This window comes from Megascapheus bottae, unplaced genomic scaffold (assembly GCF_031878675.1).
Source record: "Megascapheus bottae isolate mThoBot1 unplaced genomic scaffold, mThoBot2.hap1 HAP1_SCAFFOLD_91, whole genome shotgun sequence".
NCBI classification, from domain to species: Eukaryota; Metazoa; Chordata; class Mammalia; order Rodentia; family Geomyidae; genus Megascapheus; species Megascapheus bottae.
Window position 1 is genome coordinate 2,752 of NW_028327688.1, and position 144,179 is coordinate 146,930.

General features: G+C 42.5%; 3 protein-coding genes, 1 long non-coding RNA gene and 3 pseudogenes across 4 annotated transcripts; 5 read left to right on the forward strand and 2 right to left on the reverse strand.

Annotated features, from left to right (window-relative positions):
• Positions 1-2,491, reverse strand: part of LOC150039492 (deubiquitinase DESI2-like) — a 3,732-nt pseudogene extending 1,241 nt beyond the window's left edge.
• A 12,333-nt stretch (positions 2,492-14,824) lies between these two features.
• Positions 14,825-15,284, forward strand: LOC150039493 (calcium/calmodulin-dependent protein kinase II inhibitor 1 pseudogene; annotated as a pseudogene).
• Positions 15,285-44,724: 29,440 nt separating this feature from the next.
• On the forward strand, positions 44,725-48,975 carry LOC150039494 (ral guanine nucleotide dissociation stimulator-like). Its single transcript, XM_090327776.1, has 3 exons — positions 44,725-45,026; positions 46,040-46,154; positions 48,134-48,975. The coding sequence occupies exons 1-3, from the start codon at positions 44,877-44,879 to the stop codon at positions 48,292-48,294; spliced, it is 426 nt and encodes a 141-aa protein (XP_090183902.1). The 5' UTR covers positions 44,725-44,876; the 3' UTR covers positions 48,295-48,975.
• Positions 48,976-65,597: 16,622 nt separating this feature from the next.
• On the reverse strand, positions 65,598-66,279 carry LOC150039495 (deubiquitinase DESI2 pseudogene; annotated as a pseudogene).
• Positions 66,280-66,471: 192 nt separating this feature from the next.
• Positions 66,472-87,296, forward strand: LOC150039496 (uncharacterized). Its single transcript, XM_090327778.1, has 6 exons — positions 66,472-66,802; positions 80,152-80,375; positions 84,761-84,930; positions 85,421-85,516; positions 86,264-86,457; positions 87,106-87,296. Exons 1-6 carry the CDS (start codon positions 66,472-66,474, stop codon positions 87,294-87,296), a joined length of 1,206 nt encoding a protein of 401 aa, XP_090183904.1.
• Positions 87,297-91,118: 3,822 nt separating this feature from the next.
• Positions 91,119-95,673, forward strand: LOC150039497 (ral guanine nucleotide dissociation stimulator-like). Its single transcript, XM_090327775.1, has 4 exons — positions 91,119-91,367; positions 91,472-91,702; positions 92,715-92,829; positions 94,837-95,673. Exons 1-4 carry the CDS (start codon positions 91,218-91,220, stop codon positions 94,995-94,997), a joined length of 657 nt encoding a protein of 218 aa, XP_090183901.1. The 5' UTR covers positions 91,119-91,217; the 3' UTR covers positions 94,998-95,673.
• Positions 95,674-129,368: 33,695 nt separating this feature from the next.
• Positions 129,369-133,423, forward strand: LOC150039498 (uncharacterized). Its single transcript, XR_016534346.1, has 3 exons — positions 129,369-129,423; positions 129,973-130,058; positions 133,240-133,423. It is a non-coding gene; the product is annotated as an uncharacterized LOC150039498 (long non-coding RNA).
• The last annotated feature ends 10,756 nt before the right edge of the window (positions 133,424-144,179 follow it).

The following is a 144,179-nucleotide window of genomic DNA, read 5'->3' on the forward strand; positions in this document are numbered from 1 at the left end:
TGTACACAGTAAACAACTTCCTGCTAGAGCCAGACTCCATCTACAAGCTGAACTAAGTCAATATTTCACTGAAGTCATATGTTCCTCCATCGCTATCACATCTCTTAAAACAAGTGCTCTGCCTGCAACAGAACTGACATTGATCTGTCAAGGCTTTCCTTGCTGGATACAGATATAAAACAGTCAGAAAGCGTAAAGTAGCTGCATTTTCCTCAGGCATATGCTTAGAACCCAAGGTTTATTTTCCCTATCAACAGGTTGTGCTTAAGTTGATAAAAATCAGCTTATGGGAAAGTTAAAACTGTGGTTAACTAAAAGTTATTATGTTCGCATAGAGAGCAAATAATACAATCCAAACGTTTAAATAAATGAAAAAAGTCAAAACCAAGAACATAAGCATATATAATGCTGAAGTCACTGCCTGCATCATTTTTCTTCTTTCCAATATTTTATGTAGGACAGTCATTCAGTGAATATTCATTCATCGAACAAGACATGAAATGACTTGGCTATTATACACAAAGGACTCACTGGAAGCAGACATAAACAGTTGCTTCCTTGCTAAGCAGGCCTTTTCTGTGGTAACAACTTCAATCTCAAAAGAGTATGTTAGGTTAAGAGACATACATTTGAGGGAATAGAAAAAGATGAATTTAAAGACATATAAATATGATTTTTTCCAATAAGGAGTCGGTAAGAATAAGCTTCCTATTACAAGGGGAGATTACCCCATCACTAACAATCCTGACATTTTTTTCTGGTATTGAACCTAAAAAGTATGAAATACCAAGGAGTATGAAATACCTTTCTGGTGTGTTTCATTAGCTATGATTTTGAGGATTAGTATAAAAAGTAGTCTGAAGAGTTAAAAGCAGTTGATGTCAATTCACACTGCTGCACAGAAGGCTACTATTTAGTCTATTCCTACCCCATCAAGGAAATCTTTTGTGGAGAAGAAATTATTAGCTATTAAAAATGGAGTCCCTTTCCTAACACATGTGCAAAAACACTCGTCAGTTACAAGAATGTCTTCAATGGAAATCATCTGAATTTTTGAATCAAAGGCATCCAAGCTAGGCAGGTAGACAGGAGAATATCGCTCAGCCTAGGTGGACGGATATTTGGAATGAAAGCCACTGCCCCACGGGCACCTGGGAAATGGGCTCCTCGGAAAAGGAAGGGTGTGAGGAGGTCCTGGCTGGGCTCCTGCAAGCTCGGGGCCCACCATGTGCTCCTATGTATCAAGCCAGTCTGGTTCTCTGCATCGGATTGCCCAGTTTTGAAGATGAATATTTTCTTCTTTTACAGTGGCAGAAGTCCATGCAAGATCTGTAAACAGCGATACAAAATACTGTAAACATAACTTAACAGAGCTTGTATAAAACAGAAGTAAATCCAAATTTACAAGTGGGTAAAAAACCAGAGGGTATCTTGCTTCATAGAAAGTTCTCCCTCCTGCGCCAAGGGATAGATAGATAGATATAGTGTGTGTGTGTGTGTGTGTGTGTGTGTGTGTGTGCATGTGTGTATATGTATATATGTGTGTGTATGTGTGTGTATATCTATATATATCCTTTTTTTAAGATTACAAATATAATCCTGAGCTGAAAAACGGGGATTGGGGGAGAGCCATCTTTGCATACAAAGTACCCAAAGGATGCTTACTCTGTTTTCTTTTCTCTAATGATGTTCAACTGCCGGAGACAGTTCCAAAGGTGACTTTGGGAGACACTTATAGCTTAGTGTGGCACCCAGATCTGGCGCCTGCGGCAGCATTTACCATCATGGCAGATGCAGCAGCATCCTCCCCTTCTTCCAGCTCTTCTTGGAGCTCTTGGCTGACACTGGACTGCAGGGCTGCAGGAGTGAGCCACTCCTTTGGGAGGCAACTCTGGAGAAAGGGTATACAGGAACTGAAGTAGGCAAGTCGATTGATCCATCCAGGAATCTCTTTCCCACAAAGAATCTCTGATAAAGCTGAAGAAAAATGATTGCAGTTTTTATGCCTTCAATGACAGGCATTGCCTTTATATCCTTTTCCCAGTTCTTCTACCATGTTTTCTATATCATCTTCTAGGAAATCAATGCTCCCTAAAACAACAGTTAAATTTAAATGTTTCTCCTAGTTCAGGAGCATTTCCTGGGGAAATTTCAAATATTGCATAAAAAGAGTAAGGACGGCCACCATGAGCAGATTCTCTGCCATACACTTCAAGTCCTGAATGGAACACTCCAGTCCAATAGATGTGGTGCATTCGTGCATCCAGTACACGTCCTACACGTGGAGCACCGCTAACTGGTCGACCCGCTGTCTCTCCTCCTGCAGCTTCTGGTCCGCAGGGCGGGGCCACTTCCACTGGCAGTTGTCTCCTGGGCCTGAGGTGGGAACTAACCATCCAGCCCAACCCCCAGCGGCCGAGGCGGGGCCTGGGGAAGCTGGGCCGCTCTGGGGCCGCCAATGGGAGTCTGTGGAAGGCCAGGGTTGGACCATGGGCTGCCAGCTCCAGCTCAGGCGCCTCCCCTTGGCCAAAGACAAGTGGGGAAAGGCGGAGCCTGAGCGAGGGCGGGCGCCGGGCTGGCCCCGCCTTGCAGCCAAGACTCAGCCTGCCGGTGCTCAGGTTCTGGGATGCCTCACCTTGGGACCTAAAACTCCAAATGCACTTTTTTAAAAAGACGGCTTCTTGGCTGAGGGCTCGTGTGAATGCCTGAACTGTAAGGTGCCCAAATCGCTTGCAGGATGGCTTTCTGCACAATCTGTTTGCTGGCACTCTGCAGCTTCGCCCCTTCAGGCTCATTTCCAGGATTCTCACCTAGACAAAGGTATGAAAGGTAGGGGAGGAGAAAAAAAAACATAAGTTATGAACTATGACCGGGAGGGGTAAGGGTCAAGGGTGGAAAGAAGAATTGAGACTGTGTACACACACACACACACACACACACGCAAAAACACACTGGAATTTTATATATCCTTCAGAAAGAATAGAATTGCATCATTTGCAAAGAAATGGAACGACCTGGAAAAGAAAATCATTTTAAGTGAAGTAAGCCAAGCTCAGAAAGAGAAAACATTGCACATGTGGAAACTAGAATTAATTTAGATATAGCAAATTAGTAATCACAACTCCTTAAAGATAATAAAAATGAAGTTTTAAAAAGAATTGAGATCATTAGAAGGTATTAGAATAACATAATTAACAGTAAATGGCCCTCTATAGCACCTCTGCACCTTCCTCTTCTTCTCCAACAAAATCTCCATTCCATTTGACCCTTAATGTGATCCAGTTCATATTCTCACTATCCCAGAATCCTCAGCTGTCAGCGGAGGTCCCCAGACAGTACTAACCATCAAAGTCCGCTGGGGAAGCCTTTAGGATGGGGACAAACTTGTGCAATATGGCCATTTTCACCTTCCCATTCTTCCTGCCTGCGTGGGATGCAGACTTGTGGAACGTGTGGCTGGGTATTCAGCTACCTGATAGGTAGCATGGAGATGAATGTCTGGGGGGGGGGAAGAAAGCGCCCAGTTTCAAAAGCATCAGTGAACATCTCCCTCAGCCCTGCACCATGAATGTGAACAAAAGAAAACCCTTTTTGTTTAATCCACCTTTGGTCTGAGGTTATGTTATCTGTAGCCAAAAATATGCCTAACATATATAGTAATCTCCCGGGGCTAGAGAAAAATAATCACTGAGTCCTTATCAAGCCCGATTCTCCTCCCACAGCGTCATCACAAGGACTGAAGATGTTCATTCAAAGCCATCCACTGCTGTTGAGAACGCACAGAAAGCTCCACATGGTAAGCAGGTTAGGCCCATGGTCCCTTTGCTCTCTGGAATAATTGTTCAACTCTGCTAGCCTGGAGTTAGCTGGAGATGACATGTATAAAGAGTGCTTATGGCTTTGCTCCAATAACAATGTATTTGCAATAATAATAATAAAACAAGGTTGTGGGTAGATTTGGTCTATAGGCCATTGTTTTTCACTGTTGACCTAGATAGGAGTTTTCTAACTAGAAGTGCACTCAACAATTCTTTCTTTCCTTAGTTAAAAACAATTCTTACTTTTATCTGGGTCACAGTATAACTAGATATAGCTAAACTCTGATCAATGAAGTGGGAATATTTAGTGACAAATTCTGGAAAACGATCTAAGAGAGAACAGGCAGGATAGATAAGACCTTTGCCATCTTCCTATCTGGCTGCCTGTAACTCTGATCTGATGGTCGTGATGACGAGGGTTATCACCAATAGGAACGGTAATTAAGAACCCAAAGGGAGGCCATCCCTCTCGTGACCCTTTCATTTCCTGCAATATGCTCCTCATCTACCCTGAGACAAGCTGGCCAAAAGATATCCCAACTGGAGCCAAAAGGATGTAAAAAAAAGAAAGGGAAACCAAGCAATTTCCTTCCAAGGACTTGTCGCAGAGGTTGTGAACATTTGATCACATTCTGTTGGAGGAAACGTCCCACATACATAGAGAAAAGCCAGAAGTGGTGCTGTGGCTCAAGTGGTAGAGCTTTGACTTTGAGAAAGACCAAGGAAAGTGCTCATGCCCTTAGCTGAACCCCAGGACTGGCAAAAAAAAATCCTGTCTTCTGTCTTTATTACTCTCTTTCACCTACATGTCAATGACATCTTAGTAGTGGATATGAGATAAGCGGTGGCAAGCATCCAGGAACTGGGAAAAATAAATAAAGACAGGAGAAAAGCCACTTCGAGCATTTAATAGACAATACAAAGTAAGGCAGGTACCAGTGGCTCACACCTGTAATCCTAGCTAATCAGGAAGCTGTGATGTGAGGACTGCAGTTCGAAGCCAGCCAAGGGTAAGGAAAGCCTCTGAGACTCATTTCCATAACTGCTGCCCCCAACACCATTTTTTCCATTCTAGAAGAAGAATCAGAGTTCAAGGAACCCACTGAAAGAAAGCCTCGCCAAGTGATTGCAGGTTGCAGAGGCATGGACCAATAAAAGAAATGCAAGAGAGATAAGTAACAGTTAGACATGAATGATGGCGCAATGCAGGCAGGAAGTGTGCCATGGTACCCCAAAGCTTTCAGAGAGAAAACTGTTGTCTGCAATTTCCTTCCAGCCAAAGTAGCCCAGCAGTTTTGTCATGAGATGGATTTTTTAGCCCTCCACCCACCTAAGGATGGTTAATTGGCAAGCTTCATTCCAGCTTAATGGTTAGTCAAGCAATAATTCCTATAACAACAGATTTAATTAACACCATTTAAGCCAGTAAACCAGGCCCAAAAGGTCAAATGCCATTCCCAAAACCTCCCTCATCTTGGAACAGTGGCTCTGCCCACTGTGCTGGGCCTGCAGATGGACTTAAGCCACTTACAGGTGAGTAAAAGTTGTATTGGGGTAAAAATAACCATCATTCACACCCTGAAATGGCTTGCTTTCAATCTCCTGAAAGTGTATTTCTTTCCTGGTGAACGTTCACTGCGTACTTTCCATCCTGCCTGAATTCTTTAGCCAGATACAAGGAACGAGGTTGATTAATCCGATGGTTTTTCCAGTGATAATGGAAGCAGGAAGACCATGGTAGAGTGTGACAGAGAGGGAGGTCAAACTAAGGGGAAAGACCCTGGCATGTGTAAGAGCCAGGCCCTGCCAGGATGTGAAGCGTCCTGAATGGTGAGTGCCCTTTGGAGAGGACTGGAAAAAGGCCAGTGCAGGTGCCTCAGATCCTAAGGAGCCTGGAGGCATGGGAGTATTCTGAGATTAAAGCAGCCAGATGTTGTGAGATTAAAGCTGTGGCAAAGCACAGCTGGAAAGCTCTGGGGACAGCCCCACCATCCCAGCAGGCTTCCAAAGACTAATGGGGCTTGGAAAAGCCAAGTGGGGAAGAAGGAATTTGCTTTCCTGCTTAAGGTAATTCAGACTGGTATGCTAACAAAGTCATTGAAAGTTTGTTTGGGTTTTGGCTTCTTTTTCTTCCCCTCCACCACCCCTCCAAGCACAGTATTAGTAAGAGGAATGAATTCAGGGCTTTGAGACTGCTAGACTTGCTAAGCTGGCTCTTTACCACTTGAGCTACAAGTCCCAGCCCTGGTTTCCTTTGTTGGTTTATGTTTGTTGTGCCAATACTAAGGCTTGAACTCAGGGCCTCACTCAAGTTCTCAATTGGCTTTTTGTCCTCAGGCTAAAGCTCTACTACTTGATTCATACCTCTGTTTCCAATATTTGGTTGGTTAACGGGTGATAAGAGTCTCAGAGAATTTTCTGTCTGTGCAGGTTTTGGACCGTAATCCTCAGACCTGTCTCCTGAGTAGCTAAGATTACAACCCTGACTCAACAGTGCCTGGCCAGCCCTGTTTTCCACTGGTTATCATGGAAATTGAATCTAATGGAGTTTTGTTGTTGTTTGGGTTATCCCTGACCTGTTGTGCTTTGGATATCTGTCTCCTGAGTAGCTTAGACATGCTTGAGGTTCTGGCACCAAGCTAGAAGGATAAATTTGACCTTACAGAACTACTAAAATCTAGTTTATGTAATATTCACGGGATGCAGCGCTTTAGTAATCCCATACAGAACAATGCCATTAAAGAAAAGACAAAATTAATCTAGGAATCAAACTTCAGTGTTTATGCCAAGAAAAATAGGGGTAATTTTGAAAATGAATACGAAAAGCCTAGCTTAGAAGCTACTGATAGCAGTGGTCACGCTTTTGTAATTCAAGTGTTGATATTCACACAGATCAAACATTGACCAATACAATACATAAAGAATTCAACAGCTACATGGACAACTCATTCATGTAAAATATGACACTGTCATAAAGGGAGGGAGTTTCAGACCAATGGAACTGAGCCATATAGAACTTTGCATAAATCATTGATAGGCTTTAAATCTATATTGGAGAAAAGGATTGTATAACATTGGCATTACTCCTGATGAAACATAACGCGACTGGCACACGACATTGTGCCTGGGCCCAGGACCACAGTGCACATATGACACAACAGGGCAAATAAGCTACACTCTGTAGTCTCTGGAGACATGGGTGCCAGTGTGAGGTGTGTCACAGTGTACCCCTCTGTAGGGGATGTTGGTTGTGGGGGAGACTGGGCCTGTGTAGGGACAGAGGGTTCATGGGAAGTATCTGTCATTTTCTTTCAATTTCACTGTGAACTTAAAACTACTCCAAAGTATTAAATTCTGAGCTGGGCACCAATGGCTCCTGCCTCTCATCCTAAACTACTCAGGAGCCTGAGATCTGAGGATTCAAGGTCAAAGACAGCCCACACAGAAAAGTCCGTAAAACTCTTATCTCCTGTTAACCAGCAAAAACCCAGAAGTGAAGCTGTGGCTCAAGTGGTAGCAGGCCAACCTGTGGGACCAAGTGAGTGGCCCTGGCTGGGACAGGCAGGTAGGAGGAGGCTGGGGAGCCTTGCATTGGGTGGGTGAGGTGCGCCACCTACTGGAGGGTAATAGAATAATGTACTATGGAACCAGCGCTGGAGAAATAAAACCTTTATGCATCTCAACTCATCTGTATCATTATTGTGCTCGCTACACAGCCGTAAGCAAAAATGCTAATGGACATGCCAAGGCCCTGAGATCAAGCTCCACTACCAGCATACACATGCACACACACACACACCCCCACACACACATACACACACACACAGTGAGATACCCCTCTGTACATCACCTTAATAATAACAATAAAAAAACTTATGAAACCCAAATGAAAGCTCTAGCCCTGACTTTAAGTCCGAGTACCGGAATGAAGTAATAAGGTAATCAAGCTCTTTGAATAAACTCAAACCATCTTTGTGGCCTGACAGTAGGCCCAAACTTCTTAAGCAACACAAAAAAAAACCAAAAGAAACAATCATTAAAAAAAGAAGGAATGGGGGTGGGTGGAGTGAAATGGGGACCAAGACATGAGAAATGGTATCCATGTTTGTGAAGTAATGCACCTTCTATCTGGTGAATATAATGTAACTCTTTTATTAATTGCAATAAATATATGAAAAAAGAAAGAAAATGAAATATTTGACAAATGGGAGCTAAGTACATTAGGCCAGGGAAACAACACACACACACACACACAAAGAGAGAGAGAGAGAGAGAGAGAGAGAGAGAGAGAGAGAGAGAGAGAGAGAGAGAGAGAGAGAGAGAGAGAGAGAGAGAGGAGAGAGAGAGAGAGACATAGAAAAGGTTTTTCCCTATAGGAGGCAGGGCAGGGGACATGTTTGGGAAATTGACATCTTGGAAATATTCAAGGATTTCACTTCCTGAGCACTTGGAAATTCAGCCGCAGAATTTAGCCAAAACTTGAGGTTTTTGTTTTTTTCCTTTGGAGTCAGGTTGACACTGAGGAAATCCAGGGTCTCCCAAGAATCAATAGTTACTTGCAGTCAGTGGCAGCTCCAGAATCTCCTGCTTGGGGAAGGCTGGGACGAGGAATCCAAGGGCAAAACACCCCGACTCTGTCCCCACGTGGGCCGTGCTTTTCATGGTCCCCACAAGTGAGGAGGAAGAGAATCATTGTTAATAGGGTGAGTGATTTTACTCCCATCACACTACTACCCTCACTAAAACAGACTACACAGTTCCAAACAATCACCATTACTCTGTTAAAAATCGAATTCCCAGATGTGGCAAGCCATCAGGAAATACAGTTCTAGAATTTACCTACATCAGATCTCCTAAATCATTCTTGGTTCCTGAGTAAGGATGTCAGGAGGCGACCCCGAGGAAGGTTATACAGTCCAGTGAAATGTTTCCCTTCTCCTTGAACAGGCTTGACTCCTTTATCATGTCAAAATATTTCACATATCTCTCCTGACAAAAAGAGGCAAAGAGCTCAATAATGCTCTTAGATGAATTTGAATAATATTAACCATCACTTCCACATGCATTTGAAAAAATGTAGGATTTGTTTGAGATTGCATTCCAACCTCATAAGACTGATGGGAGGGATTGGAGGTATGGCTCAACTGGTAGAACACCAACCCTAAGTGGAAAAACTCAAGTGAAAACATGCATCCCTGTGTTCAAGGCCCAATAGTGACACATTAAAAAATAGGTTTGTGCTACAAATGTGGTATCTCTTTTTTCAAAATGGTAACTACATGGCCCCAGGGCTTTCTTGCTGTCCTGGCATTAGCTACAACAATAAACTGCAGACAGATGTGGTGAGCTAATTTTCTAATAATCTATTTTCAGATTCTTAATGGAAGCCAGGCCAGGGCATATTGGAGGACAGCTCTGCACCAGCTGGTCTCCAGTTCTGACTGCTCCCAAATCCCATGAAATTGTCCTTAAATGTCCAACTGCGCAGGTTTGTCCGGAGTTTCTACCATCACAAATAATGTGATGACTGAGAAGTCTTCCTTTGTAAGTCTCACTTAGCATTTTACCATCTGAAGGGATGAAAAGATAGTCTTGAATCCAGGAGTCTGAGTTTCAGTAATTTCTCAAAACCATCCTGATGCCTCTTGCTAGCTGGAGGGAATTCTCAACCCTGTGCTGAAAAGCCTACAGGTGAGAGGCCATTGATTGAACTGAAGTAGTCCAGGACAACAATTGTCATGAAAACACACTCAAGGACTCCACAACCCTGCACACACAGTTTAGAACACATCCAGTCCTGCCAACTTCACAGGCTCTTTAGCCGTCCTTCCGTGGGGGAGAAAAGCTCCTAAAGCCAGTGACTTTGAAATCCCCCTTTCTGGATCTTTCTGCCTTCATTTGAATAAGCTTCTGCTTCCTCATAGTCAAATTTCGTATTACAAGTGAAAAATTTGATTCATCATGAAGGAAAGAAATGAATACTCAAGTTATCACTATCATATCTACAAATGGAACCAAAAAATACATAGAAATGCTATCCTAAGTATACGTTTCCTTTAGGCAAAATTTTAGCATACATGGCATTTCTTCTATTGTCCCCCCCACCCCCCGTCAGAATCTTGGCTTTTTTTTTTACTGTGTTGGGGTTAATTAGAAAAACAGAACAGGTGGCTGAAAACAGAAGAGGAAATGAAGAAAAGAAATCAGATGTTTTATATCTCCCCCACCCCGCACACTCCACACACACAGTGATTATTTCAGAAGGAAAATGAAGCTGAAGGAAAATAAACTCAGTCTCTAGGAGTGTGTACTAGGCCATGTGCTAAGAGGCTCATGTTTCACCCCGTGTCTTTGGGTGTGTAGCCTGACAAACCTGGGAACTCCCAAGTTAAATGCAGTGGACTTTTTGGTCTGAGAATCTAATATAGAAGGAGGAAGGAAGGAAGCGGGACCATGAGCTAGAACCAGGAAAGTAGAGAAGCAGCATCCATGAAGATGCCAATGAACTTTGGGGTGTTGGTGGCTCACACCCGTAATCCTAGCTACTCAGGAGGCTGAGATCTGAGGATTGTGGTTTAAAGCCAGCCCAGGCTCTAAAGTCCGTGAGACTCTCATCTTCAATCAACCACCAGAAGTGGCACTGTGACTCAAGGAGTAGAGTGATAGGCTTGAGCTGAAAAGCTTAGGGACAGTGCCCAGGCCCCAGAGTTCAAGCCCCATGACTGACCAAAAAAGAAAAAAAAAGATTCCAATGAGCTACCCCAAAATAAAATTAAATTGCAATGAGAGGTCTCACCTTCAAAATTATTAGAACCATACTAAGAAATACATGCAGGCAGTTGGGAGGTTTTTTTCTACCTGGAGCAGAGTAAGCACCTGTCTCAGCACATGTAGTGCTCTAGAAAGCATCTGCTTAACAAAATAAGAAATTCAGTCAGTTATTTTACACAGCCTGGAAATAACATTATCCAGCTCTTGACTGGACTTTGGAGGAAAGTTGGCCTACCAACTTATTTTCAAAAGAGGATGCCATGAACTTTTGTTGACCTGTCATTGACCAATTTAGATAGACAAACCATGGTATTGATTGACATTCATCCCAACATGCAACTCAGCACAGCGGTTTACTCTAAAGTTATTGTATATGTTGAGGTAGGCTAAAAGTAAATCCAGTAATACACAATGAAATATGAAATTACCAGACTGCCATTGCATAAAACTTTGAGCACAAGGGAATGAAGTTGAAAAGTATTCCAAGAAACTGAACCACTCTGACAAGTCTATTGTCTCATATGAGAGGGAAAAAATTTGTCTTGCTAGAGAATTATCTTCCCCCATGATCTAAAGTTTTTCTCTTTTAATATGTACCTTGATGAGAGGGGGGTGGGAAACAGGGACAAAAACATAAGAAGGAGTGAGAAGAAATGTACCCACTACCTGACAAATGTAACTGTAACCCCTCTATACATTACCCCAACAATAAAATTTTTTAAAAATGTACCTGGATGATTAAAAATTAGATGCCCATTCTCAAATTAAGAAAATAAGGATAAAAGAATATGAAAAAAAAAGTTACTAGGAAGGGGCCGGAGTTTGGCCTAGTGGTAAAGTGCTTGCCTAGCATGCAGGAAGACACAGGTTCAATTCCTTGCTACCACATACATAGAATAAAGCCAGAAGTGGTGCTGAGGCTCAAGTGGCTCTAGCCTTGAGAAAGTCCAAGGACAGTGCTTAGACCCAGAGCACTGGCCAAAAAAAAAACAAAAATAAAAAAGTTACTAGGAAGCAACTCGGAGTGTCACAGTGGACACACTAATCAGATCAGGGTGATAGGAAGAAGGGTAAAAGAAAGCATCCCCAATAAACTTAAAGCCAGACTCTGCAGTTCAAGTGTAACTGAAAAAGGAGCCAGACTTCTTAGAGAAACAAAAACCCCAGTAGAACCTGTTAACCAGTGAATATTGTTTACTTACAAGACAGATCACAGGCAAAAACCCAACAAGAATCTCACAAAACACTGGACCAGAGCACTCCTCTCTTAACCACAATGACCCAACTTTTGTTGCCCTGGCTACAGAACTTGCTGATATCTTCTCTTGGGAAGAAACTATCAAAATCAGGGATCCAGAGCTAAGAATCATGAATCTGACTCTCCTAGTGTAAGAATTGTAGGCGGCGGTTCCTTCTTTCTCTCTGCCTTTGCCCTGCAATACTGAACCTGCTACTGCTGAGGAAAGACTTCACAGAGTTACTGGAGCATTTACCCAGCATCCACCGCAGGCCAGACTGCATGTGAGGCCTGCCCCAGCCACAAGTTGTGGTCATGAAGATGCTGCTGGAAAGTACAGGATGCTTTTGTTTTATTATTATTATTATTATTATTATTATTATTATTATTATTATAATAATCATCATCATCATCATCATCATCATTATCTTTAAGTAGTTGTACAAAGTAGTTGTCATTGAACAAAAACATTTATGAAAACACTATATCTGAAAAAATGTCACCCCTGGATAAAATCAAGCCAGTGATTCCAAAGTCACAAAGCTCAAGGCTGATTTTTTTGTGTGTTTACTCAGTCAACAAACTGTCAAATCTGGACTGAGGAATTGCTCATCAATAATTCATTTTTGTAGAAGGTTGAAGTCATTATTTTCAAAATTATGAGTCTTATCTGTGGTTTTCATCAACAACTTCCACAGATCTCAAGCCAGGAAATTAAATATCATTTCCTGGGTTGTCCTCTTTAATTGTAGTTCACAGAAAATATAAGACACATTTGGGTTTTGGTTTTAAATGGAAATGGAACTCTACTAACTACAGTAATCTGTGGATCAACAGAAGTCAATCAAATGGGAACTATTCAGATTCTACTTTGATGTAAAGCTAAAGGCATTGATGCCAGAAATACCTCCTATTAGAAATTCCCCTATATGAAGTGTTTCTCCTCTACATATGATCTGAATTATTATTATTATTACTCTTTTGCCAGTCCTGGGACTTGAACTCAGGGGAGCCTGGATGCTATCCCTGAGCTTTAGGCACAAGGTTGGCATTCTATTATTCGAGCCATTTCCAGCTTTTTTGTTGGTTAGAGATAATAGTGTTATGGACTTTCATTCCCAGGCTGGATTTCAATGGTTATTCTCTGATCTCAGCCTTATGAGTAGCCAGGATGACAGGCATGAGCCACTGGCACCCAACTTGAATTTTTTCTTTGTTAAAAATATGTATATGGGGCAGGGAGTTTGGCCTAGTGGTTAAAGTGCTTGCCTAGCATGCATGAAGACCCGGGTTCGATTCCTTGGTACCACATACATACAAAAAAGCCAGAAATGGTGCTGAGGCTCAAGTGGTAGAGCTCTAGCCTTGAGAAAGTCCAAGGACAGTGCTCAGGACCTGAGCTTAAGCCCAGGACTGGCAAAAAAATAAAAAAATAAAAATATGTATATGTATATATGCATATATGCATATATGTGTGTGTGTATATATATATATATGTATATATATTGCAGCTGGGAGTTTGACCTGGTGGTAGAGTGCTTGCCTAGCATGCACAAAGACCAATGTTTGATTCCTCAGTACCACATACATAGAAAAAAGCCAGAAGTGGTGCTATGGTTCAAGTGGTAGAGCATTATCCTTGAGAAAACCCAAGGACAGTGCTCAGGCCCTGAGTTCAAGGCCCAGAACTGGCAAAAATACATTACAACTATGTTGAAAGCAAAATATACAACTTATGGATGGGAATGGGAAGGAAAAACTGTAAGAGACAGGGTGACTCTGCCCAGGAAGAAATGTACTCCTTACCTGGCTTATATAGCTGTATATCACCTTTACAATAACAATTTACTTTTTAACAAAGGTAAATATACCTTTACTTAAAAGGTATATTTTATTTAAAAGGTCACCTTCTTGGTTGATCTGACTATTCAACTGGAGATGAGAGGCAAGTATTTGAACAGCTTTTAAGAAGCATGAAAATTAGTAAACACACTTTCAAATCTCTTGAAGCATAACCAGGTAAATCAATGCAGAACATCTGCAAAGGATACAAAAATGCTGGCAGAATTGTGATCAATATGCCTATTCAGAAGGCTAGGCAATATGACTCAATATCTTTTGGATCCATCTGGTGGTACACTTACATGAATCACATAATGTACCGGGCAGTTTATTTTCAAAATCTGTTGGTACAATTATGCCTTTTTAGAAAGTAGAGGGGGGAGGGTCAGTTCTAACCAGCTGATGAACAGAAAAAGACAATTTCATCTGGGCACTGGTGTCTCAAGCCTAATCTAGCTATCCAGGAGGCTGAGATCTGAGTATCACCATTCAAAGCTAGCCTGGACAAGAAAGCCCTTGAGTCTCTTATCTCCAATTAACCACCAAAAATTCAGAAATAGAGCTGTGGCTCAAGTGGGAGAGGGCTAGCTTTGAGCAAAAAGCTTAGGGATAGCTCCAAGATCCTAAATTTAAACCACACACACACACACACACACACACACACACACACACACACACACACACACGACAATTACACATTTGAATCCATATACACACATGTATTGTATACATAGTGAGTAGATAATAGGTAGATATTGCAACTCTACTTTAAACATATTCTCTAACCATGTAAGAAAATCTAGGGCAACATGAAGGAAAATATGGTTTTTGAAAAAACTCACCTCTGAGTCCTCCTGCACCCAAGGCAGGACCCAGCGGCCCGCCCGCCCCTCCTCGGGGTGCGCCCATCACCCCCCACCCCCACCCCCGGCTCGCGGGGAAGCCCGCCTCCCCTGCAGCTCTTGGCCCAGCCAGCGCTAGCAGCTTGCCCCTGCTCTAGCTGTGCCCCCAGGCCTCTCGCTGGCATCCCAGGCACCGCAGCCCGCGCCCAGACCGTCCCCAGCCGGCAGCCCCAGCCCCAGCGCAGCTGACCCTGTCCGCTGCGGACGGGGACGCGGGGGGAGGAGGTGCCGCTGCCGAGCCCCTGGACAAGACCATGTCGGAGGTGCTGCCTTATGGCGAGGAGAAGCTGAGCCCCTATGGTGATGGTGGGGACTTGGGCCACATCTTCTCGTGCCGCCTGCAGGACACCAACAATTTCTTCAGCACCGGGCAGAACAAGCAGCCGCCCAAACTGGGCCAGATCGGCCAGAGCAAGCAGGTTGTTATTGAAGATGATAGGACTGATGACCTGCTGAAAAATATGACCCACAAGGCACCTCCTGGAGTCTAACTCCTCCAGAAACATTGGGTTAAGGGAGAGAATTAACAGCGGCAGGCAATAATGGTTATTGAGAGAAAGAAAAAAAAAGGAATGAAAAGGAGAAAGCACTTTGAAATGTATTATTAGCTTGGTTCCCACCATGAAATCAACAACCTGTATCTCCTGGCAGGCTGGGAGACAGATGAGGCAGGAGGAGGAGGAGGAGGAGGAGGAGGAAGAGGAAGAGGAGAAGCTTCTAGACTCCTCTGCAAAAATTTAAAAAATAAAAAAAATAAAAAATTTTAAAAGTCACTGTATACACACATAAAGAAAATTTAAAAAGTCTCAGTTGCAGCTACTTGTCAAAATTGATACCTATTTCTTTTTTATATATGGTGAATATTGCTCAACTCTAGATCTGGATTTTTGAACTACTCTCTGAAGTCGCAACACCAGGTCTGGAGGTGTTTGCATTTCTTCGCTGATTTGGCTCTTCCTAATGTTTACATTATTTAATCTTGCAAAAATGATTCTGTGCAAACGGATGTGAAATGCCATCCAGTTTTATTTTAATTTTTGTATGTTATCCTTGGATGTACAAAAAAAATTGGAAAATGAAAAAAAATAAAAAAATAAACTCACCTCTAATGTAAAATGTAAACATAGATGATTATATAAAAACATGTTATCCCAAAGTTTTATCAAAGCAAGATGATAAAGGAGGAAAAGTGTACTTCTTCATGCCACTACTTATTTATAAAGACCACACAATTGAACAAAGTAGAGAAATGTTTCATTTTTGAAATTTCAGTTATAGTTATCACAATTTAAAGTCAAATTCAGATTGTACACATCAATTCTTTATCTCAAGAGCAAAATTTTTCATTCAATGAGAAAAAAAAGTATAAATATACCTATCATCTCTAGGAAAAGCAAGTACAAAATGTGTCACTTAAAGTCTACTTCATTATCTTTAAACTAATTTGATTTCCTTTTTTTTGTAGGGCTAAGAAGAACAAGGTGAAGCCTATAATCAGAATAAGCGAGAACTCCGAGTCTCTTTTAGAAATACAAATAGTATCTGTCAGTGCCCTCCCAGCCACCCAGGGGTATCCCTCGATGCTCCCAAGAAACCCGACGGTGGAAGGGGAAGAGCACAGGACATTTTTAACCACAACACTTGCAAACCTTCAAGCCCCCTGCCTTCCAAATCATAGAGAGTGCATGCATCTATGTCATTCTCAATACTCAGGGCAGCCCTTTTACATCACCCACCTATCACCTAAAGATAAGTTATATAGAATGCATTCCCAATAATGAGGAGTTAGGAAATCATTCCTTCACCGGTCTGTATGAAATTGGTATTACTCATCATCATTCAATTATAACTAAAGATAACAAAAAACTCATAAGTAACATCCTCTGTGATTTGTATTAATTTCCAACTTTCTAGCCCACTGATTGAACATGTTTCAATTCACCACTTCATTTCCTGCTGTGTGCACCTGGTGTGGTGTCTCACTTATGCTCATGCCAATCTAACACAAAGCCAAATAAACAGGTTATAGACCATGACCACTAACCAAGGCAATATGAATCAGCACAAGGATTCATTAAAAGAAATATGAACCCAGGAAAACATACATCTAGAAGTTTTTAATTTTTTTGTAGGTCTTAGGACTTGAACTTGAGGCCTGGGCACTGTTCCTGAGCTCTTTTGCTCAAGTCTACTACATGGAGCCCCAGTGCCACTTCTGGATTTCTGGAAGTTCATTGGAAATAAGAGTCTGACAGACTTTTCTGCCTGGGCTGACTTTGAACTGCAATCCTCAGATCTCAACCACCTGAGAAGCTAGGATTCCCAGGCTACCAGTACCCCACTTCTGGAATGTCTTAACATGTGTGTTCCAATTACAAGGACAAGATGTCATCCAGGACTTTAATTGCTAGCTTAACTGGTCTGTGCATACACAATGGTCCATCAGCTACTGGCTCTATTCCATGCTCACTGGGGCATGGCGCTATCTGGCAGGTGTCTGTCAAAGCTCCAATAAAGAAACACTACAGGCATCACAGACTCACAGACATCACTTCCTTATCTCTTTTCCGTGATTTCTATATGAAGGCAAACCCCTAAAATTCAGTTTTCAAATAGAGCACAGATAAGGTTTTCGAGTTCTGTGTCAACTTTCATACTTTAGCCTAAAACCAGGCGCATTACCTACAGGTCTCTATGGCTTAATTAGAAGCCATCATAGATAAGCTAAGGTTGTCTACAAACTAGTGTCCTGGAAGAAAAGTGAAATTATGGAATAGCAAACACAGGTGCTCGTTTCAACGTAGATGCTGCTAGCCCATTATGCTAGCCCATTATAGGAAGCAAAGCCATTCCTGGGATCATTCTTTGCATTGCATTTCGAATGGCCTGTGTCCATTGATCCTGGTGGAAAGCAGCTTCTCGGGCAATGCAACCACAGGAAGGTAAGCATAAACACCTGTATTTGCCTTCCCCCACTTATCTAATAAATGAGTTTCACCATTCATATCACCCACAGGTTCAAGTATCCTTTACTAAAACTGAAAATCCCCTTAAAATTCAGTGCTCACAAATGTGCCATGTGATTGTGGTAAGACACTATTATTTTCATGATTTATCAACTATTTTGTTGGCTTTTCTTTTTCACTTTCAGTGTTTAGTGGGTTAATTCTAGCTAAGAATTTCGTGGAGTTTTCTTCCCAAGCTTGTTTGAAGTGGTCATCTTCACACCCCAGCTTCTAGAGTTGTGGGGATTATAGGCAGAAGCCATGGTCCCTGACTGAGATTCAGGTCAGATAGGAATGTATTTTGTTTCTGATTTGAAAGAGCAAAACTATTGGTATTTCTGCTTTCTTGAAGTAATAGTTTTGACTCTTCACACACCACTTGCCAACTTTGTTTCCTCACATTTATCTCTCAGAGGTACACAGAGCACAAGTGTGTGCCCTTCCTTCTGTCCTCCACATCAGACGCACAGAAACTTCATCCAGTGTCATGTCACAGAGCAATCTATCACTTTTCACTGCAAAAGTAGAAAAGATCTGAGGATCAAGTTTCTAAGCCAGCCCAGTTAAGAAAGTCCCTGAGACTCTTATCTTCAATTAACCACCAAAAAAAGTCAGAAGTGACACTGTGGCTAAGTAGTAGAGCACTAGCCTAGAGCAAAAAAGCTTAGGGAGCTGGGGTGGTGGCTCACGCCTATAATCCTAACTACTCAGGAGGTTGAGATGTAAGGATCATGGTTCAAAGCCAGTCCAGGCACTAAAAAGTCTGTGAGACACTTATCTCCGATTAACCACCAGAAAACCAGAAGTGGCACTGTGGCTCAAGGAGTAAGGTGGTAGCCTTGAGCTGAAGAGCTCAGGGGCATCGCCCAAGGCCAGAGTTCAAGCCCCATAACCAACAACAACAAAAAAGCTCAGGGACAATGCCCAAACCCTCAAGCCAGCCACAGTTTTGGCACATGAACACACACACACACAAACAATTTTAAAACCACTTGTCAAGAAAAACATGCAAAATAATAATTACTAATAAAAATACATTTCAGACAGGAGAGTGCACTCAACCTAGAGAAAAAAAGTCAGACTCAGATTTAGTCCTTTGGTTCTTACTTCACTGTGGTTCAAAATGGGTAACTGATTAAAACTGTGTCTGTAGTGATCGACAGAGCATGATTTAAGGTGGGAACACTGAATCACAGTAAACATCTCAAGTCACTCCGTGCCTGAGTTCATGGAAACATGTAGACATCTGCTGCCCTCCACCTCAGCCCAGCCTGTGACCATGTTTCCACAACTGAAGTTGTGTGTTCTGTGATGTTTTACACAACCTGTAATATGTCCCATGTGGTTGGCGTTAGTGACCAGGATCAGCCCTTGCCTAGGCTACCACACATACATGCAGTAATGATTCAAGAATAATCCCTTTTCTCCTCATGTTAACAAGCAGCTGGGTGCTGGTGGCTCACCTGCAAGATCTTAGCTACTCAGGACGCTGTGACATCAGGGTGATGATTTAAAGCCAGCCCACATCAGAAAGTCTATGAGACTTTTATCTCCAATTCACAAGACTGAATGTCTGTGTATCATCTTCAGAATGAGAAGTGTGCAGCCTCCTCTAATGCACTGACAGCACAAGATCGGTGCAAGGAGAATGTAGTAAGTTGGGCAAGAGAGTGGCTTGAGTGGGATAAAGCATGGCTCCACTCTGTGCCTTAGGCCAAAGGAATGGCTGAACCTAATGTTCACAAGGAGTAACCCCAAACCCTCTTTCCTGTCAGATGCCCTTGGGGGCAACACCAGGTTTTCTCAACAAACAACTTGAGATGGACTGGAAGAAATATACAGAAATATTGGTGTTTAAGTTTTGAGATGTGTGTGGGCCTGGCACTTAATTCCTCTTTCCATAAAATAAAGGATACTCTCTCATTTCTCAACTATACTATTTTAGGTAATATTGATTCGTTGTGATACAGAGGAAATTCTCTGGTATTCACAGCATTACATTTGATCACAACTATATTGCACATTTCCCCCAGAGGATGGGTCTTCAGACAGGGACTTTCACTGTCTTGGCTCAAAGTCATGATCATGGGAGAAGTGGTGAGAAGACATGAATGTTTTCTAATGTCTCGTGAATTGTGTCTTCCATGATTTTGCCATCCCAAATGCTTCTCTTTAGAAAAAAAGCAAACTTCTTATATCACCCCACAGGAAGAGCAGTGTCCAAATAGGAAGAAGGAAGCAAAAGTCAGCCAGAATTCAGCATGTGTGCTTTTGAATTGATTCACATAGGTTGCAAGTGACATTCCTGTCATATAGATCAGAATGAGCAGGAAGAGAAACTTCAACCACAAACTGGACAAAAATTCAGTTGACAAAGGGAAAATCTGTGAATTCATCTCTGTCCACAAGATACACTCTATGCCAAAGAGTTGGTGTGTGTGGCAAATTTTTCTCTCTGTTGTCTTTGAGAATGAACCCACATGCACAGACACACAAACAGAAACCCTGATATGAAAGCAGGCACTGATATCCAGTGAGGACATAAAATTGTCCAATGTCATCAGAGAAGAATTGATTTTCCTTTGGTTTTGGAAGTGGATGATGGATGAACTAAAAAGTCTATTGTCCACATTAGTTGGAAGTATCATTAGTTCAAGCTTTTTAGTAACAGCTGAAAAATCTTGAACTAGAGAGCAAGGTATGAGATGAGGGTAGCAAAGAAAGGTATCTTCTAGAGATGAGACATGGAAAAAGGGAGCAGTTTTGGTTTTCTTTCTTGTCTTTTTCTTTTTTGTTGGTCTTTTGGCTTGAATTCTGGACCTGGGTGCTGTCCCTGAGCTCTTCAGCTCAAGGTTACTACCTTATCACTGGGCCTGGGCAATGTCTCTGAGCTCTTCAGCTCAAGACTACTGCCCTGTCACTGAGCCACAGCCCCACTGCCCATTTTTTTTTCTAGTGATTAAGTGGAGATAAGAGTCTCATGGTATTTAGTGCCTGGGCTAGCTTTGATCCAAGATTCTCATATCTTAGCCTCCTGACTATCTGGGATTTTAGGCGTGAGCCAGTCTGTCCCACTAGTCCAGAAGATGTAAGCAGCTTTGGTTGTAAAGTCATGCAATAATGAACACTGCAGTTAAGTAAACTCTAGTCATTGTTGTAGATACTTACCAATAGTTTCTTAATTTCATCCCCCACCATCCTCTCCAAATGGGTACAAGAGTAGAATTTCTTTTTGCTCTGAAAGAGAAATGTAAATAAAATAAACACACACTTGAAGAAAGTGAAACTGTCCTTAGAAATTTTGTTTCAAGGAAGTATTCATCTCTTAAAGAAAAATAAATACACGTGGGAAATGAGCACAATGTCTTAGATGTAGGAGGTCAACATGTTTCTGAGCTTTACATCCTATTCAACCATGGACATAGTTATCAAGGGTGTGGTTTCAGTTAATGTTCCACACATCCACGTGCAAAGTGGAGGTTCGGGGCCCGTCCTGGTGCCACAAAGAGGTCATGGGACTGTTCAGAGGGGAAACCCAGTGGGAGGAGGTTAGGAGACTAGGTCGGCGGAGGAGGATGGAGAGGACAGGCAGGAGGGTTGGGGAGGACGGGACAGGGCTCACCTCCTCTCCAGTCTAGTACACATCCTAGCAGAGGAGGACCCGCGTGGACGGCTCCAGAGGGAGGAAGGGGAGTCCAGGGCGGTGAGGACCCACGCTGTCAGCCATTGAGACACTGGACCTGCGGAGTCGTTATTTCTGGGTCCTCAGCGGAAGGGGCGGGGAGATCCGGGAGGAGCAGAGTGGACTTCTGGGGTGGGCCCTCCAGGGTCCAGGCCAATCAATTCTCTATCTAAGGACGGGGATTCCCTTCCCCCTGCAGAACAATGTCCAAAAGTTGGTCATCTACCGGTGTACAAGGTCTCTGAGCAGTGGAGGAAGAATGAGGCCCCTCTGGGTTCTTCTCTGTGTCCATTCAGCTTCCTGTGGACTCAGACTTTTCCATGACAGCTAATACTCAAAGGACCTTCCAGAGCTGAGGGTGGCTCAGGAAACAAGGCCCAACTGACCCTGGGGTAGAAGTCCCACAACAATGAGGCCCTGCAAGCCTTTCTTCCATAGGCCTGGGTTCCTCTCAGCTACTTGCTGTAGTGCTGGAATGCTGCCAATGAACAACAATGACCACATGCCTCTTGTGTGTGCACTGGTGCTCTGTGCATCAGGGCTGGTTCTGTGTCCTGCTCCCTCCTTTAGCTCTCTCTTAGGCTCCTTGTCTCCCTATACTTAAGTCTCTATTTCCATAAAAACTTCTTGGCCTACCCTCAACCTATGCACTCATCCATTGAACCCTTATCCTTCTGGGCTAAGAAAGGGTATCCATGTTTGTGAAGTTATGTACCTTCTATCTGGTGAATATAATGTAACCCTCTATTAATCACAATAAAAAATAAAAGAAAATGTACCAAGACATGTGAAAGGGTATCAATGTATGTGATTTAATGCACCTTCTACCTGGCAAATATCATGTAACCCTCTTACTAATTACAATAAAAAATTAAAAAAGTGAAAAAATAAAAAAAGGATAATTCCGAAACCAAAAAAAATAAAACAAAAAAATTAAAAAATAGCCTGTATCTGTAGATTAAGTCCATTTGGTTCACAGTGCCATTCAATTCTGATGTTTCTTGGTTCATGTTTTGAGGCCAGGAGTGGTCTGGGTATCGTGCCTGTTGGAGACTGATGCATCACCACACCCAACTAGGTTGGACTCAGTCTGCACTAGCAAATGGAGTTCTGTTTGCTTCATTAGTTTAGATGCACCAACATGAGAGCTACATGTGTGAAAATTGTTAACACTTCTTAAGAGATCATTTTCTTTATTAATCTGAAATGATGTTCCCATGTTTCTTTCAGTTTGTCTCTTGTAATTTTCATATTCCTTGTTGTGTATGTTCAGTGCTTGAAATATAGAGTATCTAGTCTTTCTTTTTTCTAATCTTGTCTGATTGGTATCCTGAAGGTCTCCTGTATGGATCTCAATGGAAAACTCACTTCACCTGGAGAGTCATATACCTGTCCCAAAATGATTGAGACCACCCACTGAAAAGGAAAACGGTTTATATTGCCTTATGGTTCAGGTCAATGTATTTGTTGGCTATATTGCTTTGTGCACATTACATCAAGATAGCACCATGTAGTTGAAGAGGAGGCCTATGGTATATTGTATGTACTTTACTTGTTTAATTGAAATAGAGAAGGAATGGGGAAACACAGATGATTGAGTAGGGGTTGCGGGAAGAAAAATGAGAAAACAACATAGGAAGAGGAATCAGTGTTCGAGAAGTTATGTACCCAATGTGTGATGAACGTAACTGCAATCCCCCAACCATCTCCCAGACAATAGAATACAATTAAAAGGGGAGGCCTAAGTACCTCACAGGGTCTGGAAGAGATACGGAGAGAGAGAGAGAAACAGAGACAGAGAGAGACAGACAAAGAGACAGAGAGAGAGGCGTAGAGAGAGAGACATATAGAGAGAGACAGAGAGAGAGACAGAGAGAGAGGCAGAGAGAGAGGCAGAGAGAGAGAGACAGAGACAGAGATGGAGAGACAGAGAAAGAAGGAAACAGAGACACAAGACCCCCTCATCCCAATATCCCATTTAAGGGCACACTCACAGTGACCTAATTTCTTCCCTCTCTCCTCAATTACCCCAGTACTGAGGACCAGTTGAAGAACATAGACCTGAGTTCAAACATACAAGAAAGCGTTGGAAAAACTTAATGCCATGTGTTGATGGGCCATCATGGACGTATAAAGGAAAAGTATTCCAGACCTGACTCAGGCTCACGACAAGCAGCAGAGAGGGGAATCCTAGGGAGTGGAATGGCATCATCACTGCTTGTATTTTCCTCGGCAGGCCACGCGAAGGTCTATGACATAGAGTCCGGGAAAGGACCTTCAGATATTGGCCTGTCAGGAGGTCACGACAACAACAGTGGGTCCAGCAGTTGAAAGGAAAAGGAGATGGGATACACAACAGTGAAAATTCATTATAGAAACCAGGCGCCAATGAGGAACCACTGTACTAATAGCTTCTCAGGGGCTGAGATGTGGAGACTGAGGTTCCAAGCCATTTCCAGAAGAAAAGTTCCTAACACTCAAAGGTCAAAAGTAGAAGCGTGGCTGAAGTGATAGAGTACCAGCCTGGAGCCAAGAAGCTCAAGGACACTGCCCAAAACCAGAATGTAAGCCTCACAACTGGCACCAGGAAAGAACACAAACATTAACCATTTATATCTGTCTTCCAAGCTCCATTGGAGGCATAAATAGGAGCACCCCAGTCCAGAGGTCAGTGTGGATGAGGGGACATGAAGGGACAGGTGTCAAGGAATATCATAGGGCCTACAAATGACATCACCTTTCCAAGCTGAAATACAGTGTCCCCTAACCCACTGCTGAAAGCCACACACTTGGACGAAATCAAATTTTCCTAACTCCATCAGACAGACATGCTTCAGCCAGGCCTCAATGCTCAGGGCCCTGTGAGGATGGGATTGTGGCTGTAGACTGAGAGACTCTGTGTCAGTGGTCAGAACATATTGGGCTGAGCCTCAGTGCTTTTCTGTTTGCAACTCAGGACATGGTGGAGTTTAGCCCTGACGCCTGTCCACTGGGCATCCCATAGAATCTTTATGGTTCCTCAAATTTCCATTGCCCTGTTCTATCTCTTTGAAGTCACCAGCTTAGGACATCGGAAATTGTGGTTAAAGGGATACAGGACTGGGCACCAGGAGGCACAGAGACCATCTGTATCTCCTGTAAGGTGGTGTGGCTGCTGCACCCAGGTCTACCTGGGGAGAGTAGTATTGAACAGTGGCTGAAACACTGAATGGATGAGGTCATGCTCGGGACTAGCAAGTGGTGAGAAAAGGGGTCATCTGGGGAGGGTGTGTCAGAAGGAAGGGCTCAACTGAAGGAACCTCCACAGATGACCTCACTTCCTTCACAGTGGAACTTGGAACCTTGGTATCCCGGCACCCACAGTCAACACAAGCCCCAACTGCTCACTTGTGTGGATAGCAGACGTTCAGGAGATGTTTGCCCAATTTTTATCAAATGGGAGACGCTCAGGTCCCATAGAAGAGCACAGAGGGTGCTTGGCCCACGTGTGTCCAAACAAGGCCAGGCCTGCCCGTGGACACTTCTGGAGATGTTGTTACTGGACCCAACAGGTGACATGGGAAGATTCAGGGCAGTGAGAGTCTGGGTAGCTGAACATATGGAAATTTCCTGGTCATTAACGGCTCTCCTCTCCGTGTATGTGTGTGTGTGTGTGTGTGTGTGTGTGTGTGTGTGTACTTGTGTGTATGTGTGGTTAATAATTTTTTAAGTAATTCACCTGACCCTATGTTTGCCTATTCCATGTGCCTTTTTTTTAGCATAGAGCTATTAAGTATGCTTTGTCAATAGTCATGTGCATGCATACTAAATGAATGACAAACAAAAATCAGAGATGTGTACTCATATTCGTTGACTCTCTGGCTAATCCACACTCGTGTAAACATGTGATGACACACTACTCAGGAGGAAGCATAAGGAGTATGCTTGGTCTCAAAAGGGAAGGCCAGGTGAAAGTCATCCTAAGGGAACACAAACATTGCCAGGGGTAAGGTCTTAGGGCTAGAGTCCCCTCAGCTTTCCTGTCTCAGGTTAGTACTATACAGCATGAGACACACGTTCCTATGGCACTTGGTGGATACTTGGACATGTAACTCTCACAGAATTTCCACCTCAGGCTGCCTTTGAATCTCCTTGACATCTCAGACTCCATAGTAGCTAGAGTGCAGGCATAAGCCACTGTCACTGAGCCTGTTTCTTTCTTTTTTTTTAAATTAATTTATTTATTATACATTCATTCATTTACTTACTTATCCTGACACCCAAAGTACGTATTTTTATATTTTTATTGTAATTAATAAAACGGTTACAAGATATTTGCCAGATAGAAGGTGCATTAATTTACATACATTGATGCCCTTTCACATGTCTAGGTACCCACTACCCTCCTCCCTGCCCCGTCTTGGTTTTCTCCCTTTCTCTATCAAATTTCAAATAACCAAATACAAATAAATTCAATATGTCAGAAAACAAAGTGAGATACTGTAACAATATGAGATGCCCAAGGGACAGCAAAGGAGATGAGAGACAACATAGTACATTAAGGACAACAATCATTCATTATATGAGCCTCTTTCTTTCATCTTAGAAAAGGAATGAATCAAAGCAGGGCAGGACAGATGACTTTTGGATTGTTTGCTTGCTTGTTTTTGTTATGCATTGAACCCGAGACCTTATTCTTAAGATAGACAACCCCACGAGCCTGTAAACCTTAATCACTGTTCCTTTTTCAATAACTGGACTCCTCATTAGTACATTGTTGAGTATGGAGGATACTCAATGGGATAGGGCTACCTTGCTCCAATCCTCCTTATGAATGGTGGTCATCCCATAGATATGAGGTACAAGAGACCCGAGGTCACCCACCCACACAGGACTGCAGCCTCTCAGAAAATGTCACTGGAATTGCAGAGAATATACACTGGACTTACAACACATGGTATTCCATTTAAATGCACAGGGCGGGGAATGTGGCCTAGGGGTAGAATGCTTGCCAGGCATGCACAAATCCCTAGGTTCAACTCCACAGTACAACAGAAACAGGAAAACCTGCAAAGAGGTGCTGAGAAACAAGAGGAAGAGCCTTGGCCAGAATATATAGGAAACACTAAACCCCAAAAAACTACTCCAGAAAAGCAGGCAGTGACCCTATGGCTCAAACGCTAGAGCTCTAGCCATAGGAAAAAATAAAGTTTAAGGACAGCTCCCAAGCATGTATTTAAAGATATCCAGACTGGTAAAAGAAAAGAAAAATTATATTTGGCAATTCAGTCTAGGCTTCTGACACTTACATATATCCATAGAAGAGAGAGATGCACAAATATATAAGTATATATAAGTGTGTGTGTGTGTGTGTGTGTGAGTGTGTGTGTGCTCAAGAAACTCAAGGGTATGCTGTAACATAGTGGAGATAGAAAGCAGCTGCTCTATGTAGTCGAGAGTTCCAGCATCACTAGATCTAATGTTCTCCTCAGTGTGTAGGCCCTTCCACTGTAAAAGAAGCTTCATTCTTGGACAGATGTTCCATGTCTGATGATGTCCTGTAATGCTGACTTCTATGCAGTCCAATAATTGCTAGAAAAGTGATTTCACTGCAGAAAATGGACAAACATATTTCTGAATTCAAATAATGCCAATGGGGCTAATAGGCCTCAAAGGAGTATGTCACCAGATGACCATGAAACTCACATTCAAGAAGCTGCACACAGAATATTCTCCAACAATGATCTACTGCCAGGATACACAAATAGCCTAAAAGAATACCAAACATGCACATCATTCCTCATATCTGGCTGAATGTGGGGTTTGTATGAGGTTACACCATAAAATAGACTTCTGACTCAAACCAGTGGAAAGAGACAATGAAGGACACTGTATATTAATGAAGGGAATGATCTAAGGGGAAAACACCCAAGAAGAGGTAAATAAACATTGGTGCACAAACCAATGAATCAACTATGTACACTTTTTTTATTTTTATTTTTTTGCCAGTCCTGGGCTTGAGCTCAGGGCCTGAGCAATGTCCTAGGACTTCCTCAAGGCTGGAGTTCTGCCACTTGAGCCTCAGCACCACTTCTGGCTTTTTTTTCTATGTATGTGGTACCGAGTAATCGAACCCGGGTCCTCCTGCATGCTAGGCAAGTACTCAACCACTAGGCCAAACTCCTGGCCCATCAACTATATACACTTTAATACAGTGTCTTAAGGGTAACCAAAGATGATGGCTCCATTCAACAATAGATGTTAACAATCTACTCTCAGCAAAGTAAAGGATAACCCAACTAAATCATCTGTGAAGACCACGCTGAAACATATGACAAAACTATTACCCAATATACTTATCAGTTTGCCATATATATATAAATACATAGCTATATACTGATGTATACATGGGTTAAACAATAGGTATATATACGTACTCAGAAACATATCTCTATGAACGACACTGTATAGAAAAACATATTTTTCTTGTGGGGTTTTGCTGATTCTGTTTTCTTATTTCTTTCTGTACATTTGTTTTCGTGTGTATCTTGGGTAGGAACATAGAACTCAGGACAAAAGTGTGAAAATGTCCATCAGTGATGTTCAATAGACATTGTATTGAAAGACATCTACACAAGTCACATGTAGAAACAGAAGCAAGAAACTGATAGTTTGCGGAAGGATTGACACTGGACGAAAGGAAAAGAACTCAACACATGTCCTATGTAACTGTAACCATTCTACACATCTGTGAAAATAATGTAACTTCTTTACATAGTGATAAAAAATACAGTGAGAGCCTGGTTGGTGCTGGTGGGAGGCTGAGATCAGAGGATCACGGTGCCTGTGCAGAAAAGTCCCCATGAAATGTTCCTGCCACTTAGCCACTGAAAACTCCACAAGTAGCCATGGGGCTTGAAGCTGTAGCACTCTAGCTTTGAGCAAAAAGAGCTCTAGAACAAGGTCCAGGTCCTGAGTACAAATTCCTAAAGACAGGAAGGGGAAGGTTGGAGACCTTGACAATACCCAGGTGCTCATGGGATCCAAGCTATGTGACCACAGCTGGGAGAGCCTGCGGGCTGCTTGGGATCCTCTGCAAGCTGGCCGCCTGCAGGAAGGAGGGGCCCAGTCCTCCACCTCACTCCTGAGGGCAGATGTCCATTCAGTCGCTCAGGCCCCTGCCAAACTCTCTAGGAATAAGTGGGAGAATGTGGGGGGAGCGATGAAGGCACCAGGAAGACAGCAGAAGCACACGTGTGACCAGGAGCAGGTTAGAAAAGAGGTCCCTGTGGCTGGAGAGACATGACAGAACACACTTCCCACACCAGGAAATGGCCACACAGGTCCATACTGAAATACAGTCTTCCCCAAACCCACTGCTGACTGCCACAAAATGAGGAAGTCACACTTCCCTTGTGCCCACACTCACGCATGCTCTACCCAGGTGTCAGTCCTCCGGTCCCAGTAAGGAAGGGGTTGTGCCCTGTGTAGACAACAACTGTGTATCAGGGACAGAGCACCTTGGCCTGAGCCTCAGTGATTTTCTACTTGCAGCATGGCAACTGGTGAGACTTGACCCTGAAGCCTGACCACCGGGGAGTCCATAGCATCTCTCAGGAATCTTCATCTTAAGGTTTCCCTTTCATGTCTTAGAAGACAAGTGAAGAGCAGAGTGGGACTTGAGAGAAAAGGGGTTTAAGTTTGGGTCCCATGAGGCTGAGAACCCAATTGTTTCTCCTCCAGGGTGGTGTCAACTCCACTCAGGTCTACCCCAGGACCATAGAATTGAGGTGCTGGGGTAACACTGGACAGCTGTATCCTGCTCAGAGCCAGCACATGGATAGAGAAGGGGACCTTTGGAGAGAGAGTGCCAGAAGTAAGGGGTCAATTGAAGGGACCTCCACAGATGACCTCACTGCCTTCACAATGGAACTTAGGACCTTGGTATCCTGGCACCCACAGTCAAAACAAGCCCCACACAACTCACTTGTGTGGCTAGCAGATAATCAGGAGATGTTTACCCATTTTTCCTCAAATGGGAGAGGCTCAGGCCTCATGCAAGAGAGGGAGGTAGGCAGACAGACAGACAGACAGACAGACACAGAGACAGAGAGAGGCAAACAGACGGACAGAAAGAAAGACATGGAGACAGAAGGACTGACAGAGAGTGACAAAAGCGTAAGACAGAGAGACTGAGAGAGACAGGGAGAGAGATACAGAGATAGAGACAGCAAGACATACATAGAATAGGAACTTATTTTAATGTAATTCCCTGGACTGTATGTCAGAGTCCCCTTTGGTTCCCTAGTTTCAGCTTAAACTATTCCCCTGGTCCCACTCCAGGATGAAGCTCCAAGCCAGGACGAGGGCTGCAGGGCAGGCACCCTGGAGCAGCTGGTGGAACACTTGGGGCCTGCCCAGTTCACCGGGGAACACTTCTTCATCCCCACCTTCCTCTCCACTTACCGAAAATTCACCAGCTCCGAACAGGTCCTGGACTTGCTGTTCCAAACGTGAGTACCAACTGCAAGGGCAGTGGACTCTTTTTCTCCACGGGACCCTGGGAATGACCTGGACAACTCTCAGGGCTACTCTGATCCTGTGGAGTGGGGGTGGGCAGAGAAGCATCTTAGGTTATGCCAGAGCCATGGGAAATGCCTTGTGTGCTCCCTAGTAGTGTAGGCTCAGACCGGTGACCTTCTTCCTCAGGACACAGCTTTCTTCCTCCAAGCTCTGAGCCCTCAGACAAAGCAGACTTTCCCTGTTTGGAGAATGGTTCCTCAACTACATATAGACAGAGCAGGGATAGCTGAAGGCAGAGTGAGAGACCCTCGGCTCACAGGATTCTCAAGGGAGAAAAGGCTTGTCCCTATCCTTTGCACATAGGTTGAAGCCCCTACGGGTCTGGACATGTTTGTAGGGAGAAAGCAAAAATAAGCAACACTGTTGCAACCCGGATAAAACAAAGGAAGAGACAGCCAGTAACTGTCCAATTCCTCCACAGATTCAGTAGAGGTGAGGCCTTCAAGGACTCCTCTACACAGGATGAAATCCTGCCTTTCTCCAGCCAGGATGGCATGCCACAGGACAAACTCAGAAAGTGAGTGGACTTTGGTCACAAATGAGGGCATCTGTGTGCACAGTGGAGCCAGGTTTGAGTGTAGCGTGGTGGGCAAGCTCAGGATCCCAGAGATCTTGACGTTCTCACCACAGGGTTGAAGTGTGGCATATGTATGCAGGAGGAGGCTGACCCATGACCGGGAGTGCTGTTGGGATCACTAGTGGAGCCTTCAACTCAGAGCTGAGCCCTGTGCCAACCCATCCTCTCCACAGCCCCTGATGCCCAGCCTTGCCTGTCCTCACCATGGCCTCACAAACAGGATTAGAGCATTGATGTCATGTTTTAGGACTTCTACTGACCCTAGGAAGGCTGGCAGAGTAGAAGGCCTGGCTGGGTCACCAAGAGAACAGTGAGGTGGGGAGATAGCCCACGTGTGGCTCTTGGAACGGAGGCAGCAGAGTCACCAGTGGATGTGAACCAGCAGCCAGTTCATGCCAGGCATACAACAGACCCCATGTGTTAGACTCCCGATTCAGCGGGATGTCTTCCAGACGGAGCCCCCTTCCCAAGGAACAGCGAGACCACACAGTCGGATGCAATCAGCAAGAGGTTTATTCAGGAACACGGGTACCCGGGGGCAACAAGGTCTCCTAGGAGACTTGCGCGCCTAGGCTGGGGAGAGGGGGATATTTATGGGTGGCTGAAGCAGGTTACAGAAGCAGAAGCATAGTTACAGGGTAATGATTGATTATGATCACATTAGGTAAGACTCAGCTAGGGGCTCAGCTAGGGGTTTATTGTATTTTCCACTTGGTTAAACAGGCAGTTGACTGCATGTCTTGTTTCTGGCCATATTTTATTGTTTTTATTCCTGGAATTTCCCTCTCTTATTCAGGTTCATAAGGTATACAGTTTCACTGACTCGAACCAACTCAAACTGCACATCCTGTTGGCTGTTCTTCAGCCCATTGTATAAACTGCAGCTACTTGCACTATTCTAAAGGCCATTCTTTTAAGACTTTGGATTATGTTTGTGTTGTGAAAGTACTTTCGAGTGGTTGCTATTGGTTACTATTACATTATGGGGAGATTTCATATTTCTCAACATTATGGGGAAATTTCATATTTCTCATCCCCCATTTTCTTATAGCTCAAATGAAATCTTTCATTTAATGAGTGTGGTCTCTCTTTCTTTAAGTTGCTGATATTGTTGAGTGAGCACTAAGGCTTGTACTACAGTTAATCGATCTTTTACAAATTGGACTAGTCTATTTAGAATACAGGGACCCAAGGTAAGAATTAGAATGAGTATAATGAGTGGTCCTGCTATAGTGGATAACAGAGTTGCAAACCAGGGGGATTGATTAAACCAGTTTTCAAACCATCCTTGCTGAGAGCGGAATTCTTTCTCTCTTTCTGTCAGCCGCTCCCTAAGTTTGCTCATAGTTTCTCGGACAATTCCTGTCTGGTCTGCGTAAAAACAGCATTCCTCTTTCAAAGCAGCACACAAATCACCATCCTTTAAGAAAAGCTATCTTTAAAGGATTTGGAGTGCGTTGCAGTAGCCATATTGTCCAGGTTTAATTTCTGTAAAGTCAATTTCCCAATGAACACCTGGGAGGTGTCCTCTCACTCTGGTTCCAAGTCCAATTTTAGTCTGTCCTGCATTCACCCTAGCACTCTATGAGAGTCTTCATTTTAAAAGTCCACTTTTTGGGTCAAACTGTTTTTCCATCAAAAGTCCATTGTCCTTGTTTGGAGTCATAGGCCGCCCCCATTTTCTTATGACACTCAATATCCTCTGGAGTGTATGGGAGTGGGGGAAGACTACGGTGAGGCTTCTCTATTATTGGGAGGGCCGGCACTCTTGGTGTTCTCTGAAGTGCAGCTTCCCGAGCCGCTCGGTCTGCCAGACAATTGCCTCGTGCTTCCATTGACTCCCCTTTTTTGGTGTCCCAGGCAATGTATAATGCTCAGTCCTTTTGGTAAAAATATTGCAGCCAACAGGGCTACAATTTCTGCCTTATTTTTAATGTCTTCCCTCTGAGGTCAATAGGCCTCTTCTTTTATAAATTTCTCCATGTATGTGAGCAGTAGCAAAGGCATATCAGGCATATCGACTATCAGTGTAGACATTAAGTCTCTTACCTTCTGCCATTTGGAGGGCCTTGGTTAGGGCAATAAGTTCCGCTTTCTGGGCCGATGTTCCAGGGGGCAGCCCTCCAGCCCAAATTACCTCAGTCTCAGTGGTAACAGCTGCCCCTGCCTTCCGCTCTCCATTTTCCAGAAGGCTACTGCCATCCGTGAACCAGGTGAGCTCAGCATCCTGAAGGGGGTGGTCTGTCAAATCAGGTCGGGTCCCATCACCAAGAGTTTAGTTCCAGTCCTCTCAGTAAACAATTGTAAGGTGGTGGTTGAATCCGGCAGCACAGCAGCTCCAATGGAATGTCACACCTCCTGCTGGGTCACCTGAAAAATTTCTAAAGAAGCTTAACTTAAGGCCTGACTCTGGTGAATTTGCAGGCTGGCACCCGTTGGTTTTTAAGACAGTATAGGATTGAGAATTCAAAGTAATACCAGGGTGGCAACTTTTAGTAACCAGATTGAACAAGGCTTAGCACTCTCTAGACAGGCACAGAAGATTCGAAACTGTAGCCGATCCCCACAAGTGCAGTCTCCACTCTTGCACATTTGTTACTACTATTTTTTCCATGCCTCTAACTTATGCTGTCTTAATTTTTAAGAAACAACTTTTTGGTCCCTTTATCTAAAGAGGACTGATGGGCGACGATCCATCTTCTATAACTTCTTCAGGCTGACTCAGGGGCGTTGTCTCTATACCTAGCCAGGGACCCTGAAAACTTAGCCTATTTTACCAAGAGGTTGCCAAGATTACATATATTCTACTCCAAATTGGAGGTCATGTAAAGCATTTAACAACTGCACAAACTTTTTCTTTGGCTACAACAGTGTAGCTTACTTAGCGCCCATTTGCAAAGGCATTTTCCTGATTTTCTGGGGAACTTAATCCCTGCACTCTATGCTTCAGTTGCCAGATCTAAACATATAATAGGGACGCAAGCGTCACATCCACCCTGAATTTGTGGCTGGTGTCAAATCAAACTTCACTCAGTTAGGATTTAAAACCATCCTCTATCACAGATGATTGACAAGTTCCTGCCCAGGTATGAAAGGCATGGGCATTAGTAAGGCATGCTTACAAACTATTCTATGACCTCCCGGCTCTGATTAATTTTGAATGGCCAAGCACAAATGACTCTAGGATCTGACACCACCTCTGCCATCCAAGCTGTGGCTTACTGCATCTGGATGCTTCATTGTCCCAGTAGGGTCTCTCCACACAGGAATAAATGTCCCATTGGCATTTCACTTTGTTGGTTGCTGGACTTGAACTCAGGGTCTGGGTGCTGTCTCTCAGCTCTCCAGCTCAAGGCTAACACCCTGCCACTTTTAAGTCCCAAACACAGGGCCTGAGTGCCTCTCCTCAGCTCTGCAGCTCAAGGCTTGCACTCTGCCACTGAGTCCTGGGCCTGGTGCTTGAGTGCTGTCCCCCAGCTTTTCAGCTCAGAGCTAGCACTCTGCCACTTGGAGCTCCAAAGCAACTCTCAATAGCACTCTGACAGATTAGACACCACAGTCTCACAGGGACTTTGCCTTGCCCGGGCTGGCTCAAAACTGCGGCTTTCAGATCAGTGAGTCCTACAAAGGCCACTTTACTCCAATTAGAAGCAACAAGGTGGTCAACTCAGAAAGAGTCTCTAAGCATGACCTTACCTGGAACTTGGTGAGGGCCAAATTTACATCTGAATGAGGATCTGCTGTCCTTCTCCGTGGACCTGCTGCAAATTGCTATAGAGTAACTTGCAAGAATAAGCTGAAATAGCAATTAAGCAACCATTTTGGTAGTCCTAATTTTTCTTGTTTAAACAAACATTTAGGATAATTTCAATTTCAAACTTTGTTCAGAAACCCATTTCTAATGTTCTTTAAAATTTTTACTGATATTTGCTTAAACAATTAACACTTTAGCCTTTATGTGCATTTGAAAAATCTTTAAGGCCCAAGGAACTCCCTTTGTTTCCAGGTTTCAAAACTCCAGCAACAGTTTAAACTCAAATAAGTTTTTCCTCAATGCAAGAACTGTAAACATCATCAGTGCACCAAAAGTCTAAATCTGGACTTAGTTTCCTTCTTTTTCTAGAATACATCCAATTGCAATGCAGTAGCATGAACCCAAATTATACAGAGATAAACTTTTAAATATTTATTCCTTTTAAAATACTAATTATATTACCCAGATTTTACCATCAGATTTTCAGTGTCAGTCTGCAAAGAAAAAGAGCGAAGATGTGGATCTCAGTCCACCTGACCAGGTTAAGTGAACAGCCTTCATTCCAGCTTATTTACCCAAGGCTGCACCTTTGCCAGTTCACCGCTCACCCCCAAAACACAGGACTATCCTAAGTTTTCCCATCCTTTCTCTTAGCATTTGATTACCTAGACAGTTTTGAAAGATAGGTAAAGTCTCTGACATTAATAAATAAATTTACATTTTAATTCCTAATATTTATCTCCAAATTTCAACTTAAGGAAATAGATTCCAAATTCCCTAATACCTCTGGGTTAAACAGGATACAATGTTTACAATGTAAACAGCTCTGTGCATTTCAATATTAAATTATTAATGCAAATTTCATTTAGAAATTACTTTTTCTACTTTAGAAAAATACTTTTTACCAGTTTCTCTTTAAAGCAATGCAATAACCCTTTGAGACATTGTAAAACATTTTAACCTAATAATTTTCTTAAAGTTTTAGACTTAGATTTACCCAATTGTCCTTTTGTTTCAAGTATAAATTTATCCATTGTTTTATACAGCATGCTGACAATTTAATCTTGAACATGTTCACTCACTCATTCACACACACTCATACTCAAAGATCTTAAAGCGTGCAAAATTAATATCGGCCGTTCATTTTCCGGAAGTTTGTGTCAAGAGAGCTTTGCCAATTTTACTCTTGCAGGTGAGAACCAGGTTCAAAACAAAACTTTTTACAAGGCAACTTAGCAGTGATTTATTTTTCTAGGGCTTGTTACAACTGCCCAGAATACACACACAAAGATTGCAAGGATCCATATTTAAGATTGGTACCAATTTTGAAAACAAAACCAGACAATAAAAAAAACACCTCACAAAACAAGACAGAAGCAGAGACCTTTAAGTACTCCAAATTTTGATGGCATACATGGCAGCAGTCACAGACTGTTCCATATTAATAGTCAGTCCCAGTCCTGTCACCATAAACACAACAATTAAACAGACACAAAGGACAACACACTTCGCAGCGTGGCTTCGGTGCAAAACCGAAAGGGGAAGGGCGTTCGAGGGGGAGCTCGGAGTCTCCCCTACCAGACGGACTAGAGAATCCTCAGACCGAGGCGAAGCCTCGAAAACAGACCGGGGCGAAGCCCCGAAACCAGACGGACTAGAGAGTCCTCAGACCGAGGCGAAGCCTTGAAAACAGACCGGGGCGAAGCCCCGAAACCAGACGGACTAGAGAGTCCTCAGACCGAGGCGAAGCCTCGAAAACAGACCGGGGCGAAGCCCCGAAACCAGACGGACTAGAGAGTCCTCAGACCGGGGCGAAGCCCCGAAACCAGATGGGTCAGAAATCTGACCCCAGACACCTTCCGGGACGTCTCCCGGAGGCTGCGGTCGGGAGTACGAGCTCGTCAGCTCCTCCACGGGTCCGCCAGATACAGATTGACACGGCCGAGTCACAGATTCCAGAAATACTCTTAACATAGGACAAGACATACAAAAGACAACATGCCAGAAATACTCTTAACATAAGACAAGACATACAAAGGACAACAGAAATTTGCTGGCCAGCTTACCTCCCGAAGGTGGGTCGGTGGTCCCTGGGTGGGGGTCTCCTATCTCGCTGGGGCCTCCAAATGTTAGACTCCCGATTCAGCGGGATGTCTTCCAGACGGAGCCCCCTTCCCAAGGAACAGCGAGACCACACAGTCGGATGCAATCAGCAAGAGGTTTATTCAGGAACATGGGTACCCGGGGGCAACAAGGTCTCCTAGGAGACTTGCGCGCCTAGGCTGGGGAGAGGGGGATATTTATGGGTGGCTGAAGCAGGTTACAGAAGCAGAAGCATAGTTACAGGGTAATGATTGATTATGATCACATTAGGTAAGACTCAGCTAGGGGCTCAGCTAGGGGTTTATTGTATTTTCCACTTGGTTAAACAGGCAGTTGACTGCATGTCTTGTTTCTGGCCATATTTTATTGTTTTTATTCCTGGAATTTCCCTCTCTTATTCAGGTTCATAAGGTATACAGTTTCACTGACTCGAACCAACTCAAACTGCACATCCTGTTGGCTGTTCTTCAGCCCATTGTATAAACTGCAGCTACTTGCACTATTCTAAAGGCCATTCTTTTAAGACTTTGGATTATGTTTGTGTTGTGAAAGTACTTTCGAGTGGTTGCTATTGGTTACTATTACATTATGGGGAGATTTCATATTTCTCAACATTATGGGGAAATTTCATATTTCTCACATGGAGACTCCATGCAGTGGGGAGGGATTGGAGAGCTGCAAGAGTATGGGGAGCTCCCTGGAGAGGGCAGAGTTGCTCATCCCATGATTGGGTGCTAGCTCCCTGGAATTCCCTTCAATCCCTCCTTGGTTTCTGAGGAGTGTCACTACCTCCACCACCAAAGAAGCTTGGCTTGGGGAGATACTGATGTCCATGTTTCAAATGAGTGCTGAGAGTGTCTGGGGTAGCCGCTGGCCAGGTTTCTGACTCTGCTGCCCACCATCTTCCCCTAGTGCCATCTCTTCTATCCTGGACATGTGGCTGGACGAGTACGGGGAGGACTTCTGCCAGCCTCCACATTTTGCCTGCCTCAAGCAGTTGCTGGCTCACCTGAAGAGGCACATGACTGGATCACACGTGGAGAGCCGTGCACAACTGCTCCTGGCTCAGATGGAGGCCCAAGAGCCCAGCCAGACACAGTCTGATGGTGTGGAAACTGGGTGGGAAGGCAGAAGAAAGAGGCGGGATGAATGTGGGCCATCAGAGGGTGGAGAAGGCTCTAATATAGGCCTTGTGCCAGGAAGAAGAAAGACGCTGGAATACAGAGACTGTGCAGAGAAGTTGAAAATGAGGATGTGTAGAGGGATCCAGGTTGGGAAGTCAAAGGGAAGAGGGTCTTTATTCTCTTTTCAAAGACTCAGGCCAAATCCTCCATGGAGAGGGCCTTGTCTTCTGCTGCAGCTCTAGCATTAGCCCAGTGTTTGTCTAAGTAGAAGAAGAAGGCAGCATTGAGCTCCAAGCTCTGGCGTGCAGCCGAATTGTAGGAACATTACCAGGATTAGACCAAAACCCAAAGTCAGCATTGACTCTACTGTACCACGAGATGGGAGCAACAGCATCAGGTGTGGGTGGCAGCCATGTCTTCCCGGGACTATGAGGCTATGTCACCTGCAGTAGCAGCCTCCTTTGCTCTGCTGACTGGGAGCCAGTTTGAAACTTGGCCTCATGGCAGATTCTCAAGGGAGCCTGGAATCCATATCCTGGGAACCAACAATCTGGCCCCTGGTCCACAGCTTGGGTGGGATCCCTTAATTTATGGAGAATCGAAATAGGACCCGGCATGCTTTCCTCACAGGATCTTCCTGTCCTTCTTCAGAGAGCACAGGGGAGGGACTGAACAAGGAGAAGAATGAGGTCTTAGATTTCCCTCCCCTGTTGGTGGCTGAGCAGCTCACCAGGATGGACTCGGTGAGGCCCTGGGCAGCACAGGGTGGACAGGGCTTCCTTCTCTGCATGGCTGCCTTCTCATCCTTCTCCTTCCTCTAGAGCCCAAGCTTTCATCCAGCCTGAGCTTCACCTTGGCTCACGCTTCCTAGCATCACTCTCTTAAGTGCAGACACTAAAGTGTACATGAGACCTCTGTGTCCCAGGAGCTATGCTTGGAGAGGTGCAGCCAGAATCGCAGCTCCTCCGCATTTGGCAGGGACCACCTGAGCCCAAGCAATTATGAGGATTCTGGTGTGTGTGCCAGAGCCTAGTGCAGAAAACATAAAATGCTACAGAAGCAGCATCCATGGATATGAACGAAAGGACAGGCACGGGATGACTTGGGGAAGGCAGAAATTTAGCCTAGGCCAAGGAGGAAGAATCACATTGCACAGCAGACCCTGAAATGAGGTAGGGACACTCAGGTGCTCTCCAGGGTTGGGAAGTGGCATGACATCCCTACAAACCCTCACCCAAGATCCAAAGACCCCTACATAGCCTGAGTTCTCAGCCCAACTGAGGGACCCAATCTGGGGCTGGGCACAGTGTTGTGTACCAGGCAAGGAGACAATCCTTCCTTTTTTTTGCATTTTTTATTGTAATTAGTAAAAGGGTTACATGATATTTGCCAGATAGAAGGTGCATTAATTCACGTACATTGATACCCTTTCACATGTCTTGGTACCCATTTCCTTCCCCCCCCACCCACCCCCATTTTGGTTTTCCCCCCTTCCCTATCAAATTTCAAATAACCAAATACGAATAAATTCAATATATCAGATAACAAAGTGAGATACTATAACAATATGAGATAACCAAGGGACAGCAAAAGAGGTGAGACATAACATAGTACATTAAGGACAACAATCATTCATTATATGGCTTTTGTTTAAATATCCTGGAGGTCCTTTCAATTAGCTTCATACTATATGGCCTTATGTATCAAGATTTTGCTCTATTGCAGATCTCTGCTAGTAGAGCCCAAGGTTTCTACTGATTATGACAAATGATGGAAACCATTGAGCCTAAGTTCCTTTGAGTCTGGCTTACTTCACTTAATATGATTGTTTCGAAGTCTTTCCATTTCCTAACAAATGGGGCGATGTCATTCTTTCTGACAGCAACATAGAATTCCATTGTGTACAAATACCACAACTTGTTGATCCACTCATCAACTGAGGGACATCTGGGTTGGTTCCATATCTTTGCTATGGTGAATAGTGCTGCAATGATCATTGTTGTGCTAGTGGATTTAGTATGCCCTTGTTTCTGGATGGTTGGGTAAATGCCAACTAGTGGAACTGCTGGGTCATAGGGGAGTTCTATATTTAGCCTTTTGAGCCACTGCCACACTGCTTTCCATACTGGTTGAACGAGTTTGCACTCCCACCAACACTGTAGTAGTGATCCCTCCTGGCCACATCCCCTCCAGCATCTGTTGTTATTCGTTTTCCTGATCCTGGCCATTCTAATTGGAGTGAGGTGGAATCTTAGAGTTGTTTTGATTTGCATTTCTTTTATGACCAGAGATGTTGAGCATTTCTTCATGTGTCTATAGGCCATTTTTGTTTCTTCTTCAGAGAAGACTCTCTTTAAGTCTTTGGCCCATTTTTTAATGGGATGGTTGTTATTTGGAGATTAGTTTTGGAGTGATTCAATTGAATCAATCCTTCCTTTGGCAGGAGCAGTTCCTGAAGGTGGTGCCCCACCATTGCCTACATTCTGCCATTTCCCAGAAGGACAGACACGACATGGAGAACTTGGCCCCCACCATCCGGGCCACCTTCACACAGTTTGTTCTCCTGCGTGCTTACCACCTGCTTAGGGGACCACAGCATGCAGCCCTGCTCCAGGGCACGGGTGCTAGAGCATTGGATCTTGGTGGCCATGGAAAGACACAGCTGCTGCCTAGAGATTCTCCCTTCAGGGTCTTATATTCTGAGGTGTGCCAATGTGCTCAGAGCCCTGTGTGGACTCCAGGCCCTCCTGCCCGGGCCATCTTGTCTGGACTCCCACATACCACACATGCAATGGTGCTCACTCCTTCCTCACACTCAGGACCCAGAGGCAACTGCACCCAGGCCTGGTCAGCCCTCTCTCCCCTCTGAAGCCTTTTAAGCAGCTCCCCAGAATCCTTGTACTGACCCTGGCTTAGCCCAGCCAGCAAGGCATCAGGTGGCAGCAATAGCATGCAAGGCTCATACACCCTTCCCATGCAGGAATGCAGAGTCCTCAGGAACTTCTCCTCCCTCCATGCCATCCTCTCTGCTCTGCACAGCAGCGCCATCCAGCGCCTGAACAGCACATGGCAAGTGGTCTCCAGGTGGGTCCCTCTCTCCACAAAAGCTGTGCACACATAGAGACTAGCCAGCTTCACCACCAGCCCCAGAGCCAAGCCTGTATGACCTGGGCTGCTAGCCAGGAAAACAGGGACAGTGCCTGCATTATGCCTGTTCATGCACCGGCAAATGTTCAGTTCAATGTCTCACGGAAGCTGGACAGAGACCCAGAGGAGCTGTCCAGGGTTTCTGTGGTAATTCTACATTTCTGTCCAATTGAAATCCAAGCACAGTTGTCTAATACAACTGGGCTGGACTGCATTGGCACAGGAAGGAGAAACTGCTTCCAGCTCCTGGGTCCTTGGAGCTTCATGCAATCATTTGAAAACCTCCTGTTCAGGCAACTTGCAGGCCTGGCTCTAAAACAAAACCAAGCCTGTCTCCCTTCTCTCTCACTTTCCCATTTGTCACTTCTCTCTGTCCCTCCTACAGAGATAGCATGCAGATATACCAGAAACTGTCAGAGATCGTTTCTCCTTCATGCTCTTACTTCCGGACCAAAGTGCTACTCTTTCAGGTAGAGAGAAAGGGGTCAGAAAGAACAGGGCTAAGAAGGCAAAAGTGGGATCCAGTTCCAAAAAGAAATGCTTTCCCGTTTTTTTTTTTCTCTCCATTCTGGATCTTGAATTCAAGGCATGGCTGTTGTCCACCGTTTTTACTACTCAGTTATCTTCATTTTCAGTCCCAAGCCCACTCCATGTTTGGAGTTGATTGTAATTCACAGACTCAGTGACTGTGGTTTGAACTGGGATCCCCCGATCTCAGGCTCTTGAGTACCTGGTATGTAAGTCAGCTGCACTGCTCAGGAGTGAGTTGCTCTGCCATGGGATATTTCAGAGCTGTCCTTAGAGCCAAACAGACATAGCACACACTTGGTTTGGATCTTAACATTCAGAGTCAGGATGTCTACCTGAAGGAACTGGGTATCTCTGTTCTCCCTAGAGCAGATGCTGCTCACCGCCATACAAAAACAGAGAAGGACTAGACAGGGGAACTGAAGGTGGCTGGGGGTTTTCTTGACAAGGGAGGCCAGGCACTGCTCACTCAGCCCTGAAATCTCAGCTGGACATGACTATGAGCCCAAACCTTGAGACTCAACCATGATACCCCCCAAGTGAGCTAGTCGCTCAGAGAGAGTCACCCACACAAATCAAGAAAGGAAAAGATGTATCTACCTCTACATTCCAACATACTGAGCTCCTTCACACATGATTCCAGAAGCCTCAGTGGGAAGGGCTACAGATTGCACTCCTCAATGCCTTGACCCGCTTATCCACTAGAGTATATCTGGGGAACTCCCCACCCATTAGCATAGAGAAAGGTTTCTGCCAGGGCACAGACACATAGGGAAGAGCTTTGTGGGAAAGAAGCTTTCTCATGATTCAGAGCCCCTCCCCTAGGTGAGGAAATCCAGGAACTTTTTTTAGGAAGTTAGCTGAAAGACCATAATCCTCTCCCTCCTTGACTATTCTACCCTCAGGCTCATAACAATTATGGGAGCACTCACTGACTGGACCCTGCTCACAGAGTTAGAGTGTCTCTTCTATGATTGCCTACAGTGAAGTGGACAAGCCACCATCCCTTCCTATTCCTCGGTCCCCTCCTGTCCACTAGAAGACTGAGGAATCTGGATGACTGATGAGACAATGAGGAGAAAGAAATTTCCAGGAGTCCAGAGAAGGCATTGGCACAGAGACTCAGGGCAGCACCAACAGTGGGAGAAACCACTGGATCCCATAGCCCCCAGAGGAAAGTTATTTATTTGCAGAGTTTGCAGATGAGGAAGCAGGCAGAGAGAGGCCAGTTCACAGCATAGCATCCCTCAGATCTGCTGAGGCAGAGACTTAACCAGAACAGAGCAGCAGGTGGCACTAGCTTTGGCACCATCCATGCTCATGTCAGGGACAAAGGTTGAGAGGAAACATGTCTCAGGAGTTCTGCTCTCCATTGTGACAGGAGCCTGGTGACTTTTCCCCCAAGGAGAAGAAGGCCAAGAGAGGCCAGAGGCAGGCTGAGGACATGGTGAGTGAATGTGTCCTGAACGCACCAAGAGTGCTTGTAAGAGAAGAGAAGAGAGGTCTGCTTGCACATCTTACCTCTTGTTCCCCTGCCTGAAATAACTCCATAGACATGGGATGTGATTCTCATAATCCCTTGCCCTGAGTGGCTGCCAGAGGCAAAGGAGGAGTAGAAGCCCCAGCATGGCAAAGCCTGTGTGGCAGGTGGCCTTCAGAGGCTCCCTAACTTGGGGAGGTGTCAATGCCACCCTTATACTGTTTATTATCCCAAGTGCAGAGAAGGGGCTCTAACAGATTGGCCAGAAGGTCCTCAGGAGACTCTGATAAGAAAGGCCCTGTGAGGATGGAGGCTGTCTGGGGAAGCCTGCAATGGCCTCCTTGGCCATGGCACATCAACCCATCCAATTCCACAGGTTCACATCAAGGGCACCGTGCTCTACCTGAAAACTTTCCTGGGAGACTCCCGAATGATCGACACGGCCTTTAGGGACTTCCTGGATGTGAGTAGTCTGGGCATCACTGAGCTGATGGGGTTGGGACAGGAAGTCTCGTGCTGTGTGCTGAGTTCTGGCACAGTGAAGAGTTTCTTAAGATATCACTGCATCCATCTAAAGAAGGGACATCCAGAGCTGCTGGGACAGGGAGCTAGGGCACATAGCACAGCTGGGATTCAAGTTCCTCTGGGCACAGTGGTCAGTTGGGATCAGTGGAAAACAAAGGACAGGCCAAGCAAGCACCAGTCAGTCCAGCTCAGCTGAGCCCTCAGTCTCCCCATGTCCTCAGATTTGGACAAGACGATCCCAAAACCTTTTTGGAGATGTGTCCAGGTCCCATCTAGGACTTGGTTCACAGGCACATGTAGATGCCCTCTGTCCCATGGAAGAGGACCAGCTCCTGACAGGGAGGACTGAAGGGAGGAAGGGTGGGGTTCTCCTCACATTGTTCTCTGCCTTCTAGGAGGGAGTATTCCATTTTGAGAAATTGAGAAAGGTGAGTTTCAGGTGCCCTCCTGGCTGGATGGGGACCAGCAGCAGAGTCAGCTTCAGTCACCATGACCGGTAGGGAAATTTGGTTCAGAGTGCAGATCTTTCCCAAAGACAGGGCGGGAATGTGAAGTGGGAGAGGAGAGCTTCCTGTGAATGAGTGTGGACACAGTTATGAGAGCCACAGCACCCTGATGCACTGAGGCTTTCCAGAGCAAAGCCTGGTGAATGGTCTTCCCCTGGGCACCACAGCACAGCCCTCCACTCTCCTCATGCTCTCCCCGGCCAGGAATATGCAATCATGGAGCAACTGAAGCAGCTACAGGCAAGCTGCAGCTATGAACACATCACCCCAGACGAGAAGTTTCTAGGCTGGTTCAGGGGCCTGGAGCGGCTCAGCGAGGAGGCCAGGTGAGCTGGGAGGCACTAGCACAGGGAGAGTGGCCTGTCACTGGGATGTGGTGCCAGCCTGAGTGTCACGTGTCTGGACTTGAGGACTTACACTCCCTAGGGGCAGTGACCAGGTGGGTGGCAGGCTCAGAATTCCAAGCAGACTCTGGGAGGTGCCAAGGTTCAATTTGGTCAGCTTACCTCACACCCCTTGCCTAGCTATGACCTGTCATGTACACTGGAGTCCCCGGGACAGAATGACACTGCAAGCCCTCCGACCAAGAAGTGCTTCAGCAACTGGAAGGCCTGGAAGAAGTAAGGACCTGGCCACTGATGGGCAAGAGCCAGGCAAGATGAGGGGACGGGTGTGGGAGTAAGATAGGCTGAGGGTGAGACATTTCCATTGAGAAGCCAGATGTGGCACTCAGTTTTCTGGGGTGTCTGCGCCTCTGCTTACACTGAGCTCTGGCTCTGTGATTCATCCATCACATAAGGGAATGGGAAAATGTTAACTGACCCAGATCATGGAGTGGGGATTCAGGTCCCCTGTGTTTGAGGTCTAGGGTCTTGTGTGTGTCCTGAGAGAAGTTCCTTCAGTAAGCTGACCCCTCTCTAAAGCCACCAGACCCAGAGTGCTGCAATTAGTACCAGTGGCAGCTCCCAGTTGAAGTTGATGGACAAGGACAAGGGTGGCCCTGAGATTAGCAGCACAAACACCACTACAGTGCAGTCAGACAGCAATGTGCTGTCAGCTCCCTCCTCCAGCTCCTACCCAGAGCTCATCAGGAGCATCTCACAAACATCCTCAGAAGACCCGAAAAAGGTGACTTCCTGTCTTGCCCATAGTCCTGCTTTCCAGTGCCTGAGAGGAAAGCCCTAGACCTGGATGGAAACCTGGACTTCTCCTGATGTTGCTGTCATCCACAGGTCCAGGGATACTCCTCCTGGTCCACTGGGGTGACCAGCTTGGCCTCTGCCAGCCAATCCTCACCCACAGACACCAGCACAATGGACACCAATTCAGCCAACACTCACAACGGCACCTCAGGGCAGAGTAGTGACAGCTCATCTGTGCTTCCCCATCTCAGGCTGGGAGACTCGTGTGTCATCAGGGTGGTGCTGCCTGTGGAAAACAGACATCTATGCAAAAGCATTGAGGTGAGTTGGGCGGCTGCATTTCCTTCTGCTCTTCTGACCTAAAAAAGAGGGAGGGAAAATTATGGCCAATCTCCAGGCAAGAATAGATCCTCAGTCAGGATCAGTGAGGAGTCCCGAGGGGAAGCATGTGGACAAAGATTGGGGAAATCCTAGCCTCTGGAGGGCATAGTTTAGATACTTCACTTTCCCCAGGAAACAACCTAAAGGCTGGTGTTTGATCACAAGATTAGTAGTGAATGAACACGATTGCCAGTTGAGACTGTTTACTGTCTCACAGACAATCCTCGCACATTACTTAGTAGGCTCTTCTGACAATCACATCTGGGTTGGAGGACAGCGAGAGATAGGGATCCTATGTTCTGGGAAGATGAGGAATGTCTAAGGCAGGGTGCTGCAGATGATGGAGCTAAAAGATCTGCTCACAAGTAAACTCCTCACAGGAGACAGAGATGTCTGCTCTTCTAGCTACTCAATCGGGCAGATGACATTCAGAGCCCCTCCTTCCTCATGCTGGGTCTGGTGTCTGCATCTGGTTCAGTTCTCTCACCAACAGGAAGGGGAATGGGTGTCATGAGCAGTCATCTGGGGAGGCAACGACTTCCTCTCTCCTGGATTCTCAGTGTTAGGGGAGTTGATCAAGGCTCCACGTGGTGTTGTTCATCACTGCATCCTCCAACTCACCCCAGACCTGGCTAGGTGCAGGCACTGGGCACTTGGCTGGCTCCTCCCTTGCCTGGGGTTTCTGCAGTTTATTGTGTATTCCACTAAATCTCAGGGGCCCAAAACTGGAAAGCAGATCCAGGAACAGCTGGTAAACTCTACTAAGAATACTAAATAACCAACTTCAATGCATTGACTCCTCTTCAGGAAGGAATGGTTAAAACACATCCATGATACCCCATGGCATTTCTCATGTTTAACACTAAGATGGTTCCACAGAAGCCCTGGATACTGACTTCAGGGAGGGACCCCTGGGACCCATTCCTCAGGGCCTGTTTCCTGATCCAACCCAGGTGACCAACCAGGAGAAGACCCGAGACGTCATCGTGAAAGCTATGAAGAAATTCCAGGTGCGTGGATACAAGCCAGAAGACTTAGAGCTGGTTCAAATCATCACACAGGATCAAAGTGAGTCCTAAACCAATAGCTAGGACAGGCAAATAAGTAGGTGGGCAGGGACCCAGGAGTTTGGACTGGTGGTAGAGAACTCGTCTAGAATGCAAGAACACCAGGGTTCGATTCCTTGGAAATATATGCATAGGCAAAAAAAAAACACGTCAGAAGTGGTGCTGTTAGAACTCTAGCCTTCAGAAAGCCCCAAGGCAGTACTCAGGCCCTGACATCAGAACCCTAGGTCTAGCAAAAAAAAGAAGAATTGTGGCAGCAGAGAGTGTTCTCACCCACCCACCCACCAACCCCTCCATCGGGGTATGCAGCATAAGGGCAGCCTTAGACCCCAGGCCCAAGCCGGCCCTGGTTGCTGCACAGCTATTGCCCTCATGGACATGCTTGTTCTTGCCCTGGCTGAGGAGGAAGTAGCCAGTGCAGAGACCATCCTTGAGGACTGGAGAGAATACAGCTCATAGGACAGAATGGCTGGCTTGCTCACCAGAACAGACTTTGTCATTCTCCAATGTGAACACATGGCTTCAGAAAATACCTGACACTTGAGTGTCACTTGGTTGTAACGTGTTTGCCGAGAGTTCCTGAGACCCTTGCATTGTTCCCACACCATTAAAACTATGCCTCCAAACACCACTTACCCTATATCATGGACTAATGCAAGCCCTGAAAGACCTATTGAGAACTCATGGGCAACTTCCCAATATTCTCTACCTGTGTGTTTTTCTTCCAAATGAGTTAGAAGCCAGGTGCCTAGAACTCAGCCTACAAACCCCGTTCATTAGGAGGCTTAATTGAGGCACTATGTTGGAGGCCAGCCTGGGTTAGAAGTCTGTGATTCTCTTTCTTCCTATCCTATCAACCACAGTAAAAGCAGGAAAAATCATATGGCGCCAGTGGCAAAACACTTATCTTGCACAAACAGGTCAGGGGGAGAACCGAGTCACTGAGTTAGATAAGTGAACCAAAAGTTGACTTACTCATAAAAGATATAAGTTGAAAAGCTAGCCAAAAGTTTAGGTAGATGAGACAGAGACAGAGAGACAGGGATAGGGACAGAGACTGAAGTAGCAAAAGAGACAGGGACAGGCTGAGAATTTGGCTTAGTGGTAGAGTCCTTGCCTAGCATGCACTAAGACCCGGGTTTGATTCCTCAGTATCACATATACATAGAAAAAAGCCAGAAAAGGTGCTGAGGCTCAAGTAATAGAGCTCTAGCCTTGAGAAAGCACAAGGACAGTGGTCAGGCCCTGAGTTCAAGGGCCAGGACCGGCAAGAAAAAAAGAGACAGAGACAGACTCACAGATGGTAAGAGGAGTCAGACTCATGCAAGACTCATGGAACACAAATGGTAATGAGCCACAGTGGTGTTGCTGTCTTGTCTTTGCAATGAGGTGCAGAAGCTGTCCAGTTTTTTGGGGGCTGACCAGCACTGATTACTGATTACAAGTTCCATGCAGGATGTGTTCTGAATTCCTTACTACCTTGTGACCATTCCCACTATGCTGGGAGCATGGGGTTTTCCTCTCACAAAGAGTGCAGGACAGAGGAGCCTGGGGAGAAATTAAAGGCCAAAGGCAGGACTTCAGTCTACTTGGGGCACATGGTCTTAGAGGACCCTGGAACTCACTGCAAGAAGCCTGAGTTAGGCCTTGCTTTTTGTGGTCCTGAGGGTCCATGTTTGTAGGACAATCTTAGGAGAGCTGGTTTGCACATTGCAAAGCCTGTTGTGTCTGTGATGCTGATAAGGCAGCAGTGAGGTCAGAATGGGATTAGCTTGTGCCTCCTTCACCCTGCCCTGGCAGGACCTGAAGTCCAAAGTTGTCCTCTGAGAAAGGAGTTTTCAGCATTCTTTCACATGCAGGAATCAGAGATTGGAGGCATTCGGGGTCCTAACCCAAAATTGATCTCTAAGTGCATGGGAATGGTAGTGGTCTCAGCCCTAGTTTCGACAGCTAAAGAGCTTTGTGTCCCTCTTCCACCAGAGCTGAGGATTCCTGATGATGCCAACGTTTTCTATGCCTTGAAGACTATGGACGTCTACCATGTGGTGCTGCGGAAGTACACCTTCCCCCGGAGGACACCTGCCAAGCAGAGATCCAGCTTCAGCCTCTTCCACAGGAAGAGGAGGGGAAGCAAGGCTTAAGGAGAGCACCACATGCGCAAGTCTCCCTGGGTCCTACTGACCATGATGACTTGAGTGGCCCTGGCCACCCTGCACCTTCTTTTACTCCAGCCCAGGATACCCACACTCCCCCTACAAAACCACCCTGCTGTGCCCAGGCTACTTGCATTAGCCACACTCCCCTCCCCTCCTTGGACTCCCTGAGTGCCTCGGGCACCCTGTGCCATCACAGGACAACTGTACCCACCACACTATCACCTGACATTTTGGACTCTACTACAGGTCACCACCACTTGTGCACTTGGTTCTTTCTCTCCCAAAATCATGGTTCTGTTCTTCAAAGATTCACCAAAGGACAATTCCCCACCCTCAGCCTTTCTAATCAGTGTTAGGCTACACAAAAATCCAAGCCTCTGCCATGAGTCTTGAATGAGACTCACCAAGTGATGGAAACCACACACTGCAGAGCTGTGGTGTTGTGGAAAACGCCTCTGCTAGAACTCATTCTTACATACACATGCAGAGACTCATTGGCCCATAGTTCACATGAAGGTCATGCAAACACCATTTCAAAGGGCAGTACCACAGACATTGGAGACCACTGAAGATTGGAATTTCAGGAAGCATGGGCCCTTGCTCTGTATATGATTTATTTGCAATGAATATTTGTGTACATGCCAGAAAGTAAAATACTAATGGGACTGGAGGGGTTTTTTAGAAAGATAAGTTAGATTTTAATGTTCACATTTAATTAAAGTACTTGTTCTTCTCTGTTCTGGTTCTTGTGCTTTTCTTCTTTTATCTCTATGTTACAGAGACAGTCTTTCATCTGACAGGATGCCTATGACTTTATGTATGAATAGGGAAGGCTGCCACCCTCAGTACTCGAGAGAAGGGAAGGGCCTGCCCCCCAACCCCTCCACTAAGCAAGAGGTCAATTCTGTTTCACTACAGTGGGGGCTGTCGTAACATGGTTCTCAATAAGTGGGACTGGTGTTTGCAGGTGATCTCATAGGTGGTGGAATACACTCTGAAAACGGAATGTCTTTGAAAAGAATATTTGTAAGGCAAAGTAGCAGACTGGGAAGTTGCATGGCCGAGTGTTTACAAGGAAAACAGGCATTATCCTTGAGAGTGTTCTCTTGTCTTTACCTTTCTCTCTCTCAGCATTATCTCTCCATTGTATGGTTTTGTATGGTTTTAATTGGAAGATGATGATGAGAAAAGTTGGTAGACATTAAGAAAGAGTTCACAGAAGGTCAAATAAAGAATGATAAACTATTCAAGGAGCTGTAATCTAATAGCTCCGGGTATCTCTATTACTCTCCAATAATTGCAAGTGACTTTGATCTTCACAAATATTTGTCATTGCAGACCACTTCCTAAAAGAAAACAAAAGTATTCAAGGTTGCCCCCACAGTTGGCATTCTAAAATAGATCAAATGGAAAATTTTATTTCACTTTTATATTTTACCTAAGCTCAGAAATGATCTTTAAGAGTAAGTCACGAGTACCAACTTGTCTGCTTCAGGGAGTCAAAGAATTTCCATTTCTTGGAAGGCTAATCTTTATATTAGCTCCTTCTGCAGAAAGTATTAAAATAGATCAATTTCAAACTGTATCCTCAAGTACAACAGAGTGAAGTCTATGAGATAGAAGGTAATTGAACCAAACACCAATTTAGGAAGGTCTTTCCACAGTAACCTGTGGCCCGCTGATTTCTCTTCTTTGTGCTAATCCTGGGGTTAGAACTCAGGACCTGGGAGATGTCTGTGAGCTTTTTGGCTCAAGGTTACTATTGTCCTTCTTGAGCCATAGATTCACTTCTGGCTATTTTTGCTGGTTAATTGGAAATGAGAGTCTCATGAAGTTTCTTTCCTGGGTAGCTTCAAACTGCTATCCTTCTATCTCAACCTCTCAAGTAATTAGAATTGCCACTGCCCCCAGCCTAGCTGGATGGATTGATTCTGGATGAAGACTGGAGGAAAAATAAATCATGAAAGGATGTGAGGGCAACCTCAGTGTGACCTGTCACTGCCTTGATCACCAGAGTTGATGTGGCACATTTGGCTGGATAGGTATGTTCCCCTTCCCCCTTATCACTCCATGTGCTTCAGGTACATCAGGAAATAAAGTACCTCATGGTAGGTCTGCTAGAGTGTTTCCAAAGACAATTAGAGCACCAGGGCTTCAACTAATCCATGGACTGATCACTTCTTCAATTTTTCACATATGATGGCATTATTGTGAGGCCACAGTATATGTGAGAAGAGCCTTCCTGAGGGAATACGTCACCAGCCATCAATTTCTCCTGAGGCTGAGATCTGAGGATCATGGTTCAAAGCTAACCCACATGAGAAAGTCCACAAGAATCTTATCTCCAATTAACCACCAGAAAACTGGAGATGGAACTGTGTTTCAAAGTGATAGAGCACAAGCCTTGAGCAAAAGAGCTCAGGACAGTGCCCAGACCCTGAGTTCAAGCCCCAAAGAGACCCAAAACACACACACACACACATACACATGCGCGCGCGCATAAATGCACGCACACAGGAAAAGTGGCTTCTAGGGTAGGTTGAGGGAGGCTCTTCCTGTAAGGTAGAGGTCTAAATGTATAGCACATGCAACTGAAGGAGCATGGGCTCTGCCCACAGGAAGGGCTCACTGACCTGTCCTTAATGATTCAAAGCCTCCCTGAATCCCCCCAATCGAATTCCTTGAATACTTGTACCACATTTGGAAGGAACTGGGTGTCCTATAAACTCAGTAACTGTCTTAACTGTGCTCTATTAGTCTGGAAATGTGGGATGAGAAAGACAGATGCAGCACTTCTGTTCTAATCATTAAAGCTACCCAGTGATACTTTGTTCTTCAAAACAGATCTTCCTCTACCAGATCACTGAAGAGTCTTTCCACCTCATTAGATTGCTATCTTTGGTTGAGAAGAAATACTGTGGTGTGTGGATGTAGAAACTGCAGATGGGCTAACCAGGAAGCATGAAGCAGATGGGGCTAATATCCAGCACAGGCTCCTTGTTTTCTACAAGCTGGGTTGTGATGCAATGTGACAGGAACTCAGGCCCAGGTGCTGGTACCCCTAGGTAATAGTGCTGGCATTTCTTGAGGTGGCGGGGGCCGTCTGTCTGTGGATGATTTGGGTGGCATATTTGGACAAGTGGCAAAGTGGGAGCTTGGATGATGAGAAATAGATTGTTATGAAATGAAGGTTTCATTTAGGAACCCAAAATCTTAATTTCTTAAACCTTGAGCTACATACTGTGCTTGAACTGTATGCCTTTTCTGGACGAATTTTACTGAGGCTTGTGGTACAGAAAAGTGAACTCAGTCACATGGCCTACTGTACTAGAAACCTGAAAAACTGCAACTGACTTGAATTCTAACTTTTCTTCTATGTTTTAGAAGACATTTTCATTTTCTTTTCTTTTTTTTTGAGCTTGAACTGAGATCTGAGGATTGCAGTTTGAAGGCAGTCTCAGCAAGCAAGTAAATGAGTTTTTTTTTTAGTTTTTGTGCTAGTTCAGGGGCTTGAACTCATTGCCTACTCTCTGTGTCTGAGCTTCTTTTCATCAAGGCTAACACTCTACCATTTGAACCACAGCATTATTTCTGGCTTCTTTTCAATATTGTATTGGAGAGAAGAGTGGCAGAGACCTTTCTACCCTAACTGGCTTTGAACTATGAACCTCAGCTCTCAGCGTCCTGAGTAGCTAGAATGACAGGCCATGAGCTAGTAGCACCTGGCAGTCCATGAAATGCTTATCTACAATTAAACACCAAAAGCCAGAATTGGAGATATGGCTCAAGGTGTGGCTAGTTTTAAAGCATTAGCCTTGAGAAGAAAATTAAAAGTTGAAGACAGCACCTAGATCTTGAGTTCAAGCCCCAGGACGAAGATACATACACACACACACACACACACACACACACACACACACACACACACATACACACACACACACACACATGCAAATATTGTTTCCTATACATTAAACTTGCAGTTCTTTAGATTCCTATGTTATATGGCCCAGTGGCAGGCTCACTGACTTTTTCTTTTAGTATAACAGCCTCCAGTATCTATTTGATGTTTATATGAAACCAGTGGCTATAAATTAGACAGCTTACAACAATAGAACCAAGATAAAATAACTGCAAGATAATGAAGATATTTATAACAAAATTTAAATACACATCAGACTGCTTAACCAATTTACCATCTATTACTTTGGGGTTTGTTCTGAAAAACACCAGCTCCTGCTCAGTATTTAACTCAGGCAGATGGACTCTGAACAAAGGCTTATCCAATTTCCCTGAAACAGATGCAAATCATCAGTCATATCAGTTTTCCTTGATATAAAATGTGACAAGCTACTGCCTTCATTTCTCTTGTCAGGGGGGGCAGGCCTGGGCACTGTCCTTGGGCTTTCTCAAGGCTAGAGCTCTACCACTTGAGTCACAGCACCACTTCCACCTTCTTTCTATGTATATGGTACTGAGGAATCGAGCCCTGTTCTTCGTGCATGCTTAGGCAAGCACTCTACCACTAGACCAAATGTCTATCCCTGCCTTCAGTTTTATCCATGGAGAAATAGACTCAGATATAAGAACTGGACTAAAAGTAGGTCCTTCCAAGAATCACTAATGGGAAGGAAATGAAGAAAATGAGAGAATGAGAGAGAGAGGAAGAGAGAGAGAGAGAGAGAGAGAGAGAGAGAAAGAGAGAGAGAGACAGAGACAGAGACAGAGACAGACAGAGATAGAAAGACAGAGAGAATTATTCTGGAACATATCTCAGAGTTGATCCATTACAGGAGTAAGGAAGCTGGGATATTTTATGTAATAGCTAATATTCATTATTGTTTCAGGGCTGTCATGGAGCTTTAATGCCTAAGGGACTTCCAGATTGCCCCTTACGTAGGCTGAGCATGCTACTATAGGTAAAAAAAAATGTCCACAGGCAAAGAGTGACAGTAATTTGCAGAAAGAAGCCACCTGTGCATAGGGAAATGACCTGAAGAAGACATGTGGAGGGATGGCAACCGTGTTGGTTCACAAATAACTCAATTAGGGCATTCCTGTAAGAGGGTGAAAGAGCAGTGACTCTCCATGCAAGGGTCATGTGTGGAGTGAGGCACTAGTTACTCAGTTAAGTTAAAATCAGCTGAAGTGAGGCATTATAATGACTGTATTGCTAGCTACCTGGGAGGTGGACTTTGGGAGAATGGTAGCTTGCAGCTATCCTGAGTATGTAGGTTTATGAGACCTCTTCTTTAATACATAGCTTACTATGGAGACTTCTGCCTATCATCTTAGCACACGAGACTAACATGGAGAGGTTCGTGATTCCAGGACACTCTAGGCACATGGTAAGCAGGTTAGGCGAATGGTCTCTTTGCTCTCTGGAATACTTGTTCAACTCTGCTAGCCTGGAGTTAGCTGGAGATCACATGTAAAATGAGTGCTTAAGGCTTTGCTCCAATAACAATGTATTTGCAATAATAATAATAAAACAAGGTTGTGGGTAGATTTGGTCTATAGGCCATTGTTTTTCACTGTTGACCTAGATAGGAGTTTTCTAACTAGAAGTCCCCTCAACACTTCTTTTCCTTAGTTAAAAACAATTCTTACTTTTATCTGGGTCACTGTATAACTAGATACAGCTAAACTCTGATCAATGAAGTGGGAATATTTAGTGACAAATTCTGGAAAAAGATTTAAGAGAGGACAGGCAGGATAGATAAGGCCTTTGCCATCTTCCTATCTGGCTGCCTGTAACTCTGATCTGATGGTCGTGATGACGAGGGTGATCACCAATAGGAACAGTAATTAAGAACCCAAAGGGAGGCCACCCCTCTCGTTGCCCTTTCATTCCCTGCAATATGCTCCTCATCTACCCTGAGACAAGCTGGCCAACAGATATCCCAACTGGAGCTAAAAGGAAGCAAAAAAAACAGAAGAAAGGGAAGGCAAGCAATTTCCTTCCAAGGACTTGTTGCAGAGGTTGTGAACGTTTTGATGACATTCTGTTGGAGGAAACGTAGTCACCTGGTCACATCTAGCTGGGCTGGGAAGCCATATGCCCATCGAGTTCTAAAGCTAGAATGAAAAATTAATGATGCTTTAAAAAAAGAATTAGGGATGTTTAAATTTTATTTCCACACAAGGGACACACACACACACACACACACACACACACACACACACACACATCAAGTCAAACCTGATATGCAATGAAAAAAGCTCTGTTTACTATCATTTTACAACATAGCTGTGCAAACAATTTTGATGATCCATGCTTGCTCCAGGAAAGAGTATCTTAGTCAAAATACATGTGTGTCCATTCTAAAAGGTCCCTGCCCCTGCTATGCAGCTCTTCTGTCATTAGATAGAGAAAAACCGAGTCTATGGATAGTAATAAACTGGATGTTTAGAAATGGAGAAAATAAAAAACCTACTCTTAAGTGTAGCTGTGACCTAATATTTGAGCTCCAACTAATATGAATATAAATTGGTGAAATGTCAAAGGAAATATGAGAACCCTTGGGTGCCTGAAAGTTTGGTTTAAAAGAACCCTATCGTCTGTCTTTATTACTCCCTTTACCAACATATCAATGACACTTTAGTAGAGGATATGGGATAAACAGAGCCAAACATACATGAACTGGGAAAAATAAAGACATGAGAAAATCCACTTAGAGCATTTAATAGACAATACAAAGTAAGGCAGGCACCAGTGGCTCGCACATGTAATCCTTGCTAAGCAGGAAGCTGTGATATGAGGACTGCGCAGTTCGAAGCCAGCCAAGGATAAGGAAAGCCCATGAGACTCAGTTCCATGCTTTCTTCCCCCAACACCATTTTTTCTATTCTCCTGGCATCCCCCTGACTTCCTGAAAATGGCTTACTCTTGTTTGTGCTCATTCATGCCCTGTCTCGTCTTTATAATTTTACTGGCTGCCCTTTCCCCAGAGGGCATCCAGCAACTGGCTGGCCTTTGGCATCTGTTCAGCTGAAATTCAGCTGAGAACTTTCCAGATGCAGCATTACCACTATCCTCTCTAGAAAGCTGTCATTTGGTGCTGGCAACACCTCAGGTCAGCTGTCCCGTGGCCTGCTTCTCAGCCGTTTCACTTTACTGGAGACCCAGAAACAGTAAAATGAAGCCAGGAATCACTTCACCCCTTGCAGGACAGGTATTGGTCACCAGTGGCCTCTGATCAGGATATCAGATGCTCCAAGCATTGAATTGCAAGGACCCAGTGTAGTCTAACCCTTAACGTGAGGGCAGTGAGAGGACACTGTGCTGCAAACCAGCAGAAGGCAGAGCCAGGTGCAGAAATCCCGGGAGCTTCAGTACTTACTTACAGGTACTTATTTACCTTAATGCAATGCAATGAATCATCTAGATGAGGTAGGTGGCCTACTGCTCAGTTGTCCTCTAGCTTCATTAGCCTTTACAACCCCATTCTCCTGTTCCATGAGAGATGACAAATCAATGTTTTTAACTGAAACTCTAAATGTCCAGTATATATAAATACACTGAAGTCAAGAATGTGGTGTAACTAAATTTGTATTTCTGCTGAGAAATGTTATCCACCTTCCTTTACCTCTGATAGCCCTGTTTTCTGGTGACCTCTCAACCTCAAACCAGGGTACAATTCCCTGCAGCCTCGGAAAGCTTCCTGTTCTATAACTCATTCTCACCTGGAGAAGAGGGCTGAGGAGCTCATTTCTAATGTGGTTAATAACAAGTCTTAATCCAGGCGCACTGGTGGCTCATGCCTGGAATTCTACCTCCTCAGGAGTCTGAGATCTGAGAAGCAGGATTCAAAGTCAGTCTGGACAGAAAAGTTCATGAGAATCTTAGCTCCAATTAAAAACCCAGGAGAACCATGACATGAGAAAGGGTATCAATATTTGTGAAGTAATGTACCTTCTATCTGGAGAATATAATGTAACCCTTCTATTAATTACAATAAAAATATTTAAAAAAAAACAGGAGAAGAGGACTGCCTTAGTTGGTAGGACACTAGCCTTTGGGTGAAAAAAAAACTAAGGAAAACTGCTCTGACTCTGAGTAAGCCACAAGATTACCACATACACACACCCCAAAATAGTAATAATTCCTTATATGTCATCATTAAAATGAGGCTTGAACTATCAAAGGGAATTCAAAATGGGCAAGTACAGGAAATTTGAGTCATGTTGGAGTGATATCCTTTTGTTAACATGGCTACCTGTATCAAGTCAGTGGCAGAACATCCAGAATGCCCTTGATATGGTCTGCAGAGGCCAGCAATACTACTGCAGAAGGGTCAACCCTCAACTACATGGAAATCTTTATGAAATGTTTCTAAGAAAAAGGTAAGCTGAATGACAGGGATGTTCTGATGTACCTCTATTTCATGATACTATGTATTGTAGGTCATTAGGGGAAAGTGTTTCCTTCCTTCATTCATTCATTAATTCATAAAGTGTGAGCAAGGAATGACATCATCCCATCTGTAAGGAAATGGAAAGACTTGGAAAAAAATCATATTAAGTGAAGAAACCCAGACCCAAAGAAAAATAAGCTCCATGGTTTCCCTCAGTTGTAGCAATTATATAGGCCAAAGACTTAAAGATAGTCTTCTCTGAAGAAGAAACAAAAATGGCCTAGAGACACAGGAAGAAATGCTCGACATCTCTGATCATAAAAGAAATGCATCAAAATATCAAAATATCTCTAAGATTCCACCTCACTCCAGTTAGAATGGCCAGGATCAAGAAAACTAATAACAACAGATGCTGGATGGGATATGGCCAGGAGGGATCATTACTACACTGTTGAGAGTGGAAAGCAGTATGGCAGTTCCTCAAAAGACTAAACATAGAGCTCCCCTATAACCCAGCAATCCCACTACTTGGCATTTACCCAACCATCCAGAAACAAGGGCATACTAAATCCAATAGCACAAGGATGTTCATTGCAGCAGTATTTACCGTAGCAAAGATATCCCTCAGTTGATGAGTGGCTCAACAAGATGTGGTATTTATACACAATGGAAATCTATGCTGCTGTCAGAAAGAATGACATCACCCCATTTGTAAGGAAATGGAAAGACTTAGAAAAAATCCTATTAAGTGAAGTAAGCCAGACACCATGGAACATAGGCCCAATAGTCTCCCTCATTTGTCATAATCGGTAGAAACCTTGCCCCCTCCTAGCAGAGATTTAAAATACAACAAAATCTAGAGACATTAGGCCAAATCTATATTGGAGAAAACGATTGTATAACACTGGCATTTCTCCTGATGAAACATAACGCGATTGGCACACGACATTGTACCTGGGCCCAGGACCACAGTGCACATATGACACAACAGGGCAAATAAGCCACACTCTGCAGTCTCTGGAGACATGGGTGCCAGTGGGAGGTGTGTGTCACTGATTCTCACAGTGTACCCCTCTGTAGGGGATGTTGGTTGTGGGGGAGACTGGGCCTGTGTAGGGACATAGGAAGTATCTGTCATTTTCTTTTAATTTTACTGTGAACTTAAAACTACTCCAAAGTATTCAATTCTGAGCTGGGCACCAATGGCTCCTGCCTCTCATCCTAAACTACTCAGGAGCCTGAGATCTGAGGATTCAAGGTCAAAGCCAGCCCACGCAGAAAAGTCCATAAAACTTTTATCTCCTGTTAACCAGCAAAAACCAAGAAATGAAGCTGTGGATCAAGTGGTAGCAGGCCAACCTGAGGGACCAAGTGAGTGGCCCTGGCTGGGACAGGCAGGTAGGAGGAGGCTGGGTAGCCTTGCATTGGGTGGGTGAGGTCCGCCGCCTACTGGATGGTAATGGAATAAGGTACTATGGAACTAGCACTGGAGAAATAAACACCTTTATGCATCTCAGCTCATCTGTATCATTACTGTGCTCCCTACACAGCCTTAAGCAAAAATGCTAGTGGACATGCCAAGACCCTGAGTTCAAGCTCCACTACCAGCATACGCATGTACGCACGCATGTGCGCACGCGCACACACACACACACACACACACACACACACACGTGAGATACCCCTCTGTACATGACCTTAATAATAACAATAAAAAAATGTTTAAAAGCCAAATGAAAGCTCTAGCCCTGAGTTTAAGCCCTAGTACCAGAATGAAGTAGTAAGATAATCAAGCTCTTTGAATAAACTCAAACCATCTTTGTGGCCTGACAGTAGGCCCAAACTTCTTAAGCAACAGGAAAGTAACAACCATTAAAAAAAGAAGGAATGGGGGTGGGTGGAGTGAAATGGGGACCAAGACATGAGAAAGGGTATCCATGTTTGTGAAGTAATGCACCTTCTATCTGCTGAATATAATGTAACCCTTCTATTAATTGCAATATAAATATGAAAAAAGAAAGAAAAAAAATGTTTGAGAAATTGGATTATGTTAAAACTAAGTAGATTCGGCCAGGGAAACAACACACACACAGAGATAGTCATAGAAAAGCTTTTTCCGTATAGGAGGCAGGGCAGGGGACATGTTTGGGAAATTGACATCTTGTAAATATTCAAGGATTTCACTTCCTGAGCACTTGGAAATTCAGCCGCAGAATTTAGTCAAAACTGGAGTTTGTTCTTTTTGTTTTTTTCCTTTGCAGTCAGGTTGACACTGAGGAAATCCAGGGTCTCCCAAGAATCACTAGTTACTTGCAGTCAGTGGCAGCTCCTGAATCTTCTGCTTGGGGAAGGCTGGGAAGAGGAATCCAAGGGCAAAACACCCCGACTCTGTCCCCACATGGGCCATGCTTTTCATGGTCCCCACAAATCCATCCTTTTTCCTCTAAAGACCAGGGGAGATGCAAGGAAGGCTAGGTCCTGGTGACCTCTGTGGCAGCCAGTGTCGCGGAGTCCCAAAGTCATCTTGGGAGGGTGAGGAAGGGTGAGGAGCTCTTGAAATGAGCACGGAAAATAAGTGCCACTGAGGCCCAAGCTGAGAGCAGAGACTCCCCCCCCTGTCGCGTCCCCTTCGGCCGATAAGGAAGACGCAACAGCAGCAACTTCTTCTCAAGCAACGTTTATTCAGCAAGCTTACTCTTCTCTCGCCATTCACCTGTGGTTCTCTCTCCGTTCTCCTCCCCTTCCGTTCTCCTCCCCTTCCTCCTCCTTCCGGCCTCGTAAAGCTCTCTTAACCAATCAGATTGACTTCCTTAAACAACTAAGCCAATCACAGTCTGACACGTACACAACATAGGCAGGCTCCAACATGGCGGCAGGCAGACTTCCGATCACGCAGGAAGCATGTGAACATTTTAACAGATCAACAAGCTAAAAGTAACAAAAAAAAGCGGCAGAAGCCGGCGCCATCTTGTAATGGCGAATTGCAACTTACTGGCTTCTTTATTAATTATAGGCACAAGTAAATAGGGAAGGCAAGAGGCCTGCAGAACCTCTCGTCATCCACTATTTAGAGGCATAAGTGATGGGAAGGGCAGGAGGCCTGCAGAACCTCCTGTCATTCCCACCATACCTCTTGTGAAGCAAGGGACCATGCCTGTCTTAGGTTGGGGAGATGCCCCTTGATCCTTACCCGTCATGGACACAAGATACTCGAGCATCGTGGTCTGTCTTAGGTTGGTATCAGGACCAATCTCCTCTCTTACCCGTCTTTGACTACTGGTCCAGCATGCTCAGCCATACCTGGGGGGATTGCTCTGTAGAGAGTGCCAGTAATGCTTGTTTAATTACAAGTTGATCACGCTTCCTTTGTCTGAGTATCTGCCTGCGCAGTACAAACACAAACCAACATAAAATTCCCCAACCCATGCTTACCAGTACAATTAAAGACACACATTCAGCCCATTCCTTAATCCAATTAAAGGAGTTGGAAACCCAATTTACAAAATCTTCCACAGTGGCAACATTCACCCATGTGGTATTAACAATCATAATTTCATAACGTAACTGATTGGTAAGATTTTCAAATTCTAAAGACCAGGGTTCCGTCAACATTTTCCCTAACCTTCTAGACAAATTTGCTGCATAAGAAAGATTATCATAAGTCAAAGAAGTAATACATAATCCACTACCCGTACCCACACAAGCAAGTTGGGCATCTGTTCCTGAAACAAGTCCACTCTCTGATTTAATAACATAAGTCCTCGAGCAAGATGATGGTTGACTTGTAATTGAGTGTCCATTGCTTGAGAAACCGTCTCAGACAGGGTATTGACGGCCATGGCAGTCTGGACTGTAGTAACCAGGGCAGCAGCGCTGGCAGTGGCTGTGGCAATCAGTGACGAAATCAAGACGACCAACGCTGTAACGCCAAGATCACGTCTGGGTCGCTTTAGTTTCACAACTAAGTCCTTGCACTCGGACCGGAACAGGAACAAAGGTAGGCATCCTCATAACTACAGCAGAATCATATTCACTAGCATTCCAACATTGGCTCAAATGGCAATGATTATTGGAACAATTAGAATGCTCATAAAACGAGAAACTATTAAACATGCCCACCTTTTGGGTATGAAAATAGATACAGGGACTACTAAAATTAAGGGTAAAGCATAACGAAAAACTCAAATTCACAGACAAGGTTCCCTATTTCATTATCAAAAGGCACATAAGGTAATTGCCATGAAGAATTAGTAGTAAAAATATATGGAAAGACTTTAGAGGTACTAGTCACGGGCATCGGTAATGGGAAAGTCTTCATCACGGCCTATAGTAGACGAGGCTCCAGCAGCGGGCAAATTAATGCTATCAGCAATATCTTCTTTGCGATACTTTTCTTGCGCCTTTCTCACCAGTCATTCCGGCACCCAAATAGGATCTTGCAAGTTCTGTGGAAACACACAAACTGCTCCTCGTTCCCATGAGAGTACGGGGTCAGGGCCTTGCCATTGGCCTGTTAATATATCTTTCCATTTTACCAATCCTTTATGTTGTCCCATAGTTGGTGTAGTATGCCGCTCAGCAGCAGAATGTCCTTGAATATCCAAATTTAAAAAATTTATAGTAAAAAGCGCTAAAGAAGTTCTTTCTTTTGGTGTCCTTTTATACCCAATTCCCCCTTTTTGTTTCTGTAAATAGATTTTTAAGGTGCAATGAGTGTGTTCTACAATGCCTTGTCTTTGAGGATTATAAGGCAGTCCATGAGAAACCTGTACTCCCATGGTTTGACAAAAGGCATTAAATTATTTGCTAGTATAGGCAGGACCATTATCTGTTTTAATAAGATAAGGCATTCCCCAGGAAGCCCAAGCTTCCAAACAATGAATAATTACATGATGAGTAGTCTCTCCCCCTAAAGGGGTAGCATGAATAATTCCTGAACATGTATCAACTGAAACATGTAAATATTTTAACTTCCCGAATTCTGTAATATGGGTCACATCCATTTGCCAAATTTTTAACGGAAGTAAACCACAAGGATTGACACCTAATGGCACAACTGGAAGATGGGTAACACATTTTGGGCAATTTAATATAATTTGCCTGGCGGCTTGCCGAGACAATTTAAACCGAGATTGCAGGGTGCGGGCATTAACATGAAATTGACTATGAAATTCTTGGGCCTGCACTTCTGGGGTAAATACAGCAAAAGCCATTTGCATACGCGTACACTTATCCACTACATCGTTGCCTAGGCTTAGGGGCCCTGGTAAACCAGAGTGTGCACGTATATGTAATGGAAAAAAAGGGGCTTTGCAAGCACAAATTAATTCCTGCAATTGCATAAACAAACTACATACAGTGCTACTTTTACTTATGGGTCCTGCAGCTTCTAAAAACTGCAAAGCATTAACTACATATGCAGAATCAGAAATAATATTAAAAGAAAAGGAACAATTTTTAAATACAGAAATAACAACCTGCAATTCTATTTGTTGCGCCGACCCAGGCTGAAAATGACATAATACTGGTTCTTGACCCTCAACCAAATAGGCTCCCAACCCATTTTTGGAACCATCAGTAAAGATATTAATTGCTCCAAATATAGGTTGCTTTGCAGTAACTACAGGAAAGACAACCGGATGTTCCTTAAAAAATTGTAAAAGAGGGTTTTTGGGATAATGATTATCAATTTTACCAATAAACATACAATTCAAAATAGCCCACTCATCAATGGTGGCACTTAAAACTTGAACTTGATAGGAAGTATATGGGACTATAAGAAAATTAGGTTGACAGCCAAAGTGCTGTATACTAAATTTGATTCCTAAAATAGACAAATTAGCAACTGCTGTGGGATAATATTCAATGGATTTTGCGGGGGACATTTTTGGATGGATCCACGCTAAGGGTCCATCCTGCCATAACACTCCTGTAGGCTGCTGAAACGAGGCTAAAATAATTAAAGAAATTTCTCGCCCTGGTTCTATTTGTAGAAATGCCAAATTTAATTTTTCTTCTAAAATTTCTAAAACTTTTCTAGCTGCAGGGGTCAATACTCTAGGTGAGTCTAGGGCAGAATTACCTTGTAATAAATCAAATAAGGGCTTTAATTCACTATTACTCATAGGCAAGGAGGTTCGAATCCAATCAATATCTCCCAAAAGTTTCTGAAAATCATTTAAGGTCTTAAGATGGTCTTTTCGCAGTTGCCAATTCAAAGGCCTTATTTTTTGGGATGTTATTTTACTTCCTAAGTATTGCACTACCCTATCCTTCTGTACCTTTTCTGGGGCTATAAATAATCCTCTGGCCTCTAAACAGCTAATTAACAAGGAAAAGGCATTATTCAATATGATTTGATCCCTAGAAGACAATAAGATATCATCCATATAATGCAAACATCGCACCGATGGGAATTCCTCCCGAACAGGAACTAAAGCTGCATGCACATACAACTGACATAAGGTGGGGCTATTAGCCATTCCCTGAGGCAACACAACCCATTCAAAGCGCTCATCCGGACTCTCTTGGTTTATAGAAGGTAGGCTAAAGGCAAATCTACAAGTATCCACACTATTCAAGGGAATGGAAAAAAAACAATCTTTGATATCAATAGCAATTAAAGGCCATTCTCGAGGCAAAGTAGAAAGTAAGGGCAGTCCTCGTTGAACAGGCCCCATGATCTGCATTTGGTTATTAATCGCCCACAGATCATGTAACAATCGCCATTTTCCAGACCTTTTCTTAATAACAAATATTGGAGTATTCCATGGAGACACTGAGGGGCGGACATGTCCTAAGTTCAGCTGTTCACTACTAGGGTTTGGGCTGCATGTAATTTTTCAGAGGGAAGTGGCCACTGAGGAACCCACACAGGGTCCTTGAAAAACTGGGCATTCGAGACAAAGTTTCTTTTTCTACTTGTTTCCACACTTCTGGAGCTCGGGAGCGTCCAACGCAACAGGCAGGGTAGGAGGAGGAGGAAAAGGAGGGGGCGGGGGCAGCGCCTCAAAATGAGGAGCTTCCTGCCCTGTATCAAGGTCCAATTTCTTACGCAACCTTTTCCAGTCTGAGATAGCACTAAGCCGGGATACTGCACCTAATGCAGGCTCTTCCGGGTCAGATGCCTCCTGCATATTTTCAGGTGGCAAGGGGGGATAAATAGAAGGAATCTTTCGATCCTCCCTCGGGCTCTCACTTCTTGACTCTGATCTTTCCTCCTTAAATTCCTCCAATGCTATCTTTCCTTCCACTAGCGCGCCGGAGCAGCGCTCATCAGACAAACAGCTCCTAACGAGTTTCCATAAGGGTTTTACTCCAGGCCTTAGACGTCCTTGATCTGCTACATTGTCTAAATCCTTCCCTAGCTTATCCCATGCAGGCAGGGATAAATCGCCCGACACTGAAAACCAGGGGCCACTCCTTCTAGATTAAGGAGAAAAAGCTTTAAGGTACTTTGTTTCACTTTTAAATCCTTAGCGCGTAACAGCGCATCCAGAGCATTCACGAGCTGAGCTGACTCTGAAGCTCCCATGTTTATTCCACTCAGTAGGTGGAAGGTTCCCCGCTCTCACTTTACCTCCAGTAGAGAGCAAAATTAATTGGTCCCTCTTACCAGGGACTTACCGGTGCACCACCTTAGTTCTGAAGTTGATCCGGAGGGGCCCCGTACGGGCCACCAGTTGTCGCGTCCCCTTCGGCCGGTAAGGAAGATGCAACAGCAGCAACTTCTTCTCAAGCCACGTTTATTCAGCGAGCTTACTCTTCTCTCGCCGTTCACCCGCGGTTCTCTCTCCGTTCTCCTCTCTCTCTCTTCTCCTCCCCTACCATTCTCCTCCTTCCGGCCTCGTAAAGCTCTCTTAACCAATCAGATTAACTTCCTTAAACAACTAAGCCAATCACAGTCTGACACGTACACAACATGGTGGCAGGCAGACTTCCAGTCACGCAGGAAGCACGTGAACATTGTAACAGATCAACAAGCTAAAAGTAACAAACCAAGCAGCGGAAGCCGGCGCCATCTTGTAATGACGAATTGCAACTTACTGGCTACCTACACGGGCCCACCATGTGCTCCTATGTATCAAGCCAGTCTGGTTCTCTGCATTGGATTGCCCAAAATGCTAAAATACAAACATAAAAGACAATTCTTAAGCAGGTGATGGAAACTCTGTGTAGGAACTTTTTGTGTGCCTATTGTTTATGCCACTGCTCTGGCAATTGTCAGGAAGTGTATGAAGATTACCTGCCTCATTTTTTAAAATATATTTTTATTGTAATTAATAAAAGGCTTACATGATATTTGCCAGATAGAAGGTGCATTAATTCACATACATTGATACCCTTTCACATGTCTTGGTACCCATTACACTTCCCCCCATCCCCCATCTTGGTTTTCCCCCCTTCCCTATCAAATTTCAAATAACCAAATACAAATAAATTCAATATATCAGATAACAAAGTGAGATACTGTAACAATATGAGATAACCAAGGGACAGCAGAGGATATGAGAGATAACATAGCACATTAGGGACAACAGTCATTCATTATATTACCTGCCTCATTTTCGAAGATGAATATTTTCTTCTTTTACAGCGGCAGAAGTCCATGCAAGATCTGTAAACAGCGATACAAAATACTGTAAACACAACTTAACAGAGCTTGTATAAAACAGAAGTAAATCCAAATTTACAAGTGGGTAAAAAACCAGAAGGTATCTTACTTCATAGAAAGTTCTCCCTCCTGCGCCAAGGGATAGATATAGTGTGTGTGTGTGTGTGTGTGTGTGTGTGTGTGTGTGTGTGTGTGTGTGTGTGTGTTGTATGTGTGTGTGTATATGTGTATGTGTGTGTGTGTATATCTATATATATCCTTTTTTTTTTAAGATTACAAATATAATCCTGAGCTGAAAAACTGGGATTGTGGGAGAGCCATCTTTGCATACAAAGTACCCAAAGGATGCTTACTCTGTTTTCTTTTCTCTAATGATGTTCAATTGCCGGAGACAGTTCCAAAGGTGACTTTGGGAGACACTTATAGCTTACTGTGGTGCCCGGATCTGGCGCCTGCGGCAGCATTTCCCATCATGGCAGATGCAGCAGCATCCTCCGCTTCTTCCAGCTCATCTTGGAGCTCTTGGCTGACACTGGACTGCAGGGCTGCAGGAGTGAGCCACTCCTTTGGGAGGCAACTCTGGAGAAAGGGTATACAGGAACTGAAGTAGGCAAGTCGATTGATCCATCCAGGAATCTCTTTCCCACAAGGAATCTCTGATAAAGCTGAAGAAAAACGATTGCAGTTTTTATGCCTTCAATGACAGGCATTGCCTTTATATCCTTTTCCCAGTTCTTCTACCACTTTTTCTATATCATCTTCTAGGAAATCAGTGCTCCCTAAAACAACAGTTAAATTTAAATGTTTCTCCTAGTTCAGAAGCATTTCCTGGGGAAACTTCAAATATTCCAGAAAAAGAGTAAGGACGGCCACCATGAGCAGATTCTCTGCCCTACACGTCAAGTCCTGAATGGAACACTCCAGTCCAATAGATGCGGTGCATTCGTTAATCCAGTAGGCGTCCTACACATGGAGCACTGCTAACTGGTGGACCCCCATTCTCCCCGCGGTCTTCTCTCCTCCTGCCGCTCCGGGTCCGAGGGCAGGGCGGCTTCCACCCGGCGGTCATCTCTGGGGCCTGGAGCGGGAACTAAGGGTCCAGCCCGACCTGCCGCCACCTCGCCAGGGCATAGGGAAGCTGGGCCACTCCGGGTCCGCCAATGGGAGCCTGTGGAAGGCCGGGATCGGGCCATGGGCTGCCTGCTCTGGCTCAGGCGCCTCCCCTGGGCCACAGATGCATGGGGAAAGGTGGAGCCTGAGCGAGGGCTGGCGCCGGGCCGGCCCTGCCTCGCAGCCCAGACTCAGCCCACCTGTGCTGGGGTTCTGAACGCCGCACCTCGGGACCTAAAACTCCAAACTCACTTTTTTAAAAACAGGGCTTCTTGGCCGAGGGCTCGTGTGAATGCACTGTACTGTAAGCTGCCCAAAACGCTTGCAGGATGGTTTTCTGCACAATCTGTTTGCTGGCACTCTGCAGCTTCGCCCCTTCAGGCTCATTTCCAGGATTCTCACCTAGACAAAGGTATGAAAGGTAGGGGAGGAGAAAAAAACATAAGTTATGAACTATGACCGGGAGGGGTAAGGGTCAAGGGTGGAAAGAAGAATTGAGACTGTGTATACACACACACACACACACACACACACACTGGAATTTTATATATCCTTCAGAAAGAATGGAATTGCATCATTTGCAAAGAAATGGAACGACCTGGAAAAGAAAATCATCTTCAGCGAAGTAAGCCAAGCCCAGAAAGAGAAAACATTGCACATGTGGAAACTAGAATTAATTTAGATATAGCAAATTAGTCATCACAACTCCTTAAAGATAATAAAAATGAAGTTTTAAAAAGAATTGAGATCATTAGAAGGTATTAGAATAACATAATTAACAGTAAATGGCCCTCTATAGCACCTCTGCACCTTTCTCTTCTTCTCCAACATAATCTCCATTTCATTTGACCCTTAATGTGATCCAGTTTATATTCTCACTATCCCAGAATCCTCAGCTGTCAGCGGAGGTCCCCAGACAGTACTAACCATCAAAGTCCGATGTGGAAGCCTTTAGGATGGGGACAAACTTGTGCAGTATGGCCATTTTCACCTTCCCATTTTTCCTGCCTCCGTGGGATGCAGACTTGTGGAACGTGTGGCTGGGTATTCAGCCACTGATAGGTAGCATGGAGATGAATGTCTGGGGGGTGGGGGAAGAAAGCGCCCAGTTTCAAAAGCATCAGTGAACATCTCCATCAGCCCGTCACCATGAATGTGAACAAAAGAAAACCCTTTTTGTTTAATCCACCTTTGGTCTGAGGTTATGTTATCTGTAGCCAAACATATGCCTAACATATATAGTAATCTCCTGGGCCTGGAGAAAAATAATCACTGAGTCCTTATCAAGCACAATTCTCCTCCCACAGCGTCATCCCAAGGACTGAAGATGTTCATTCAAAGCCATCCACTGCTGTTGAGAATGCACAGAAAGCTCCACATGGTAAGCAGGTTAGGCCCATGGTCCCTTTGCTCTCTGGAATACTTGTTCAACTCTGCTAGCCTGGAGTTAGCTGGAGATGACATGTAAAATGAATGCTTAAGGCTTTGCTGCAAAAACAATGTATTTGCAATAATAATAATAAAACAAGGTTGTGGGTAGATTTGGTCTATAGGCCATTGTTTTTCACTGTTGACCTAGATAGGAGTTTTCTAACTAGAAGTCCACTCAACACTTCTTTCTTTTCCTTAGTTAAAAACAATTCTTACTTTTATCTGGGTCACTGTATAACTAGATACAGCTAAACTCTGATCAATGAAGTGGGAATATTTAGTGACAAATCCTGGGAAAAGATTTAAGAGAGGACAGGCAGGATAGATAAGGCCTTTGCCATCTTCCTATCTGGCTGCCTGTAACTCTGATCTGATGGTCATGATGATGAGGGTGATCACCAATAGGAACAGTAATTAAGAACCCAAAGAGAGGCCACCCCTCTCGTGGCCCTTTCATTCCCTGCAATATGCTCCTCATCTACCCTGAGACAAGCTGGCCAACAGATATCCCAACTGGAGCCAAAAGGATGCAAAAAAGAAAGGGAAGGCAAGCAATTTCCTTCCAAGGACTTGTCGCAGAGGTTGTGAACATTTGATCACATTCTGTTGGAGGAAACGTCCCACATACATAGAGAAAAGCCAGAAGTGGTTCTGTGGCTCAAGTGGTAGAGCTTTGACTTTGAGAAAGACCAAGGAAAGTGCTCATGCTCTTAGCTGAACCCCAGGACTGGCAAAAAAAATCCTATCTTCTGTCTTTATTACTCTCTTTCACCTACATATCAATGACACCTTACTAGTGGATATGAGATAAGCAGTGGCAAGCATCCAGGAACTGGGAAAAATAAATAAAGACAGGAGAAAAGCCACTTAGAGCATTTAATAGACAATACAAACAAAGTAAGGCAGGCACCAGTGGCTCACACCTGTAATCCTAGCTAATCAGGAAGCTTTGATGTGAGGACTGCAGTTCGAAGTTAGCCAAGGGCAAGGAAAGCCTCTGAGACTCATTTCCATACCTGCTGCCCCCAACACCATTTTTTCCATTCTAGAAGAAGAATCAGAGTTCAAGGGACCCACTGAAAGAAAGCCTCGCCAAGTGATTGCAGGTTGCAGAGGCATGGACCAATAAAAGAAATGCAAGAGAGATAAGTAACAGTCAGACATGAATGATGGAGCAATGCAGGCAAGAAGTAGGCGATGGTACCCCAAAGCTTTCAGAGAGAAAACTGTTGTCTGCAATTTCCATCCAGCCAAAGTAGCCCAGCAGTTTTGTCATGAGATGGATTTTTTAGCCCTCCACCCACCTAAGGATGGTTAATTGGCAAGCTTCATTCCAGCTTAATGGTTAGTCAAGCAATAATTCCTATAACAACAGATTTAATTAACACCATTTAAGCCAGTAAACCAAGCCCAAAAGGTCAAATGCAATTCCTAAACCTCCCTCATCTTGGGACAGTGGCTCTGCCCACTGTGCTGGGCCTGCAGATGGACTTAAGCCACTTACAGGTGAGTAAAAGTTATATTGGGGTAAAAATAACCATCATTCACACCCTGAAATGGCTTGCTTTCAATCTCCTGAAAGTATATTTCTTTCCTGGTGAACTTTCACTGCGTAGTTTACATCCTGCCTGAATTCTTTAGCCAGATACAAGGAAAGATGTTGATTAATCTGATGGTTTTTCCAGTGATAATGGAAGCAGGAAGACCATGGCAGACAGGGAGGTCAAACTGAGGGGAAAGACCCTGGCATGTGTAAGAGCCAGGCCCTGCCAGGATGTGAGGCGTCCTGAATGGTGAGTGCCCTTTGGAGAGGACTGGAAAAAGGACAGCGAAGGTGCTTCAGATCCTAAGGGGCCTGGAGGCATGGGAGTATTCTGAGATTAAAACAGCCAGATGTTGTGAGATTAAAGCTGTGGCATGGCACAGCTGGAAAGCTCTGGGGACAGCCCCACCATCCCAGCAGGCTTCCAAAGACTAATGGGGCTTGGAAAAGCCAAGTGGGGAAGGAAAGGAATATGTTTTCCTGCTTAGGGTAATTCAGACTGGTATGCTAACAAAGTCATTGAAAGTTTGTTTGGGTTTTGGCTTCTTTTTCTTCCCCTCCACCACCCCTCCAACCACAGTATTAGTAGGAGGAATGAATTCAGGGCTTTGAGACTGCTAAACTTGCTAAGCTGGCTCTTTACCACTTGAGCTACAAGTCCCAGGCCTGGTTTCCTTTGTTGGTTTATGTTTATTGTGCCAGTACTAAGGCTTGAACTCAGGGCCTCACTCAAGTTCTCAATTGGCTTTTTGTCCTCAGGCTAAAACTCTACTACTTGATTCATACCTCTGTTTCCAATATTTGGTTGGTTAATGGGTGATAAGAGTCTCAGAGAATTTTCTGTCTGTGCAGGTTTTGGACCATAATCCTCAGACCTCAGTCTCCTGAGTAGCTAAGATTACAACCCTGACTCAACAGTGCCTGGCCAGCCCTGTTTTCCACTGGTTATCATGGAAATGGAATCTAGTGGAGGTTTGTTGTTGTTTGGGTTATCCCTGACCTGTTGTGCTTTGGATATCTGTCTCCTGAGTAGCTTAGACACGCTTGAGATTCTGGCACCAAGCTAGAAGGATAAATTTGACCTTACAGAACTACTAAAATCTAGTTTATGTAATATTCACGGGATGCAGCGCTTTAGTAATCCCATACAGAACAATGCCAATAAAGTAAAAGACAAAATTAATCTAGGAATCAAATTTCAGTGTTTATGCCAAGAAACATAGGGGTAATTTTGAAAGTGAATACGAAAAGCCTAGCTTAGTAGCTACTGATACCAGGGGTAACGCTGTTGTAATTCAAGTGTTGATATTCGCCCAGATCAAACATTGACCAATACAATAAAGAATTCAACAGCTATGTGGACAACTCATTCATGTAAAATATGACTCTGTCATAAAGGGAGGGAGTTTCAGACCAATGGAACTGAGCCATATAGAACTTTGCATAAATCATTGATAGGCTTTAAATCTATATTGGAGCAAAGGATTGTATAACATTGGCATTACTCCTGATGAATCATAACACGACTGACACACGACATTGTGCCTGGGCCCAGGACCACAGTGCACATATGACACAACAGGGCAAATAAGCTACACTCTGTAGTCTCTGGAGACATGGGTGCCAGTGGAAGGTGTGTGTCACTGATTCTCACAGTGTACCCCTCTGTAGGGGATGTTGGTTGTGGGGGAGACTGGGCCTGTGTAGGGACAGAGGGTTCATGGGAAGTATCTGTCATTTTCTTTCAATTTCACTGTGAACTTAAAACTACTCCAAAGTATTAAATTCTGAGCTGGGCACCAATGGCTCCTGCCTCTCATCCTAAACTACTCAGGAGCCTGAGATCTGAGGATTCAAGGTCAAGCCAGTCCACGCAGAAAAGTCCGTAAAACTCTTATCTCCTGTTAACCAGCAAAAACCCAGAAGTGAAGCTGTGGCTCAAGTGGTAGCAGGCCAACCTGTGGGACCAAGTGAGTTGTCTTGGCTGGGACAGGCAGGTAGGAGGAGGCTGGGGAGCCTTGCATTGGGTGGGTGAGGTGCGCCACCTACTGGAGGGTAATAGAATAATATACTATGGAACCAGCGCTGGAGAAATAAAACCTTTATGCATCTCAACTCATCTGTATCATTATTGTGTTCGCTACACAGCCCTAAGCAAAAATGCTAATGGACATGCCAAGACCCTGAGATCAAGCTCCACTACCAGCATACGAATGCACACACACCCAACTCTCCCCCCCACACACATACACACACACACACACACACACACACACACACACACACACACAGTGAGATACCCTTCTGTACATCACCTTAATAATAACAATAAAAAAACTTTTGAAAGCCAAATGAAAGCTCTAGCCCTGACTTTAAATCCGAATACAGGAATGAAGTAATAAGGTAACCAAGCTCTTTGAATAAACTCAAACCATCTTTGTGACCTGACAGTAGGCCCAAACTTCTTAAGAAACACAGAAGAAACAACCATTAAAAAAAGAAGGAATGGAGGTGGGTGGAGTGAAATGGGGACCAAGACATGAGAAAGGGTATCAATGTTTGTGAAGAAATGCACCTTCTATCTGGTGAATATAATGTAACTCTTTTATTAATTGCAATAAATATACGAAAAAAGAAAGAAAATGAAATATTTGACAAATTGGATTATGTTAAAGCTAAGTACATTAGGCCAGGGAAACAACACACACACACACACACACACACACAGAGAGAGAGAGAGAGAGAGAGAGAGAGAGAGAGAGAGAGAGAGAGAGAGAGAGAGAGAGAGAGAGAGAGGAGTCATATAAAGGTTTTTCCCTATAGGAGGCAGGGGCAGGGGACATGTTTGGGAAATTTACATCTTGTAAATATTTAAGGATTTCACTTCCTGAGCACTTGGAAATTCAGCCGCAGAATTTAGCCAAAACTGGAGATTTTTGTTTTTGTTTTTTCCTTTGCAGTCAGGTTGACACTGAGGAAATCCAGGGTCTCCCAAGAATCACTAGTTACTTGCAGTCAGTGGCAGCTCCAGAATCTTCTGCTTGGGGAAGGCTGGGAAGAGGAATCCAAGGGCAAAACACCCCGACTCTGTCCCCACGTGGGCCGTGCTTTTCATGGTCCCCACAAATCCATCCTTTTTCCTCTAAAGACCAGGGGAGATGCAAGGAAGCCTACATCCTGGTGATCTCTGTGGGAGCCAGTGTCGCCGAGCCCCAAAGTCACCTTGGGAGGGTGGAGGGAGCCCTGGAAATGAGGGGGCAGGAATTCAGGGCACAGAAAAGAAGTGCCACTGAGGCCCAAGTTGAGAGCAGAGACGCCCTCCCCCCCACCACCAAAGCCCAGGGATGGCCCTGCCTGGCTCCTGAGGATCCCGCGGGCTCTGCTACCCTCCAGTGGTCACCCCTGAGGTTGCCGCGGGCTGGAGGTCCTGCAAAGTTGTTGAGCTGGTGTCCCAGACCTTGGAAGGCAGTGGTTGTGTTTATCAAACACGCAGAGTAACCACCAGCACTCTTGCTAGTGCATTTATACATTCATCGTCCCAGGAGTTCCAGAGCAGCATGAAAATACAGTCCTCTCTCTCCCTCTCTTGGATGAAAATTATTTGACCGCGCTAGGAGATCTTTTTAAATATTTAAAAGAGGATTCCCAGCTGATAAGCCAAATTACCCACGTGCTCCCCCTTCTCACCCAACAGGGGAAGTGAGGAGGAAGAGAATCATTGTTAATAGGGTGAGTGATGTTACTCCCATCATACTACTACCCTCACTAGAACAGACTGCACAGTTCCAAACAATCACCATTGATCTGTTAAAAATCGAATTTCCAGATGTGGCAAGCCATCAGGAAATACAGTTCTAGAATTTAGCTAAATCAGATCTCCTGAATCATTCTTGGTTCCTGAGTAAGGATGTCAGGAGGCTACCCCGAGGAAGGTTATACAGTCCAGTGAAATGTTTCCCTTCTCCTTGAACAGGCTTGACTCCTTTATCATGTCAAAATACTTCACATATCTCTCCTGACAAAAAGAGGCAAAGAGCTCAATAATGCTCTTAGATGAATTTAAATAATATTAACCATCACTTCCACATGCATTTGAAAAAATGTAGGATTTCTTTGAGATTGCATTCCAACCTCATAAGACTGATGGGAGGGATTGGAGTTATGACTCCAGTGGTAGAACACCAACCCTAAGTGGAAAAACTCAAGTGAAAACATGCATCCCTCTGTTCAAGGCCCAATAGTGGCACATTAAAAAAATAGGTTTGTGCTACAAATGTGGTATCTCTTTTTTCTAAATGGTAACTACATGTCCCCAGGGCTTTCTTGCTGTCCTGGCATTAGCTACAACAATAAACAGCAGACAGATGTGGTGAGCTAATTTTCTAATAATCTATTTTCAAATTCTTAATGGGAGCCAGGCCAGGGCATATTGGGGGACAGCTCTGCACCAGCTGGTCTCCAGTTCTGACTGCTCCCAAATCCCATGAAATTGTCCTTAAATGTCCAACTGTGCAGGTTTGTGCCGAGTTTCTACCATCACAAATAATGTGATGACTGAGAAGTCTTCCTTTGTAAGTCTCACTTAGCATTTTACCATCTGAAGGGATGAAAAGATAGTCTTGAATCCAGGAGTCTGAGTTTCAGTAATTTCTCAAAACCATCCTGATGCCTCTTGCTAGCTGGAGGGAATTCTCAACCCTGTGCTGAAAAGCCTACAGGTGAGAGACCATTGATTGAACTGAAGTAGTCCAGGACAACAATTGTCATGAAAACACACTCAAGGACTCCACAACCCTGCACACATTGTTTACAACACATCCAGTCCTGCCAACTTCACAGGCTCTTTAGCCGTCCTTCTGTGGCGGAGAAAACCTCCTAAAGCCAGTGACTTTGACTCTCCCTTTCTGGATCTTTCTGCCTTCATTTGAATAAGCTTTTACTTCCTCATAGTCAAATTGCGTATTACAAGTGAAACATTTGATTCATCATGAAGGAAAGAAATGAATACTCAAGTTATCACTGTTACATCTACAAATGGAACCAAAAAAATACATAGAAACCCTACCGTAAGTATGCGTTTCCTTTAGGCAAAATTTTAGCATACGTGGCATTTCTTCTATTTTACCCTCTCCCCCCACTTTTCTCTCTCTCTCTCAGAATCATAGCTCTTTTTTTTTTACTGTGTTGGGGTTAATTAAAAAACAGAACAGGTGGCTGAAAACAGAAGAGGAAATGAAGAAAAAAAATCAGATGTTTTATATCTCCCCCACCCCACACACTCCACACACACAGTAATTATTTCAGAAGGAAAATGAAGCTGAAGGAAAATAAACTCAGTCTCTAGAAGTGTGTGCTAGGCCATGTGTTAAGAGGCTCATGTTTCACCCCGTGTATTTGCGTGTGTAGGCTGGCAAACCAGGGAACTCCCAAGTTAAATGCAGTGGATTTTTTGGTCTCAGAATCTAATATGGAAGGAGGAAGGAAGGAAGTGGGACTATGAGCTAGAATCAGGAAAGTAGAGAGAAGCAGCATCCATAAAGATGCCAAGGAACTTTGGGGTGTTGGTGGCTCACACCCGTAATCCTAGCTACTCAGAGGCTGAGATCTGAGGATCGTGGTTTAAAGCCAGCCTGGGCACTAAAGCCTGTGAGACTCTCATCTTCAATCAACCACCAGAAGTGGCACTGAGATTCAAGGAGTAGAGTGATAGGCTTGAGCTGAAAAGCTCAGGGACAGTGCCCAGGCGCCAGAGTTCAAGCCCCATGACTGACAAAAAAAAAAAAGATTCTAATGAGCTATCCCAAAATAAAATTGAATTGCAATGAGAGGTCTTACCTTAAAATTTATTAGACTCCTTGACCACTTGTTAAATTTGTCATTTAAACTATGATGTAAAAATCAACATTAATAAATTCTCTAGTAAAAAAAGAAGTTATTAGAACCATACTAAGAAGTGCATGAAGGCAGTGGGGAGGATTTTTTCTACCTGGAGCAGAGTAAGCATACCTGTCTCAGCACATGTAGTGCTCTAGAAAGCATCTGCTTAATGAAATAAGAAATTCACTCAGTCATTTTACACAGCCTGGAAATTACATTAACCAGCTCTTGACTGGACTTTGGAGGAAAGTTGGTCTTTCAACTTATTTTCAAAAGAGGATGCCTGGAACTCTTGTTGACCTCACTGTCATTGACCAATTTCGTTAGACAAACCAATGGCACTACATGGTATTGATTGACATTTATCCCAACATGCAACTCAACACAGGGGTTTACTCTAAAGTTATTGTATATGTTGAGGGAGGTTAAAAGTAAATCCAACAATACACAATGAAATCTAAAATTACCAAGCTGACATTGCATAAAACTTTGAGAAAAAGGGAATGAAGTTGAAAAGTCTTCCAAGAAACTGAACCACACTGACAAGTCAATTGTCTCATATGAGAGGGAAAAAAATTTGCCTTCCTAGAAAATTATCTTCAGCAATGATCTAAAGTTTGTCTTTTAATATGTACCTTGATGAGAGGGGGTGGGAAACAGGGACAAAAACATAAGAAGGACTATCAATGTGTGAGAAGGAACACACCCACTACCTGATGAATGTAACTGTAACCCCTCTATACATTACCCCAACAATAAATTTTTAAAAAATTTTACTATGATTAAAAATTAGATGCTCATTCCCAAATTAAGAAAGTAAACCAGGATAAAAGAATATGCAAAAAAAGTTACTAGGAATGGGCCAGATTGTGGCCTAGTGGTAGAGTGCTTGCCAAGCATGCACGAAGACACAAGTTCCATACCTCACTACCATATGTGCCATGCAATTGTGGTAAGACACTATTATTTTCCCGACTTATCAACTATTTTGTTGATCTTTGTTTCTCACTTTCAGTGTTTAGTGGGTTAATTCTACCTATGAATTTTGTGGAGTTTTTTTCCCAAGCTTGTTTGAAGTGGTCATCTGCACACCCCAGCCTCTTGAGTCGTGGGGATTATAGGCAGAAACCATGGCACCAGACTGAGAATCAGGTCAGATAGCAATGCATTTTATTTTGCTGCCGATTTGAAAGCACAAAAAATACTGGTATTTCTGCTTTCTTGAAGTAATATTTTTTACTATTCAGACACCACTTGCCAACTTTGTTTCCTCACATTTATCTCTAAGAGGTACACAGAGCAAAAGTATGTTTCCTTCCTTCTGTCCTTCTGTCCTCCACATCAGACACACAGAAACTCCATCCAGTGTCATGTTACAGAGCAATCTATCACTGTTCACTGCAAAAGTAGAAAAAGTCTGAGGATCAAGGTTCCAAGCCAGCCCAGTCAAGAAAGTCCCTGAGACTCTTATATTCAATTAACCACCAAAAAAAAGAAGTGACACTGTGGTTAAGTGGTAGAGCACTACCTAGAGCAAAAAAGCCTAGGGAGCTGGGGTGATGGCTCATGTCTGTAATCCTAGCTACTGAGGAGGTTGAGATCTGAGGATCCTGGTTCAAAGCCAATCCAGGCACTAAAAATAGTCCATGAGACACTTATGTCCGATTAACCACCAGAAGTGGCGCTGTGGCTCAAGGAGTAGCGTGATAGCCTTGAGCTGAAGAGCTCAAGGACATCGCCCAGGCCCAGAGTTCAAGCCCCATGTCCAACAACAACAACAACAACAAAAAATCTCAACGACAATGCCCAAGCCCTCAACCCAAGTCACAGTTCTGGCACAGGAACACACACACACACACACACACACACACACACACACACACACACACAATTTTAAAACCACTTGTCAAGAAAAACATGCAAAACAACAATTGCTAATAAAAATCCATTTCAGACAGGAGGGTGCACTCAACCTAGGGAAAAAAAGTCAGACCCAAATTTAGTCCTTTGGTTCTTAGTTCACTGTGGTTCAAAATGTGTAACTGATTAAAACTGTGTCCGTAGTGATTGACAGAGCATGATTTACGGCAGGAACACTGAATCACAGTAAACACCTCAAGTCACTCCGTGCCTGAGTTCATGGAAACACGCAGACATCTGCTTCCCTCCACCTCATCCCAGCCTGTGACCATGTTTCCACAACTGAAGTTGCGTGTTCTGTGATGTTTTACACAACCTGTAATATGTCCCATGTGGTTGGCGTTAGTGACCAGGATCAGCCCTTGCCTAGGCTACCACACATGCATGCAGTAATGATTCGAGAATAATCCCTTTTCTCCTCATGTTAACAAGCAGCTGGGTGCTGGTGGCTCACCTGCAAGATCTTAGCTACTCAGGACGCTGTGATCTGAGGGTCATGATTTAAAGCCAGCCCACGTCAGAAAGTCAGTGAGACTTTTATCTCCAATTCACAAACAGAAAGCCCAAACTGGAGGTATGCCTCAAATGGTAGAATTCCAACTTTGAGGGGGAAAAGGACAGTACCCAGGCCCTGAGTTCACCCCTAGTACCCGCACCAACAACAGAAAAAAGGAAAGTGAAAAAAGGACGAACATATTAAGGACATTATACATGACTGATTACTCATTGGACTGAAATGTTTTCATATATAATGGCTAAAATGGTATAATGCTACTACCAAAACAGATAGGTAAACAGAATAGGTTAAAAACTCAGGTGTTATTTGTAAGGAAATGGAAAGACTTACAAAACAAGTGAAGTAAGCTACACTCAACAGAACATAAGCTCAATGGTTTCCCTCATTTATCATAATCAGTAGAAACCTTGGGCTCTCCTAGCAGAGATTTACAATAGAACAAATCGAGATAAATAAGGCCATAGAGGATGACAATAAATGAAAGAACCTCCATAAGATAAAAACAAAAGCCATATAATGAGTGATTGTTGTCCTTAATGTCCTATGTTATAGCTCATCTCTTTTGCTGTCCCATGGTTATCTCATATTGTTACAGTATTTCACCTTGGTATTTGATATATTGGTTATTTGAAATTGGATAGAGAAGGGGGGAAACAAGATGAGGGTCGGGATAGGGGGAGAGAAATGGGGACCAAGACATGAGAAAGGGAATCAATGTATGTGAAGTAATGTACCTTCTATCTGGTGAATATAATGTAACCCTTCTATTAATTACAATAAAAACATATGGAAAAAAGTCATGTGCTTTTATGGAAGGGAAAGATTAATATTCAAATAAGCAAAGAAAGCTACCAAGGAAATTGCACACAGGTTTAAGTCTCTAACTCTGTGTGGGAGAAAAACAATAAAATGTGTGAAATGCACACACACACACACACACACACACACACACACACTCACACACACACACACCAACCGTGAGGGGAACGAGGCAACAATCAGGAAAGCAACTCCTTTCACAATAGCCTCAAAGAAAATGAAGTACCTAAGAATTAGCTTAACTAAGATTGTAAAGGACCTTTTCGATGAAAAGGTTAAAACCCTGAATAGGAAATTAAAGCAGAACTAAGGAAATGGAAAAACCTCCATGCTCCTGGACTGGAAGAATCAACATCATGAAAATGACAATCTTGCCAAGGACTATCTGCAAATCCAACGCAATACCCATCAATATCCCAATGTCACTCTTTAAAGAAATAGAAGAGGCAATCCAGAATTTCATATGGAATAATAAAAGACCCCGTATAGCAAAAACACTTCTTAGCAGAAAGAACAGCGCAGGAGGAATTTCAATACCAAACTTTAGACTCTATTACACAGCTATAATTATCAAAAGAGCTTGGTACTGGCACAAGAACAGGCCCGAAGAACAATAGAATAGAACTGAGGACCCAGATATTATACCACAGACTTATGGCCACCTAATTTTGACAAGGGAGCCAAAAAATAGAATGGAAGAACTATTTATAATTGTTAACTCCACTTTAAGAACCCAAGCTCCAACCGTCTATATTTTCAGTACGGACTTCACTGAATTTGCCTACTGTATGTAAATGCTTTGTTTATTTTTTAATTTTTGCCCATGTTCCTGTCACACACCTCTTTCTCTCTTTTTCTCCTCTCTCTCTCTCTCTCTCTCTCTCTCTCTCTCTCTCTCTCTCTCTCTCTCTCTCTCTCTCTCTCTCTCTCATCTGAGAGGAATTAAAAGACAAATTCACGAACAGGTGTACAAACCATAATGTAGAAGAACAAACAATATAGAAAAGAAAAGCAACATCTCATATCCAAAGCATAACAACTCAATAATTAAATTCACCTTTCCAAGCTGAAACACAGTGTCCCCTAACCCACTGCTGATAGCCACGCACTTGAAGGAAATCAAACTTTCCTAACTCCATCAAACAGACGTGCTTTTGCCAGGCCTCGAAGCTCAGGGCCCTGTGAGGACGGGCTTGTGATTGTACACTGAGAGACACTTTAGCAGTAGCCAGAACATATTGGGCTGAGCCTCAGAGCTTTCCTGTTTGCAGCTTGGGACATGGTGGAGCTTTAGCCCTGAGGCCTATCTATCCACTGGGCATCTCATAAAATCTTACATGGCTTCTCTCCTAACCATTGCCCTGTTCTATCTCTTACAAGTCACCAGCTTAGTACACTGGAAATTGTGGTTACAGGGAGACAGTACTGGGCACAAGGAGGCACAGAGACCATCTGTATCTCCTCTAAGGTGGTGTGGCTGCTGCAACCAGGTCTAACTGGGGAGAATAGTATTGAACAGTTGCTGGAACAATGAATGGATGAGGTCATGCTCAGGACTAGCAAGTGGTGAGAAAAGGGGTCATCTGGGGAGGGTGTGTCAGAAGGAAGGGCTCAACTGAAGGGACCTCCACAGATGACCTCACTTCCTTCACAGTGGAACTTAGAACCTTGGTATCCCGGCACCCACAGTCAACACAAGCCCCCAACTGCTCACTTGTGTGGCTAGCAGCCGTTCAGGAGATGTTTGCCCGATTTTTCTCAAATGGGAGAGGCTCGGGACTCATGGAAGAGCACAGAGGGTGCCTGGCTCACGTGTGTCCAAACAAGGCCAGGCCTGGCCATGGACATTTCTGGAGATGCTGTCATTGGACCCCACAGGTGACATGGGGAGGTTCAGGGCAGTGAGAGTCTGGGAGCTGGACATATCTAAATCCCCCCGGTCATTAACGGCTCTCCTCTCCCTGTTTGTTAGTGTCTGTGTCTGTGTGTGCATGTGTGTGTGCTTATGTGTTTGTGTGGTTAATAATTTTTAAGTAATTCACCTGACCCTATGTTTGCATATTCCATGTGCCTTTTTTTTAGCGTAGAGCTGTTAAGTATGCTTTGTCAATAGTCATGTGCATGCGTACTAAATGAATGACAAACAAAAATTAGAGATGTGTACTCATATTCGTTGACTGTCTGGCTAATCCACACTTGTAAACATGTGATGACACACTACTCAGGATGAAACATAAGGAATATGCTTGGTCTCAAAAGGGAAGGCCAGGTGAAAGTCATCCTAAGGGAACACAAACACTTCCAGGGGCTAAGTTCTTTTTGCTAGAGTCCCCTCAGCTTTCCTTTCTCAGGTTAGTACTATACCGCATGAGACACATGTTCCTATGGCACTTGGTGGATACTTGGACATTTAACTCTCACAGAATTTCCTCCATAGGCTGCCTTTGAATTTCCTCCACATCTCAGACTCCAGAGTAGCTAGAGTGCAGGCATAAGCCGCTGTCACTGAGCCTCTTTCTTTCATCTTAGAAAAGAAATGAATCAAAGCAGAACAGGATGGTTGATTTTTGGATTGTTTGTTTGCTTGTTGGTTTTTCAGTTATGCATTGCACTCAAGACCTTATTTGTAAGATAGACAAGCCATGAGCCTGTAAAACTTAATCACAGTTCATTTTCCAATAAGTGGACTCCTCGTTAGTGCATTGTTGAGGATGGAGGATACTCAATGGGATAAGAGTACCTTGATCCAATCCTCCTTATGAATGGTGGTCATCCCATAGGCATGAGGTTCAAGAGACCCGTGGTCACCCACCCACGCAGGACTGCAGCCTCTCAGAAAATGTCACTGGAATTGCAGAGAACATACACTGGCCTTACATCACAGGGTATTCCATTTAAATGCACAGGGCCGGGAATGTGGCCTAGGGGTAGAATGCTTGCCAGCATGCACAAATCCCTAGGTTCAACTACTCAGTACAACAGAAACAGGAAAACCTGCAAGAGGTGCTGAGAAACAAGAGGTAGAGCCTTGGCTAGAATCTCTAGGAAACACCAACCCCCAAATAACTACTCCAAAAAAGTAGGCAGTGACCCTGTGGCTCAAATGCTACAGCACTAGTCATAGGAAAAAATAAAGTTTAAGGACAACTCTCAAGCATAGATTTAAAGATATCCAGACTGGTAAAACAAAAGCAAAATTAGATTTGGCAATTCAGTCAAGGCTTCTGACAATTACTTGCATATATCCATAGAAGAGAGAGATGCACAAATATATAATTATAGATAAGTGTGTGTGTGTGTGTGTGTGTATGTGTGTTCTCAAGAAACTCAAGGGTATGCTGTAACATAGTGGAGATAGAAAGCAGCTGCTCTATGTAGTCGAGAGTTCCAGCATCACTAGATCTAATGACTCTCCTCAGTGTGTAGGCCCTTCCACTGTTAAAGAAGCTTCATTCTTGTACAGATGTTCCATGTCATATGATGTCCTGTAATGCTGACTTCTATGCAGTCCAATAATTGCTAGAAAAGTGGTTTCACTGCAGAAAATGGACAAACATATTTCTGAATTCAAATAATGCCAATGGGGCTAATAGGCCTCAAAGGAGTATGTCACCAGATGACCATGAAGCTCACATTCAAGAAGCTGCACACAGAATATTCTCCAGCAATGATCCACTGCTAGGATACACAAATAGCCTAAACAAATACTAAACATGCACATCATTCCTCATATCTGGCTGAATGTGGGGTTTGTATGAGGCTACACCATAAAACAGACTTCTGATTCAAACCAGGGGAAAGAGATAATGAAGGACACTGCATATTAATGAAGGGAATGATCTAAGGGGAAAACACCCATGAAGAGGTAAATAAACATTGATGCACAAACCAATGAATCAACTATGTACACTTTAAAACAGTGTCTTGAGGCTAACCAAAGATGATGGCTCCGTTCAACAACAGATGTTAACAATCCACTCTGAGCAAAGTAAAGGATAACCCAACTAAATCATCTGTGAAGACCAGGCTGAAACATATGACAAACAATTACCCCATATACTAATCTGTTTGCTATATATATATATATACATATATATATATAGATAGATATATAGCTATATACTGATGTACACATGTGTTAAACAACAGGTATATATACATACTCAGAAACATATTTTTATGAACAACACTGTATAGAAAAACATATTTTTCTTGTGTGGTTTTGCTAATTCTCTTTTCTTATTTCTTTCTGTACACTTGTTTTGGTGTCTATCTTGGGTAGGAACATAGAACTCAGGACAAAAGTGTGAAAATGTTCATCAGTGATGTTCAATAGACATTGTACTGAAAGACATCTAGACAAGGTCACATGGAGAAACAGAAGCAGGAAACTGATAGTTTGCGGAAGGAATGACACTGGACAAAAGGAAAAGAACTCAATCCATGTCCTATGTAACTGTAACCATTCTACGCATCTGTGAGAGCTGGTTGGTGCTGGTGGGAGGCTGAGATCAGAGGATCACGGTGCCTGTGCAGAAAAGTCCCCATGAAATCTTCCTCACACATAGCCACTGAAAACTCCACAAGTAGACATGGAGCCTGAACCTGTAGTACTCTAGCTTTGAGCAAAAAGAGCTCTAGAACAACATCCAGGTCCTGAGTACAAATTCCTAAAGACAGAACGGTCAGGGTTGGAGACCTTGACAATGCCGGTGCTCATGGGATCCAAGCTATGTGACCGCAGCTGGGAGAGACTGCAGGCTACATGGGGTCCTCTGCAAGCTGGCCGCCTGCAGGAAGGAGGGGCCCAGTCCTCCACCTCACTCCTGAGGACAGATGTGCATTCAGTCTCTCTGGCCCCTGCCAAACTCTCTAGGAATAAGTGGGAGAATGTGGGGGGAGCGATGAAGATGCCAGGAAGACAGCAGAAGCACACGTGGGTCCAGGAGCAGGTTAGAAAAGAGGTCCCTGTGGCTGGAGAGACATGACAGAACACACTTCCCAGACCAGGAAATGGCCACACAGGTCCATACTGAAATACAGTGTTCCCCAAACCCACTGCTGACTGCCACAAAATGAGGAAGTCACACTTCCCTTAAGACCACACTCAGCCAAGCTCTACCCAGGTGTCAATCTTCGGGTCCCAGTAAGGAATGGGTTGTGCCCTGTGTAGACAACAACTGTGTATCAGGGACAGAGCACCTTGGCCTGAGCTTCAGTGGTTTTCTACTTGCAGCATGGCTAGACTTGACCCTGAAACCTGACCACTGGGGAATCCATAGCATCTCTCAGGAATCTTCATCTTAAGGTTTCCCTTTCGTGTCTTAGAAGACAAGTGAGGAGCAGAGTGGGACTTGAGAGAAAAGGGGTTTAAGGTTGGGTCCCATGAGGCTGAGAACCCAATTGTGTCTCCTCCAGGGTGGTGTCTACTCCACACAGGTCTACCCCGGACCATAGAATTGAGGTGTTGGGGTAACACTGGACAGCTGTGTCCTGCCTAGAGCCACAACAAGGATAGAGAAGGGGACCTTTGGAGAGGGTGTGTCAGAAAGAAGGGGTCAATTGAAGGGACCTCCACATATGACCTCATTGCCTTCACAATGGAACTTAGAACCTTGGGGGCACCCACAGTCAACACAAACACCCCAAAACTCACTTGTGTGGCTAGCAGACCTTCAGGATATGTTTGCCAGTTTTTCCTCAAATGGGAGAGGCTCAGGCCTCATAGAAGAGCTTAGAGGGTGCCTGGCACATGAGTGTCCAAACAAGGCCACTCCTGGCAGTGAAAACTTCTGGGTCATTGGACCCCACAGGTGACATGGAGGCCCAGGCCAAGTGGCTGGACATCTCACCACATCCTAGGTCTCCAGTCATTACCAGCTCACCTTAACCTCTGTGTATTTGTGTGTGTGTGTGTGTGTGTGTGTGTGTGAGAGAGAGAGAGAGAGAGAGAGAGAGAGAGACAGAGAGAGAGAGAGAGAGAGAGAGAGAGAGAGTGAGGGAGGCAGACAGACAGACAGACACAGACACAGAGAGAGGCATACAGACAGACAGAAAGACATGGAGACAGAAGGACTGACAGAGAGTGACAAGAGAGTAAGACAGAGACAGAGAGAGACAGGGAGAGAGATACAGAGACAGAGACAGCAAGACATACATAGAGAGAATAGGAACTTATTTTAATGTAATTCCCTGGACTGTATGTGAGAGTCCTCTTTGGTTCCCTAGTTTTAGCTTAAACTATTCCCCTGGTCCCACTCCAGGATGAAGCTCCAAGCCAGGACGAGGGCTGCAGGGCAGGCACCCTGGAGCAGCTGGTGGAACACTTGGGGCCTGCCCAGCTGACCGGGGAACACTTCTTCATCCCCACCTTCCTCTCCACATACCGAAAATTCACCAGCACCGAACAGGTCCTGGACCTGCTGTTTCAAACGTGAGTACCAACTGCAAGGGCAATGGACTCTTTTTCTCCACGGGACCCTGGGAATGACCTGCACAACTCTCAGGGCTACTCTGATCCTGTGGAGTGGGGGTGGGCAGAGAAGCTCCTTAGGTTATGCCAGAGCCATGGGAAATGCCTTGTGTGCTCCCTAGTAGTGTAGGCTCAGCCCTGTGTCCTTCTTCCTCAGGACACAGCTTTCTGCCTCCAAGCTCTGAGCCCTCAGACAAAGCAGACTTTCCCTGTTTGGAGAATGGTTCCTCAACTACATGTAGACAGAGCAGGGATAGCTGAAGGCAGAGTGAGAGACCCTCGGCCCACAGGATTCTCAAGGGAGAAAAGGCTTGTCCCTATCCTTTGCACATAGGTTGAAGCCCCTCCGGGTCTGGACATGTTTGTAGGGAGAAAGCACAAATAAGCCGCACTGTTGCAAGCGGATAAAACACAGGAAGAGACAGCCAGTAACTGTGCAATTCCTCCACAGGTTCAGTAGAGGTGAGGCCTTCAAGGACTCCTCTACACAGGATGAAATCCTGCCTTTCTCCAGCCAGGATGGCATGCCACAGGACAAACTCAGAAAGTGAGTGGACTTTGGTCACAAACGAGGGCATCTGTGTGCACAGTGGAGCCAAGTTTGAGTGTAGCATGGTGGGCAAGCTCAGGATCCCAGAGATCTTGACGTTCTCACCACAGGGTTGAAGTGTGGCATATGTATGCAGGAGGAGGCTGACCCATGACCGGCAGTGCTGTTGGGATCACTGGTGGAGGCTTCAACTCAGAGCTGAGCCCTGTGCCAACCCATCCGCTCCACAGCCCCTGATGCTCAGCCTTGCCTGTCCTCACCATGGCCTCGCAAACAGGATTAGAGCATTGATGTCATGTTTTAGGACTTCTACTGACCCTAGGAAGGCTGGAAGAGTAGAAGGCCTGGCTGGGTCACCAAGAGAACAGTGAGGTGGGGAGATAGCCCACGTGTGGCTCTTGGAACGGAGGCAGCAGAGTCACCAGTAGATGTGCACCAGCAGCCAGTTCATGCCAGGCATACAACAGACCCCATGGAGACTCCATGCAGTGGGGAGGGATTGGAGAGCTGCAAGAGTATGGGGAGCTCCCTGGAGAGGGCAGAGTTGCTCATCCCATGATTGGGTGCTAGCTCCCTGGAATTCCCTTCAATCCCTCCTTGGTTCCTGAGGACTGTCACTACCTCCACCACCAAAGAAGCTTGGCTTGGGGAGATACTGATGTCCATGTTTCAAATGAGTGCTGAGAGTGTCTGGGGTAGCCGCTGGCCAGGTTTCTGACTCTGCTGCCCACCATCTTCCCCTAGTGCCATCTCTTCTATCCTGGACATGTGGCTGGACGAGTACGGGGAGGACTTCTGCCAGCCTCCACATTTTGCCTGCCTCAAGCAGTTGCTGGCTCACCTGAAGAGGCACATGACTGGATCACACGTGGAGAGCCGTGCACAACTGCTCCTGGCTCAGATGGAGGCCCAAGAGCCCAGCCAGACACAGTCTGATGGTGTGGAAACTGGGTGGGAAGGCAGAGGAAAGAGGCGGGATGAATGTGGGCCATCAGAGGGTGGAGAAGGCTCTAATATAGGCCTTGTGCCAGGAAGAAGATAGACGCTGGAATACAGAGACTGTGCAGAGAAGTTGAAAATGAGGATGTGTAGAGGGATCCAGGTTGGGAAGTCAAAGGGAAGAGGGTCTTTATTCTCTTTTCAAAGACTCAGGCCAAATCCTCCATGGAGAGGGCCTTGTCTTCTGCTGCAGCTCTAGCATTAGCCCAGTGTTTGTCTAAGTAGAAGAAGAGGGCAGCATTGAGCTCCAAGCTCTGGCGTGCAGCCGAATTGTAGGAACATTACCAGGATTAGACCAAAACCCAAAGTCAGCCTTGACTCTACTGTACCACGAGATGGGAGCAAAAGCATCAGGTGTGGGTGGCAGCCATGTCTTCCCGGGACTCTGAGGCTATGTCACCTCCAGTACCAGCCTCCTTTGCTCTGCTGACTGGGAGCCAGTTTGAAACTTGGCCTCATGGCAGATTCCCAAGGGAGCCTGGAATCCATATCCTGGGAACCAACAATCTGACCCCTGGTTCACAGCTTGGGTGGGATCCCTTAATTTATGGAGAATCGAAATAAGACCCGGCATGCTTTCTTCACAGGATCTTCCTGTCCTTCTTCAGAGAGCACAGGGGAGGGACTGAACAAGGAGAAGAATGAGGTCTTAGATTTCCCTCCACTGTTGGTGGCTGAGCAGCTCACCAGGATGGACTCGGTGAGACCCTGGGCAGCACAGGGTGGACCGGGCTTCCTTCTCTGCATGGCTGCCTTCTCATCCTTCTCCTTCCCCTAGAGCCCAAGCTTTCATCCAGCCTGAGCTTCACCTTGGCTCACGCTTCCTAGCATCACTCTCTTAAGTGCAGACACTAAAGTGTACATGAGACCTCTGTGTCTCAGGAGCTATGCGTGGAGAGGACTCCATTGGGACTTGAAGAAGAAATTGCTTCTGGGTCCTTGGGAGCTTCATACAATCATTTGAAAACCTCCTCTTCAGGCAACTTGCAGGCCTGGCTCTAAAACAAAACCAAGCCTGTCTCCCTTCTCTCTCACTTTCCCATTTGTCACTTCTCTCTGTCCCTCCTACAGAAATAGCATTCAGATACACCAGAAACTGTCAGAGATCGTTTCTCCTTCATGCTCTTACTTCCGGACCAAAGTGCTACTCTTTCAGGTAGAGAGAAAGGGGTCAGAAAGAACAGGGCTAAGAAGGCAAAAGTGGGATCCAGTTCCAAAAAGAAATGCTTTCCCGTTTTTTTTTTTTCTCTCCATTCTGGATCTTGAACTCAGGGCATGGCTGTTGTCCACAGTTTTTAATACTCAGTGCCCTTCATTTTCAGTCACAAGCCCACTCCATGTTTGGAGTTGATTGTAATTCACAGACTCAGTGACTGTGGTTTGAACTGGGATCCTCCGATCTCAGGCTCTTGAGTGCCTGGTATGTAAGTCAGCTGCACTGCTCAGGAGTGAGTTGCTCTGCCATAGGATATTTCAGAGCTGTCCTTAGAGCCAAACAGACATAGCACACACTTGGTTTGGATCTTAACATTCAGAGCCAGGATGTCTACCTGAAGGAACTGGGTCTCTCTGTTCTCCCTAGAGCAGATGCTGCTCACCGCCATACAAAAACAGAGACAGGAACTAGACAGGGAAACTGAAGGTGGCTGGGGGTTTTCTTGACAAGGGAGGCCAGGCACTGCTCACTCAGCCCTGAAATCTCAGCTGGACATAACTGCGAGCCCAAACTTTGAGACTCAACCATGAAACCCAAGTGAACTAGTCGCTCAGATAGAGTCACCCACACAAATCAAGAAAGGAAAAGATGTATCTACCTCTACATTCCAACATACTGAGCTCCTTCACACATGATTCCAGAAGCCTCAGTGGGAAGGGCTACAGATTGCACTCCTCAATGCCTTGACGCGCTTATCCACTACAGTATATCTGGGGAACACCCCACCCAGATGCATAGAGAAAGATTTCTGCCAGGACAAAGACACATAGGGAAGAGCTTTGTGGGAAAGAAGCTTTCTCATGATTCAGAGCCCCTCCCCTAGGTGAGGAAATCCAGAACTTTTTGTTAGGAAGTTAGCTGAAAGTCCATAATCCTCTCCCTCCTTGACTATTCTACCCTCCGGCCCATGACAATTATGGGAGCACTCACTGACTGGACCCTGCTCACAGAGTTAAGAGTGTCTCTTCTATGATTGCCTACAGTGAAGTGGACAGGCCACCATTCCTTCTTATTCCTGGATCCCCTCCTGTCACCTATGAAGACTGAGGAATTTGGATGATTGATTAGACAATGAGGAGAAAGAAATTTCCAGGAGTCCAGAGAAGGCATTGGCACAGAGACTCAGGGCAGCACCAACAGTGGGAGAAACCACTGGATCCCATAGCGCTCAGAGGAACGTCATTCATTTGCAGAGTTTGCAGATGAGGAAGCAGGCAGAGAGGCCAGTTCACAGCATAGCATCCCTCAGATCTGCTGAGGCAATGATTTAACCAGAACAAAGTAGCAGGTGCCACTAGCTTTGGCACCATCCATGCTCAGGTCAGGGACAAAGGTTGAGTGGACACATGTCTCAGGAGTTCTGCTCTTCATTGTGACTGGAGCCTGGTGACTTTGCCCCCAAGGAGTAGAAGGCCAAGAGAGGCCAGAGGCAGGCTGAGGACAAGGTGAGTGACTGTGTCCTGAACACAAAAAGAGTGCCTGTAAGAGAAGAGAAGAGAGGTCTGCTTGCTCATCTTACCTCTTGTTCCCCTGCCTGAAATAACTTCATAGACATGGGATTGGATTCTTATAATCCCTTGTCCTGAGTGGCTACCAGAGACAAAGGAGGAGCAGAAGCCCCAGCATGGCAAAGCCTGTGTGGCAGGTGGACTTCAGAGGCTCCTTAACTTGGGGAGGTGTCAATGCCACCCTTATACTGTTTATTATCCCAAGTGCAGAGAAGGGCCTCTAACAGATTGGCCAGAACAGGTGGCTATGATAAGAAAGGCCCTGTGCGGATGCAGGCGTTCTGGGGAAGCCTGCAATGGGGTCCTAGGCCATGGCACATCAACCCAACCAATTCCACAGGTTCACATCAAGGGCACCGTGCTCTACCTGAAAACTTTCCTGGGAGACTTCCGAATGATCGACACGGCCTTTAGGGACTTCCTGGATGTGAGTAGTCTGGGCATCACTGAGCTGCTGGGGTTGGGACAGAAAGTCTCCTGCTGTGTGCTGAATTCTGGCACAGTGAAGAGTTTCTTAAGATAACACTGCATCCATCTTAAGAAGGGACATCCAGAGCTGCTGGGACAGGGAGCTAGGGCACATAGCACAACTGGGACTCAAGTTCCTCTGGGCACAGTGGGCAGTTGGGATCAGTGGAAAACAAAGGACAGGCCAAGCAAGCACCAGTGAGTCCGGCTCAGCTGAGCCCTCAGTCAACCCATGTCCTCAAAAGGTTTGGACAAGATGATTCCAGAACCTCTTTGGAGATGTGTCCAGGTCCCATCTAGGACTTGGTTCACAGGCACATGTAGATTCCCTCTGTCCCATGGAAGAGGACCAGCCCCTGACAGGGAGGACTCAAGGGAGGAAGGGTGGGGTTCTCCTCACATTGTTCTCTGCCTTCTAGGAGGGAGTCATCCATTTTGAGAAATTGAGAAAGGTGAGTTTCAGGTGCCCTCCTGGCTGGATGGGGACCAGCAGCAGAGTCAGCTTCAGTCACCATGACCGGTAGGGAAATTTGGTTCAGAGTGCAGATCTTTCCTGACGACAGGGTGGGGATGTGAAGTGGGAGAGGAGAGCTTCCTGTGAATGAGTGTGGACACAGTTATGAGAGCCACAGCACCCTGATGCACTGAGGGTTCCCAGAGCAAAGCCTGCTGAATGCTCTTCCCCTGGGCATCACAGCACAGCCCTCCACTCTCCTCATGCTCTCCCTGGCCAGGAATATGCAATCATGGAGCAACTGAAGCAGCTACAGGCAAGCTGCAGCTATGAACACATCACCCCAGAGGAGAAGTTTCTAGGCTGGTTCAGAGACCTGAAGCGGCTCAGCGAGGAGGCCAGGTGAGCTGGGAGGCACTAGGACAGGGAGAGTGGCCTGTCACTGGGATGATGTGCCATCCTGAGTGTCACATGTCTGGACTTGAGGACTTACACTCCCTAGGGGCAGTGACCAGGTGGGTGGCAGGCTCAGAACTGAAGCAGAATCTGGGAGGTCCCAAGCTTCAATTTGGTCAGCTCACCTCACACCCCTTGCCTAGCTATGACCTGTCATGTACACTGGAGCCCCCGGGACAGAATGACACTGCAAGCCCTCCGACCAAGAAGCACTTCAGCATCTGGAAGGCCTGGAAGAAGTAAGGACCTGGCCACTGATGGGCAAGAGCCAGGGAAGATGATGGGATGGGTGTTGGAATGAGATAGGCTGTGGATGAGACATTTCCATTGAGAAGCCAGGTCTGGCACTCAGTTCTCTGGGGTGTCTGCCCCTCTGCTTACACTGAGTACTGTCTCTGTGATTCATCCATCATATAAGGGAATGGGAAAATGTTAACTGACCCAGATCATGGAGTGGAGATTCAGGTCCCCAATGTTTGAGGTCTAGGGTCTTGTGTGTGTCCTGAGAGAAGTTCCTTCAGTAAGCTGACCCCTCTCTAAAGCCACCAGACCCAGAGTGCTGCAATTAGTACCAGTGGCAGCTCCCAGTTGAAGTGGATGGACCAGGACAAGCGTGGCCCTGAGATGAGCAGCACAAAAACCAGTACAGGGCAGTCAGACAGCAATGTGCAGTCAGCTCCCTCCTCCAGCTCCAACCTAGAGATCTTCAAAAGCATCTCACAAACATCCTCAGGAGACCCGAAAAAGGTGACTTCCTGTCTTGCCCATAGTCCTGCTTTCCGCTGCCTGAGAGGAAAGCCCTAGGCCTGGTTGGAAACCTGGATTTTTCCTGATGTTGCTGGCATCCACAGGTCCAGGGATCCTCCTCCGGGTCCACTGGGGTGACCAGCTTGGCCTCTGCCAGCCAATCATCACCCACAGACACCAGCACAATGGACACCAATTCAGCCAACACTCACAGTGGCACCTCAGGGCAGACTAGTGACAGCTCATCTGTGCCTCCCCATCTCAGGCTGGGAGACTGGTATGTTATCAGGGTGGTGCTGCCTGTGGAAAACAGAAGTCTATGCAAAAGCATTGAGGTGAGTTGGACAGCTGCATTTCCTTCTGCTCTTCTGACCCAAAAAATAGGGAGGGAAAATTATGCCCAGTCTCCAGGGAAGAATAGATCCTCAGACAGGGTCAGTGAGGAGTCCCGAGAGGAAGAATGCCGACAAAGATTGGGAAAATCCTAGGCTCTGGAGGGCATAGTTTAGATACTTCACTTTCCCCAGGAAACAACCTAAAGGCTGGTGTTTGATCACAAGATTAGTAGTGAATGAACACGATTGCCAGTTGAGACTGTTTACTGTCTCACAGACAATCCTCGCACATTACTTAGTAGGCTCTTCTGACAATCACATCTGGGTTGGAGGACAGCGAGACATAGGGATCCTATGTTCTGGGAAGATGAGGAATGTCTAAGGCAGGGTGCTGCAGATGATGGAGCTAAAAGATCTGCTCACAAGTAAACTCCTCACAGGAGAGAGAGATGTCTGCTTTTCTAGCTACTCAACTGGCAGATGACATTCAGAGCCCCTCCTTCCTCATGCTGGGTCTGGTGTCTGCATCTGGTTCAGTCCTCTCACCAACAGGAAGGAGAATGGGTGTCATGAGCACTCATCTGGGGAGGCAACGACTTCCTCTCTCCTGGACTCTCAGTGTTAGGGGAGTTGATCAAGGCTCCACGTGGTGTTGTTCATCACTGCATCCTCCAACTCACCCCAGATCTGGCTAGGAACAGGCCCTGGGCACTTGGCTGGCTCCTCCCTTGCCTGCGGTTTCTGGAGTTTATTGTGTATTCCACTAAATCTCAGGGGCCCAAAACTGGAAAGCAGATCCAGGAACAGCTGGTAAACTCTACTAAGAATACTAAATAACCAACTTCAATGCATGGACTCCTCTTCAGGAAGGAAGGGGTAAAACACACCCATGACACCCCATGGCATTTCTCATGTTTAACACTAAGATGGTTCCACAGAAGCCCTGGATACTGACTTCAGGGAGGGACCCCTGGGACCCAGTCCTCAGGGCCTGTTTCCTGATCCAACCCAGGTGACCAACCAGGAGAAGACCCGAGACGTCATCGTGAAAGCTATGAAGAAATTCCAGGTGCGTGGATACAAGCCAGAAGACTTAGAGCTGGTTCAAATCATCACACAGGATCAAAGTGAGTCCTAAACCAATAGCTAGGACACGCAAATAAGTAGGTGGGCAGGGACCCAGGAGTTTGGACTGGTGGTAGAGAGCTCGTCTAGAATGCAAGAACACCAAGGTTCGATTCCTTGGAAATATATGCATAGGCAAAAAAAAAAACAAACAAAACGTCAGAAGTGGTGCTGTTAGAACTCTAGCCTTCAGAAAGCCCCAAGGCAGTACTCAGGCCCTGACATCAGAACCCTAGGTCTAGCAAAAAAAAGAAGAAGTGTGGCAGCAGAGAGTGTCCTCACCCACCCACCCACCAACCCCTCCATCAGGGTATGCAGCATAAGGGCAGCCTTAGACCCCAGGCCCAAGCCAGCCCTGGTTGCTGCACAGCTATTGCTCTCATGCTTCTTCTTGCCCTGGCTGAGGAGGAAGTAGCCAGTGCAGAGACCATCCTTGAGGACTGGAGAGAATACAGCTCATAGGACAGAATGGCTGGCTTGCTCACCAGAACGGACTTTGTCATTCTCCAATGTGAACACATGGCTTGAGAAAATACCTGACACTTGAGTGTCACTTAGTTTTAACGTGTGCCCAGAGTTCCTGAGACCCTTGCATTGTTCCCACACCATTAAAACTATGCCTCCAAACACCACTTACCCTATATCATGGACTAATACAAGCCCTGAAAGAGCTATTGAGAACTCATGGGCAACTTCCCAATATTCTCTACCTATGTGTTTTTCTTCCAAATGAGTTAGAAACCAGGTGCCTATGACTCAGCCTACAAACCCAGTTCATTAGGAGGCTCAACTGCGGCACTAGGTTGGAGGCCAGCCTGGGTTAGAAGTCTGTGATTCTCTTTCTTCCTATCAACCACAGTAAAAGCAGGAACGATCATATGGCGCCAGTGGCACAACACTTATCTTGAACAAACAGGTCAGGGAGAGAACCGAGTCACTGAGTTAGATAAGTGAACCAAAAGTTGAGTTACTCATAAAAGATGTAAGTTGAAAAGCTAGACAACAGTTTAGGTAGATGAGACAGAGACAGAGAGACAGGGATAGGGACAGAGACTGAAGTAGCAAAAGAGACAGGGACAGGCTGAGAATTTGGCTTAGTGGTAGAGTCCTTGCCTAGCATGCACTAAGACCCGGGTTTGATTCCTCAGTACCACATATACATAGAAAAAAGCCAGAAACGGTGGTGAGGCTTAAGTGATAGAGCTCTAGCCTTGACAAAGGCCACGGACAGTGGTCAGGCCCTGAGTTCAAGGACCAGGACCGGCAAGAAAAAAGAGACAGAGACAGACTCACAGATGGTAAGAGGAGTCAGACTCAGGTAAGACTCATGTATACCTGGAACACAAATGGTAATGAGCCACAGTGGTGTTGCTGTCTTGTCTTTGCAATAAGGTGCAGAATCTGTCCAGTTCTTTGTGGAGTTGATCAGCATTGATGACAGATTACAAGTTCCATGCAGGATGTGTTCTGAATTCCTTCCAACCTCTGGGACCATTCCCACTATGCTGGCAGCATGGGGTTTTCCCTCTCACAGCACGGGGTTTTCCTCTCACAAAAAGTGCAGGACAGAGGAGACTGGGGAGAAATTAAAGGCCAAAGGCAGGACTTGCAGTCTACTTGGGGCACATGGTCTTAGAGGACTCCAGAACTCACTGCAAGAAGCCTGAATTAGGCCTTGCTTTTTGTGGTCCTGAGGGTCCATGTTTGTAGGACAATCTTAGGAGAGCTGGTTTGCACATTGCAAAGCCTGTTGTGTCGGTGATGCTGATAAGGCAGCAGTGAGGTCAGAACGGGATTAGCTTGTGCCTCCTTCACCCTGACCTGGCAGGACCTGAAGTCCAAAGTTGTCCTATGAGAAAGGAGTTTTCAGCAGTTCTTTCACATGCAGGAGTCAGAGACTGGAGGCATTCCGGGTCCTAACCCAGAATTAATCTCTAAGTGCCTGGGAATGGTAGTGGTCTCAGCCCTAGTTTCGACAGCTAAAGAGCTTTGTGTCCCTCTTCCACCAGAGCTGAGGATTCCTGATGACGCCAACGTTTTCTATGCCTTGAAGACTATGGACATCTACCATGTGGTGCTGCGGAAGTACACCTTCCCCCGGAAGACACCTGCCAAGCAGAGATCTAGCTTCAGCCTCTTCCACAGGAAGAGGAGGGGAAGTAAGGCTTAAGGAGAGCTCCACATGCGCATGTCTCCCTGGATCCTACTGACCATGATGACTTGAGTGGCCCTGGCCACCCTGCACCTTCTTTTACTCCAGCCCAGGATACCCACACTCCACCTACAAAACCACCCTGCTGTGCCCAGGCTACTTGCATTAGCCAAACTCCCCTTCCCTCCTTGGACTCCCTGAGTGCCTAGGGCACCCTGTGCCATCACAGGACAACTGTACCCACCACACTATCACCTGACATTTTGGACTCTACTACAGGTCACCACCACTTGTGCACTTGGCTCTTCCACTCCCAAAATCGTAGTTCTGTTCTTCAAAGATTCACCAAAGGACAATTCGCGACCCTCAGCCTTTCTAATCTTTGTTAGGTTACACCAAACTCCAAGCCTCTGCCATGAGGCTTGATTGAGACTCACGAAGTGATGGAAACCACACACTGCAGAGCTGTGGTGTTGAGGAAAATGCCTCAGAACTCATTCTTACATACACATGCAGACTCATTGGCCCATTATTCGCGTCAAGGTCATGCAAACACCATTTCACAGAGCAGTACCACAGACATTGGAGACCACTGAAGATTGGAATTTCAAGAAGCATGGGCCCAGGCTCTGTATATGATTTATTTACAATGAATATTTGTGTACATGCCAGAAAGTAAAATACTAATGGGACTGGAGGGCTATTTTAGAAAGATAAGTTAGATTTGAATGTTCACATTTAATTAAAGTTCTTGTTCTTCTCTGCTCTGGTTCTTGTGCTTTTCTTCTTTCATGTCTATGTTACAGAGACAGTCTTCCATCTGACAGGATGGAAGATATTTCTAACAAAATTTAAATACACATCAGACTGCTTAACCAATTTACCATCTATTACTTTGGGGTTTGTTCTGAAAAACACCAGCTCCTGCTCAGTATTTAACTCAGGCAGATGGACTCTGAACAAAGGCTTATCCAATTTCCCTGAAACAGATGCAAATCATCAGTCATATCAGTTTTCCTTGATACAAAATGTGACAAGCTACTGCCTTCATTTCTCTTGTCAGGGGGGGCAGGCCTGGGCACTGTCCTTGGGCTTTCTCAAGGCTAGAGCTCTACCACTTGAGTCATAGCATCGCTTCCATCTTCTTTCTATGTATGTGGTACTGAGGAATCGAACCCTGTTTTTCGTGCATGTTTAGGCAAGCACTCTACCACTAGACCCAGAGAATTATTCTGGGATATATCTCAGAGTTGACCCATTAGAGGAGTAAGGAAGCTGGGATATTTTATGTAATAGCTCATATTCATTATTGTTTAAGGGCTGTCCTGGAGCATTAATGCCTAAGGGACTTCCAGATTACCCCTTATGTAGGCTGCCCATGCTACTATAGGTAAAAAAAAATGTCCACAGGCAAAGAGTGACAGTAATTTGCAGAAAAAAGCCACCTGTGCATAGGGAAATGACAAATGATGAAGACATATGGAGGGATGGCAACCGTGTTGGTTCACAAATAACTCAATTAGAGCATTCCTGTAAGAGGGTGCAAAAGCAGTGACTCTCCATGCAAGGGTCATGTGTGGAGTGAGGCACTAGTTACTCAGTTAAGTTAAATCAGCTGAATTGAGGCATTATAATGACTGTATTGCTAGCTACCTGGGAGGTGGACTTTGGGAGAATGGTAGCTTGCAGCTATTCTGAGTATGTAGGTTTATGAGACCTCTTCTTTAATACATAGCTTACTATGGAGACTTCTGCCTATCATCTTAGCACACAAGGCTAAGATGGAGAGGTTTGTGATTCCAGGACACTCTAGGCACATGGTAAGCAGGTTAGGCCCATGGTCCCTTTGCTCTCTGGAATACTTGTTCAACTCTGCTAGCCTGGAGTTAGCTGGAGATGACATGTATAATGAGTGCTTATGGCTTTGCTCCAATAACAATGTATTTGCAACAATAATAATAAAACAAGGTTGTGGGTAGATTTGGTCTATAGGCCATTGTTTTTTACTGTTGTCCTAGATAGGAGTTTTCTAACTAGAAGTCCACTCAACACTTCTTTCTTTTCCTTAGTTAAAAACAATTCTTACTTTTATCTGGGTCACTGTATAACTAGATATAGCTAAACTCTGATCAATGAACTGGGAATATTTAGTGACAAATTCTGGAAAAAGATTTAAGAGAGAACAGGCAGGATAGATAAGGCCTTTGTCATTTTCCTATCTGGCTGCCTGTAATTCTGATCTGATGGTCGTGATGACGAGGGTGATCACCAATAGGAACGGTAAATAAGAACCCAAAGGAGGTGCCGGGAGTTTGGCCTAGTGGTTAAAGTGCTTGCCTAGCATGCATGAAGACCCGGGTTCGATTCCTCAGTACCACATACATAGAAAGAAGCCAGAAGTGGTGCTGAGGATCAAGTGGTAGAGCTCTAGCCTTGAGAAAGTCCAAGAACAGTGTTCAGGCCCTGAGCTCAAGCCCAGGACTGGCGAAAAAAAAAGAACCCAAAGGGAGGCCACCCCTCTCGTGGCCCTTTCATTCCCTGCAATATGCTCCTCATCTACCCTGAGACAAGCTGGCCAACAGATATCCCAACTGGAGCCTAAAGGAAGCAAAAATAAAGAAAAGGAAGGCAAGCAATTTCCTTCCAAGGACTTGTCGCAGAGGTTGTGAACATTTCGATGACATTCTGTTGGAGGAAACGTAGTCACCTGATCACATCTAGCTTCAGGAGAGGCTGAAATATTGGCACGGGCTGGGAAGCCATGTGCCCACCTAGTTCTAATGCTAGAATGAAGAATTAATGATGCTTTAAAAAAAGAATTAGGGATGTTTAAATTTTATTTCCACACAAGGGACACACACACACACACACACACACACACATACACACATCAGGTCAAATCTGATATGCAATGAAAACAGCTCTGTCTACTACCATTTTACAACATAGCTGTGCAAACAATTTTAAAGATCCATGCTTGCTCCACGAAAGAGTATCTTAGTCAAAATACATACGTGTCCATTCTAAAAGGTCCCTGCCCCCGCTATGCAGCTCTTCTCTCATTAGAGAAAAACAGAGTCTATGGATAGTAATAAACTGGATGTTTAGAAATGGAGAAAATAGAAAACCTACTCTTAAGTGTAGCTGTGACCTAATATTTGAGCTCCAACTAATATAAATATAAATTGATCAAATGTCAAAGGAAATATGAGAACCCTTGGGTGCCTGAAAGTTTGGTTTAAGAAAATCCTCTCATCTGTCTTTATTACTCCCTTTGACCAACATATCAATGACACCTTAGTAGAGGATATAGGATAAACAGAGCCAAACATGCATGAACTGGGAAAAATGAAGACATGAGAAAAGCCACTTAGAGCATTTAATAGACAATACAAAGTAAGGCAGGCACCAGTGGCTCACACATGTAATCCTTGCTAAGCAGGAAGCTGTGATATGAGGACTGCAGTTCGAAGCAAGCCAAGGATAAGGAAAGCCTATGAGACTCTGTTTCATGCCTTCGGCCCCCAACACCATTTTTTCTATTCACTTGGCATCCCCCTGACTTCATGGAAATGGCTTACTCTTGTTTGTGCTCATTCATGCCCTGTCTCGTCTTTATAATTTTACTGGCTGCCCTTTCCCCAGAGGGCATCCAGAAACTGGCTGGCCTTTGGCATCTGTTCAGCTGAAATTTAGCTGAGAACTTTCCAGATGCAGCATTACCACTATCCTCTCTAGAAAGCTGTCATTTGGTGCTGGCAACACCTCAGGTCAGCTGTCCCGTGCCCTGCTTCTCAGCCGTTCCACTTTACTGGAGAACCACAAATAGTAAAATGAAGCCAAGAATCACTTCATCCCTTGCAGAACAGGTATTGGTCACCAGTAGCCTCTGATCAGGATATCAGATGCTTCAAGCATTGAATTGCAAGGACCCAGTGTAGTCTAACCCTTAACGTGAGGGCAGTGAGAGGACACTGTGCTGCAAACCAGCAGAAGGCAGAGCCAGGTGCAGAAATCCCGGGAGCTTCAGTACTTACTTACAGGTACTTATTTACCTTAATGCAATGCAATGAATCATCTAGATGAGGTAGGTGGCCTACTGCTCAGTTGTCCTCTAGCTTCATTAGCCTTTACAACCCCATTCTCCTGTTCCATGAGAGATGCCAAATCAATGTTATTAACTGAAACTCTAAATGTCCAGTATATATAAATACACTGAAGTCAAGAATGTGGTGTAACTAAATTTGTATTTCTGCTGAGAAATGTTATCCACCTTCCTTTACCTCTGATAGCCCTGTTTTCTGGTGACCTCTCAACCTCAAACCAGGGTATAATTCCTGCAGCCTCTGAAAGCTTCCTGTTCCATAACTCATTCTCACCTAGAGAAGAGGGCTGAGGAGCTCATTTCTAATGTGGTTAATAACAAGTCTTAATCCAGGCACACTGGTGGCTCATGCCTGGAATTCTACCTCCTCAGGAGTCTGAGATCTGAGAAGCAGGATTCAAAGTCAGTCTGGACAGAAAAGTTCATGAGAATCTTAGCTCCAATTAAAAACCCAGGAGAACCATGACATGGGAAAGGGTATCAATATTTGTGAAGTAATGTACCTTCTATCTGGAGAATATAATGTAACCCTTGTATTAATTACAATAAAAATATATGGAAAAAAAACAGGAGAAGAGGACTGCCTTAGTTGGTAGGACACTAGCCTTTGGGTGAAAAAAAAAACTAAGGAAAACTGTTCTGACCCTGAGTAAGCCCCAAGATTGCCACATACACACACCCCAAAACAGTAATAATTCCTTATATATTATCATTAAAATGATGCTTCCAACAACTGCAAGTCATCCAGTGATGGACATTCTCATGAGACAAGAAAGGACCCACCACCACTTAGTTTACCACATTGCTAAGGGTCACCAAGAAACACATTTGTACCCCCTCTCAGAAGGCCTGAGACTGGAAACACCATTAACATTCACCAGTGACTAATGTGAGGAACACACACACATACACACAGATTTAATTCTGGCCTCTTTAATAATGGTGGAAGAGCTGCTCTGCCATCTCTGTAACTACAGGGATTTTCCAGGAAGAACCAGAGAATAGAGTTCACCCACAGAGCTCACAAAGCTATCCTGGCTGCACAGCTTTGCAACTGAAAATGCTACAATCTCATCCCCAGGGTCTCCAATTTCCTGCTCCTCCCACGCTAGTCTTCCACCCACCACTACTCACATACCATACCATCTCACACTCCACAGGTTCCCGTCTCAGTAAATAGGCTTGAACTATCAAAGGGAATTCAAGATGGGCAGGTACAGGAAATTTGACTCATGTTGGAGTGCTACCTGTATCAAGTCAGTGGCAGAGCATACAGAATACCCTTGATTTGGTCTGCAGAGGCCAGCAATATTATTGCAGAAGGATCAACCCTCAACTACATGGAAATCCTTATGAAGAGTTTCTAAGAAAAAGGTAAGCTGAATGACAGAGATGTTCTGATGCACCTCTCTTTCATGGGACTATGTATTGTAGGTCATTAGGGGAAAGTGTTTCCTTCCTTCCTTCATTCATTCATTCATAAACTGTGAGCAGGGAATCACATCATCCCATTTGTAAGGAAATGGAAAGACTTGGAAAAAAATCATATTAAGTGAAGAAACCCAGACCCAAAGAAAAATAAGCTCCATGGTTTCCCTCAGTTGTAACAGTTAGATAGGCCAAAGACTTAAAGAGAGTCTTCTCTGAAGAAGAAACAAAAATGGCCTAGAGACACAGGAAGAAATGCTCGACATCTCTGATCATAAAAGAAATGCAAATCAAAACATCTCTAAGATTCCACCTCACTCCAGTTAGAATGGCCAGGATCAAGAAAACTAATAACAACAGATGCTGGAGGGGATATGGCCAGGAGGGATCACTACTACACTGTTGGTGGGAGTGGAAAGCACTATGGCAGTTCCTCAAAAGACTAAACATAGAGCTCCCCTATAACCCAGCAATCCCACTACTTGGCATTTACCCAACCATCCAGAAACAAGGGCATACTAAATCCAATAGCACAATGATGTTCACTGCAGCAGTATTTACCGTACCAAAGCTATGGAACCAACCCAGATATCCCTCAGTTGATGAGTGGCTCAACAAGATGTGGTATTTATACACAATGGAATCCTATGCTGCTGTCAGAAAGAATGACATCACCCCATTTGGAAGGAAATGGAAAGACTTAGAAAAAATCCTATTAAGTGAAGTAAGCCAGACACCAAGGAACATAGGCCCAATAGTCTCCCTCATTTGTCATAATCAGTAGAAACCTTGGGCTCTCCTAGCAGAGATTTAAAATAGAACAAAATCTAGAGACATTAGGCCAAATCTATATTGGAGAAAAGGATTGTATAACATTGGCATTACTCCTGATGAAACATAACGCGATTGGCACATGACATTGTACCTGGGCCCAGGACCACAGTGCACATATGACACAACAGGGCAAATAAGCCACACTCTGCAGTCTCTGGAGACATGGGTGCCAGTGGGAGGTGTGTGTCACTGATTCTCACAGTGTACCCCTCTGTAGGGAATGTTGGTTGTGGGGGAGACTGGGCCTGTGTAGGGACATAGGAAGTATCTGTCATTTTCTTTTAATTTTACTGTGAACTTAAAACTACTCCAAAGTATTCAATTCTGAGCTGGGCACCAATGGCTCCTGCCTCTCATCCTAAACTACTCAGGAGCCTGAGATCTGAAGAGTCAAGGTCAAAGCCAGCCCACGCAGAAAAGTCCATAAAACTCTTATCTCCTGTTAACCAGCAAAACCCCAGAAGTGAAGCTGTGGATCAAGTCGTAGCAGGCCAACCTGTGGGACCAAGTGAGTGGCCCTGGCTGGGACAGGCAGGTAGGAGGAGGCTGGGTAGCCTTGCATTGGGTGGGTGAGGTGCGCCGCCTACTGGATGGTAATGGAATAAGGTACTATGGAACTAGCACTGGAGAAATAAACACCTTTATGCATCTCAGCTTATCTGTATCATTATTGTGCTCCCTACACAGCCTTAAGCAAAAATGCTAGTGGACATGCCAAGACCCTGAGTTCAAGCTCCACTACCAGCGTACGCATGCATGCGCACACACACACACACACACACACACACACACACACACACACGTGAGATATCCCTTGGTACATGACCTTAATAATAACAATAAAAAAATGTTTAAAAGCCAAATGAAAGCTCTAGCCCTGAGTTTAAGCCCTAGTACCAGAATGAAGTAGTAAGATAATCAAGCTCTTTGAATAAACTCAAACCATCTTTGTGGCCTGACAGTAGGCCCAAACTTCTTAAGCAACACAAAAGTAACAACCATTAAAAAAAGAAGGAATGGGGGTGGGTGGAGTGAAATGGGGACCAAGACATGAGAAAGGGTATCCATGTCTGTGAAGTAATGCACCTTCTATCTGGTGAATATAATGTAACCCTTCCATGAATTGTAATAAAAATATGAAAAAAGAAAGAAAAAGACAACAATCATTCATTATATGGCTTTTGTTTCACTATCCTGGAGGTCCTTTCAATTAGCTTCACATTATATGGCCTTATGTATCAAGATTTTGCTCTATTGCAGATCTCTGCTAGTAGAGCCCAAGGTTTCTACTGATTATGACGAATGAGGGAAACCATTGAGCCTAAGTTCCTTTGAGTCTAGCTTACTTCACTTAATATGATTTTTTCTAAGTCTTTCCATCTGCATTTCTGAAACTCTAACACCATACAGTCATTTGCTTCCTTCTGAAACATATCCCTTGAAGGAAGATGTATATCTTCCTTGCGCTGATATACACTTTCATAAAATTTAAGTAATGACAACTTATTTTTCACAGAATTTCCTAACAATCAATGTCAAATGTCAAATGTAAGGCTGGATTTATTGGTCTAAAAGCATTCTGCTCTAGAAAACTAAAAATGGACAAAAGTAAAAAGAAATTACTCCCGTGATGCCAAAATGCCGTGTTGATATATTGACCTGTTTTCTGAAAAACAGGGTATTTGACAACACAACAGTATTTATTTTATTTTTCACTTACATTTAAAGTAAGTAAATGTAGTGTCTACTCTCAAAACAGTCAAATAATTATCATCCTAAAAGAACCCAGAACTTTATTGCAAATATCTTTTCTGAAATTCTCTAATTATTATACATTTGGAAGTGAGTACATAGCATTTTCAAGGCAATTATACACACTAAATGGTATATAAAAATTAAGATTAAATAAACCTAACCCTACCTGTTGTTACTGTATGCATTTATTTGAAATAGGGAAGAAAGGGGGAAAAACAAGATGACTTGAAGGGGGTTGGGGAGCAAAAGAGGGAGAAAAGCATGAGAAGAGGTATCAAAATTCAAAAAGTAATATACCCACTACCTGCCGGGCCTAACTGTAACCCCTCAATACATTACCCCACCCCAACCATTTTTTTTTAAGTCTACCCCTAAGGCAAAGTAAAGCCCCACCAAAGTTCTAAATCCAATCACCAAACACTTAGTTCTTAATCCAAGTATCTTATATACATTACACACATTCTTTAAAGAAAACTTCCACCTAAAATAAAGCCCAGATACAGAAAAGCACACATAAGAGGTATTCGGCTTAATGCATTACACAAAGGCCAAGTCCACTGCACCACAACTAGGTTAAAAAACAAACGGTGGAAAAACAAAAACACCCTGCCACTTCAGAAACAAGATAGCAATCACAGCCTTCTCCTTCCTAACCTATCCTTTCATGAAATAAGTTTCCTGCAGATTTTTTTTTCTTAATGTAGTCTTGCCACCCAAGTTTGCATTCCAAGACAGCAAATATTTAACTTATAAAGGCATAATTTCATTGAAATTGTATCTCTTAACAGACAGATGTATATTCCTAGACAGCAAATCTTTTTTTTTTACTTTTTTTCTGGTTTTAGTATTTTTTTCATTTTTATTGTAATTAATAGAAGGGTTACATTATATTCACCAGATAGAAGGTGCATTACTTCACAAACATTGATACCCTTTGTCATGACATGGTCCCCATTTCCCTCCCCCTCCCCCACTCATCTTGATTTCTCCCCTTCCCTAACCAATTTTGTTTTTTTTATTAGTTTTCCCTTTTCTATGACGTTAATCACTGCTGCTATATTTCTTACTGTTTTGAACTCCAACGATGAGGTGCCTTCTTCACTATGTCAAGTACTAACAGTATAATACTTACCATGGGATTCCTGTCTTTTTCTATTTTAAAACCTGAGGAAGCAACGGTCTGGCAAGATTAAATAACCTAATAAAAACACGTAGCCATTATGTAGGTTCAAATCCAATTCTGCTATTAAACCCTAAGTTCATCTTACTATGATTGGTGCTTTTTACCACTCCTACTTTTTGTAATGGAACCCTAATTTTCTCCCAAACAGATGTGATCTAGAATCTTGTTTCTTCTGAGAGTAAGGTCCTTGATTCTTGCGACAGTTAAACGTACATTCATCCTATGGTTGACTCAGTTTCGTACTCGATCTGTTGCTTCTTCAAGGGCCTCTAAGAATTGAGTATCTTCCTGAACAAAATATGTCCATGATTACTTGGATTACCCTTATCCCCTCAGTAATACAAAGATATTTGGTATTTTAGGAAGAAAAAAACTTCTTTCCTGCGGTGTTACAGATGAGTTAAGATGTCATGTCCTCTTTTCAGGTTCCTCAAATTCAACTGCTTAGACAGCAAATCTTAACAATACTTTTCAAAATGTTTTACTAGGCTTCTTTCTTAATTGGACTAATAAGGGATGTCCACGGAACCGATTGACTAGATTAAGACCTAAATATATTTGTGTGGGTTTTTTTTTTTTTGCTAGGGCTTGAATTCAGGCCAAGGTCTCACTTGGCTTTTTCACTCAAGAGTAGTGTGCTACCTTTTGACCCATGTCTCCACTTCTTGCTTTTACTGGTTAACTGGAGATAAGAGTCTGCTCAGAATTTCCTGCCTTGACTGGCTTTGAACTCTGATCCTCAGGTCTCATCCTTCTGACTAGCTAGGACCAAAGGCTTACACCACCAGTGCCCAACGTAAGAGCTAATTATATTTTTAAGGAAAAAATTACTCATATAAAAAGTATGTATAACTTAAGATCCACGAAAATGAACCATGAATAAACAAGTTGGATTGGTAATAAGTATCTTATTCAGTCACTGCTTTTCTTTTAGTATATTTATTCTTTTACTACTACACATAATAAGATACAAATTCATTTATATAAACACTGATTTTTTTTTCAGTTTCAGGATTCCTGAACTAGACATTTTCCCCCAACAATGTATTAATATTATATATACTCTAACCATAAGACAAATTCCACCTATCCCAGGAAGACAGATAAAAGCTGTAATTTCACTTTCGGTCAAACAGAAAGGAGTCAATTTTGTGGATTATGAAGGCAGCAAAACTAACTGGAAAATTAAAGTTATTATAACATTACAGTAGTTATAACTAAGTACATATATTAGGAGCCCTTTCATCTTTTATCCTTGAAACATGTATATGAACAGTCTTGTGTTTAAGATTGCGACCAAAAGCAATTGGTTGGGGTTTTATTTTTTTTCTAAATTTAGGACCCTCTGTGTCCTCAACAAGCATATCAATTTTTCACTGAGGTTCAGGTAGTGTCTAAAAATTTTGCTAAAACTAAATGTTGATATGGCAGGGTTCACACATAATTTTTTAAAAAAAATTGGCCTTGGTGAAATGTAACTTTGTCTCAAAGTATAATGTACGAATATATGTGAAGAACAGAAGAACCCTGGCTTCTAATTCAAGACATTCCTTTATTACCTATTCCATTCAAAATGTTTCATGTCTGCTGTGTGCCAAGGCACTGTGTTGGTTGATATCCTAGATTTAATACATATTTTCTCGCAAATGCAGTCACATGCACACATTTAGCAGTATTTTCCTAAGTGTGTAATTTAACTCTTAGGAAGTGAATGGTATAAACACTCTGAGCACAACCATGCACGTATATACGACCACTGCATACATTCTTGAAATTACCTATGACAACCTCCCCCCATCAGCAGACAAACTAAACGACATGAATGTGCTAGCTTCAGTGCTACTAGAAGACTTTTCACTGAGCAACTTACAAGGTGACCAGCCTGCACGTCATTCCATGACTGGTTCCATGAATTTTGCAGAAAATAACCCAGGCTGAACTGCGCCGCGTCCCACTCCACTCACAAAACAAAAACTAAAGCAATCCCTCCAAACCAGACACGATTTTCCAGGAGCTCCTTAAAACAACTCTGCCCAATAAAGCAAAAGCTGGAAGCAATTACCAAGAAGAAAACACACACACACACACACACACACACACACACACACACACACACTTTAAAAACAAAATTTCCTTGAGCCCATGTGGACCGAAACCGAACCCAAGGGGAGGAGGCAGAGCGGCCCGGTGAAGCACGAGTGGCCGCAGAAGGGTGGATCTCCCCACCCCCCAGGCAAAACAAAGGAAAACTTTACACAGGTTGCGGTTTTCTATCAAACCCTGGGCCGCCTGGAGCTCCCCCCCAACCCAGCTCGTCCCCGCACCCGCCCAGGTCCTCCCAGCGGCCCCCTGAGCCCGGTGGCCCGCAGACCTCCGTCCGCTCTCCAGGGCAGAAAGGAGCCGCTCCCTGCTACCCCTGATCGGGCTCGGGTATCCGAATGAAGGTTCAATGCCCCCCCCCACTCACACACACACATTTCCCACCCAACCTCCCTCCCCCACCAACACCCACTCCTCGTCGAGGGCGGGGTGGGCACAGGACGCCCTGGAGGACGGGGGCAGGGACCGGGAAGCCCGGGGTGGGGCGGGGACCTCAGCCGTGGTGAGCAGGTAGCACGGGCAGAAGACACATGCCCGCCGGGCCGGGGGAGGGGAGAAGTTTCTCCCCAACTTCCCAACTCCGGGCCAGTGGAGAGCAGCGATCACGGAGTCGCCTTCATGGAGCAGGGCGCCAGGGCCCAGCGCCGCAGGGTGCGGGGTCGGCAGTCCCCGCGCGCGGGGCCGCGCCGGGGTCCTTACCTGCCCTCTGGCCGCGCTCGCACGGGTCGCTGTGGCCATGGCTCTGGACCAGATGGAGAGGGGCGGCGGGCAGAGCAGATGCCCGCCAAGGCCCTCCCGCTCTCCCTCCTCCACCCGGACCACCTCCTAGGCATGGGGGCGCGAGGCATGGGGCGCGGGGCGGCAGGCTGCAGGGAAGACTGCAGAGCCGGCCCTGGATGCCTGACTTCAGGAGGAGGGAATTCCCTGGCTCCCCCACCCTGCGACTCCCAAACCACGCCCCTTACCCGGGCCACGCCCCTTGCGCCCTCCACGGGGGCGGGGCGGGGGCGGGGCGGGGTGGGGGCTGTGGCTACTTGTGCCTGGTGCCTGCTTAAGGGGACTCCTGTGGCAAAAAAACTGGAATATTTACATTATCAGCATGGTCTGCTATTCATCAGGGACAAATTGACGATTGCAATATTCAGAGAAGTAACATAATGTCTATTAACATTTACTTAAGTGTTACAAAGCATTTGATGAATAAAGGTCTTCAAAGTATTGAAAGGGCATAGCACAGGTTAAACATGTTCATAGATACAGAAAATGCTCTTAGATTCTTTCACTATATCAATTGCTGTAAAACAAATAACATTCTGCAAGCAGTAATACATGAATGGATTAAAGGCTATTTTCCTAACTTATAAAGATTAAGATATAACATATCAGATAATTTTAATAACCAAAGGAAATTCACTGACACAATGTAGCTTCCAAATTAATTCTTTGTTTATTTTTTGTTAGCTTCTCTGCAAACCTTTCTCAATTGTTTCCATTTAGGATTTTCTGTATTCTTTTTGTGTGCAGTTCTGGGGATTGAACCCAAGGCCTTGCAGTTTAGGTAATTATTTGTATTCCTTTCTTCCCTTACCATCTATATTCTGATGTTACTAGTAGGTCTTACAGTGCTATCTACTCATCCATCTTCACGTCTTTTACATATTACAACTTCATCAAAACTTCCCAGAATTTAGTAAATCCCAATCTAATTTAGTTGTGTCTCATGTGCCATGTCTATACCAACTTTGTCATGATTCGCATTTGCCTAACATGTCATCTAGTTTCAGACAATGGCTAAAAATGTAGCAGGATGCCTTCAACCAAGTGCTCCTGTAGTCATGGTTTCTACTAGGTTTCCCTGGAATATTAAAATGCCTCTTTGCAACAATGGGAATTATGTAGCATGTTGGATGGTATTCAGTCCTAGGAGTACACAGAGCATTTACCATCCCTTCTCTTTTCCTTGCTACAAAAGGCTTCCTGTACTGTTATCCAGATAATAGTACAGTTTGATCTGTCAAATCTCATCCTATTTCTGTGTCATAGAGTATCACTGTTTATACTTGGGACAATTAAATATACAAATAGAATTATTAACTCAAGTACTCCGTGCCTGAGAATATTCTGTTTGAGAGAACAGCTCACAGAGGTGAATACAGAGTATTTATACAATTTTTGTTTGAATATTTATATTTTACAAATTAAGTCACTACTGCAGGCTATCCTTGAGAGAAATACTGGTATACAGATACAAATATTACCCTTAAGCAGTTCAGGCCCTGATACTGGTACCTTCATCACACACAGACACCCAATCCAACTTTCCCTAACTACCACATACATCATGTAAATGTTAATTGCCTATAAAGCTGAACAATGCCACATTAGAAAATTTAATTAGATATAGTTTAAGTGCTGTTTACCTGCTGCTTGATTAAAATATAATCGAGCGCATTTTTCCAATAATTTTTATTAGTTTATTTTCATACCCATCTACTGCTAAACCAGTTAACATATGTTAAAGTACAGTCAGTCTAAATTATTACAGCAAAAGTAGTCTATAGGTGGAAAGGCTGAGATACAAATAATGGTTCTGGACAAAAATACATTGGCTGTATAGAGTTACTCAAAAAAATCCAAAACTAAACAAAACAACAGAATCAACCTGAACTCAAGTTAGAACAGTAATCTCCCAACGAGTGCTGTCAAGCTGAAGAATAAACACAAGTGTTTGCTCACCATACCAATTTTCTAAGAGTTGTCTCTACCTTTCCACCCTGTGCTAACTCCTAGAAATATGGCAGAATGTCCCAAAGCTTCCTGTAGGTTCAGACAAAAAAAAAAACCTGCTCTTTGAATATTGACAAACTGATCATTGTTTTCTTAATTATTAAAAAGGACATACCATTAATGCTATGGATATGTTCATTAATTATAGCAATACTTGGTTATGGACTTTATGATATAATCCAAACATGGTGCAAATAGAAGTTTTCTTCAACAACTTTAGATTCACAGAAAATTTACGGAGATAGTGGGGTGTGCTATGGTGTGTCTTCTGCTTCTACTTCTCCTGTTAAAATCTTCCATTTTCACTATCCCAGAAACAATGGTTTAAAACTATGAGCCAAACTACACACTTGATGTAGGCTCCAGAGTTTTCCATTAATACTATTATTCTGAAATTAAATCATTTTAGGATACCACATTACATTTATTTCTGATGTCTTTCTTAGTACTTGGGTACTAGACACAGTTTGGACCCATATTCATCAGTTATTCTGTAGGCTTTCTTTTTATTATTGTAATTGATAGAGGGTTACAGTTATATTTGTCAGATAGAAGGCACATTACTTCACACACATTGATACCCCTTCTCATGTTTTTGTCCCCATTTTCCTTCCTCCACTCCCTCCCCTCATTTTGTTTTTCCCTATCCCTTTCCTATTCTTTCAAATAAATGAACATATGTACAATATACCAGATAACAAGATAAGATACTTTTACAATATGAGAATAACCAAGGGATAACAAAAGAGATGAGAAATAATGTACATTAAGAAAAACATTCACTCATTATAGAGCTCTTGTTTCCATATGCTGGAGGTCCTTTCATTTAGCCTCATCCTATATAGTTTTATGTATCTAGGTTTTGAGCTATTATAATCCTCTGCTAGGAGAGTCCAAGTTATGTACTAATTATTACAAATAAGGAAAACCATTGAGCCTATATTCCTTTGGGTCTGGCTTACTTCACTTAATATGATTTTTTCCAAGTCTTTCCATTTCCTTACAAATGGGGCAATGTCATTCTTTCTGACAGTAGCATAGAGTTCCATTGTGTATAAATAGCACATCTTCTTGATTCATTCATCTACTGAGGGGCATCTGGGTTGGTTCCATATCTTTGCTATGGGAAATAGTGCTGCAATGAACATTGTGCTGGTGAGTTTAGTATGTCCTTGTATTTGGACGATTGGGTAAATGCTAAGTAGTGGAATTGCTGGGTCATAGGGGAGCTCTATGTTTAGTGTTTTGAGGAACCATGTAGGCTATCTTTCAATGTGGGTTTCTCACATGAGGTTTTCTCATGATGAGATTGAGATTACATGTCTGCAAAAACATTCCAGAAGTGGCCCTCCCTACCCAGAGCAATATGCCTCTGGAGACATTGATGTTTGTATGTCTTTTTAGTGTTGTTCTTTGCCTTGGTAACTTATATTTCTCTACTGTAAAAATAACTGTTTTCACTCTGTGGTTGCTAAAATCCCAGATGTGGGGGTTAAGATAATGCAGATATACTTTTCCTCCTAAAACTTTTGCCTACAACTTTTAGCATTCATCTTGGTTGTTTTGAACATACTTTTCTGCAAACCAAAATGTGCCCATGAAACATGTCTTTAAAAACCTGATTTCCACAATCTTCAGATACACTGCACTTTCTTTCATCTATTTTTTTCTGGGACAATACAAACAACTGTTGAATTTATTTTAACAAGATTTTTCAGGTTGCTATAGAAACCACAGTAATATGGAAGATTAATAACACTTTAAATTCTGCACAATGTAGGAGGAACTTAATAGATTCTTTTACTTTTTAATCTATTTGGCTTTCTATATGGAAAAATCATAAATCATTTCCCCTGGTTGATACCTAAAGTGAAGCCAAATATTGCTACCTTATATTACTCATGATTAATTTTATATTTTCAAGTTTATTATTTTCTAATCATTTCTTTCTCCTGATGATAAATATTTGCTATACCAAATTATTAAATATTTACTAAGCCTCAAGTCACAAATCAATATTTTATTATTACATGCACATCTTGTAACTAAATATGTGCTATCAATAGTAAGAACTTGGAGTGAGATTTGTTGTATAGGAAAGCTTGCTGCTCTGGGGAAAGGCTTTAGTATTGTACTGACATGGTACATTTTAAGTACAAAAATAAAGAACTAATTGTTGGAATAGAACCTTGCTATTTTAGCAGTGTGTATACAATGTCATGAATCATAATGTCTTACTTATAGAAGTATCTACTATCCATAAATATTTTCCAGGATTTTGATAAACTAAGAGAATTCAAGTTTTAAGAATGAATGCGTGATAGTTGGAGATAAAGAAAGAAATTTGAAGAACAGATTTCTTTTGTTTGAAGAATATAAATGAGGAAATGTGGCTGAGAAGGTTAAATTTATCTGTGTTATTTCCTATTACCAATTTTCTTTGTTTTGATATTTCGAAACAGACTCCTAATGTAGCCCAGGAAGGTCTTGAACTCAGGATCTTCCTCCTTTAGCCTCCCAAGTGCTGGGAATATAAGCATGCACCTCTATACCTTGTACCAAACACATTTTGAATTATAATTAATTGAAAATAATATAAAGCCAGTGATACTGAATTTATACTTTCATATAAAGCCAATTAGACAATGATAACATGCTTAAATTATCCGTCCATGTGGAAATGAATACAAAATACTATGAGCTCTTTATGCAGAATACAAAGAAAAGATCATCTTCAGAAGTGTCCTAAAAGATATTTAACATTAAGTAGAATGAGAATTACTATTGCATATGTGAAATGCTTAAACTGATTTAAGGATATTTATTTTGTACAATATTCAGATACAGAAAAAGTATTTTATAGAAAAAATGGGTGCACCTATTTCAGATAGAAACCTATCAGCCCATCTACCCACTGATTAAACACTTTACACGTAGCTGGATCTAACTTGGATAATTGAATAAAATTGCAAATGAGACATAGGTTCCGTTTCCTCCCATTTCAAGAAATGTTCTACTAGAAAAAAAACAGCACAGTGTGGAATGGAATAGAAGCCTGATAGGTGACAGAAATGAGGGATAAAACCATTCAGACAAGAATAAGGCACCTTTGGTGATCTTTGGTGATGGTGTCAGGAAAGAGAAAGGTAGAATAAAGTAAGGGTGATTTCTTCTTTTTAGACAATTGCGGCCTAATTAACAACAAAATGAGGCTTCACCAACATGGCAACGATGAAGAACTGCTAAGTACAATTTGCATGCCTGGAGCAGGGATTAGATATGGAGGATGGTAAGTGGAAGTACTGTAGAGGATAGGTAGACGGCAAACCAACGAGTATCAGGAACTCTTATACAGGAACACATGAATTAAGTAGCATTCCATAGCTCCGATGAAGTTTTAATAAGTAGAAAATGTAAAGGAAGTTAATAGAAGTCAGGGAGGCAAGCTTGGAGACTAAGGTAAAGAGGAATGCTAGGTCTGTTACAGCAATAATGGAATGGAGATGAGGACGGACATTTGAGAGGGCTTGGGAGCAGAAATAGGAACACATTGTGAACTAATAGCCATTTCAAAGGGAATAAGGTGATCTTAGGTTGGGTGGCTCTGGAGCCTTCTCAATGAAAACAAAGACGGGTATATTTGAAGGGAAGATAATAGCTTCAGCGCCAGATATTCTTAACAGTAAGAGAATAAAACATACTCATAGAAAAAAGAATTGCAATAAATCATCAATCACATAAACCACAAATACGAGGAATTCAACAAATTTTCAAACTGATTGGCATTGCTCTTCAATTTTAAAAGATGTTCAAGTATTTTGGGCTACCAGTCAATTACAGAAACACTGACAGATTTGAAGTGTGTGATGTCATTTGTTGTGCTAGACTACTAATGTTTGGAAAACAGCGTAAATTTGTGCTTTTTCTAGAAAGCAACTAGAGGTGGTTTGTCTGCATAAATAAGCAGCATAATTTGGAAAAAAAGATTTCAGCATTTGCACTTGGCCAGTGAAATGATAACAAACTAGAAGATTCCTTTAAAACAAGATGAAACTATGTTAACTTAAGCTATTACTATGCAGTGTAAATAAGGTGATATTTTCCATCATCTCAAAATTCCATCAATGGTAGAGTTTATGTGTATGAGCATCCAGGAGAACTTGAGGTCAATCCACAGGAGATGCAGAAAGGATAGTTGAACCATGAATTACTTTATCATCATTGTTAGATAAGCACATTACTCTTTAATAAACCTGAACTTTAGTAACTATTAACAACAAAAATCAAATGGAGGAATGTTAGCTAAGAAGATATGTAAATGTTAATCTGTACTGTGGCTAGCTCTATGAAGATTCTGCTCAGACTGAGTTACTCAAACTTAAGATATAATCAAGAAGACAAAATATGCACTAAAGCAAAGTAATGAGAGAATGGTCCCTAAGAAGAAAATAGTATAAGTATAGGTCTTAATGTAGACTATTGGGATTGACTCTCAGTTTCACTCTTGTGTAACTTTAATAATGTAATTATACCTGGTGAGCCCCTATTTTTCTCATCTATACAATGTGATGTTCTGTCTACTTCCCAAGTTGCTATGAAAATTACAGACAAAAAGATATGGACTGTGATAATGTGTTACTATGTGCCTTATGCATAGTAACCATTAAATGTTTTCTCTAGCATAATTATTATTGTACTAATTAAAGAGAAAAATGATGATGATATGCAAAAAGCTCTCAAAAAACACAGAAAATTGTGCCTGAATCTGATGGGTTCTGTGTTGAATCTTGGAAAACCACATAAGCTTTGTGAGGTGAAAAGAAAACAGAAGCTATTTACAAGTCCCTGGTTCATTAATTATTCACTAATATATTTTAATACTACATGTGAAAACATTGAATCATTGCTTGAGATCAGGTACTAACGGTCATGACATATTACATAGGCTTGATTCAGTAAATAACGTTTCATTTTAGAAAACCTTGAGACATGAATGAATGTGTGATCATTCATGAGTAATTGATATTTCGTCTAGAATTTAACTAGGGCATGTTTGGAAGACCATGAAGCAAGTCAGATGCAATATTTTAAGTTGAATACACTAATGTCTGATTCTGGCTTTCCTGTTCCCTAACATTGTAACTCTTTTGTCAATTAGAGAGTTTTCTGTTAAAAAGTCTACCATTTTGATGAAATTTACTGGCCTAATTCAGTCACACAGACAATCGATTTACTTAATTGAATTCGTTTGGAGAACTTTCACTGAATTAATTGATTTTTTTAAACCTCACTTGGCTAACACCAGAGTACTTGAATGTAGTTTTCGAGCCCATAAAAAAAGAGACTACTGTTCCCCTTACATCTTATAATCATCTCAGGTCATGCATATTTTCATGGAAATCAGTCCAAACATAAGACAAAAATGGGTATTCCTTTTCACAGGGAAATATTTGGGAAAAGTTTCCTTCTCTACTCTTTCTATTCCCATGTGTATGTCCACTCTTTCTTTCAGTTGAAGTACATCATGAAAGAAATATTATTAGCGAACTTTTACATTGAACAAATAGCCTATAACATGTGAAAAATACATTGGAAACAGCTGATAGGAAGAGGAAATATTTTAAAAATGATCATGGTAAAATTTAATTGTACTTTTTATTCTCCCACCTTATCGAGCACCCAAAATACAATTTTTAAAGATGTCAATTGAGAAAAGGTCAGAGATATTATCAGGATAATTTGCTTCCATTCCCTGAAATGCTGATGGCATTTATTTAGAGCATTCCACTTTCTTTTCTACCCAATGAGTCTAATTTAACCATTCTCAGCTCTGCATCTGGTGTTTTGTTTGGTGGAACACATTTGTTGAGCATGTTCACCAACACATTCTGATCAAGTATTGTTTAGATTAATACAGCACAAATGCGTACACCTGCATCACAATTTTCATTCTATTTCACTTGAAAAGTGTTCTTCCTTGCAGAATATAGATGAGTTTCATGGTTGACAATGATGATCTTTACAAAGGATTTTATTAGTCTAAATGACAACCTTGTAATAATGAGGCACACACAGCTCTAATACCAATGGCAAAAGTCATAAGGTGATGCTTTGAGGGGCTAGGACATGTTCATTTTCCATATTTCAACTAGAAGCAACTCTTACAAATTTTTTAGCCATCCACACCAATGACCAAAGTTGGCAAATGTATTTTTTTAGCTTTTATTATTAAGGAGTTGTACAATGAGATTGTAATTCCATGTCAGATTATGAATAATATATATCTGGCTCAGTGGCACTCCTTCCTTCATTCTCTTCCATTTTCTCAGATCTACCCTTATTCTCAGGCTACATAACTCAATTCCACAGAATATGTATTGGATATGATTAAAACCTTTTTTCACCTGCTTTCTCTCTATTATGTGGCTCCCCATTATTGAACTTCCCCCACAAAAAAGTTTCTGCTTCCTGGTATTCATTTTGTGCAGCAGTTTCTTCATAGGAGTCATACCTTTGGATTTCTCTCCTAACTATACCATCCTTCAGCCAGTTTGCTTATATCTACATGCATAATCATCATAGTGCGTTTTTTAAATTCTAGCTCTCACTACCAGGTAAGTCAAGAGAGAAAACTTGTGAGTCTCTCTAAATCTGGCTTTAAAAAATCAATTTGTTTTCAATTTCTTAGCATCTTTTAAATTTGGATCTTCATGACAGTAATTATACAGCTCTAGTCACAGAAGTCCATCATGATATTGAACTCAGGGCTGGGCACAGTCCTTGAACAGTTTTTGCTAAAGGCTAGTACCCTACCAGTACGAGCCACATCAGCCTTCCCACATACCTTTTATATCACATAGGATCATATAACAATGTGGAGACATTTTTAAGTGATACTAAATTGGCAATACTCTTCCGTTTTCCAATTTAGCACCAATATGAATCATCAGATGAATAGGGCCATTGGGAGAGAGGAAAGCCAAGGGAAGAGTAAATGTGCAAGTGTAAAGCAAGATGAATGAAAATTAGAAGTCACAAAGTTATAAAGAAACGATGTGCTAGATAATCAGTATAGCTGCAGATGATAACTGGTCTTGAGCTTTGGTAGACCTCTCCCTAGGAAGACTTCCAGAGAGAAGCTTAGATTGTTTCTCACTTGGATGGTCAGGATTAAGCCAGGAGATAACCAGGCTATATAGAATTAAAAATTAAAAAGAAGTATTTTTTGTTGAGAATATAGAATAAGGAAGGAAGAAAGCTAAATTCTATATTTAAGAAAATCAAAATAAATAATAAATAAAAATGATATAATCAATATGAATAAAATAATAAATGATAAACAAACAAAATATAAAGTGTTTTGCCTCTCCCCAAATTAAGGTTTTAGTGTGGTTTTATGTCATGAGTGATTACAAACTTCCTTCATACAAAGTCTACATACTGCAATCAGTTAGAATACTTATTATTGATGATTAAAACTAATGGCAGTAAGCCATGGAGTTTTCTCCTCTGTACTTTCACAGTCTTCATAAAATTCTAAAAGGTAAAGGAAATTATCTTCATTTTACTGTTTAAGGAAATATATATGAAGAAATGAATCTCATAAAGTTGAAGTAATTTCCCTGCATTTCAAGGTTGAAAATGATAGAATTTGGGGCTGGGAGTTTGGCCTACTGGTAGAGTGCTTGCCTAGCATGCACGAACACCAGGGTTCGATTCTTCAATACCACATACATAGAAAAAAAAGCTAGAAATGGTGCTGAGGCTCAAGTGGTAGAGCTCTAGCCTTGAGAAAGTCCAAGGACAGTGCTCAGGCCCTGAGCTCAAGCCCAGGACTGGCCAAAAAAAAAAAAAAAGAAAATGATAGAATTCTACTCTTTAGGTTATATTATTTCTACAGTTCACCTTAGGATCACAATGACTTTCTTTTTAAACTTAAGTTTAAGAAAATTTAACATAGCATTATCTGTTTGAAACAGGACATTAAGCACCTAATTATAGTGCCTCTAATGACTACATACAGTTCTGAATTACATACATACTTAAACATTTTATTTATTTATTATTTAGGCCAGTCTTGGGCTCGAGCTCAGGGCCTGACCACTGCCCTTGGACTTTCTCAAGGCTAGAGCTCTATCTTCTGACTATTTATTCTATGTATGTGGTACCAAGGAATCGAACCCAGGTCTTTGTGCCTGCTAGGCAAGCACTCTCCTACTAGGCCAAACTCCTGGCCCATACTTAAACATTTTTAAATTACATGACTTTTTTTCTCAAATTCATTAGCCACACCACACACTCAAGCATTTTAAGGGGGTAGGAAAGTTGTATTTGTATTGAATATTTTAAAAAGAACGAAATGGGAACCAAGACATATGAAAGGGTATCAATGTATGGGAATTAATGCACCATCTATCTGGCAAATATAATGTAACCCTTCTATTAATTACAATAATAAATATATGAAAAAAAATAAAAAGAACTAAACAACAACAAGGTAAGATATTTTGGAGTCAAAAATAATGTAGACTGGGCCGGGAGTTTGGCCTAGTACTAGAGTGCTGGCCTAGCATGCATGAAGACCGGGCTTCGATTCCTCAGTACCACATACATAGAAAAAGCCAGCATAGTGAAGTGGCTCAAGTGGTAAAGTTCTAGCCTTGAGAAAGGCCAAGGAGAGTACTCAGGCCTGAGTTCAAGCCCCAGGACTGACAATAAAAGAAAAATAATAGCGTATATAGAATAGCACTCAAGGTAATATTCACCTTCAAAGAGACAGACATCTTATAGAGAAGAAATTAGCACAGCTTTATCAAAATAGTTTGTGATAGAGTATGGAATTTGCCTTTTGGGGGATGAATTTAGTTAAAGCTACTTTAAAAGAGTAGATGAAGCAAGCAATGGGAAGAAAAAGTATACTCTGTTAAGATTCAATTTATGCTATTCAATTCTACAATGACCCAGCAGCAATTATAGCCAAATGATTATCAGCTGTGGCCTAGTAGCTCACTGAGACCTGCCTGAGGATGAAGGAGGTTACTTCACTTCAGAATACTTTATTTTCAAATAAGTACCTACAAACATCCACTCTGTCTTTACATGAAGTGAGCCCAAGAATACCCTTATTTCTCTATGACTGTGTATTGTAACCCCAAAGAAGTTATTCATGAGCTTACATCTAAGACATTAAAACCAGAGAAGCTGGTCTCTCAAGGAAATAAGTTTGTACATGATTTGCCTTTATTTGAAATTTATGAAACTAATAGTAAGAATAATACACAAATCTATTTGATTCTCTACTTTTTTATCAAAATGTCTCATGTCTATAAAATACAGATTACTTGCATTAGAGACAATATTAAGTACAAATAGAATGATGATCACTTTAAAAAAATTGATACTAAACACAAGAACTTGTCTATTCTCATTATCTTGTTTTGCCAGTCAGTCTAAACATTGAGCTAAACAATGTGTTCTACTTGGAGGTCAAGCAAAAGTGAACTGAGATATAGTTATGCCAGTGTACAATTAAAGATCACTCTACAGAATCAAGCCATGAAAGACAGGCTTATGAATAAGTATCTATTCTTTGGTCAGGCATAGAACATCATTCTATGTACTAAATGCATTTTAGTAAATATTAGTAAGACAATAATGTATTGAGCCCAAATGTATAAATTCCAGTCTAAAAGCAATATTCTCATATTAATCACTTCCAGTCTGTTGGATGTTGGATAAATTTTACTGTGGTTAGTAGTTTCCTACCTTAAAGTTTAAGCCCCCAAATCTTGACGTACAAGGGAAAAAGCGAAGTTTGTTTTGATAAACTACTTAATAGTAATAAGTGCATTTGGCAGCCATGACACTTCTATCACTAATAACAGCAAGTGACTTAATGTTAAGTCAATGACTTTTATAGGAATTTGAATTACTAGATGTGGTCACTGTTACATTACAGCTGGAAATCAGCATGGAAATTGCAACTGTGTCCTGATAAATGTTAGCTGAGTAATAATCTAACTAAAATACAAAGCCCTGAGTTCAAATCTCAGTATAGCCAAAGGGGAAAATGGGGGAGAATGAAGAAAGTGAAAAGCATTTATAAAATAAAAATAAAGCCTGTAGGCATGTTGAGTCTGCATTCTTGAACTGCACTGGTTTCCCATGGTGAATTCAAGGGAGTTGACATTCTCTGATTTACAAACTTTACCACACTTAACATTATACATCAAATCTCCTTACCTCATCTACATTATCTCTAGGGTCTTTGATTCACAGAACCTTTCTTTATATTACTAACCATTTATGTCTTTTTCTAAAATAATATTTAACTGGTTTCTTTAGGGGTTGGTTCAACAGAATCAAACTATATTATAGTAATTTATGAAACAGGTAGATACAAAGGTGGAGAAGAGCAAGCATTTCAAACAGACAGCTCTGAGAAAAACACAGGTTGACCCTGACCCACTTTAACATTCTGTGATGTCTCAGTCCATTTATTTCTATTACAAGAGCCATACCTGAAATAAAAATGCTTAGATTAAATAAAATCCTATTAACAAATTATTCTTTTAAAGCTATACAGCCTCTTGGCAGGCGATAACCAAGACAAATCAAAAGCAAACAGGCAACATTAAAGATAAGGTCCTTTTTACACCAGGTGGAGTTAGAACATTTCAGGATGCTCATGTAAATTCCAGTAATACATTCATGTTCACATAGGTTCCCTGAAGATATAATGCTTTGTTGGTCAAGTTCCACTATTCTAAATTACAGCATTACAGCATGCAAGTACTTAAAATCTGTAAGCAGAAATTATAGCACATCTTCCTCACATTTCTCAAGCCATTCTAGCAGGAGTTTCTTTGGTAGAAATTAATATTACAATATATATTTGGAAAAAGAATCATGTCTCTGCAACGTATTATCACATAACTCAGAAAAAAAGAAAATAAAACCTATCTCACTTGTTCCCAGTCCTCTGTCCTTCTGCAAAATATGGCTGTTATCTTCTTTAATAAATGGAAACAATATTTTAAAAAAGTAATCTGTAAAATGTTACATAAAAACACATTAAAAGGACACATAAAAGTCAACATCCAACAAGTCCATACTCTCAAATGCAATTTCTTAGAAAACACTTACTACACCCTCCATATCCCTCTTCCCTCCCCAGGGAGAAGATAATAGACTTATTGGTCACTGGTAGGGGCTGGCACTAAGTTGGTGAAACAAAGACTTTCTCTCTCTCGAGATGTATTGGAATGATGGGTTGATTAGGTCATGGCCTCTTCAGTACTATGCATCTAAATGAGAATTAATATTTGCAGATTTTGTTGAGTTTGGTAAAATTGAAACTCTGTATTCAACCTTTCTACTGGTCCTTTTTTTAGTCCGGGTTAAAATGAGAATGCAAGACTTTCCACAACTCCATCATTAGGTCATTGGTATGTGCCTTCTCCATTCCTTCTATTCAGAATCATTATGTTGTTAGCATTGTGTAGGATGAGAAAATAACTTTCTTCAGAATTGCTTTTGGTTTCTTTTTTCTTCTAACAAGGCAGCTACTAAAATCCAGTAAAAATGGAAACTAGGACCAAGTTGTTAGAAACTCAGTAGAATAATTTAGTGATGGGATTACTAACACTTCATTTTGCCGGACTAGTCTAGAGAATTGTATTTTTTCAGCTTATATCAGTTTCAAGAAGAAACATTAGATAAGAATCTCTATGACATGTAATTACTTTCTTCTTTCACTTAGAAAGCTCTCTAAACATAATATTATCTGTTGAATCCCCTTAATTAATGATTTAGGGCTCATCTTTGTGAGCATCCATTACTGCACAATGTGGCTATATAGTTCTATGCCCGCATTATTTTTCTCTTGTTTTGCAATGTCAGCTGTCATTTCTGCTGTCACTGTGTCTCTACTAGGCTTTACTTCTTTACTGTTTCTAATCTTTTGTGGTCTGGGAAACTAGATAACCAAGTCAATTAGAATGCCATGCTAATGGAATCAGTAAGGTTCAGAGTGGGAGCTGATAATTTAAACACCTGACTTATATGTGGAGTGTTTTTTTTAATTTTGAAAGTTATTTGGGATAAGTAGAATCTATTTTTGTAGAAAAATAAATAAATAAAGAAATAAACCAACTTTGGAATTAAGACAGTGGAAATGGCTATTTGAATGGGTCAAACATATCAGTATTTAGTATTAAAATATTTCTCTACAGAAGTCTCAGTTTTAAAAAGATAAGCAAAACCAGGTTTGAGGTAGCTCACGCCTGTAATCATAGCTATTCAGGTGGCTGAGATCTGAGGATCAAAGTTCAAAGCCAGCCTGGGCACAAAAGAACCTGAGACTCTTATCTCCAATTAACCTCTAGAAAATGGGGGTGAGTGGGGCTTGGCTCAAGGGTTGGGTGGTGGCCTTGAGCTGAAGAGCCAGAATTATTTGGCTTACCCTTTTAGAATTTTTTTTAATTTTTGTTTATTTTTGTGGGTTTTTGTTTTTACTGTGTTGATTTTTACTACTATATGGTCACTTTCATTTTGAAGATCCTAGGTAGGAAAGAAGGAAACACTTTACATTTCTACGGTCTTGAAAAGTGCCTAGAGGAGAGTCTAAAGTAGAAAAATGAGTTATATGCAAGACTTTTATCTATAAAACAATTATTTTGAAAGAAGGGAATAAAAGGATAGCAATTAAAAAATCTAAACCCTTTTATCAACTCATATTCCAAAGAACAAACTGCAAACAGAATGCTGTGAGGTGAACATGTCGCTTTTACATCAAGATTTAGGTCATATCTAAGTTTCTAACTTGCACAATTAGCTTTCTTGCACAATTAGCAAGTATCTGTACCTAGCCTGAAATGCAAAGCATAATGTAAAGCATGAGCATTATAAAATGGAACATTCCAAAATATAAAAGTATTCATAGAAGTGTCTATGGTATGAGTGATATAGCCCCAAAACATATGTCAGTTGGTACTTTTTATGTATTGAGTTTAAAAAAATACCCAGGGATAACACAACAGATTGATTTCCCAATGTATTTTATTATCAGGCCACCAAAGCCTTGGACCAAAGATGATGTAAGTTAGGAAAAGGGAAATATTTTTTACATCTCTGGACTTCTTTCTTTGCTTAGAAATATCATGAGCAATTATCTTCATAGTGTCATACTGAGTAGGCTGGGATGGGACTACAATGTATATCAAATAACTACCACTGATACCAAATACTCATGGCTCATTCCTGTAATCCTAGCTACTATGGAGGCTGATTTTAAGGATCATTATTTGAAGCCAGCCAGGGCAGAGAAAGCCAAGAGATTCCTATCACCAATTAATGAGCAAAAAGCCAGAAGCCAAAGTATAGCAGAAGGTTGCCAGCCTCAAGGGAAAAAGCCAAGTGAGAGTGCAGGGCTTTGAATTCAGACTTCCATACCAGCATGTGCATAGATCTGAATACGCATTTGAAAACTGTATTTCGGACGGGAGTATGAAGTCTTAAAATTCAGTACGTATCCTACAAGTTAATGAAATTGAGGGACAGGGTAGCCTTGGGAGAGATAGAAAGAATGATAAAAGGGGTGGAGGTGGTTCAAAGCCATTGTATCCATAAACTGCTTCGTAGAATGACAACTTCTTTGCAAAGCCACTTAAACATAATAAAAATAAGATTCGGAAAAGAAAATCATAATTTGTTATTTAAATGGACAGTACTGGTATGGTTGCTTGATTCTGTAATCTTGGCTAATAGGGAGGCTGAGTCACAAGGATTACAAATTTGAGGCTAAGCTAAGCAACTTAATTGGACTTTGTCTCAAAAAGCAAGTACAAAAATAGTTGTGAATATGAACTCCACAACATTTGCCTGGAATGCAAGAGGAGATCCTAACTTTAATTCTAATTACTAAAGAAAAAGAACGTTACAGATCAAACTTAAAATGTTAATATTTTCACTGGTTATTTCATGCATGAACATGAATATTAACCACCTTGTTCTCCATTCTTTGCCCGCTGATCACACAGACCACTTACCTATGGTGATTCCAAAGACCCATCTGAAATATCTGTTCTCTTATTGGACACAACAGATTATGTGATGGATTAAGCTGGGTTGGAAAATTTACAATACCATCTCAATAACTTCACGATTCTGCGAAGACACTTTTCTAAAGGCATTTTCTTTTAATACTTCAAAAGTCAATAACTACATTTCAGATGGAGGCAGGAAAGGAATCTCTAATAGCAGTGCTATCTTTGTAGGTAGATAGATAAATACAATAAAGAAAGGAGTGAAATGTTGGATTTGAGGAAGAGGGGCTGAGGAGAACTAGTTTCAATACTCTCATGCCATGTAAATGGAAATGCTTTTTCTCAAAATCAGATTTATAGGCTCACCCACCATGACAGGTTCACAGTGACCCATTATCCCATAAAATATTTTGTTAGCCATCCAAATACACAGGAGTTTTTTTTTTTAAAAATATTAGGTTTGAAGAAAATGAAAGATTGTTGAAGTCTTCATTTTAGTTCTTTAGTAAGGTCTAAAAAGGGCTGGGAGTTTTGGCCTAGTGCTAGAATGATTGCCTAGCCTGCACCAAAACCTCGGTTTAATTCCTCAGTACCACATATACAGAAAAAGCCAGAAAGTGGTAGAGCATTAGTCTTGAGAGAGCCCAAGGACAGCACTCAGGCCCTGAGTTCAAGTCCCGGGACTGGCAAAAAGAAAGTATAAATAATAAGGTCTAAATATAAGCCACCCCCCCAACCTTCTATGTACGGAGCAATATAAAGGAACAAAGCAGTGATATTCCAAGATGGCATTGTGAAAATGTGTGATACTTCTTTTCTCTCTTTTTTCATGATCAGGATTGCATCAGTCAGTTCATTTGTTCTCTTTACGACACTGGTCTTCATAGCATATCACCAGCCTGTTATAGTTATAATCAGCCTTAATAAGAACCCAGGAACAAACTGAGGACTACTTTCAAGGCACATCCTTGAAGGTCTTTCCTATTTGAAAATAGATGAATTTTCTTGCGCATCAACTGAAGCATTCTATTGGGAGGTTACCCAAACTCATCTATAAAGCTTTCAATTTTTATCTCATACTCATTTGGGAAGGCTTTAGAAACTAACAAGAAAGAAAACTAGCAAATCCTTACTGGAAATCCTAATCCTTACTAATTTCCTTTACTTTTACTAGAACATAAATAAGCCGAACTTAGAAAAATATGCTTTTTGGTTATCTTATATCTGAATGATCTTTATTAGGAAAGGCAAGATCTCTTTCATAAATGAAACAAAATAGTTGGGATCATTCAAAATTGCATTAGTAAATCATGTTTTGAAAGTCAGTCTCATCCTCATCTTCTGATTGTTCTATTTTATTGTTAATCTGTGATATACAACACGCTAGGAGTTGTATATGTTCACAGCAATATAATGCACTGTTTTTAACTTGTTCTGGATTTATCTTTTCAAGGTCAAAGCATTCCAATCTGCCTAAGAAACTACTTGGTGGAGATCATTTTTTCATAAATTCCATATCTTCTTAATTCCCATGCATGTTTAAAATTCTAATCAGAATGTGAAAAGCCACATTTAAAAGTGATAAAATGGAGAGAAGCAAAAGCTTTCATCTGCCACTATGTCGTTCCTATTTATTTTATGACACATTAACAAAAAGCCTATTTTCCCCATCTCATCAAATGTGTCAGCAATAATGACCTGATATTAAGCATTAAGGGGAGGGTTTTTTTTGTTTGTTTGTTTCCTTTTCTCTGTTCCTTCTATATTCTTTGGGTACTGTGAGTTACTCTACTGGGGCAGTACTTAGACAAATACTCTCATCCCTTCTCATCAGTCAGCTCTTTCATGTTAGTACAACTTGAAAGTACCATGATCAATCATTGTTTCTTCAGCTGCCAGCCAAAATGTTCATTTTGTGAATACTGAACCAGCATTCCAATCAAGGACAATAAAGAAGTCTCATAGTTAATTTTAAATGCTCGATCTGGAAGAGATAAAACTCTGTAAAGGGGTTTCATAAGTGGGAAATGTTAAGTCATCTGTGCCTCTGCTACTAGTATTGAAACATTGAAAAGGAAAATAACAAACAAGGTAAGGGAAATAAACATTAGCTTGCTGCATGTCCTGAAAGCAATAGCTCCCACAGACTATGTTGTGGGCTACGTGAACGGCTTTTTTCATCACAGGAAAATGCACATTTAAAAGGCAATCCAGCTGGGCACTGGTGGTTCATGCCTGTAATGCTAGTTATTTGCTAATTATTCAGGAGTCTGACATCTGAGGATTGCAGTTGAAGTCTGCCCAAGCAGGAAAGTCCAGGAGACTCCTATCACCAATTAACCACCAAAAATTAAAAAATGGAGCTGTGGTTCAAGCGGTAGAGCACAAGCCTTGAGCAATAAGCCCCTGGGACAGCACCTAATCCATGAGTTCAGGACCAGCACAAAAACAAAAACAAACATTAAAACAACAAAAATCCATCCAAAAGAGTAAAAACATCTGAATAAGGAATAGATAAAGCCCCGAGGAATAAAGTTAAAGTAAGAAAACACTGAATGAGGATATGGTAAAGAGCAAATACCTGGTAATAAAAAAAAATCTACCTAAACTAATTCTACCTAACCAATTACATAGGAGGTATCAAGACTAGAGCTGGCAAAATATAGCCATATCTGGCATTGAGAGTTGGGTAATAACTAGCCTGTTTTGGCTGCCTCCTTGCTTCTTCTAGGTTCTCTTCAGGATACAATCATGTCCCTTCTGCTCATTGTGGGGGAACTGTTGCATTTCTTCCTATCTACACTTGGTACAAAGGGCAAAATAAATCAGCAAATAAGCAAACACATGACTACAAACAGAACATCATAATGGTTTGTGCTCCAGAAATACATGCTGAGTAAATGAACTGTGATATTTCTACAACTTAAAAAAATAGTTCTACTACCATTAACTACCAAAGGAAAATATGGAAAAGGAAAAGGACAGTAAGTAGGATCAAATTTTTGCATTATTAACTCAACTTGATATAGTTTGCTTATTTCTAAAAGTGCAGATATAATAGTAACTTAAAAGTGTATTTCATGGGCCAGGAGTTTGGCCTAGTGGTTAAAGTGCTTGCCTAGCATGAGCGAAGACCTGGGTTAGATTCCTTGGTACCACATACATACAAAAAAGCTGGAAGTGGTGCTGAGGCTCAAGTGGTAGAGCTCTAGCCTTGAGAAAGGCCAAGGACAGTGCTCAGGCCCTGAACTCAAGCCCAGGACTGGCAAAAAAAAGTGTATTTCATGGCATTGCATTTTAGACTTTGAGGAATAAAAATAAAAGTGTGTATTGAGTAAAGATTTTATAGTACTTTTAAGTAGGAGACATCAGGTATAAACATATAAATGGCTACATAAATACAATGACACTCCTAATATTCATATAGTTGACTAAGAAAAACAAAAGATATTAGGAATTTGAAAGGGGACTGGATTTCCTAACTTTGTCTCCTACATTTACATGTTGTGTCAGCTAGGTTAGTTATTTTACTTCTTTGAGTCATTTTTCTCTTTCATTGGAAAAGTTAATATACAATTGGAACTAACTGGGTGAACCTCTACATTAACTGCCACAGATAAGACATTTGATATAAACAACAAAAATTCTTGAAATTATTTGTTTTTGTGGTCTTTCACAATCTTCTCAGTTTGTTTACTGAAGTAATTCATTCTAAGTCTTAGAGCAGTCTGGTTAAAACAGAAAAGTCAGGATGGTTAATTTTTCTCTAATCTTTAGAATTTAGAGTCAGAATCTATGAAGTTTCATTTTATGTGGTTAAGTTCAAGCTGAGAAAAAGCCCACTAAACCAATTTCATCAAAGAAACAGCAGATTTGATTAGAAGAAAATGTAGGTTACATGCTTTGTCTTACTGACTTTGTGGTTGAATGAAAGAATTCCTTATCCTCAATCTTCATCTATAATCCTAGAAATTTTCCACAGAACAGAAACAATCATCAAAGGGCAAATAAGAACTTGTATTTCTCCATTTAGTAATTCAATCTTTAAAAATTAATTGCTGTATATTTCCCTATTAGGAAATTTAAATCCTGGGGACTGCTCCTAACTGATTGTACTAAAATAGAATTCCCTTTTCCCATACTCATGTCAGCTTCATGCAAATGGATCTGAGAGTGCCTTTAGAATAAAACCAGCTGGAGTCTCTGCACTTATTTATGAGTCCAGTTTTCTAGGCTTAATTTTGATTTATAACTATTGAAATTACACCAGGCATTTTCACTGCTTCAAAAAATGGCTCTGATTTTACCATTGTATGAGAGAGATTGGAATTATTTACCAACATATTGAGTTAGGAACATTTCCTCTCGGTACAGGCAAAATCTATAATGTGCCTAATAATTTATTATTTTTAGTGTATGTGTGTGTGTGTGTGTGTGTGTGTGTGTGTGTGTGTGTGCAAATACTAGGTCTTGAACTTAGCCTGGATGCTTTCTCTTAGCTTTTTTATTCAAAGCTACCACGCAGACCCCAGTTCTGCTTTTCACCTTTGGGTTGTTAGTTTCAGATGAGTTTTATAGACTTTTCTGCCTGGGCTGGCTATGAACCATGATCCTTAGAACTCAGCCCCCAATGGAGCAAAGATTACAATTATGAATCACCAGTGTCTAACTTAGAATATATCTTTATGTCCATGTTGTACTTGAATTTCTAAGTATGTGATTGTGTTATCTCCAACAGCTGTGAGTATTAGATTTTTCAAATCCAACTAGAAGGAATCAAATTACTTATTTTCCACCTTTACTAAGTGACTTCAAAGTTATAGCTATTAAGGGTTTCAGATAAACATTTGACATGCCATCTGGTGGCAGTGCGCAAAGGATATACACAAATATCCTTGCTTTATATTCATGCTGTCTTCACTACAGGTAATCCTCACCCAGTGACATCCTGTTAAGGAGAGCAACAAGTCTTTTGCTTGTAGCCAAAGTCAGTATTCTATTTACAAGATACCAAATTCACAGGAGATTAGTTAAAGATGTTTTGTTTTGGGAAAGGAAGTGGGACATACATAGACCAATTGCTTGCATTTTTTCTCCTAGCAATAACTATAATTACTTAGTTAATGGTAAATTGTAATTAATAAAAAGTAAAAGTTATAGGGGACCAAGACATGTGAAAGGGTATCAATGTATGGGAATTAATGCACCATCTATCTGGCAAATATCATGTAACCCTTCTATTAATTACAATAAAAAATATATGAAAAAAGTAAAAGTTGTACAAAAAGTGAAAGTCAACTTTGACTAATAAAATATTCTAAATATGATAGTTTTCAAGAGTTCTGAGACATTGTAAATATTAGTCAACACTGTGGAACTTTTATACCATCTGCTCCCTAAGAGTATAATGGTCCCCTTGGATCCTAATATAGCTGCCCTTATGCAGCTCTTGAAATGTCTTTTTATTTTGCCAGTCCTTTTACTCAGGGCCTAAGCACTGTCCTTGGGCTTTCTCAAGGCTAGAGCTCTACCACTTGAACCACAGCACTACTTCTGGCTTTTTCTATATCATGCTGGCTTCATGCATGCTAGGCAAGCACTCTACCAAAAGGCCAAATTCCAGGCCCTTGAAATCTCTATTTTGTGCAGACTATTTTTTTTTGGTTGGTCATGGGCATAAACTCTCGGCCTAGGTTCTGTCCCTGAGCTATTCAGCTCAAGGCTACCACTCTACTACTTGAGTCCTGGGTTTCTATGAATATAACTTTTTGTGATTAAAGTCACTTGAAGATGTAGTTAATATTATGGATGTGAAAATAAGAAGAGGATCCCACTCTAGTGGGATCCATCTAATGGCACAAAACAGAGAAATGTTTGTGGAGTTCAGAGAGATTCAGAAGGCTATGGAATCAGAGAGATGTAAAGTATAAGAGGATGTTGACTTGTTCATGAGGGCAGGTATGAGAAAGGACATGAAAAGAAAGGAGGGAAAGTAATATGCAGCTACTGATGATTGCCAACAAGAGTGTAGACCTCAAGGTTTAAGTAGACCTTAGGGCCTGAAAGGAACTAAATTTAATCATAAGCTGAATGACGACACAAACTAATATCCACTCCTCATCTCCAGGATGGAACAGCTTTGCCACCATCTGGGTACCAAGAAAGGACCCACCTTAGACACACTGTACCCAGACTTCTGAGAGTGCGGTAATATATTGGTATTGCTTTAAGATATGTTTGTGGACATTTTTATATAAAAAAGCAGGAAAGTAATACATGGTATGTCCTGTCCATAGTATATTATATTCTTGTTTTCCTTATATCAAAGAAAAACAGCCTGTGCTCTAAACTCTACATGGCATTCTTCCAGTCATTTTTTTCTGCTTTCTTTGGTATACCAGTTACACAGATAGTAGGTACATTCTGTGATTAACAAATACAGGCAGTACTTATCATTTAAAAGAATCATTGTTTCCTCACATTTTCTAAAGTATCCTTGAGTATGTCTTTACAATGACTTCTTCATGCTTAAACATTTTGGTTTGGTAAAGTTAGAAGTAGATCCAAAGGAATGACCAAACCTGAAGGCATTTAAGCCATCAAATGACATTGCTCCTCCTATGCAGCTTTTTGGGAATGTAACAAGCTCTGATATTCAGGTGAGCCTCATGTAATTTAGTTGTCAAAGAGATGAAGCTCAACCCTTTTATTTAATTTATATAAAATCAGTATCGACTTGACTGTGTCCTTTGCCAGGCCAATGGCAATTTTTCCCGGACAAGATAGTTGGTAAATGGTGGAGCCAAACAAAGAATAAAAGAAGACTTCAGGGGAGATAAAAGGTAAGATCAAAGGTTCCCTGGGACTCCTAAGTTTAAGCCATCTTTTACCTGCTATTAAGCTCAAAGTTTCTGTGACCTTGCAATACGAATAATAACAGCACCAACTTGAAAAGTCCTTGGAATCCTCCTATTGCAGATACCATTAACTAAGTGCTAGCGGAAAACAGATTTTATTCTCCCTGTATGTCAATTTGTTGGGTAGATCTTGGAATTAAAAAGCAAAGATTGACAAAATGTATTGATCTTTCAGTCTCTTTAGAGAAAAAATATTCAAGAATAAATTTGTATTTTGATGCTTAAACTAAAAGGTACCTGAAGAGCAAGACTCAAGCTAAAAATCGTCTCTCAAATTGTCCAAACCTACCCCTTCCAGTATATTACAGAGAAGAATAAAACCTGGTCCTAACTAAAGATGGCTATTTAAAGCCCAAATCTCACTAAATTAGTGCTAAATAAGCACTTCTTCCTATAGGTAAACTGTCTCAAAGTTATTCATCATAACTGGTATTGCAAAAGAATTTTTTTGGAATAAGGGGCATTTCTAACATCTATAAGGTTTTCTTTTATATGAAAATACACAGAGAAAAGTTTTTCTCTCATAATTTTTTATCAGTACAGGTTTCTTTTTTTTTCTTACCTTACTACCATCCCTTATAATATATATTTATATATATTACATATATGCATATATACATATATTCATATATATTATAGTTATTACTATTACTTTCCAGATCTTCAAACACATAAAATTATCTCCAAATGTATTATTGTCATCTTTTTCCAAAGGGAAAGGAAGGCAACAGTAGCTCACACCTGTAATCCTAATTCAGGAGGCTAAGTTCTGAGGATCATAGTTCAAAGCCAGCCCAGGCTTGAAAGCCCACGAGAATTTTTTTTCTTTCTTTCTTTTTTTTTGCAAGTCCTGGGGCTCAGGGCCTGAGCACTGTCCCTGGATTTTCTCAAGGCTAGGGCTCTACCACTTGAGCCACAGCACCACTTCTGGCTTTTTTTTTGCTACATATGTGGTACTGAGGAAGCAAACCCGGGTCTTCATGCATGCTAGACAAAGCACTCTACCACTAGGCCAAACTCCCGGCCCCAGATATTTTAATTGTGTGTGTGGTTTTTTTTTATTTTTGCCAGTCCTGGGCTTATGCTCAGGGCCTGAGCATTGTCCTTGGATTTTTCTCAAGGCTAGAGCTCTACCACTTGAGCCTCAGCACCACTTCTGGCTTTTTCTAAGTATGTGGTACTAAGGAATCAAACCTGGGTCTTCGTGCAAGCTAGGCACGCACTCTACCACTAGGCCAAACTCCCGGCCCCCCATGAGATTCTTATTTCCAATTAACCACCAGATAATTGGAAGTGGTGCTGTGGCTCAAGGGTCAGAGTTTTAGCCTTGAGGTGAAGATTTCAGGGACAGCACCCAGGCCTAGAATCCAAGCACCACAACTGACACAAGAAAACAAAAGTAAGGATGGCAGTTGTTAGGACAATTGCAGAGATTAGGATTCTTAGGTTCAAAAAAATTAAAGAAACTTTCTTCAGTGCCTCTTCAATGATTGAATGCCTCCAGTAAGTCATTAAACCCTGAAGGGAGGAGAACACGATTTTTGCTACCTACCTACCTACCTACCTACCTACCTAATTCTGCTTGATATTACAGTTATACATCTTCCACTTAGAATTTGCATACTGACTGCTCAATCATTTCTACAGAATCTCTCAAAGGATCTCAAGACTTGGTAATGTTTGGATTGTGATATATCTGACAAATAGTTAACATAAAACAAATAACTGCTAATAATGTCTTCAACTGTATAACCAGTGATGGAAAATGATAACTACATTTCCAGAATTCTTTAATCTAGTTTTAAAAAGCCTACACCACAGAAAAGAAAGCCTAATATTATCTTGAAAAAAAGCACCACCTGGTTTCATGACTTTTAGAAAAGGACACATTCTTAGAAACTTACCAAGTCAATGGTGCTGTGGCCCAAGTGGTAGAGCACTAGCTTTGAGCTGAATTACTCAGGGACAGTGCCCAGGCCATGAGTTCAAGCCCTACGACTGGCAAAACAGAAAAAGAAAAAAAAAACAAAAACAAAAGAAAACTCACCATGTCCACTACCATTTTGCACAAGCACTAAAATATGAGGAAAGCCACTAGGTCAGTGCTTCTCAAACACACTGTGCATGGAACTTATTTTTCTATTAACATGAAGCCATCCTAGAAGTCATCTTTGTGAATCATTCTACAGTTAAAACTGTCACCAAATATATTTGTCACGAAGGGTACTTCACACTTAAAAGTATTTTTTTTTCAATTGTATCCTGTATGGCTTATAGCACAGACAACAAGAAACATCTGAGAAAACTACAAGCATAGCCAATTCACAAGCTCCACAGAATTATATGGTATAACAGACATGGTTATTTTTCTCTGTGTAATCTATACACATATAGACTTACTGAATTTATGATGATTTAACCTCTATTCTTTCAGACTAATGAATTTTAACCAGTATTTCATACATTTTTCCACAAAACATCCCTTAGGATGAAATCATGCATTCATGTATTGATATTTTACCTATTTATCCACAGATAAATTCACCAGAATATACCATAACCAATATGTTTTACTTGGTGAATAGGACTGTCTTTATGCAACGTACCATCTAAAAGTAATATTTATTTATTATCCAAGTTATAATTATTTCCTAAATTTTGAAAATTGTCATTAATTTCTTCTCCAGAATTCCCTATTTTTTTTGTCTAATGCCTCTATCAAACCAAGTTAATTCCCTCCACTCCCCAGTTGTAAAAAGGTATAGTAAAGAGATGCCTAAATCTACATTAAAATGAGAAAAAAAATTAAAAGAAGAAAAAAACAAAGACCAACAGTGTCAATCAATATTCTCAAATATTGTGTTAAATCTCTTTATTACAGTTCAGATTGCTCATTTCATTTATTTGTACATAAGGTAGATTTTGCAGCACAGCAAACTAATAATAAGAGATAAATCTTCACAAGGACAGTTTTATGAACAGTGGCTCTTCCATGTAGATGATGAAAGAAAAGCACACAAAACTCCTAAGAGTGAGGATAGACTAGGGGGACAAGAGGAAGACTCAAGTGTACCTGTCAAGAAATTAATCATGTTTTACGCTGCAGGTGAGGATTTTCTGAAGATGGCTACAGTCGTGCATTAGGTTGATTGACTTCTGGACCACAAAGTCTGAAATATCCAGATGGCAGCTCAAGGAATGGGAAAATTGTGGTGCAATAATCAATTTCCAGAAAGGAGGAAAAATAAAGGTAATTTCAAATTGTGTCATACAATTTTGTGAAAGCCTTCTCATAGGGATCGGTTTCATTTGAAAATGTAAATGATTTGTGTTGTTACTAAAATGATAACTTATGAGGAACATTTATTCATCACATATGTGTCTATAAAACACAAACCTCCTATGAAATGATGATTCCTAGCATAATTCTATTATAACTCATAGGTAAATAATTTCTAATGTGCAATAAAATGGTATTTTGATAAAGATATCCAGGTTGTGGAACTTGAACTCTGGACCTGGGTGTTGTCCATGAGCTCTTCAGCCTACCATCTATCAACCTACCTTGAGCCAAGCCCCATTTCATATTTTCTAGAGGGTAATTGGAGCTAAGAGTCTCAGATCCTTTTGTGCCCAGGCTGGCTTTGAACCTTGATCCTCAGACTCCTGAGAAGCTAGTATTACAGGTGTGAGCCCACAGGTCCAGCTCAATAGAAAATTTAAAAGTCACATTTTGTTTTTTCAAGCCTGCTTGATTTACAGTATTAATAACCTAAACTTCTAGTGTGTGTGCATGTGTGTGCGTGTGTGCGTGTGTGTGCGTGTGTGTATGTGTGTGTGTGTAAGTGAGGGATGTTCCTTGACTTTGATCTCAGGACATGGGTCTGTCCCTGTGCTTTTTTTTTTTTGCTCAATGATAGATCAAGAAGCTTGAGCCACAGCTCTACTCCCAAATCTAATTTCTTATTTAATTCATCCTATTCTTTCTGCCTCTGCTTCCACCTCTTCCAACTTTCTTCTTCTTCCTCTCCTCCTCCTCCTCTTTCTCTTCTTTTGTTTTTTTAAAGAGTCTCTTTCTGTTATTCAGAATGGCTTCCAGTTGATTCCTGGGCTTAAAAGAACCTCCTGTCTTAATCAACTGGATATCTGGGATTCAGGTATGTGCCATCATGCCTGACAGGTGGTCCTTTAAGCTCTATTTTATTCATAGAAATTAGTGAATAAATCCAATCCTTTCAGTGGATTGCATTGAACCAGACAGATAGTATCAACAGTAATAATAAATTAATCAGGTGATTGAGTAGTTTATGGTAAGGATGGTATGTGAGGTTTTACACTGGGACTGGTCTTAATTAACAGTATATTCTTGAAACTGTCCTAAAAATTGAATAAATTGGAGATTTCCCACTTGGTAAACAAACTCTTTTGAAAACATTACTCAAGATGAACATTTATTTTAAAAGCAATGTTCACAAACAATAAACACACACACACACACACATATATATATATATATATTCATTGTAGCATATATTCAATATACTAAATATTTAATCTATTTTGGTGTCCCATTATTTAAACATACTTAGTCAAATGTCTAAGTTTCCTATGAAGTCTGTAATATTCCTATAAGTGAGAATGCTATAATGTTTGAATATTTGAAATATCAATGTGATAGCAGATGAAAAAGACATAATGGAATTTAGCTTTTTTTCTTTCAATAAGAAGCAAAGGACCATCAGAAATAATTGTTAGATCAGATTCCACCTATTTTTCTTCATTCGTTAATGTATAGTCATTTTTTTTCTTTCTTGATAAACCATGAGTTGGTAATAGCCAATTTATTTCATGGCATGTTTCAAATGAAGTTATATGTGGCTTATCTTGTATTTATTTTGCACTGGTGTATTGAACATGTTTTCCATGTTAAATTTGAACTGTCATTCCTACTGAATATGTACTGCTGTCTCTAATGTCTCCCATCTTAAAGCTTTCATTTTATTACCTGAATATTTTCAGAGGAGAGAAAAAAGTAAAATAAGCATGTGTGCATTAGCATGGCTTTACCTTTGAGCTGCCTTGCTGGTTTCATCACCTTTGGAAGAAACTGCATTTCACACTTAAGCTGTTCCACTGCAGAATGATAAGTGAGAACCATCCTGTCGATATTCACAGCTATACAAAAGACATCCAGGTACACCTGTCTTTTGAATCAGAACCTAGCTAGCCCCTCTCACATTTACAGAATTGCTTTGGAGAGGAGTTAAACCTGGATGACTTCCAAGCTAGTTAAAAATAATTCTGGAGGAAAAGTGCAGTGTTGGTGCTCGGCAATAGAAACATGAGTAATGTTCAACGGCAGCAGATTCCTTTCAGACTGTTAGATGCTCATTTCAAGTTCTAAATTTCTTGCAGGAGTTATCTCGTATTTACAGCTTTCTCCTGATAAACATATTGAAAATGCAGTCAAACAGCTTTTTTATCATTTCAAAACTCGAGCTCAAATTTAATCTTGCTGCACTGATGGAGCCCAGGAAGCTGGTAGGGCACTTCCATTATATCCAGTCCTGACTACAAAACTCCTAGTCATTCTTCACAGCTGTGACAGCATCATTCATTTAGAACAATGGGATCGATCTAGAAAGAAGCCAGGGGTAATGAACTCTGGGTATCCTATAGAAGAGAATATCCTATCTAGTTGACAAATGCTTCCCTCTTCATCCTTTGCCTAGAGATAAAGTATCACATCACTGGGACGTTAGCTTCTAGAAAATATTACAGATTTTCTTGAGGCTATTAAAATTGATTACATTTAAATCTCTATAATCAGGTATATAGCTCATAATCCCTAGCCAACTAGGTTAGAATTGTCTATCATTAATGTGCATCTTATTTCAGAAAATAGATTGCTGAGCACTTAGTTTTGCATAAGAATTTCGGGTGTGGTAAAAAAGTAATCTATTACGCTCTGATTTATATAAGAACAGAAGACCTAGCCAGGCACTGTTGCCTGTAGTTGGTCAGGAAGTGAGATCTGAGGATCATGGTTTGAAACCAGACAGGACAGAAAATTCTCATGAGATTCGTATTTTCCATTCTCTAAAAAAAAAATGAACTGGAGCTGTGGCTCACGTGGTACTGTGCTAGTCTTGAGCAAAAAAGCTCAAGGACTGAGCACATGCCCTGAGTTCAAAGCCCAAGACCAGCATTGATACAAAAAATTAAAAAAATAGGAGACTATTTTTTTTTCCTTTTTACTATTAGGGTTTGAACTCTGGGCCTGTGCACTGTCCCTGAGCTCTTCAGCTCAAGGCTAGTGCTCTACCACTTGAGCCACAGCCCACTTCTGGTTTTCTTGTGGATAATTGGAGATAAGGGTCTCATGGACTTTAGTGCCTGGGCTGGCTTTGAACAGCCATCCTCAGATCTTAGGCTCCTAAGTAGCTAGGATTACAGGTATGAATGAGCCACCAGCACCCAACAAGGAGACTCTTAAGATAATCATGATATGGTTAAAAAGTTCTTAGGTTTGCCATGACTCTTGTACATTACAAGTGATATTGATAAAATTGATAAAATTTGATAAAAAGCCTGTAGATTTTAAAGAAAATTAGATATAATGATTCATAGTACAGGTTTCACAAGCCCTTATAGGAAGAATAGGCTTGCATGTCCCTAGATAATTTAATACGATGTTCATAAAAATATCAAAGTAAGACTAGAAAATGTTATCTAGAGGAAAGCCTTATTTTCCTGTAGCCAGCCACAGCCTGTAAAGCTGGAAAAAAGGTATGAAGCCATGCCAAGGAGAAAGAAAATCTGTAGTGATGAGCAGGACCTGATCTGCTGTCTCCATTCTACTTCCTGTGCCCTCTTTTCACTTTGCTTTTCTTGACCCCTGATCACTAAAATAAGATACTAGGGTAGGGATGCAAGGTAAGATGGTAAAAAGATTACAGTGGCCAGAGTCAAAACCACTAAGTGGCTTAGCTCAAAGTTAGACAGCTTTCTTAGAATCAGCAATAGATGTGGAGAAATGAATAGACCTAGAACAAATCATGTTAATGGAGGTGAGGCAAGTTCAGAGACCCAAACGACACAACTTGTACCTCACATGGGGAAGCTAGGTCTAAAGTACACTGGGACAAGACTCAAGTCATTCCCACACAGTGAGACAAAGGCAGATAGACTTAAGAACAGAACACAAAGGTACCATGGCCTATGTATCTCTGAGCACATCAAGTTTTTATCTAAGTGAGCTCCAAGAAATGGAAACTAGAGATTCTTTTCTTTGTCGCTGTTTTAAGTTTTCTCTTCTTTTTGTCATATGTTCATTTATATGTCATTGGGAGGGTAAGGAAGTGAACCAGTGCAGCAGTGGTAATCACTAAACACTACGTTGAAAATGAACTAGACAACTTGTGGGTGGGGGTGGGAGGAAAAAACTGAGAGAGTGAAGAAAAGGGTGAGATTGTCCAAAAGAAATGTACTCACTATCTGATTTATGTAACTATAATTTCAATTTACATCACCTTTATAATAACAGTAAAAAAACAATCTGTGAGAGGAGTCTGTGCTGTGAATACAAATGCTCTACCAATATTAAATCCTTGGCTAGTTTTAAAGGATTTTCCTCTCAGGAGCCTCTGAGAGAGGACATCATGCCCCCTCTCACTTTCTCACAGCACCTGCAGATGGCACCAGATTTTTCCATGGGTAACTCCTCTAGGCTCCATCATCAAAGGCCTATGGATTTGTTTATTTTTGAACAATAATTGCTAGGCATTGAAGTGCCACGATAACATGTGTATTTTTTGCTATTAAGAGGATTACCTTCTAGCAAGAAAAAAATGTGTATATAGTTTTTTAAAAGACCTGCAATTCCAGACATTACAGTAAAGTAGAAACAGATAACCATGTGGAAGAGTACAACAAGGTCTACTACACTCCAAAGTGTCAGAAGACTTTCCTAAGGAAGTGGTTTATTAGGCATGCCAAGGTTATTAATCCCAGTGGAGCATGTGAGAGAAGGGCCCACATTGGAAAACAGATTGCCACTAACAAGCATCCACAGGGTAACAAATATAGACCAGAAGTTGGTTAGTCTACCTGGGATCTACAGAAACAAATTGGGAAGAATGAGAACAAGTAAAAATACCTAGGATTACCTCTTACGTGGGATCCTTTTAAAAATTGATCCTGTCTAAATTCTGGACCCATTGGCCAAGGATTATTGTTCTATGGAAAAGGAATGAACTATTGGCCTATGTCCAAATATTACATTATTTAAATATTCCTAGAGGATTTAAGTGCTGACAGCTTGTAGAATACCCTAGAATGGATAATAAGACCACAAGACTATTAAGAGCTAGGCTAGTATGCTGGCTTGTACATCAGTTCTCCAACAATGAAATTCCAGAAGATAAGATTTGTGTTGATACATCTAAAACCATACTTTCACTGATCAACAACTCTGGAAAAATCTAGGGACTTTAATTTAGAGCTTAGAAATCACCTACTAGAATATTCGCAACAACTAAATGAAGCCCTCCTATATAATTAAAGGTTATTGAAGCCTGGGAAAGCAGGAAAAGTCAACTGCTAACAAATTTGCACAGTCATAAACAGAATTTTGAAAGGTGTTTGTAGACCTATAGTAACACAGAAGGGCCTTGATAATTGATAAAGCTTCAAAAGTAGAAAATTTTATACTCACACCTTGCTCATGTAATGTATTACCTCTGGGCATCTGAAGAGAACAGTTCAGTTCCCATTGCTATAAATATATATTTCTTCTTTCATGAGGTATCTTCCACCATACACACACACACACACACACAGTGCCTTCATTATTTTTCTGTGTTTGTTAGTTATGATCTCTTTACTTCTCAATAAACCACATTATTAATATTTTTCTACTATCTTAATCTTAGTAGTTTATTCTTTGAAAAGGATCAGGTTTTTAAATTAATGCCTAGTTGATATTTTTAACCTAAATATACTTCCCCATCATTATAAAAATTTATGAAAAAACATTAAACTATGCCAAAAATAAAATAAAACATTTTGCTTACATATACTAAAAAATACATTCAATTCTTTTTTGCTGAGTGAACAGGAAGGATCATACTTAATTTTTCTATTTTTTTTGTTTCTCTACTAGTGTTTAGCTGACTGTGTTAGTCTGGTTTAAAAGTTTTAAATAAGTTGTTTTTTTATATCTCCAATTCAGTGTCTTATACCACATCGACTGTGATGACAATCATACCAAACACATTAAATTACAACCAGGAGCACTAAATCTTTGGAATCCTATACCTTGGAAGAATCTGCAATAACAGAGAGTCTCTCTGTGGATGTTGGCATAAACATAATAAAGCAAATAATAACACAAAGCATAACATTATTATGAAAACTTCTATGTACTTGTCTAGCTTGTCTTGACTTAAGACTCCTGCACTCTCCTGTTCAACATCACTTCATAGAAAACACAAGCTTTCCTTGTGACTTTTCTCAAAATTAGTAGGTGTCAACTTTGGTAGGATTCAGCACTGCTTGATACTTAAGGACAATTGAAAGCCCATATCTAAGTCCTACCTCCAGACATCCACCATCGGCCTGAAACATTGTTTCTCTGCATGCATGTCACCCCATCCTTCAGACAACACACACGGATCATCACTTACTGCTTTTCTCTTCTGAGTGTGTCCCCAGAAGTTGTGGTTGGGCAATAATCCCCAAATCAACCCTGTTCTCAGGTGAGCTCTTCAAACTCATAAATGAACTAGTGCTATTATATTTAAAGGTTTACAGAAAAGAAATATGGCATGTTTCTTCTGACACTTGAGCAAATAACATTCCTCCTGGCATAACCACTCAAAAAATGAAAGTGGAGCTGTGACTCAAAGTGATAGAGCACTAGCATTGAGCAAAAAAGTCAGGAACCAGCCCCCAGGTCTTGAGTTCAAGCCCCATGACTGACAAAAACAAAAACTCTTTCCAAGGGGAAAAAGTGGGAGAAAAACATGGGAAGGGGTAACAATGTTCAAGAATGCACCTTGGGTTGGGAGTTTGGCTTACTGGTAGAGTGCTTCCCTAGCATGCACAAAGACCCGGGTTCAATCCCTCAGTACCACATAAACATAGAAAAAAACATAAATGGGGCTGAGGCTCAAGTGGTAGAGCTTTAGCCTTGAGAAAGTCCAAGGATAGTGCTCAGGCCCTGAGTTCAAGGCCCAGGACTGGCAAAAAAAAAAAAAAGAATGTACCCACTCCCTGATGAATGTAACTGTAACCCCTCTATACATTACCTCAACTATATTAAGAAAAATCATTTCCACAGGTCAAGTATTTACTATAACATTTTTATAGTATTAATTCATTTTCCTTTAGAAATAAAGAGCATACAAGGTCTTTGAAATTCTACTAATATTTACACTCCTTGGATTTCAGTTCTATTAATATTTAATAATTTTTATTTATTTATTATTTATTTATTTATTTTTGCTAGTCCTGGGCTTGAGCTCAGGGCCTGAGCACTATCCTTGGACTTTCTCAAGGCTAGAGCTCTACCACTTGAGCCTCAGCACCACTTCCAGTTTTTTTGCCACAGGAGTCCCAGTGAGCAGGCGCCCTGCGCAAGTAGCTGCAGCCCCCGCCCCGCCCCGCCCTGCCCCGCCCCGCCCCCGCCCCGCCCCCGCGCAGGGCGCAAGGGGCGTGGCCCGGGGAAGGGGCGTGGTTTGGCAGTCCCGGGGTGGGGGAGCCCGGGAATTCCCTCCTCCTGAAGTCAGGCGTCCTGGGCATGCTCCGCAGTCATCGCTGCAGCCTGCTGCCCCGCGCCCCACGCCTCGCGCCCCCACGCCTAGGAGGTGGTCCAGGTGGACCGGCAGAGCGGGAGGGCCTCGGCGGGCATCTTCTCCGCCTGCCGCCCCCTCTCCGTCCGGGCCTGAGCCGCGGCCAAGGCGACCCATGCAAGCGCTCCCTGAGGGCAGGTAAGGACCCCAGCGCGGCCCTGTGGGAGGGGACGGCCGACCCTGCTCCAGGCGGCGCTGGGCCCAGGCGCCCTGCTCCAGGAAGGCGACTCCGCGATCGCCGCTCTCCACCGGCCTGGAGTCGGGAAGTTGGGGAGAAACTTCTCCCCTCCCCCGGCCCGGCGGGCGTGTGTCTTCTGCCCGTGCTCCCTGCCGCGGTCCCCGCCCCACCCCGGGCTACCCGGTCCCTGCCCGCGTCCTCCAGGGCGTCGTGTGCCCACCCCGCCCCCAACGAGGTGTGTGTGTTGGTGGGGGAGGGAGGTTGGGTGGGAAATGTGTGTGTGTGAGTGGGGGGGGCGTTGAACCTTCATTCGGATCCCCGAGCCCGATGAGGGGTCGCGGGGAGCGGTTCCTTTCTGCCCTGGAGAGTGGACGGAGGTCCGCGGGCCGCTGGGCTCAGGGGGCTGCTGAGCCGGGCTGGGAGGACCTGGGCGCGGGGACAAGCGGGGGTGGGGGGAGCTCCGGGCGGCCAGGGTTGGATAGAAAACCGCCACCTGTGTCAAGTGTTCCTTTGTTTTGCCTGGGGGGTGGGGAGCGGCACCGGGCCGCTCTGCTGCCTCCCCTTGCATTGGGTTTCGGTCCACATGGGCTCAAGGAAATTTTGTTTTAAAAGCCCACGACTGGCAAAAAATAAAATAAAAAATAAGAGGCTAAAGGGTAACTCATTTACTTTTCCAGGAAGCCAAAATATAAACCAATAAATAAAATAAGAGGCTAAAGGGTAACTCAAAAGATCCATTTGAGTAAAGACAGCCTCTTCAACAAATAGGGCTGGAAAAAGTGACTAATAGAAGAAACTGAAATTAGAGGCCTACTTCCTTATGTACAAGAAACACCTCCAAAAGGATCCAAGAACTAAATATATCATCTGAAATTCTGAAACTATTACAAGAAAAGATTTTAAAAAAAGAACTCTAGAGAATATAAGCACATGTGATTCTCTTCTAAATAGGACTCCCAATTACATAGAAAATAATAGCAAAATGGATTAATGGGACTGCATTAAATTAAATTTTTCTAAGCAGCAAAAGAAACCAAGAGCTATCCACACAATGGGAGAGATTCTTTGCCAGTGATTCTAACAATTAAAGGATTGATTAATATCCTTTGAGATACCAAGAGATATCAAGAACTCAAAAAAATTAAGCAGACCCTAGTGCCCAGGTGCGGTGGCTCACATCTGTAATCCTGGCTACTCAGGAGGCTAAGATCTGAGGATCACAGTTCAAAGCCATCCTGGGCACTATAGACTGTGAGACTCTTTATCTCCAATTAACCACTAGAAAACCAGAAGGGGTGCCTAGGCGATTGAACAAAAAAAAAATTAAACAGTAAGAAAACAACAAATGGACAAGTGAAGTGAACCATTCTCAAATGAACGAATACAAGTGACTAATATATACAGGAAGAAATACTTAGTACCTTTTCCATAAAAGAAAGGAAGTGCAAGTCACAACTACATTAAGACACCATAACTTTTGGGTGGCTCATGCCTGTCATCCTGGCTGCTCAGAATGTTCAACCATCAGAACAAATCTGAAGTTTGAGGTTAGCGTGGAGAGGATAGTCTATAAAATTCTTACCCCCAAATAACCACCTAAATGCTGAAAGTGGCTAAAGTGGTAGAGCTCCAGCCTTAAGAAATGAAGTCAAATTGGCAGTCATAAGAAATCAGCAATAAATACTGCTGGTGGGAATATCAACTAGTGTAACCACTATGGAATCCATATGAACATTTCTCAAAAAAAAAAAACTAAAAGCGTACTCATCTATAATCCTACCACACCACTACTGGACCTATATAAGAAGCTGTGTACATACACAAGAAAGACACCTGCATACCCAAGTTTATTGTAATACTGTAAACCATTGCAAAATGGTAGAATCAGCCCAAGTGCCCAACATCTGATGAGTGAATGAAGAAAACATGATCCATACCTATAAGTATCAGTAATATGAGATGCATTTACATAATATAATATATCATATATATGATACACAATATACATTATAATATATAAACATATACATACATATATAGATTTGTGAATTATATATAGATCTGGCCTGATATAGTATATAATATTTTATACATTATGATATATAATCATATAATATGCTATATTATAATATATATCATATATACAGTATATATCATTCCATGGTATGTATGTACCATGGAATATTACGTACATAATACCTATTTACTATAGAATATTAGCTATTAAAAGAGGTATTATGTCACTTGTAGCTGAGTGATTAGAACTGATGATCATCATGTTGAATGAGATAAGCCAAGCTCAAAAAGTCAAATACCATGATTTACTCACGGCAGAATATAGACTTGAATGTTTATGTAACAACACAAAACTTGATCGGATGGGATTATTAGTGGAGATTTGGGAGATGAGGGAGAAGGATGGAGTGGTTGATATCTCTTCTGGACAATGTAAATTATAAGTTCGCATCTCCACATCTGACTTGTTTGTTGAATGGGATCTTCCTTTTTTTGCCTGGTGTGGGCTTGTCCTACAATCCTGATCACCAATTTCCCCAATAACTATGATTACAAGTATGTATCACTATTCTTATACGTGGTACTTAAAATCTTATTAAACACTTCAAAGATAAATGGGGAAAGTGCTTATCTGAAGGGACTGAAAAAGTGGCTTTGCCTTGGAAAGTTCAGATGTTGGAACTCAGAATAGCATTTGTAAATATTTGACAAATGTAATGAAATACTTAGGATTTGCTTATGTTTTCCTTATTTTCTCTAAATTCCACTCTGTAAAAGTATTCATTTTGATAGTTGAAACCATTACTGTTTTGAAAGCTTTCTGTATTGTTCTGAGCATTTTTAAACAGATTTGAGATTTTATAACCATTACATTCACTATTAAGATATATAACAAGATTTTCCTAAGTACAAACAAATACAAATTAGTATTTTCTAGCTAGTTGTTGAATAGACACAGGAGTATCTTGTCATAGTAATCTAATCAATATCAAACTTATT

Coding starts and splice junctions, on each gene's coding strand:
- LOC150039494 (XM_090327776.1), top strand. CDS start 44,877: ATGGACACCAATTCAGCCAACACTCACAACGGCACCTCAGGGCAGAGT. Junction 45,027..46,039: donor ATCTATGCAAAAGCATTGAG/GTGAGTTGGGCG, acceptor GATCCAACCCAG/GTGACCAACCAGGAGAAGAC. Junction 46,155..48,133: donor AATCATCACACAGGATCAAA/GTGAGTCCTAAA, acceptor CTCTTCCACCAG/AGCTGAGGATTCCTGATGAT.
- LOC150039496 (XM_090327778.1), top strand. CDS start 66,472: ATGGGCTGCCTGCTCTGGCTCAGGCGCCTCCCCTGGGCCACAGATGCA. Junction 80,376..84,760: donor GCTGTCATTGGACCCCACAG/GTGACATGGGGA, acceptor GTCCCACTCCAG/GATGAAGCTCCAAGCCAGGA. Junction 84,931..85,420: donor CTGGACCTGCTGTTTCAAAC/GTGAGTACCAAC, acceptor ATTCCTCCACAG/GTTCAGTAGAGGTGAGGCCT.
- LOC150039497 (XM_090327775.1), top strand. CDS start 91,218: ATGGACCAGGACAAGCGTGGCCCTGAGATGAGCAGCACAAAAACCAGT. Junction 91,368..91,471: donor CCTCAGGAGACCCGAAAAAG/GTGACTTCCTGT, acceptor TGGCATCCACAG/GTCCAGGGATCCTCCTCCGG. Junction 92,830..94,836: donor AATCATCACACAGGATCAAA/GTGAGTCCTAAA, acceptor CTCTTCCACCAG/AGCTGAGGATTCCTGATGAC.